The following is a 143,602-nucleotide window of genomic DNA, read 5'->3' as shown; positions in this document are numbered from 1 at the left end:
TTAATTCTTTCCTCCAGCTCAAAAATCTGTCGAATTTCAAAGCCAATCTTCAAGCTACAAAATATAGAGTTGATCAGAGAGCTTATTGGCCAAAAGTGGCAAAACATCCTTATGTAACCTGTAGTTACTCCATCTGCACTGACCTGGTTGATCTCTTCCTGAGTGGTTTTGAGCGACTTGGTGATGCTGTCCAGCTGGACCCGACCGGAGAGCAGGCTCTGCTCGAGCATTGCCTCCTCGTCCTGCAGTCGGCTCAGGTCCGCCTTGGTGCGGCTCAGTTCATCCTCCTGGCTGCGGAGGTCGGTCTCCTGAGAGCGGATCTGGCTCTGCAGGGACGAGATCTGGAGAGGGACGGCACAAAAAAGGGAATCAGTGTTATATTTCTTGCTTCATCAGTTGGATAACATTTAAATAACTGTACATTTAAGTTAGTAATTTACTTCGGACTTCAGTTTCTTATTAGGGCAGATCAAAGAAGCAATATTTTAATAAACTGTTCTCAGAAGGATGCAAGAAAATAATAAGGTTTGCATAACAGTAAGATGGTGGTCCAAATGTAACATTTTTTACTTAACTGGCATCAAAAGAACCAAGAATGTGAAGCTTCACCTCCTAATATAGAAATTATTTCCTAAACAGAGTAGACTAAACACACAGCAGCTAAAGTATTTCAAAAACACTTGATGACTTTGAAACCAACCTTAAAACTGTAACTTAAACTTTTATAAAAAATAAGTTTTTGTCATATTTGATGACACTGTCACTACATCCTTACAGTAATATATGACACAGCCTTGTGAAAAAAATAAGGTGTCTCTGAATTCTCCTAGTGCTCCTAAAAGCATTTGCAAGAGTCCATGTCACCTAAACAAAAACACCCAATCAGCGCACAGGGTTCTCTAATGCAGCTGTCAATCATGTGAAATACGGTCAAACCAGGCAGCGCTGATCGAATCTATATTTTACCTCAAATGTTTTCAGAAACATATTTTAGTGTACTGTTTACTTAAATAAGAAAATTTGTGTTTCCACTGCCATGTTGAAAACAGTCTAGTGACGCACCACCCAGAGCAAACATTTTTATTTTACAGCTAAACAGTACACTAAAGTATGTTTCTGAAAACATATGAGGTGAGAGACAGACAATGTATTGACGGAATCTTGAGTCATATCTGATCAGCACTGCCTAGGTTGACAGATTGACTGCACAACAGAGAGGCAGAAAGATTATTTGTGTCATGTACTACTGTTAGGATGCAGTGTCACTTTTATATTACCTAAACTTGTTTTTCAATGAAAGTTACCAGCTGTAGCTTTAACCTGACCTGACCTCACAGTTTATTTTCACTTTATCGGGCAAAGATTACATCAAAACCACAAGGCAGCTATCTGTGTGATACCATGTCACCAGAAGTGCAGATTAAAATATTAAAGCATCTCTTGTTTTTATATATGCATACAGCTTTAATAAGTCAAGTCTCTAACCATCTGGGTCTCTTCCTGGCACTTCTGCTTGACGTCGTTGAGCATTCCCTCCAGCTTGGAGCGCTGCTGGTCCATTTCCTCCAGACGTTCCTGGGCATCCTGCTTCTGCGACTCCAGGTCCTGCAGGCTGCTGCTCTCCCTGTCTAATCCATTCTGCATTTCCTGAGGGTTCCACCAAACAGTGACAAAAGCACAGGTGTTTGCACGGTGCAGCTATTGAGTCTCATCTTTATCAACTATGAATTAACATTTCAACCATTAATGAATAACTTGAAAATTATTTTGGCTCGGCCTTACCTGAACTTCAGTGTTTTGCTGTCTGATGGCTTCCTCCTTTTCCCTGATTTCTTGCTCCAGAATGAATTTCTCTCTGTAGATGAACAACATGGGAAAGGTGAGAAGGTAAGAAATAAATGGCTTTATTACTGTAACAAAAAGACAGGGTGTCTACGAGTGTCAGACACCGAAATATAATGCTTTTTTTTAGACCCTTTCAAGATAATTTTTAACTAAATTTAAGACTGACAAATCATGGGGCATTGGTGGCTTAGTGGATGGAACAGGCGCCCCATGTCCAAGGCTGTTGCCGCAGCGGCCCAGGTTTGAATCCAGCCTGTGGCCCTTTGCTGCATGTCATCCCCTCTCACTCTCTCCACCCTTTCACACTTGCCCATCCTGACCATTAAAGGCAAAATGCCCAAAAATATCTTTAAAAAAAACAAAACAAAAAGACTGACTTAATCAAGCATTACAGGTGAGTTTAGAGGTAAGTAGTATATATAGTCTCATGCAGAGGAAGGATTTATGTAGTTAATTGCGAGTATAAAGTTAGAAGACAGTATCAGTTTCAGTGGTAGGTTTACAGATCATTTAATGACTTTTAAGGCCTAATATTTATAAATTTGAATTTTTTAAGGACCTGCAGACACTGCAAGATATACTCCCCTTAATGGTCACTAACTATCCTGATGTGGCAAACTTGAGCATTCATGGGCCACAAAAGGTCCATAGCTGCTTGTTGATACTGCGTTTGGCATGATGTGGACACAGAGGGATTTCCAAAGAACAAACATTAAGGAAACAGCAACAGATGGGGTAACTATTGCGTTTTGAACAGCATTTTCTCCATGACCTTTGTGGCAAGACTTGAGGTACTAAAAGATATCAGATTAAGTAGTATGTCCGTGTACTAATGATAATAATTTGAAATAGTGACTCAACATTGTGTTATATTTACTCCAACTTATACTTTTAAAGATTGTAAGATAACCTAGTCTAGGTATTAGCATCACAACTGCAATAATCTGAGCACTGCATCTGGTTCTATCCCAAGAATTTGATACACATGTTACTGAAAGCCCTGACTGTAAAATATGCTTTAACTGGCCTAAAGAAAGGCTCCATGATGACACAGCTTTCTTCACTAAGTCCCCCTTGAAGCAAAAACACTCTAACAGGAGCACCTGGTTAAATAAAGGTTAACACTCTTTAATAAAAAAAATAAATCCAAGAGTTGAAAAGAGCTTTGAACCTGAACATCACTTCACTACAACCTACCCGCCTTTTTCTCAGAGGAAGAGAAACAAAGCTATCCTCCTGCTACTCAGGGGCTCACCTCTGCAGCTGAGCTATTTCCTGGCTGAGGTCATCCAGCTCTTTGATGCCTATCAGCTCAGCCGACCCCGTGGAGCTGGTGCTGTCCTGAGGCGAGAGGCAGAGACGGATGAGTGAGAAAGGGAAGAGGAAAGGAGAGTGGGGTGAGGAAGCACGATGGATGAAGCGGGGGTGACAGAAGGTGAGAACAGAGACGACAAGTGTGACAACATTGGGTCGGATGGGAAAATGGACCCCGAGAAAGAGGGCACAAGAGGTAGAATGTTCAAATGGGGAAAGGGGACAAAAACGAGAGAGAAAGAGAGCGGAGGGGACATGAATGGTGTGCGAAGGGGGGAGAGGAGCCACCCGCTGAGATGTCTAACAAAACAAAAGACACAGGAAGGAAATACAAACACCTTGCACAGTTAGGGAGGGGGCAAGAGTTCCAGACAATACACACAGACAAGAGAATACAAAAGAATTCAATACTACGGCGAAATCTGGTTTAAATATCAGCGTTCAATTTCCCGCCAAGCCTCTACTTTTACAAACACTTTAAGGATGTGTCAGACATATGCTACACTTAAAGTGTTTGCCCCCTTAATGTTGTTTTTTAAAGATTCATGTTCAACCTCAAAATGGGAATTGTGTAATTTTTTGTGGAAGAGGTATTTCTTTTTAACAATAGTACTTGTGTAATTACAAAGAGTATATTTTTGTACTGCATTTCTTCAAATACTAATTATTTTGATCCATATATTCATCAATATGTTTATAATAAATACAAAAGACAACCATTTTTTTATGGGGAAAACTACACTAGAGTTAATAATTTAGTTGATGACTTTGTAGTCAAATTTGAAACGACACACTTTAGGCTGATTATTCAAAAAAAATGTGTTGACTCACCATAACTGTAAAAAATGAAGCTACCTTTTTAATAAATTGTCCTTTTCAGGCCTTATATTTTTATAACAGAATGAAATGCTGCAGCTTGATGTCTGTTTTCATGGTCTAATACATCTAAAAAATTATCTTATGTTTCTTTAAAGATAAAAGGCCTCTTCAATCACTGGTTGGCTAAAGTATAATATCTGTAGACCCTGATATTCTATACTCATCAACAGCTAGTAAAGTAACTGACACTACTTGAATTACTTCCATTATTAAGTTTCTAGTTTACATAGGTTGCTGTGACAGTCCATTGACGATGAATCTGCAGCAGGTGTCAGTGTTTGTTTTTAGCACAGTTGAGGTTAAGAAAAGACACATTTGGGGAAAATCAAACGCATGACAAATATGCTCCAAAGACTGACAATGATCAAATCGAATTCTGTGTTCCCCTTTGTTGGGAACATATTTTGAGGAAACTAATGCATAAAACAAAGAAGATGGTCCTGTTTGCACTTTGTGCTTCAGACTGAGATGGAAGAATAAGACAGAACAAAAGCGCCACCTTGTGACACAAAGCTCAGCTACTCACTCTGCGCATATAAGCTAGTGCAGCAAGATCAGGTCTCACAGCTGACATAAGCCCCGCATAGCTCTGTTAGAAAGGATAGAAAAGAGCTCAAAAAAGCAAAAGCATACAAAACAGTTTTGCAAGGCAAGGCTGAAAAACCAGAGAGCAGAACTGACCATTTAAAATGAATATTGCAGCAAGAAGCATAAGGTACAGTTGCAAGAAAAATGGCTTTGGAAGATTGGAAGAATTTCAATATACAGGGCAATAACAAGAAGAAGCAGTGGCAGCAGTGGGCTAAAGTCAGGACTCACAGGACTCGCCACTGAAGCTGCAGTCCTCTCTGATGGAGGAATCATGTCTGGAGTTAGAGTAGAGGGAGGGTCTATGCCTTTAGTGACCTTCTGCTGGATCAGGTACATGGCAAGAGAAAACTGCTCCCGGTTCAGCTTGCCAGTTTGTTTGGTGTCAGCAAGTCCCCTGTGAGAGGAAGAGAGACCTCACTCAAACATAAGATACTGTATTCTGTCATATGTTGCAACCATCTTCTGGAGAAAACGTTATAATTCAAACTGGCCACCAGATGGAGGTATAGAGTTAAACCTGGTGAGACTATCTATGCATAGATATGGAAGATTTAGTGTGATGTTGTTAAGTGTGGACGTAATGAGGAAAACCTCTGCAAAAATGTCTCACCATATCTGAGCCAGCATCGTCTGGGAGAGAGTGGACTGCATGAAGATCTCTATGACCTCAGTTCCATTAACCAGGCCGTCATTGTCGCTGTCTGTTTTCTTGAAGATCCCATCATATCGCTCTCTGTCAGCCAGCGGTACCACCCAGTTCACCGCTGGCTGGAATAAAGAAAAAGACAACATGTATGTGATTTTAGATGAGGGAGACTAGTTCAGTTTCTTTTTTATTTAACAGGTGGTATTTAGAAATGACCCCAATCAAAAAAAGTTATGATCCTGTATAAAACGTACATATAACAGGATGCAATAATTTGCAAATCCTTTGACCTATATTTACTTCAATACTGTACAAAGACAAGATATTTATTGTTCAACTTAATAAACTTTGTTTTATAAGCCATAACACTGCACCATGCCACACTATATTAACCACTCAGGAATGGCCTGAGGAACATGATCAAGGGCTCAAGGCATGGACCTGACCTCCTGTTTCCCCAGAGCCCACTCTGATCGAACATCCAGGGGATGTGCCGTACTCCACCTCACAACCCACAGGGCTGAAAGGATCTGCTGCCAACGTGCAGGTGGCAGACACAGCAGGACACCCCCGCCCAGAGGTCCTGAGTCCATGCCTTGAAAGCTCAGAGCCAAGTCGATCCAAGGATGTTTTGTATGCAACAGTGTTTAGTTAGATTCCTGATCGGTGTATGCACTCATTCTCAGTTAGATGCCTCAACATTTGAGATAGGGTCATGTTTATTACTGTGTTACTTTAACTTTTCTTTAGCAACAATCAGTTTGGGTTTGTTTGGGAACGGAGGAATTGTTCCAGTTTTGTTGTCTTTTGTTGCCCCTGTCCCAACTTTCTTTAGAGTGTGTTGCAGGCATCAAATTCAAAATGAGTGTATATTACAAAAACAAAGTTTATTAGTTTGAACATGAAATATCTAACTTTGTACTGTATTCAGTTGAATATAGGTTGAAAAAGATTTGCTTATCACAAATTTTCATGTGACAATGCTATTATGTTTTCCTATGTTTGTAATAAGTTACAAGTAAATGTGTAACTCCTCACATATACACTGTTATTTCATTTTTTCTCTTTTTTTGTGATTCAACTGGTCATAGTGTGATTCTGAGACAGTAAAAGAAAAGTAAAGTAAAAGATTCCCTCAGATAGAAAAAAGATGGCTGTCTTGATGATGACTCTTATCAGCCCCTCCAGGATCACTGGCTTGTTTTAGGATTGATACGGCCTACAATGCCTAATTTCACGGCAGCTTTTATTGCAACAATATGATGGGAGCACGTAAAAAAACTGAAAAAACTATTGTAGGTTTTTTTTGTGTGTGTGTAATTCATTAAAAACTGAAGGCAACTTGTCCCAGTGACAATGAAATGACACTGTTCTGAGTGTTCTAAGTAACCACACTACCATATTTAAACAGTTTATTTGAAAATTTCTATTCCCCTAACTATCTATTTTAATATCACGCACGCACACATTTATCAAACAGGCAAGCACCCCTCAATTTGAGATTTATACTACATGAGTTATGAGTTTGTGATTTATACTGTTATTACTAACTATGCATATTAGATCTACCTCTAACTATTTGATCTAACTAGCATTTGCAATAGATATGGATGCAACAGCCCCTGTCACAATGATGTAGCTTGTCCGTTGTCTTCGTGTTTAAGCCATTCTGAGAGTGTTTTGCAGTAGAAAAGTGTTTGTCAATCTATGTCACTCACCACAACACTGCATGCATTGCATAACAGTTTGCCCTCGCTTTTGTGCAGAACATGAGGGAACTGCCTTGCACAGTCATTAGGGGTAATTTTTCCCAAATTTTCACAACCAAAAACAAAAGAGTAAGTTTGGTAACTTGCAGGAAGCTATGATGATTGGTCAAACTTGCAGAAAAATTGGGCAAAATTCACAGAAATTGGTTCAATTTGCATTAACCAATGTGCAACATCCTGGAGGGACTGTCCAGTGAAAACTGACGTGAACCTGGATGTTTGCTTTTGTTTATTAATTTATTTATTGCGTGTGCATTTGTTCTTTGTGTGTTTCTGTGTTTATTTCCCTTTCCTTTAAGCACTTGATTTTGTTGTGATATATAATTGTCAAAACAGGTGTAAAGTTTTTGTTATTGCCTATTGTTAATCCTCTGGCTGAAAATAAAAAGCAAAATTTTCTTAATAAAAAGTGAAAAAAAAAATCATCATATAAAATCTACATTTGAATTGAAACTAATACAATAAATTAGCTAATTCAAGTGACAGTACATGTGTAAGAAAACTGCATTTCTAAGAAATCTGGTATGAACAGTAACTTTTTTTTGCCCTGGGTTGAGTTAAACAGAAAGAAACAGCAACTAAACTGGCAAGGAGAAAAAACAGGAATGAGATGTGGCAGAACAGGAAAAAAAGGACATCATAACATGACAGTCACGTCAGGTGATCGTGGTACAAGTGTGAATACAGTCTTACTTTTCTTCCCTTTCAAGGAAACCTGTTTCTCCAAAAGACATGGAAGAAAAACCCCTGCAGCTAATACAGGGTAGAGAGAAAACACACTGGCCTGTGCACAATGCCCAAAACAATGTGGCAAAACAAGTCTACCCATTAGCAACAGAAAAGGATTGATATATGAAATGCTGGTTTCCAGGCTCTGCCCTTCAGACACTTACTTAGGGAGGAGCATGGAAAACTAATCTTATTGATTTTCCAAGAGGATTTAATGTCTTCTTGTGTTTTTCACTTTATACCACTTGAAAATAACAAGCCACATTCAAAAAGTGAAATCCTGATATAGCCCAAGATTACCTGGGACTATATGAGACTGCAATTAGAGCAACAGATGAAGCATGCAACACATTTAGTGAAGCCAAGTGAAACCACCCAAGCTAGCAGGCATAACATCCTGTGAGTCTTGTTTCCTTCAAGAGGAAGGAAACAAGACTTGTAAAAAACAACTGTTAAAATAAGTGAGAACTTTTTTTACTACACTTATATATTTTAACAGAGAAGCAGGGCTGGGCGCTGATTTTCTAATAACATTTATGAACTTTCAATAGAATTATATGTGAAAATGTGATCATATGAGGTTACAAATTCACAAAATACAGTTGTCTAAATAAACTGTTCTTATGTTCTCTGTTTTACATGACTTATGAGTTGTTTGATGTGGCAAAGAAAAACAGATTATAGTTGCACTGAATATCAGTTTGATTATTTTAGGTGTGATTTCTCATATAGTGTCTATATTGTCATGCATAGCAATATAGGAAACGTGTTTTCAATAACATTGTGATAATAATTTTAACCACACTGCCCAGCCCTTGAAAAGAGCACTTTCACAGACTAATCAGTGCAGTGATGAGATCACTGTGCCTACATCAGAAACACCTCTAAAGAAACACAGGTGAAACAACATACCGGTGAGCTGGATTTAAAGGAGTGTTTTGGGGAGAGGCTGACAGCACTGGTGCTGAGGGGAGCAGCTGGGACCAAAGGAGGAGTGCTTCGCAAGGAGTCTTTGAAAGGAGCCGAGCCTGGCGTAAAACCGGAGAGAGCAGGCAGCACGGCCACAGCACCTGGCAGCCCACCTGCTGACTTTTTCCTTTTAGATGGGGGTATGAGGGAAGTGGGTAAGGTAGTTGGGACAGGCTCCTTCTCCATGGCACGATAAACAAGGTGCATGGCCTATACAAAAGGAAATCAGATCATTATTGATATTCAAAAGAATTTCTCTTAATTTAAAATATAAAGTATTAGCTTCCCAAAAGCTAGAGTGACAGCAACACTTAAAAAAATAAGGGGCAAGCTTACCACTGTGAATTCATCTTTGTCCAAGTGCCCATCTTTGTCCACGTCGCTTAGGTCCCAAATCTACAGATTAATTAAGTAAATGCCAAAATGAACAAGTTTTACCTGTTTTGAATTGTTAACATTGCAAAAGTGTTATCTGTTACATCACTCCAACATGTAATATTACCTTTCCTAACGCATCCAGAGGTAGCTTGGAGTTTATCAAAACTGGCTTGACTTTATCGCCGGAGAGGAGACCATTCACAGGGACCAAACTCTCAAAAATGCCCTCAAACTTCCCTTTTTCATCAGGCTGGGGAAGAAAAGAAACTCAAGTTTAAGGGACAAGTTCATTTCTCTCAGGAATGTTTCTGAAAAAATGATATTAACTCACCCTAATTGCCCACTGTGAGTCAGGTCCTGTCGTTGAAACGCTTAATAAAGGGCTGTTAGTGTCTCTCTGTAAGAAAAAAAGGTGAGAATAAGACACTAACAAGCAGAGCAAGCAAATACAGTTACTGGGGAAAGTACACATAAGGACACAGTTCCCCTTACAGTATCACTTTGTGAGACATTCAGTGTCCATTAATTACTCATATGAGCATCAGAAGTAGTTTGTATGTTCCATACCATATCATTAGATGCTGCAATTGTCAAGAGAGTCACACCATCACTTACAAATTTAGGTGCAGCTAAGTTCTGGTTGAGGTTGCTAAGACTGATATCATTTCCACCCTGTGCTGAGGCTACAAGTCTCAGAGCGATGAAGAAACCCTACGAAAGAGGAAGAGAGCAAGTCAGATCCGGGGTTTTATGTACACATCAGCACCACCAATCACAGCAAATTTACAGGGAAATTCAGTGTTACCCGTTTATCCAAATAGCCTCTTCTTTCTGAATCTGCCAAATCCCAAATCTAACACAAAACACAACAAAACAAAACAAAACAAAACAAAAAGTTAGATGCTACTGATTAAATATATGTGCGTGATTTTGTGTGAACATGTACATGAGTTTAAAGCTCACCTTTCCCAATGTACTATCTGACAGCCCTGATTTCTTGAGGAACTGCGCTGCATCTCCAGCCGATACTTTGCCTGTGCCTAGTGGATCCAGCTACAAATAATCGACAACAAAACACTAGGTGGATACAGCAGACATATCTGTTTTCATCAAGGGATTTTATATGACAGATAACATTCATCTGAATCAACAGGAGAAGAGCACCAGTGTAAATGAGAGCGGTAACCAAACCTTACCTGTCTGTAATAGTTCTCATAGACTGGGTTGCCACTTGATAACTGGAGAAGCAGACAGGAGAGAAATACAACACCAGCTAAGTTACAAATGAGAGTGTCAGCTAGCACGTACATCAAATTAAGTTTCCAGAAAGCTAAATAAAATATCTGTAACGTTAGCAGACTGAAGCTAGCTTGTCCGTAAAGAGCATTAAGTAGATGGGCACAGCTCTGATGGCTAACGTTAGCTAACTAACAAAAGGGTTGTTATGTTCAGTTTTAGCCACTAGTTAGCCATGTTTTTATTTTTATCATTACCACCCTCGCTGCTAACGTAACTGCCTTCCTTGTAATAGCAACATTAGCTTCCCTGTTCCTTTACAGCAACTTTGCTATCCCCACTTATCCTAGCTAACCATGTAAACTTAGTGACAACGAAGGGTTGCTAATGCGGCTACACCGGCTAATATTCACTACAGCTTATACACTAGTAATAAGGTTAGACCGTATAAATACTGTCACTGTCGCTTGATAATGAAGAATATACCAATTTGAGACTTCTCTTGAACTAATAAGAGTTGTTACCTGACTGAGAGTCATGAGCGCCGCCATATTTCCTGGTGTCTCGGGAGTGCGCAAACGCCCCTTAACCGAGCGGGCCCGAGCGGCGACAGATCGGAGGGGCTGTGTTTCCGGTGTGTGTCGTGTCTCGGTCACTACACCAGGGGCACTGGCAGGGCATTGGCCTTACTAAACTCTGACCCACTACTGTCTGAGTGGATTAAGAGCGATTAAGAGGTGGGAAAATATATTTCCCCAGTCATACACTCTGACTGGATAAGCAGTGGTGGAATGTAACTAAGTACATTTACTCAAGTACTGTTTTTAAGTGAAGATTTGAGGTACTTTACTTAAGTATTTTCTTTTCATGCCACCTTATACTTACTACATTTAAGAGGGAAATATTTTCCTTTTACTTCATTACATGTATCTAACATTGTTAGTTACAAGTTACTTTACAAATTAAGTTCGAGTTTATAAATAAGATTTTTTTGTTAGAAATTAAATTACCCAATACTTTATGCAAGTACTGCTAAAACAATTAGTCAGTTAACCAATTAGCTGATTGACAGAATTTTTTGATAGACATTAAAGTAATTTTCTAATTTTTTTAAAAATAATTTTGAGTTTGTTTTGTTTTCTTTAATTTTATTTTTAGTCAATTAATCAATTAGCTGATTGACAGGGCTTTTAATAGACATTTAAGTAATTTTCTAATGTTTTTTAAAATAATGCTGAGTTTTGTTTAGTTTTCCAGATTATTTTCCAGATTATACTTACTTTTACTTAAGTAGTTTCAATGCAGGACTTTTACTGTTACCCAAGTATTTTCACAGTGCGGTAATAGTACTTTAACTGAAGTAAAGGAACTGAATACTTCCTCCACCACTGTGGATATGTCGCAGTCACAGCCCTAATGAAAATGCACTTCATATAACCAGACACAGGCAGTGACCTGTGTAGTAGTGTACACACAGTGCTGTTTATGTGCCCATCCCATAATGCACCGCCTCCCCACTCACTTTTGTGTTCAGAAGTGTAACTGAATGAGTATTTCTGGTTTCTTTTTCTTTTTAGGCTGATATATTGTTGCTCCAAAATGTGCGTTTATTCAGCTGTATTCTATAAATTCCTTAAAAAATAGCAAGATTGCCTGGTTTTGCCTCTACTGGGCAGCAGACAACTGCACAGCGACCCCAAACCCTCCAGGTACCCAAAGGCTCTTTCATTCAGTGTGTGTGGTGTCTGCAGTTAATGCAGTTTTGTGTAGGAATAAACACCCTAATATCTTAATATAAACTGCATTTTTACCAAATGGTGTCATGTCAGAAGTCCATGTGTTATCATCTTTTTTTTTCTTCTGATATTTTTGCTTTTATGGTGCATAATTCAACATATTCAATAGAAGTACCACAAATAAGACTTGTACTAGTCCAGCAGCAGGAGTACTGGTTGTTATCTAAGACTCTGGGTCAAAATATTATGTACATGCCATGTGTGATTTGCTGTGCTTGAACGCAACACGACACAAACTGTTCAAAGCCACTAGGACAAACCTGTGGGTCAATAAGGGCCTCTCTGGAAAATCTCTCCACTTATGTCACCATTATGAAATTTTAGGTCCTAATTATGAAAGTTTATTTATTAGTTTCAACAGTTAGAGGAAATAGGACTTCATTTATAATCCATAATCAAATTTCAACTTTTTTCCTCACCCAGCACAGAGGATGAACTGACACTTTAACCGTTATACATTTTTCCACCCGAGAAAGCAATCTAGATTTAAAATCTGTAATATGGCTGGCTCAAAATTCTGTTTTCAAGTCTGTATAACATACCTTTGAAATGTGTGAATGCAGTACAAAGTATGACCAAGCAATAAGGTTATAATCTTTTAATAAAAACTTTGGTATCAATAACATTCTGTCCAATAAAAATAAGTATGTGACCCTCAGTGATGTCATGAGTCACAGCAGGGGCTCACCATCTGTTTCTCCAGACTTTCAAGAAAAAATGCAGGTCCCATTACATAACCATGACGACATTCAAGTCATTTCAACGTAGAAAACTATTTCATTGTTGCGCTTTGATGAAAATTATTTTATGTCTAAACACTTCATTCAGTTATGCCTTAAAGAGTGTGGGAGGGAAAATAAAAAAGTCAGTGCCACAGACAGTCACAATAAGTTATGATACAATCTTGATTTCTGTCTGTATTTTGTGATTAGCTTTTCGCAGTAAGTCTTATAGTTTATGCATTATATGTTCAGTTATGTGCATTTTTTGTTGCAAGAGATATTTTCTTCCTCCAGGGACAATGAAGTTAAATTCTGAATGGCTAACTCTTATTCTCTGTAAATCTCAATGTGTCATTTTAATCACAGTTTCTGGTTGATTGTGCGACCTGTGCAAGGGAATCTGCATATCAAATAGATGTAGAGATCAAGAAAATCAAGAAAACAGTGGGTGTCAGTGCCTCCTTATTCTCTGTTATTACAAAATGAGGAATGGACTTTGCAGGTGACAAACCTTAGAATCAATCCAGCAGTTCAGGGGCAACAGGGTAATATCATGACCAAAATTAAAGAGAAACTAAGTCCAATAACATCCACTTGCCCACATTCACTACATTTGCCCACCCCACCCAAATTAGGTTGTGTCCGAATCTCAGGGAAAGGATGCACAGCAGCCACAATACCCCTGGGAAATACAGGACAGAGTTTCTAAAGGAGGGACAGACAAAATCTCTGGCCACACCCCCTCAAAGCTCATCTTTAGGCTTTGCTTCTTCATCCATTTCCGAAAGTGCCTCCTCTATGTCGTCCTTTGTATCTTCCTCATCGCCAACGTCGTCATCATCTTCCTCATCCTCGTCTTCATCTCCCTCCTCGTCAGCTTCGGTGTCTTGTTCTTTGGTCTTCTCCTCCTCTTCTTTTCGCTTCAGGTCATCTTGCTCCTGTTTCATTTTTCTCTCTGGTTCCTGTGGGTAAGAAAAGTTTCACAAACCATGTTGCTTAATCTATTCAGTACCTTCCTGCCAGTGGTTTCATGCATTGTATGAATGACAATAAGGGACTTTAAAAGAATGTCAGCACTAGCATACCTTTGTCACACCCCATGTCTCGTTTCCAATGTCTTCTGCTTCCTTCACGTCGTCAGTGATCAGGAAGTTGTCAAAGATGGTACCAGATTTCACCTGAGGAACAAAAGTAACAAATGTTTCACTGAAGTTTGAGCATCACTACAGCAATAACATTTCTATTCAAAGGTCTCTTTCTCTCACCTGCCAAAGGTCAAGACCTAAAACAGCGATATTGTCAAACTTGTAGATGTTTGAATCAGGGCTGTACTCAGGATTGTCAATCTCAGGATGCACCCAGGGTCCTTTGTAGTTGGGGTTGTCGATCTGTTTGGGTTTCCATTCTCCCTGCAATGCAGAAGGTATTTATCAGACTGCAGAATAAATGTTTAACATCTCTCAGGCAGAGTAGATCACACAAAGAATACACTCCGGCCATGACTGCCCAACTTTAGCCTACCTTGTACTCTGGGTTAGGGATCATGGGTGGCTCCCACTCTCCATCCATATCCTCATCCCAGTCGTCAGGCTTTTTGGCATCAGGATCTGGAATGTTTTCAGCTTTGTCCCAGTCCTAAAGAACAACAAAAAAAACAAGATAACAGAATTTTGAATGTAAATTCAACTCTTTGAAGCGCAGGACTGATGTGGAAATCTGGGAGTCATAAATGGATAAACACTCCTCCTCCAGTTGGAATTTCCCGTAGATGTGACAGCACTTTCAGTCAGTGCAAACATACAACAGAACAAAGGTCAAGTTTACCCTACACGAGGTTGACTACCTTTATTACTTAATTATAAGCTTATTCACCTCAGGCTTGGTGTCATCAGCATCGTCAATCTTGGCACGATCATCCCAGTCCTCTGGCTTCTTGGCCTCGGGGTCCTTAATTTTCTTAGGAGGCAGGAAGTCCCAGTCCTCCTCCAGACTGCCAGATTCTACCTTCTCGTTATCAATCTTCACCTCATAAGTCTGATCTGGATTCAGGATCAGTGTGTACAGGTGGGTCAGCTCATCATCCTAGAGGAAACAGAGGTGTTTAAATTAAGCCACAGGTGCAGAGGTGGTGCATGTTTGTATGTTATATGACAAACTTTTTTCTAAATTTAAAATGCAAGAATTACCTTGCACTTGATCTCTTTCTTGATGAGATGATTCTTGCCCTTGTAATTGAAGATGACGTGGACTTTCTTGGTGCTGTAGCCACAGATATCAGGGCCTGGGTGAAATAAATGTAATTAGTAGATGGCACAAACCCTCATTTTAACCACTCAATACTTGTTAATTACCCTGAGCATTATCACTTACCAAACATGATGTAGTATGAGGAGTCGCCATGCATGTCAGTCTGCTCCAAGTCAGCGGGGAATACCTTCACATAGCCACCACCACAGTCGATCTTTTGCTCATGCTTAACTGTAAACTGAACGACCACAGGCTTGCCCTCATTGCTGAAAGGCTCAAAGCGGGCAGAGGTAGCGTAGAAACGAGCATCCTGGCTTGTTTGCAGACCTGAAAGAGAAAGCAAGTTTGTTTTGCATGACAAACAAATTAGTTTCTCTTTCGCTATCACTGAGGGAGCTGTTCTACAAAAACAGACTCCAAGGCAATTAAACATAGACTGGATTAAAGAATTGTTTATATCAGAAGAGCTGCACATGAGCTGTCTGAGACAATGCTGAGGCTGTATTGTTTGTGTTTGCTGATTACCTTAGTGAATATCAAAGCTGTAGAATCAGATTAATTAAGCCCATTCAAACATTAATTCAGCATTTAAATTTTATTTTCAAATATTTTTTATATTCTATTTTTTAATTTATTTTTTATCAGGAACACACTTTTAATGACAGGCACCTTGGTATCGTTTTAGCTATACTGAAAACAGCATGATCAACACTAATGATAAGTTATTTTAAGTCAAAGCACGTGATCCTTGTGGATTAGAATAGTGGTTCACAACATATAACCTTAAATTCCCCTTTTCTGTCACAGAGTAAACTGAAAACCCTGGACTAAGCGCCATATTTTATAACTATTTCATATTATATTCAATGCATAACAATAGCAGTACAGAACAAACCACATAGTGAACGTACTAAATGCAGGAAGTTTGCATAAATAGAGAAATTTGGATGAATTTTGAGCAGATTATTTCCTGTGATTACTGCATCAAAGACACATTTTCCTGATATTTTAGGAACTTTGTATTCAGTCTGTGCGATGAATTTTTAATAGGCCTCTTTTTTTTTTTTTGACAAATTCAGTGTTGTCTTCTGCCTGACTCTTGACCACTGTCCAATGATCTCTTTGGGTGTTTTAACTATGTACTTTTCTAATGTAGAACAAGGCTGTTTAACAGAGAGGGAAGTTTTTATGCTCAGGTCTTGACTGTGTACTTATCCTGTGAATGTTTTTTTCTCTAATAATAATCTAAACCTAAAACTTAATAATTTTATTTCATTTTCTTCATTGAAATAAATCAAATGCTAAAATATATATGCTTTAGAAAGCCTCCTTATACCCATTAAAATTGAGAAGGCCACGAGATTACCTGTGAAAGCATTGGCGACCCTTAGTTTGAAAACCTGTGGATTATAATATAAAACATTACCTTTGTCTTTCTCAGCATCTCCATAAAAGTTGCCAGCCGTCAGCTTCCACTCCCCATAATCAGACTTGTGTTTGGAGTTCACCCAGCGACTTCTCCATTCATCTGTACAGAAAAAGACCAGTCTGTTGTCGAAGTTTTACACAATTGGGACACCTTCAACAACAACAAGCTACTTCCCTAAACTCACATTACCCAACTGTCCATTCAAATTCGTTCAACTAGCCACACATTTACACTGAAATGTAGCCACAGCTAGCAACTTATATATTAGTAGTACTGGTTTAACGTTAGCTAGCTTTGGGGCCTTGCTCGAGTTAGCCAGCTACCAACCCACTAAAGTTATGAAACCGAAAGTGGACGTATTTTACACCGAATGAAGGATTAAACAAACAAAATAATAGAGATAACAGTCTTTCAAGACAAACTCACGATGGTAATAGCGACAAAAATACGGCTAGCAGTCAAGCTAACATGTAATGAATTATTCTGCTGCACAGCTAGTGTTATACATTTCTGTGCCAAACTTACCACCGTCCAGAAACTCCTCCCGAAAGTAAACCTTTGCATGTGCGCAGTAAACTGCTAATATTACCGCAACTACACCCAGGACCTGCATTTTCCCCATTTCGGCTCAACTTTCCACTGCTGACAGCGTCCTTGCTGAGTGCTGAATACCTTGAGGAGAAGGAAGAGATGGGAATATTTTAGAGTCGCTCCAGCGAACAGATGTCTGCTTGTCATTGGTCAACGACACGGTGTGGCTGGACCAATGACAGTAGACCACGAAACATATGTCCGCTCCACAACCTGATCCAGGATCAGTGCTTATTTAGATCAGTCAGACTTGTCATGATATCAACAGTCCTGTAGAGGGTGCCAAAACTCAAATGTAGAAAATAAAATGGCCAGCAGAGGAAGTCACGGAAGTCACCACTGCACTAACGTCAGTCAGCTGATGATAATCAAACAAAGACCAAAATACTTCATGCACACTTTATTTAAGGCCCAAATGAGCATGAATACATTTTTTGTGTTAAATGTGGCCATCATCCAGCTGTGGTTGTCATGGACCTCCACAAAAAGGGTTTTTTCAACATGCCAGGTAAGTGCATTAGTATATGCACTCTTACGTAGTTTTAAGATATAAACCTAAACTTTTGTCATCTAAAAATTCATGATATTTCAAGAACGTCTTGAGGGAATTTCATCAAATTTGGCACAAACCTCCACTTGTACTCAGGATGTACTGATTAGAATTTGGAGGTCAAAGGTCACTGTGACCTCTCAAAACATGTGTTTGGTCATAACTCAGATATTCATACTCTAATTTTGACAACATTTTGCACAAATGTGTAATTTAGACATTTTATTTCCAAAAGGTCAAAGATCAACTTCACTGTGACATCATAATATTAAGCAAAAAAAACCTTTCTGGCTATTATTTAAGGTCATAAATCAGGAACATTTGGTTGGATACTGAATTGGTAAAACTGGTGACACTAATCCTGGGTGCCCATCTTGAAACTGTGATGACTGTATAGAGCTTCTGTGCTGCCAGGGGGAAGATGAGTGTGAAGCATCCATGTTTTGGAATATGTAGCTTTAGAACAGTATCGTCAACTGTCATGGCCACATATGTGAGTGGACTGACATCATGGAGGTAAACTGTAACTGCGACCGTGAGACAATATATATATAGGTATAAGAAATAACCCTTTTGCTGTACAACCTGCATATGAGTTCTGGGCTGTTCTGGATGGACGACGCACCCAGAAATTAGATGTTCTTAAGACTGAGAGACAGTGCATCGTTCCATGGAGCCAGCAGAAATGGCTGATGTGTCAGTCGCAGAAAATAGACCTTCAAATGAGGCCATGCAGCTAAAGGCAAGCTTTGCATGTCATCAGAATACCAAATTTCTCGTAATCTATAAAAGTGAAAACTGTCTTAGATAAAAGTCCTGTATTGTGCATTTCCCTAACCGGTAAGACAGCTTTGCAAGGAGAGGTGATTGGACCATTAAGCTTCAAAAATGGACCTCATTCTCCATCTGAGGATGGAAATATGATTCTTGAGAAAGTCTGGGGAGCTTCAGATATGAGCTTGTTTATTTAATCATACTGCTTGTAGTGTTTTTTTCAAGACACTAAGAAGTTTCTTGTATAAAATGTCTGATTTTGAGAGCAAGGCAAGTTTTTTATGAGTTTCACTTTCAGTTTAACTTTAAATAGAAAGTTTTTTTTAGTTAACATGTATGTATGGGAAGTGCATAGCATACCACTGGTTAAATGAGTTTTGCTGTTATAAAACATGGTTCCCAATCAATCAATAAATCAATATGTTTTACTGCAAGTGTGATATGGAATAGATTTAGAGTATGATCATTATAAATTATAGTCAAGAGCAGAAAACAGGGGCGCCCAGTGGCTCGCTAGTTTTAGTGGGTGTCCTGTGTACAAGGGCATTGTTCTTGCCGCAGCAGCCGTGGGTTTGGCTCTAGCCTGCAGCCCTTTGCTGCATGTCATCCCCTCTGTCTCCCCCTTTCACACTGAAGTCTGTCCTGTCCCCCCCAAAATTGTAAAAGAACAGAAGACAAAAATAATGCCCTATACTGTACTTGCATAACGAAATAATTACAAAAGAGTTTGATGTTGAAACTGCTCAAAATCTCAACCTTTTTGCAGAGCTCTGAAAAACAATAACATGACAGCAATGGGAGGTCTGAACTACAGTCTGCAGTTTATGAAAACCCCTTATTGCAAATATAAGATGGCAACGAAGACAGCACTCAAGCACGGTAATTGCCTGTTAAAACAAATCTGTGTTTTGCCAATCTTTTTTTCCATTTAGTTACATTCAGTGCTCTCTAAAATGGTTTCTAAAGGTCAGTGTTAGGGTTAGTTACTGTAGGCATTTACTGATCAGTTAATAAAAAACTTTGGGTTTTTTTAGCTTGGACCCTATTTTCCTATATTTTGTGTCTAAGTGACTGAGACAACAAGTTTTGAAATTTGTCCAGTATTAAGAGAGCCGCAGCAACGAAAGGCAAGTGTACACTGTTGATTTATGTCCATTAAAACGGCTTGTTTTTGCCACTGACAGGCTCGGATTGTCATCATAAGTGTCTGACAACATTACAGAAAGTACCCCACAGAGAAATTAAATGTTTTTCCTTATCTTTCACTGATCGTTATTGTGACTAAGTCTCACTCAGGAGGAAGTCCCATTCTGAAATGTCGTTAAAGGTGACTTGTTGAAGGAAAGACAACAGTGGGAACATTAGTGAAAGGTGGAGAGAGAAGTGCTGGGAAGAGTTTGTACAGAAAGAATAATTTAGTGCTATCTAAAAGATTCTCAATATCATGGCTGAACGTTTAGCTGATTTCAACTATGTGGAAAGTCAGTAAGATTTCAGAACAAAACTTCTCCTCGGCTGAGACTTGGTTCCACACACTACACTCAATACTGGACCAGTTTAAATAATTGTTTTCTCCATTTAGTCACTTAGACACAAAGATGAGTAACAGGGAGTTTGTTTTGGTCAATGCAATGAATGCAAAACTAACCCATTAACATGTGTGCTGGTGCATGCCATGCTCGTGTGCGTAAAGCGAGGGAGGGAGTGCTTTTTGAGTGACATGTCCTTTTCCCCAAAAGAGAACACTGGGGGCGAAGACGAGCAACTGGCGCCAGCCATCAAAATCCCCCCACTGTCTAAGTGATCCCCAATTAAGTCAACGGGGGAAAATGGTGTCCCTTTGAAAAGTGTTCTTAATCAAACCCAATTAATTCCGCTCCTTTCCCTTATTATTTCCACCGTGGACCACGTCCCGCTAGTCAGCCTGTTAACTAGAGCCTGGGCCCCAGCGAAGGTCACGCTTGGCCAAGCAAAATAACATAATAATGTGCGAAATGAATCACTACTTCTGAGTGTGTCTCTTGCAAATTCTGGGTGTTGCTACATTAAGTCTTTCCGACAAAGGTGTGTTAAGAGGGGGTTATCACTAAATACAGGGTTGTGTAACTCATTTTATCTTCATTTATTCCACTGATTTATTATGCCAAACTGCTGGGGCCTATAATGGTATGAATATTTAGGAATTGCCCTATCAGCAAAACTGAAGCGTGTAAATGAATGGCTGGGCAGTGAGAGAAATAACTTTATGAAGTGCATTATGTCTTATCCTGGGCAATTACTTTCATGATGCAGAGGTGCTACTTTATTTGGCAATCCTTGGTATAATTTTTCATATTGTTTTGTTCTCATAAGTTCTGACAAAATGTCCAAGGCTTAAACAATAGTATTAATTTTACTGGCAACAGTTGATATGTATGGACAGGACGCAAGTTTACCTACGTCCTCTGAACAGTGGCAGTCCATTAAACATGGTAAAAGCCAGGGCAATAATTCTTTGTCATATTTTAAATGGTGCATTCTAAAAGATGACAGGTTTTAACCCAACTTTAAACTGAGCTATCTGCCTCACTAAGACTTAAAAACAGTACTGTCTTCTCAACATTTTCTTTTAATGTCCCACCTCTTGTAGACTATTGTCAGACTATTGTTTTTTTGTAATATACTGATCCTTGAACGCCTCTCATAAAGCCACTGTATCAGCATCTAACAAATTTCTACCACAGCCTCCAAATCTACTTTCCCATGGACCGAAGCTGTGAAGCATCTGACAGAAGTGTCTTGCTGACGTCAACATGTCACAAAAAAAAAGGTGGGTATGGAGTTAAGGTTGTCCGCCTACTAATACATCGCCACAGAGTCCTCAGATGCAAAACAGAGCTCTACACAAACCCCCCATCCAAAAATAAATTGGAGCGGCTAAACCACACAGGCTACTGGAGGGCAATTAGAACTGGAGCCCTTGTGGCCTCTGCAGCCTAGCAGGCGGGGCCTCCTGACACCCCTGGTTGGGCCTGATGGAGTGGAGCTTCATCTGCCTAACGGTCTGGCAAAGCAGCATGGGCCTGGATGAACACAACAGGCCTCCATCAGGCCAGCTCGCTCTGTCACAGTTTACATGGCCTATTGTACACCCGTGCTCATTAACAGCACTAAGTCATGTTGGTGGCTCACTAATGCATGTGCAGAAAGAAAAACAAGATCCACTATCAAAGTGCTGCCACAGTGGTGCTACTGTAACTTTATTTTGTGTTTTGCACATGGAAAATGAAAGTCTAAAAACTTCAAAGGACTAGAAATGAGTTAGAATGAAAAACATAAAAATGATAAACATCCTCACACCTTTATAAATGTGTTTTCTAGTAATAGGAAATGTTCTTTTTTATTTCTTTGGCTTTTTAGTCCACTGTTGTCAACAGGGATTATACAAATATTAACAACAACACCTATAAAACTGACAGTGTGGATGCTGCCATTTCTAAAGGCCATGATAAGATAATGTTTTTATGTGATGTAAATGATAACTCTTCCTTTGACTTTATCATGGTGTCCACAACAGTCTCCCTCAAAGCACTGCCACAGTACTCAGTATCATCTCCAGGTAGGCAATGATAACACTATCTTAATGACACATTATTTTTGCAAGATAGTGGAAAACATGGGTGAAATTAATTGCAAGCTCTTCTTCCCTTGATTCCATTAAATCAGTTTTTTGTTGTCTTTCAAGAGAAAGTAATAGTAGGAAAATGTACTTGGCCAGCCCAGCACCCCTCTGCATAAACACTTAAACACAAGAGAAAACTATCATGACCTTATGTGTCTGACAAACCTCGGCGTACAATAATTTCCTTCTGGTTTTGATCCAACAGTTAAATCAAACTGTGCAAGTTCCATGGGTAAGAGAGGCTGCCAGCACCCATTAACTTTCTCACTCTTAATCCACCTGTCCTTAGTGACTATTTTGTCAACAACGCAATGAGGAGCATCTTTCACCTATAAGATGAAGATTAAGAGGGCATAACAAAAAACAGCGTTGATTACGTTGTGCTGTATCTGTAAATTAGAACCAATATAAATGGTCAAGTTTGAGGGAGGGCCAAAGATAATCAGGTCTTGAAAAGGATTTTTCCGGGGCAACTGAGGGCATTCTGTCTATGGCTGAGAATCCGGGGTTAATCGCTTTAAAAGCAGTAATTAGGTGTTAAGAGGTATGCTTGTCTGTTTAAATTAGCCTCCGAGCTAGATTACGCTCTGTGACTTCCGATAACCTCCCCCATCGGGGCTCAGTGCCCTCCAAAAGGCCAGTTTAATGGTTTAAATAAAACACACACATATCACTTTATAACCTAATCGAGATTTAAGAGGGAAAAGTTGTTTTAAAATAAACATTTGTGCCCACTTACAGAACCTGAAAACAAACCAGAAAATGCTGGACAGCATCTACACTGTTCACATAGAAAATACAAAGAGAAAACCAAACAGACAGACAGTGAGAAAAACCTCTTTGAACAAAGCAAATTTATACTAAAATTGTCTAGTTCTGAGGCTCTATAGCAAAATGTCCAAAGAACAGCACAGTGTTCATTAAACCTCATGAAAATATCATCACTTCAGGGTAGCAGGAACACGTAGACAGAGTTAGGGTCAATATTATTTTTTTATAAAATATATTTCCACAAAAACAGGACACTCCCTCAGATAAGACCGCAAACGTTACTACAAATGACCACAGGCTCTACTTAGCCTCTCATATACTATATTGCATTTGTCAGTACTGTCTGAAATTTCTCAGAAATATACAAAATGAATGTTGACACAAAACATTCACGTTAAGGATTTTCTCCTTTTGAGAAACCTTTTGAGCTAAACCTAATGCCCCCGAGTCCTTGGGACTAAAAACATTTTAAAGTGAATTTAAAAAAAAAAAAATCACAAGAAGTTCATTTACAGAGTTGCTTATTCGTGTCAGTGAAAAAAAGTCTGACTCCTTTGGTGTCACGTGTCCTCGTCATGGGTACATGAAACAAACAGTGGAAAAGCAGTTTGTAAACATTCACAGGAGCAGCTCAGATATCATCCCTCAGTGCCTCATTAGGTCACATGTGCTGCCAAGTTTTATCCATAGACTGAATGTGCTCTTTGGCCTTCATCCTGAGTGCTGCGATGCTGGAACTCCTGTCGTCCTCCATCGGGTATTTGTCGTTGAAGCTGGGTGGGCACTGGTAGGGAGGAGGGCCCATTGGCTGCATACCTTGAACCATGCCAGGTGGGGTGTTGAGGAAGCTGTGGCTTGGGTAGGCGGGCTGCAGGCCCTGCGGTGAACCCATAAACCCTGGGATGGTATGCATGGGCGTGGCACTGGAGATAGGCGAGGTTAGCCAGGGATCTAGGGGCATCGGGTTGGCCACCGGCCCCACGCTAGGAGGCATCGGTGGACGGTTGAAGGATAGCATGGGGGAATCGTGAAGCTTCATGGTGCTGGTGTCCATCTTTTCTTGTCGTCTCCACTTGGCCCTCCGGTTCTGGAACCACACCTGGACAAAGAGAAACGAAATAAGATGAGATGTTTTTCCTTCGCTTGCCCATAGATCAGACGTCTACTTGCCTGAAGTTGTACTTGTCCCTTTACAAGTCGTTTCATTTATTCGTGGTTATCAAAGTCATATTTAATCTTTATTTAAGTAAACTCCTGTTTCCACAATACTTGAAATGCTCACTTGTGCTTCAGCATATAAACTTTTACCAGCTGCCATTTCTCACTAGTGCCCAGTTGGTACTGCACTTGTGCAACTTTCAGCATTGATGAGAAGGAAGCAATATGCCTCACTCATTAGCCTCTTTAATCATGAGCTACGCACTTTTTTCACCACTTGCCAGATCAGGCCCAATCTGGATGCCCAATTAGGCAAGTGAGTTGCTAGATTTACTTGCCCTGGGCAATTTGGCAGTCATTATTGTTGAGCCCTGAGATGGTGCAATGAGGCACTGAGACACAACGACAAAATCATGCATCAGAAAAGTCTACATTTTGCATAGATTGTGCTGTGCACTGCCTGCTACTACCACTAGGTGGTGCAGATGTTGGAAGCTGTTTTTATGAGAAGCGTTCTAGGTTTAACTTTAGTTCTCCCAAAAATAGAGTTATTGTATTGCTGCAGGGTGCAAAATAAAGTATAGGGAAATTTAAATAAATAAAATGAATGAATTTTAGTATATTGATCTATAAATGATTAAGCATTTTAGGCTTAATTAGTGATAAAGTAAAGCTGAATCCCTCTACTCAGTATAGTACAGGTTGTGTACCAACATTGGGATATCACACAGTCCTTACCTGAACTCGAACCTCAGGCAAGTTGACCTTCATTGCCAACTCTTCCCGGCTATAGACGTCTGGGTAGTGGGACTTCTCGAAGGCTCGCTCCAGCTCATGGAGCTGATAGGTGGTGAACGTGGTACGGTTTCTTCTGTGTTTCTTTTTAGTGTGCTCTTCCTCTGTATTGGCCTCTGGAGACCCCTCAGCGACGTCCACTTCCTTCTGCAGGTTGTTCATTTCTTCATCACACTTGTCACTGGAGAAAAGGTCTGATTCTGAAACGTAGGACAGGATACGTATAGTAAGATGTGTAAGGTGCAAGAAAATATATGCATGTATAATTAGAATTAACGCAACATTGTAAACAAACTGGGTGCAACTGGTATTAAGCCAGTAAGTTTGGTAACAGAACATTTTGACCAATCGTATTTGGCTGAGTAAAGCCAAGGACATAAGGACAGGGCAAGGTAGAGGTAAGCAAGCAATTAAAGATCTTGGAGAGGTTGGGCTACTGTACATTCAACACCACAAAAGCAAACCTCTCAGCCAAGGAGTCCATCATTTAATGTCAGTGTATCAGTTTTGTGCACCACCATTCCTATAAATCAAAAGTAATAACATGCCATATCAGTGAATCTTTGAGTTTACATCTTATAAAGCTTCTTTTGGTTTTACAAAGACAGCTTGTTTGGTACTGTATTCATTCATACTAAATAATGCAAAAGTTTTCACGCCTTGACTTTTGTCTAGTTTAAAGGCAAAAATGTGTCACCAGAAGAAAACATCTCTACGTATGTGTAAGTGTTAAAATTAATGTAACATTTAACAGACAGCCTGATCAAAAAGTGAAATCTTCACTCATCTCTGCGTGATAAAACAGCTTAATGACTGATGCCCTTTATACAGTTGAGGGCTTGCAAACACCAGGGGTTTGGCAAGTCCAAATGACATCACGTCTTTCACTGAATTCTTCCCTTGCACTAATCCCATAGTAACAGATGCTACCAGTTAAACCTGCGAGTCCCCGCCTCCTCTAATCTAACAAGGGACTTTAGTTGGCTTCTGCACAAGCCGAGTAAACAGTCACTGTCCAGATTGCGTCTTCCGAGAAATGGATGTAAAGCAAGTGAGCCATGTGTGTGATTCACCAAAGCTTGTTAATCATACCAAATCGTTTAAGGCAATATGGTCAACAGATCATTGGTTGATTGGTTGATGCCAGGCAGCTTTGTCTTCAAGGTAGTTTGTGAAATCTTTCAAACACGATTCCATGAAAGGGTACTTCATGAATAGAGAATGAGTGGGATGATGGCTTTTACTACCTATCAAAAGTTACTGCCATTATGTTTTTTAGCTGAAAAGAAAAAAAGGTTTTTCCACATTACATCCAGACCATTCCATTTAAATTTTGTAACATGGTGAACTCTACATTAAGCCTGAAACCTGTTCATTTTTTAGCACAGTGAAAATTTCAAGGTGATCTGGAACCACTCTTTAGCCAAAGGAGTCACTCTGTGGCTTTGGCATACAGTTGTATTTGACATAAAGCACCCCCACAGAATGTGTAATCTGCTATCTGCCATATCAATGGTGCAAATGATCATTTTAATCATCACAAATGTGGAGGAAATAAATTAGCTTATTATTGAAGTGCAAATCTTGCAGATAGATTTTAAGTTAAATAGTCTTACAGGATCTTGCTTTGGTGTATGAAGCACTTGAACAGTGGCATTATGTCTTCAGTAGGTGTCTCTGTGGAGAATGGAGGCTGTGGTCAGGTGGGGTTGTTTACAATGGAACCCAGTAGTTAAAACCTTTCACGGCAGAAAAGAGTATCAAAATAAGTATCCAAATACACAGAAACACTGTCCATTCGTTTATGCTCCTCCATTGGTCAGACTTGCTTTTGTAGCTCACCCATTGGCTTTTGTGGCTACTGTATTGTTCATGCAGGTTGTAGCTTTGTCAATATACCATTAATATTTTCAGCTGTTAAGCATAAACAGCACCTGCATAGCAAGCTATATTCAGACAGTCGTGCTTTATGGCATCCTCTATAAACTGTACAGAGATTTATTATGCCTATTATTAAAAATCTGTAGTTTTTAATTGTACACAAATCTTTAATGTTGACTATGTAACAGCAGGTCACACTCACACATGGCCACTTAGAAACTATGAGTTGCAATTTCTTATGGATATGCACGTCCATAATTCTATAGCACTCTAACCATTCTGTTTTTTTAGATGCTTGCAAGATGTGTTAAGTTTCTATATGTAACCTGTTACATGTTTTGATTGCTTTATGTAGCCAGTGAATAGATTTAAAAAACATCTTTCTCGGTTGCTTATAATTATTGCTGTGGGGTGTACTGATTTCTATATAAAGGACTTGGGATGGATTTTCCGGGAAAATCCAAAGGATGTGATGTGTTCCCCAGTTCCTGTCCTGTTTTCAGCTCCCCTACAGCACCAACTCTTTGTGCAGCACTAGCTAACGTTAGCTAATAAATGGAGTCTGCTACTGTCAACAAACAACCAGCACCTACCATAACAGAGTCCATTCATGCTGTGGCTGCTTGGAAATGGACCTTCATTTAGTGAGTGTGGCAACTCTAATTCAGCCAGTACAATATCCGGTGCTTGCAGTCTGATCTTGGACTGCCCTGACTCCCTGACCTGCAAACTTTCTGTTGCTGCTGTCACACAGGTTAGTCCCAGCCCACTGTGACCCCTGCTCCGGGATTTGCACTGGACGAATTTAAGTTGCTACAGCCACTAACCAAAGTTAGGCAAAGGTGTAACTAATGATTGCTTTCTACTAGCCAGGAGCAATGCAAGGCAGGGGTGTCTAAGTTAACTAGCAAAGCTAACCTAAGCTCAAGTTAACCAGCTAGCTATAACTTAGCTACACTGCATGGACATGCCATTGGTTGCTCTAGCATCAGCTGATCAAGTGATTTGCAAATGGCCAGCTATCATGGAGCCAATGATCCAAATAAAATTTAAGAACATCACAGACAATAGGGTTATTCTAGATGTGATTGTAGTTTTTCCAGCCTTCTAGCAACACAGTGTGGTCAAGTCATTGTTTTGGCCAGTGCCTAGTTGCTCACTTGAGCCTGCCTGAGTGTGAGCGTGAGTAACAGGATGCTGACCCTACTTTACTGAACGACCATTTCTGCCATTAATAACAAGGATTGCAGCTGAGTACAAGTTACACACAGACCCTTTTAGTAGTGAATATAGCAACATTGCATTAGATAACTTACAACAGGTGAACATATTAATAAAATCTGAAGGGTCATGCCTATTACAGGATTTAACAGTATTTTTAGGATACAAGTGGTTTTAAAACAAAAGTGAACGAAAACTGAATTATGTTCCAAACAACATCCCTTACAGTGGGTTGCAATGGCTGATAACAGGGTAATTTCGCTGGCTTCTCAATCTCTTACATACAACCAAACTCAGTCCATACTTACAAAAACCTGCTGTGTGGACAAGTTTTGCTCTAATCTACAGAACATTATTTCAAATTTGATCAACACATAGCAAGAAGAGCACAGATGGAAGTAATTACTTTCTTGGCTCTCCTCCATTTAGATGTGCTATTAAGCTAGCATGCACAATACCAGAGCCCTGGCACTAAAACACCTGAATGGAATGTAACTGTTATTAGTAGCTGTATGTGTCAAGTCAAAAGAAAAACTGAGCGACCTGCTGCAGGAAAATGTGTGTAAAATGATGCAGAGGGCATTTATTGTACTTATGTTTTACATACAGTAAAGGTGCAGCCATCACAAAATGTTGCATCTTGGTTTTAATTATTTTACTCAGCTAAATATTATATCTATTATTATTACATCTATATTAAGTAAAACTTTAAAACAAACAGAAAGAGTCCATGTGATATTGTAATTTATCTCTAACTTTGAATATGTAAGGCTACATTTAAGTGGAAAATACTGAGCTGGGACACTCATGAGCAAAGACTACATTATCTAGGACACTATGGCCCTTGTATATTTGTCGTTGCACTGCAAATATGACAGTACAGTTGCAGAAATGACTGGTTTTCCATGAATGAAAGACACAAATATAAATGCAGGACTTAAATGTAGTACTGTGCCGCCCTTTTCCACTCACCAGAACTGCTGCCATTGTTGCTCATTTTGCAAAGTGGGGCCTAAAGTACAAGCTATATGTACATAGTTCACATCACCGTCATTTCAGACACCCAAATAACTCATCATGAGAGGGGTTACTTAATGTTGACATGAACGTCTTTATGTAAGGACCCAATATTTTGGGAAAATTGTGTGGACGTATTGCGTTTTAAACTGGACACACAAGCCTCTGACAAACTTAGTACAGCTCTACTTCCGATTGTTGTAGTGTCATTATGATCCTGAAGAAATGTTTTAGAGTTCTTTTTGTCTGAAAAGACTCACCATGGTAGGTAGAATGTTGGGAGTTGTCACCCAGTTCTGGAAGGTGCCCATAGGTGTCTGAGGGGACCTGCTTCTCAGGGTGCGGTTGGTTTTCTCCATTGGCTTTTTGACTGTCATCATCGCCCACCGAATGGAGTAAAGGGTCCTGGTCTTTAGTGAATCCCAGTATGACATCAATACTGTGGACCCTGCCTGCACCGCTTGACCCGGCACCTTTTGCCATGTCATAGTTGTCCAAGCAACTATCGTCCACTATTCCCAGGGTATCCATTGACAAATGCATCCGAGCCTTTTGAGACACTTTCTCTTGTCTTTGTCAGAAGGAAAAAAGCAAAATGCTACAAAGTCAGATGAGGCAGAGCAGTTCTTCAGAGATGTTGTTCTGCTTCACGTGCAATGGAAGAGATTTATGTGAAGCGTGAGGGCTGTATCCTTCAAGGATCACTCCAGTGAGGCTGAACGTATTGTTTACACAAAAGCGGAACAAACTCACATCTTTGTCTGCAAAGGAATGAGAGAAAAGAATTAAGATATGGCAACAACAGTAAAGCTGTGCACTAATAAGTAATTTCATGGATTTTTAATATTCTTTGCAGACTGTTTTACATGTAAGAGTTGCAGTGGAAATTAGACATGCCAGTGTGATATCTGTAGCAACAAGCAGGTTCCCTTGTTTTCATTACATTGAAAAATTACTTTAAATAGTGAGTGTGATTATCTTCCTATTTTGGCCATAAAAAATCAAGTTTGTTTTGTTAGTATGATTTCCATCATGATGGATAATCATGATCGTAAACACGTGTGTTGTTTACGCAGGCTATATTTAAAAAAAAAAAAAAAAAAAAGATATGGAAAGAAAAAAGTAGAATTCAGAAGTGAATCAGCAAAGTTTATAGTGTCTAGAAAAAGTAATCAAATTGTCTCTCAAGTTGGTTCCCATCAGTTTTTAGTTATGCATTTTAAACTGCAGAAGTTTTTACATGTATATGAAGATTATTAGGTTTAAAGTCTACCCAAATACATTTTAAATGTCTTGAGAGGCACCAAAAAGCAAGCTGCACTTGGACCATATCTTTATCTTTTTCTTGAATACAAATGAGCATTATGGAAATTCATGCATCAATAGACAGGACTTACAGAATGCACATTGAGGAAGTACATAAAGTAATCTTACCTTCTGTCAGATTCCTACCACAGGCTACACTACATACATGTTGTCTCTGTAGTCCATAAGTAGACGAATGACACTAACAATATCTACTGTAGGCACTTGTTACTCCTGCTTAAGTCCTTGAAATCCCCTGCACACAAGTGAGCAAAGGACTTACCGCTGGAGTCCTGTGCAACAAGCACATGTAACGTCTTTCTCTCCTGACAAAACTCTCCTTAACCACACAAGACACCAAAGCTTGCAGGGAATGGTAGTAAAACCAAAGGGTTTAAGAGGTTTATTAATTGGAATCCTTCCCCTTTAAGAATGACTGACAGTTGTTTTCTGGTCAAGTAATTGCTCCAAATATGTCCTGCATTCAGACCACAGAGGGAGGCCATTGCTAATGAAGCCTCGACAAAACTTTCTTTCAAAAAATCTATTGTCTGAAAGATAATGGCTCGTACTGAGAGTTTTCGCTAATCCCTTCATTATAGACAATGTAAGGGAGAAAAGACACAGAGATGGACTTTTAACTTGAATGGCTGCACACTGTAAAGACTTGTATTCAAAAAATAGTTTCATTCAAGTGGGCACTTGATACTTAGTGAGCAGTGTTTCATTTGGAGTAGCCGGCTTTAATAATGAACTAATAAAAAGCAATGTTGTAATGGTTTCATATTTTATTGTAGACAAATTTACTATAAGTAGTACACAACTAACTAATAATAATTGTCTGATGTGTGATGCATGAGGACCTACAAGACACCAAAAAAAGTCTGTAGTTTAAAGTATAGATATCCTCTTTTTAACCTAATTAATTCAAGCAATTAGCTGACAAGACTGACTTTGAACCTACCCTTATCACCCCTTTAACATTCCTCAGTTGATCGTGTGACACACAACCATTTTGTTTACATGTGTCAAATAAATAGGATGATTAACATGTTGTGTTTGACAAATAATCTTATTGCTCAGCCTCTGATAGTTAACAGTAGAATTGGGTTGGGGGCATTGGGGGCGTTTTATCCTGTAGCCTGCAAGTTTCTTCTCTGCCAGCTGGCACAACCAAAGCTGTGGCAGCTACAGTAGGTGTTGCAGAGATCAATCCTATCCTTAATGAGCCTAAAGACTTCACTAGAGATTTCCTCTGACCTCACTCTTCCTATCTTAAGATATATTTAGGAGTTCTTTGCAGGCCAGACAAAAAAAAAAAAAAAAAAAAAAAATCCAACATGGAAAAGTGGTGCAGAACATATTCTTTAAGGTGAGAAAACAAATGTTTCAGAAACAAAGCCTCATCAAGAGCATACAGATTTTTTTAATTCTGTTATTATGACTCAAACACCACAAATACCCTTTGACACGTATTAAAGACCCTAGCGGGGAGCTTCCATCCATGGATACACCATCCTCTAGGAGTCAGGGAGACACATAGAAATGTAACACTTTTCTTACGGACTGCCACATACTTAAGCGGCCTGTAGAATTTTAAATGCTAACAAGTTTAAAGCCATCTGGCAACACTTGGCTGCATTGCCAGTGCTTTCTATGAGCAGAATGGCTGTGGGTTAAGTGGCTTTGGCTGAACACCTTTTCTCGGTTGTCATGGTTGTTTTCGAAGAAAGCGGAGACTGCAAAGCCCATTACTTTTGCCTGCGAGCGACAAGCTTTGCCACTAGATGATTGAAATGAAAGATGTCCCTGGGGGTTGGGATTTGCCCTGAAGTAGGTTGTTGTCATGGGGTGAATCTAAATAAAGTCAGGTCTGTGGGGTGTTTTGGAGAGATAGCTTTCTCTAACTTTCAATACATGCACAAAAACAAAAGAGCATGCAAAAGGTGTATTCACTGATTCGATAGTGCTTTCATTTATTTATTTATTTATTTATTTTAATGAGTGGTAATTTTCCGTTGTGTTCTGTGGCATCAGATATTTGGCACCAGGATTTCAAAATATTTTTCTGGCAAGGCAAAACATTGAAAGGAGCATTAATTGCCTTAGTAAGCTGATACCATAAGACAGTCAATGGACTTAGCGGATGATAATTAGTCCCATTAGTTAGTGATGCAAGTGAGAAGATTCATTGTGAGTGATTCAGTATATTCACTTGTTGAGTCGTCAAGAAATATATTATACACTCAATAAATTCTGTTCCCTGTCAGAAAAGTTTGAGCCGTCGCTTTGCCATCATTTTGTAGACCAACACTGACTCTTAACACATGTTCACATGTTTAGAAAACTGTGTGTATTTGCAATCCATTTCACCAAACTAAGTTGATTATCAAGTTGACTTACTAAAATCCCTTGTAATACTGTGTGCCAATCATCTGTGTTACTCTTTAGTCAAGATGGTTCAAAGGATCTTTGAGAGATCAATTTTTAAAGGAAATCCTGCATTACAAAATTGACATGGTCAGTTTGAATGATGTGGGAGTTTAGATGAGGTCATGTGGGGCTTGATAAAAAATTGCATTGTGGCAAATGTAGGATCCAGGGTTTTTGAAACTTATCTCATACAAGGCACCAAAACATTGGATATCAGGGCCTCTGCTGATTCAATTTTTACCGTTCTTTTAAAAAATCTGTCTCTTGTGAGCCCCCCAACTTTATGGAAGTGCAATCATAAAACTGGAGTACCCCTTTAAATTCCAAGGTACATATCTGATTAAAGGTCCAGTGTGTGGGATTTAGTGGCATCTCTCTAGAGCCAGTGTCTGGTTTGTCCATTTTGGGCTACTGTAGAGACAAGATGGCGGACTCTGTGGAGGAGGGCCCTCTCCATTTGTAGATATAAACAGCTCATTCTAAGGTAATGAAAACACAAGGATTCTCATTCTCATGATTATCATGATAATATCTTTATGAATATGATATACTCTGTCTGCCAATAAAGGCCACACACCAGACCTTTAACATTTTATGTAGGATTTCTCATAGCAGGAAAATAGCAGCTGTAATTAATAACATTAACGATGGCTCAGTTCCATTAAGTGTTTTATTGCACCAGCATGTACAATTCATACAGGGGCCTTAAAATCTACATGGAACTCAGCCTGCAGTGAGTTGTTATTAATTACACCAGTTTGACCAATCAATCAATATCTCTGTTCTTACATGTGTATGTGGACATTTATACTTGTTATGACATTGTGGACAAATCAATTAACATGTTCTTAGACCTAATTCAAGTATTTCTGTCCTTTACTGTTTGGCCCGCTCCATTAATGGCTAATAATTGTATGAGACTTGCAAGATTCTCCTAATACCACCCAAGTTGTACACAAGGGAAATTGATAATCATTTTATCACATTAATATATTAAAGCTGTCCCTCTTTGCTTGTTTCCCCATTATCCTAATTGAGTACAAATTGGTTAAGAGGGTGCAGCATAGCTATCAAGCTCCTTAGTTTTATCAGATGACAATTTAAGCCTGTGACATCCTATTAGGAAGAAAGCAGCTAATGTTTAAAGGCGCTGTGTCAGCTTACAGGGGGAAAGGGGGATGGTGAGCAGCAGGGGGATGACAGGGAGATGATGGAAAGGGAGGGTAAAAAGCTGAGAGACTGGTCACGTGATCAGCTTGAGCTGAAATGTGAAGGAAAAGCTGACAGGGTTACATCTTGTACAGTTGTAGACGTGCTGGTTCATGATGTCGCTGTGTGAGCCACTTAGTTACTTTTAAAGGACTTTTAACCTGTATTCACTGCCAGGATTAGTTCATTTTGTTTAGAATTCTAAAAATTCAGCTCAGGATATCTAACATGGCTACACAAGTAAAAAAAAATGTCAATGTTTATTCTTATTAATTAGGACAAATATCTAATGCAACTTTGAAGTAACAGAGGGGACAAGCAGGTATCAGGATAAAAAGTTTAATACTCAATTAAAGAGGTAACGGAAAACTTTTTAACTTTTTTCCCTATCACAGTTACAAGCAGTCGCTGTCGCATAAACAACTGGATCACTATTGATTTTCCTCAGAGCCTAGCAACTACACAGTCTCCACAATGGTGGACACTTCCTTTGTGCAATAAATGGAATCCTTTGCTTTCCCAGGCAGTGGCGGTTCTAGCCTAAATGGCGCCCTGGGCGACACCCCCCCATGGGCCGCATTTACCTGACCGAAAACGACCTGAGTCCAACGCAGTTTGTTACCTGACATAGTTATTGTTATGGACAGTGTGTAACACGCAGCTCACACAGCAGCACAGCACAACAGCACAACACAGCACTGAACACAAAGTCAATTGGAGCGGAGCCTTCTTCACCACGCACAGAAGCGTGGTATGATACACACCAGGCACGTCAGTTGTAAACAACCCAAGTTGTCAAATACTGCCATTTTGTCAGTGGACATTGGCGTCAGAGATGGACGCAGAGAGACACCTTTCATGGCAGTAGGATATGCCCAGGTCGGCAGCAGTTTGCAGCACCCGTGACAGCTACCATAATATAAATAGCAACACAGTAAAGGGATGCAGGAGGGGAGGTGGATGGGTCAAACTCCAGACTTTGGCCCGGGACCCCACTGTTCAGTTTCTCTGTGAATTTTAAGCAAAATCATGATGCTTTTCTCTAAACCTAACCACGTGCTCTTAATGCTTAAACCCAAGGAAATTAACCTAAAAATTAAGTGCATGCAGTGTATATTTTTTTAAATACTGTATGCATGTAACAAGCAGAAACAGTACATTTCCTGTGAAAACGAAAGTATATTTTGAAAGATAAAGCATGTAACAAGAGTTGACAGGCCTTCTGTGAACATCCAAAGCAGACAGAGGATGGTACCTGGCACATCATATTTTGACGTGTATGTCCACTGACAAAGCGACCGTATCTGACGAGTTGGGATGAGAATGTGTTGGAGTTGCATAGTAAAAGCGAGGTTTATAGGAAACCAGTCCAAACACTGATTGTGTCATTTTTCCACAGCCATTAAATTGTGCAATAAACATTAATTTCATCATCATAAATTAAAGCAAAAACCCACTTTAAATAGTATGTCTCATAACATGCTCTGTAGGTACAAGCAACTCAAACTTCAAGCCAGATCAGGATGCACATATCCACATCCAGGGAAATCAGGCTGGACTGTAGTTGAAGTGGGTCCTTGATGGATGTGCAGTAATGTTGAAGATTTGGTTATTTTTAATCCAGTGCTTTAACTGACACAGACAGAGTTGTTAGGCTGGGGTAGAATAAATATTTGGAGGATTCAGGTACTTTTAATCTTTTTCTCTGTCATAACAGGGTTAACCCTTGCTCCACTCATCCAGATTAGAACCTTCTTCGTCCAGGTTAATGCTTCCCTCTGAACATCCCTTTTACCTTTTACACACTGCTGTTGAGTGGATGTCACAAAAAGAATACATTTTTAGTACTTGAAAGACTGAGTACTTTATATTTTGACAGAGTCAAATAAATATTCATACTCTACGTGAAGTAGTTCTAACATAAAGATGGCTAATCCATTTAAGGAAGTAATTTCATATGCATGGCCTGGCAATAATATACAACTAATACCTCCAAAAGAGAAAATATGGATCTTGCTGGATGAAAATCATTAGCTGTACACATTGAATTGAATGGTCTACCATTGCATTTAAAGGGACCAAATTTTTGTTTTTCAGTGTATCCAGATCCATTGTCTCCCCCTCCTCCTCATCATTTTCCGACATTTTTCCAATGTCCTTTGTCAGGTTAGTATCATTTCAGCCATCTGAACTTTTGCAGTGTCTTGAGCACTCACAGAAGATGTAAAATATTATAAAATTGAGATTGATGGTCCGACCGATAAGTTATGTTTATGTGAATTTTGTTGGACATAGAGGCAACACATATGTGTGTGAGACCACAGTGTTTTGTACTTTAATAAATAAATGAAGTAAAAAATATAGTATATAGAAATATAAAAGAAACAGAAGATGAATTGCCCCCTCTGAGCCTTCTTTGTAGCACGGTTTTGGAATGCTAAATCCTATACACACAACAACATATATAAGATTATAAAGCCTGTTTTGCACTGCAGTCGCACAAAAGTATTTGGATAGGAAATAAAGAATAAAGAGGCAACTTATATGTACTGCAAAATACCTTTTACTAGTCAACAGTAATATTTACAATTATCACTACAAGAGAATTTAAATCTGACTCCTCAGCTAAATAGTTATTTTTATCTTTATAGTATAAATATTGTTGCACATTGGACATTGTCCGTGGCAGTATCTCTTTGTCCTCTGTGTCCTGAGTCCAAGACGCTTAAGCCCAAACAATGTGTCCCAGCATAAGGCCGGTGTATTAAAAGGTTAAAGGGTGGACAAAGAAGCAGGTGGCTTTGAGTAAAGCTTTTGGTGTCTTATCATCAGCAGCATTACCACATTACAGTAATGTTGTTAGGAAGGGAAAACAATTCACACCAGGAATGCCTGGTCAGAGTCCATGAGATCATTCTATGAAACATTATCCTATTAACCCAATCAACTACTCACATTGCACTGTTTGGTTTCATTAAAAGAGCTGTCCTCGTCTCCTGCGCTATGACCTCATGTGGACAAACACATGGAAATCCTTGTTTACTGTAAAAGGGTGGAGAGTTGATGCAGGCATGGCTAGACATTGCATTTTTAGAGCTGCTTTTATGACACCCCCATTTTTTAAAAGGTTAACTGGTTCATTTATACTCCATAAAAAAACAGCAATGATATGTTTTGTTGCAACCACAAATTCAAACAGTCATAGCATATCTGTGACTTTGCCTTTCCACCGTTCCATGGTTCATTTTAGATCAGTGTTTCATCTGTTATCTTTTCACACATTCTCTAAAGAAAAAAAATCTGGTGTTCATACACAGCCCTGGCTCTGTAAATAAGAAACAAAAAGTTGGTCATTCTGAGCCTCATGACACTATTTCAGCCAATCAGCAACAGGGTGTTTGTGCTTATGCACAGGACAGGACAAAGGCCATTGATGTTTAAAGAGAAAGGCAGTGGGAGTGAGAGGGATGGTCAACCTGGGACATGATGGGAGGGGTGTATTTGTTTGGGTGTTGATTAGTTCAAATACCAACAATCTTTCTCCTAAACCACTGGCTCCACCTTTATTTGAGACAAATACAATTAACTTGAGTGTTTGAACTAAGCCAGGTACATTACCGGACTTTTGAAATATGATCATTAGAAATTTGGGTTTGCACAGTACTGAACAGTCAGATTTAGCCAACTTAACTAAAGCAGAAAAGACACTGTCACTTATTCACCTCCTCAATCCAGATTTAACTGTCTGGCCTGAAAAAACTGAACTAATACCATTTGTGTTATTAGCCCACTCCTGTAAGTGTACCTGCAGTATTGTCGTCATCAGTACTAAAGGGCAGTCTCCATATTGATACTAGGTTTGAACCACATCTATTTAAGAGTGGTCTGCTCAGGCCCTGACCCTCATGTAATAAGATTAGCTTCACCAAGAGCCACAGCTTGGCACAGATCCACAGTTACTTGATGTCTAGGCCAGGGTTGCACTCTTTCACCTCATTCTCTCACACTGCCGTGTCATCCATACACAAAGATAATCTCATATTTACTGAGATACCTCTTCAAAAACGTGAACCCGTATGAATTCCAGCTCCAGTGGAATCACAAAAGCTGCAGGAAGCAAAGTCACTGAAATGTTTTTGAACATTTCTAGTCAAAGCAATTTCTTAGCTTTCTGGAGAGCATAGATTTACTGAAACTGTGACTCAGTCTTTTACTTAGATAAAACAAAATTAGAATTTGTAGCTTATCCTTCATAACTTATTTTTTTTACTATACACTTCAGCCAGATGTAGAATATAGATTGAATAATCATCAAATAAATGTAAAGATATAGTGGAGTAATGGCTTCCTGAGCTGAGAATGGAATCACGCTACCTCTGCATGTTGTAATCTGAGCTCCTCTGTTCTTTGTTGCAGTACACAGTCTAGTCGCGTGTGCACCTAAGTGCATGTGAGTCCCTGTGTGTGCATTATACTGGCTAGTTAATTGTAGCAGCACTCAAACAGCACCATGTACCATGTACCATCCTGACCCACAGCTGTCAGCACTGCTCAGCCACCTCCATGTTGAGAGCCGTATGCAGACAATCCTGGCTCAGATTCTGAAACATAGATTTGCTCCGTGTTGCATTCAGCTCCTTTAACTTCGTTACGATTTGCCTTTTTACTTAATTAAAGATAACTAACACATCAGCATTCCATTAGATTGTAAGGTGATTAAATAATTATTGTTTTAAAGCACACTGGCTGAGAGACGTGTTTAATGGTGGCTTCTTGAATCCGAGCCCTGACAACTTGTTACACACGGAGCCTAATCTGCTTCTCTGGCTAATTTGAGCCCCGAGGAAATAAACCCCTACCTAAACCTACCTTATAAGCTTTGCTCACATCCGTTGATGTCACATATGCATCACACATAGTCACACAGGAAAACAAGTTCAAATAGCCTAAGTCACGCCCACACACATTATGAAAACCAAAATCAAGTTCAAGGTCTTTATTTATCAAAAGCATATCCTGTACAATTACAGGGAAGCAGTCATTGGCAATGAAAATCTAACTAAATATGTAGAAAAGACAAAAAAGACGATTATGCAAGTCAAAACAAAATGAGAATCTAAACATAACATAGTGCAAGTTAAAAAAAACTACTAACAAAATATAACAAATAAAATATAAGCTAAAATAATAAATATAATATTTAATGTGTAATATAATGTGTATAATAAGTAATATGTAGTGACAATATAAGGCAAAATTTAAACTGGACTTAAAACTGTCGAAGCTGAGGTGGACCAAATAACACTGGGCACAGCAGACACCTCCTTGGGTCCATGAAGTGGTGCAGCAATACTAAGTTTAGCGTAAAGTTATCAGACCAAGCAGTCTACCATTGTTGTGATTTTTTCTGCACCTGCACCATAGGCATTTTAAAAAATCTCTGTTTAAGTAACCTTAAACTCGTGTGGATGAGATGCCAAAACTTAGAGGAAAATATCTGTTTATAAAATATCAGTTTAAGTGTCGACAGGGCTGCACATCCACCTATTTCTTTATGAGTGCCACTAACATGTTCCACATTGCAGTAGCACTCCGTGTCACTGGGAATTCCACATTCAGATGTGGACATTTAAAGAAAATATGGTGTATACTGATACTGTATCATCCCCTTGCTGTTAGCTGAATTTTCCACACTATTCATCAATTTGCAGTGAAACAATCTTACATTAATTATATCCATAAAAATACAGCTCAGTGTTATCTGCTGTGCAATGTGCCTCCACTAACACACAGTAAAACATTTAGGCATTTTAATATGTTATATTAGATTCTTAGCATGTGTACATACTCTACACAAAGCACATTAAAGGTATACCATACAGGAAGTGTTGCTTACAATATGCCAGTGAAAGTGAAAGTCAACCTCTCATTTGCTATGTTTCATAGCATCCTATGGAAAGGATGCTTTTTACAGTCTGGCACCTGTCCAGACCTGACCAGTCCCGACCTCATCTGCATGTTGTGCCCAGAAACATCCTGAACACAGCAGCATAAGAAGAAAATAAGAAAATACAGAGGGCAGAGTCTCTGCAGATAAATGCAATGTATTTTTAGGAAAGCACAGCATAGTATACCTTTATCCATTTTTATGCAGGATATCCCGTTCAGTATACCTGTTGTGCTACACCAGTCAAATGTTTTTGCCCTGCGGTCAGTCTTGCCATGAAGATAAAATATGAGCATCTCTGCTTACTCACTTTTTTATCCACCGGCTGCATCTGGTGCACCTCGAATTCCTCCTTGGATTTGCTTTTGGACATCCCTCCCTTTGGTTTCCTTGTCATCTGCTCCTGTTACTGTCGTCTCTGTCATCCTCTGGTAGACTTTTCAGTTTACAACCCAACATTTGATTCACAAAAAACACCATAGCTCAGTTTAAATAGATGTTATTCGGTCCTATAAGTAAAGGGGAAAGGGAAGTTGAGGACAAGTGGAAGACAGAAGGGCAGCGCAAAAATCTAACCTTATTAAAAACAATAAATTATTAACAAGAGGTGTTGAAACCTTGCCTATTGTGTGTCAAGATGATAAGACTGTATCAATAACTTGTGGCTGGAGTAAAACCGCTAAAGAGCTTAGCTCATAATTGGAAGGCTACAGACACTGGAAAGTCTTTACCTTGTCAACACGATGCAGCGGGATAAATCCTCAGGATGTAGGCCACTGCCGTGTACCTCACTGACCAGTACTAATTACTAAAGTAGACACGGGTTAATGTGGTCATAAATAAAGCCAGTGAATATCCTATAATGCAGTAATAATACACAGTTTAAGGTTTTTGGGAAACAAGAGTTACTTCAGTATTGTTACAAGTTACTAAACTATATTTACAGTCAGCGAAGCTGCAAGGAGATATGAATTTTCAGCAATGTTAAAATAATAAAATACTGTCTCATTGGAGTTTAGTACATTATTTACAATGGTTGTCGTTAGCATGAAGACTACCAATATCACCTGGAAGATGTTAGGACCATCCTATTCCTGCTTCCTTCTTATTGTGCTGCCAGTGACTCAAAACTCTTGGTTATCATATTCCTGCAATCATAGGGCCCAAAGTTGACACCTAGGCATGTCTCAGTCTATTTTTTGGGCCCTGATCCCAACATGAGTCATTTGATACTGGGTATCTGCTGATACCAAGTCTGATACTTATATACACACATATGTAGTGAAATGCTGTCATATAGGAGAGCAGCGCTGCAGCAGTAGTAGGCTGAAGTGGACAAAATACCAATCCATTAGAATAGTCCCTAATCAGCCTGATACCAATCCAATCAGCTGAGAACATCTCGTGTTTCTAACTTTATGTGTCATCTGGAAAATTGAAAAAATAGAAAAACACGCACAACATGAGGAGAGATATTAACCTGCAAATACGATAATTAGTCCACCATTGGTATGCTGTTCATTGAGCAACTTTAAGAAATTTTAATCTTTTGTCATCATTAGGTAATGTGCAAAGTGTAAATTCAGCAGATGCACCATAAACAAATAAATTGTAGTAGTAGTAGTTGTAGTTCTGAATGACCAGCTAAGAAATCATCACATGAACTTTATACAGGAAATAAATTCATAATATTAAACTGTCATATTAAAAGCAGCCCAGGCTACCACCATTATTATACTGAACACTGATTATTACCAATTATTTTTGTTTTTTTGCTATATAATTTTCCAATATGACAGAACTTTTGAAAATTCCTAATAACTTCATAATGAAGAATAATCCCTTACAGTTGTACATGAAGAACAGTTCACACAAGTTAAAAGATAATTTGTGGATTATTGGCACGTCCTCACGAGACCTCTGTTGCTAATGGATTTGTGATTTAACAGGACTCAAGAAGCTCTAAGATACTTAAAATCTCCCTGATCAACTGTACTGTCCACTACTGTTGCCTCCTTCCAAGACTCAGTATTTTAGGGACACTTTGGACTTAACACCTTCATGACCTAAAACTTTGTACCTAACACAGACCTAATAAGGCTCTGGACACCAGGCTTGTAAGACTTAGGATCACCTAATTACAGAAGATCTGTTTAAATTGTTCTCTTGTCGTGTGAAGTGAGGGCAAATTGTCCAACTTAAAGAGGTTATTGTGACCCCCCCCAAAAAACATAGAATTTTACAGCACACAACACTGATGATAGGCTAAGTGTTACCCATGAATCCTTGTGCAGTCATGTTAGCTAGCAAACGCTAAATCACTCTGCAACACCTTATCATAAAGGCGAGGTAGGCGAGGTAGGCAAGGTAGGCGAGTTAGCTAACATTTTATATACTATCAAAACATATTAGCCACTTATTATAAGTGTACAGACATCATTTTGAGCCAGGATGGATTGTTTTGTAACTTTTCAAGCAAGGGACTTTGTTGGAAGCTCCACATCCAGGTCTAAGTGGACTCCTGCTCCCTCTGGCTCTCCAACATGCTCTGCGGCCCCTGGCTCTCCTCTCACGTTCAGCAGGCCCCTCTGACCAAGGCCGTGCCCTGCTCCTCTACCAGAGAACTAGAGGGAGAGCAGGTGGGTGGTGGGGTCTGTGTCCATGGCCTTCCCTCCTTGGGTATAGAGCTGTGGACTTCTGTCTCTTTTTTCAGGGATTTTGTAGGGCAAGACATGGCAAGCAAAGTAGTGGTATCCATAATAATGCTTAAATTCATCAAATTCAGCGCTCCATATTGCTATTTTCTAAGCCACAGTAGTCATATTTCACAGAGACAGCCCATACTGCACCTTGCGGTTCCTCCATCTCACTTCCACATATGAGACTACTAGCTGGGAGGTGAGCGCAGAGCAACTTTGGAGACAAGTCTAAAGTTAGGGACTGTAGCAATTTGAATTCAGCCAGCACAAACTCCTCAACTCCCCACTGGATCTGTATGCTTCTGTTGCTGCCATTACACAGGTTAGAACCAGAGCTGCCACTGGCCAGTCGCTGGGGGTTGCAAAGGGCTCATTGCAACCCCTGGCGACTAGTTAACTAGTTAGCTCTGGCTGAATTTGAGTTGCTTCAGCAAGTCCATCTCCGCCTCTCCAGATGTGCCAGCCTCTCTCCTCACGACAAAAGCAGTCTCATAGGCCAGTAGTGAGGCCAAGAGGAACCATGGGGTAGCAGCTAGCTAACTAGCAGGTAATGCAGTTGGAATTGCTAATGCAGGCAGCACTCAACGTTTGACTCTGCCCATGCTGAGCAATCTGCAGTGAGGGGCTTCTTCTTTTGATATGCAATTCAGTTTTATAGAATATATGTAGTAGGGGGTCCATGCTCTGTCTTTCGTTCAGCTAAGGGGTCCTTGGCCTGAAAAATGTTGAAGACCCCTGCTGTAGATTATCCAAATTTGACATAGTAAGTCTGTCCCTCCTTTGAGAACGAGCTTTTTACCAAGAGTGTGCTGCTCCAAAATGAATGAAATGGATAGACCTGCAAACAACATGATTTTGAGCAGCAAGGATACAAGCAATTCATGATGGTGAGGGGTTCCTTGCTTGAAGCTGATCTTTTCCAGTCCTCTTTTTTGTCAATTGGTGTAACAACTTTGCTTTGGTAATACTATGCTATGGCTTCGCCTCCTAGATGCGTCACGTGTAATGTGAACTAAGCTTAAATTGGTGACTCTAACACACACTGCTGAGGGAGCTGTTCTATAGTAATACATCAACAAAGGAGTCCACCAGGTGGCAAACAACTGGACTGGAAAGTAGTCGTAATAAGTGTGTAAGGGGTTAAAAATGAATCTCAAACTAATGTGTGTTAGCCTGCTGCTCAAAATCATGTTTGTTGCAGGTCTATATCCACTTCATTCCTTTTAGATCAGCACACTGCTGGTGAAGCACTTGTTCTCATAATAAGGAACACACGCGGTCAGACTTGATAGGATCTATGATACTTGCATGGAGCCGCAAATACCACTGTATGGATGTATGGATGTCAATCTGAACTATCAATTTGAATACAACAAAATGACATGTGTAGTCCTACTTGACATTTGTCATTTATTAACTGTAAAATATAGGTCATACTACGACAATGACTTCTTCTACATCATTATGAAGCTAGTATGAGACGCTTTGACGGACATTGGATATTGGCTACCCAACACCACAACTAACACTAATGATTAGCAAATGTTGGGTTTTGGTTAGTTAAGTTCTTACAGCCAACAAAATACTAACAGCTAATAGTGTTGAAATGTCATGGATGTTAATACTGTGATGATGAGTGGTGTATATGGGGTTATACACAGGTATACAGGGTATACCTACCTCTTTTTCTGGCTGTTAATAGTATACCCAACTGTCAGCCAAAATGCTATTGGAATATATAGGAGATTATACCCACTTCCACCCCTGTAACCTGGCCATCTACCTACTGTATTAGTATACCCATCAACCAGCATTACACCCTCAGTTACAATTGTGGGGTTTTCTCATCATACTTAACAACTTTATGCCAGTATACTGTGAAATTGATGTTGGCATGATGGTGTGTTCACACCGAATGCAATGTGGACTCAGTCATTTAGATTGTTTGTGTTATTGTGTGACTTTCAGAACTGAACTAATATGGTGTCCATAGCAGTATGTGGGTTTATATGTATAGCAATGACATTGTGTAGACACTTACATCAAGTCACGTGGGAAAATGGTTTTAGGGCTTTTCATGCTAAAACATTCATACTTAACCCAAAATTTGAATTGAAGATTTGATATTTTATTTTTATTAATCTGATTGAATGATATCATCTTCTAAGTGGCAATCCTGGATCTAATAAGCAACCAAGAGCAAAAGATAAAGAATTATGTCTGCACCTTTCCCTCAAGTCATATGCAAATGGAGGGTGGTAAAATCATTGTGTTGAAGAATCTGTCAGTCTGCCAAGAGGAAAAAAACTAGACTTTCCCACTGCCGTATCAACCATGCTGTCGTTACTGGAGTGACTGGACTTCACGCATTGATACTGTTCAAGGACTAGTATTCTAAAGGTGATCTTTCTTTTCCATCCGTACCAAAAGACTCAGGATAATGTAAGTATTGTTATAATTTACCTCATACCTCATAAGTTTTTTTTTCCACAACATTCACCTGCTTCCATTTTTGTATTTTTTAGCTTTAATGTCTGTCAGCAAACTTTGTCAACTCCATAAAGATTAACATCTTAATGGTGCTTGTTCTGTTAATTCTAGTGAGAGATGTCTTTTTCTGCAGTCTATACTTGTTTGGACTAATCACATAAGAGATGCTGTCAAGCTCCGTTGACTTGTCTGTGTTGGATTCAGTGGAGGTTCGTGAACCCCAGGAAAACCAAACAAACAACAAATGTAGTAGGACCTCAGGTCATGTATCGCTATCTCAGAATGGATCTAATGTTAAGGCTTTCCTCAAAAGAAATGCTTTCGTTGTTCTCACAATGGCGGCTGTTGCATTAGGTAAGTGGTTTTCAAACACTGTACTTTATTCTCCTGTAAAGCCTGAAATGTTTTTATTATACCATTACTCTATCATATACAGTTGTTGTACAAATTGCAACCTGCTGCTTGCATTCTTTGTGTTAGTGTGTTACGTCTCCAGCACTGCTCTGTGTATTGGCTCTTCTGCATTTGATATTTTTAATTCACCCTTTCAATGATACACTGACTTGCTGCCTTGTATTTATGTTTCTCTAAGGGATTGGCCTGGGCTTTGCTCTACGACAAATTAATATGTCAGCCAGGGATGTAAAATATTTAACCTATCCTGGAGAGCTGCTGATCAGAATCCTGCAGATGTTGGTGCTTCCTCTCATTATTTCCAGTGTGATTGCAGGTTAGATCCACACATTCTGGCTTGGTTAAACTTTAACTCAAGCATGATTTTTAATCAGTTGATTATGAAATGGTTTGACCCACATCGTACACATTGTAATAGCACTCTGATAATAATCATCACGGTTGACACAACTAAAAGCCAACATAGTGGCTGTTGCAAGTGTTACTAAGCCTTAAGGTGGAATTCTGTCTGTGTGCAGAACACCTTACTTTTCTTTACTTTAGCTTTTTCTTTTTTACTTTACATTGTAGATTAGGTTTAGTTTGTCTTTAACCTTTCACCTTAATTTTAGTTTGATATTATGACCTTGATCAGTTCACTCTTCAAGCTGAGAATCAATCAAGGTGTTTTCTTTAAATTACTGTGTGTAGGGCCTCAACATTTTTTCTTAAATCTGTGGTAGGCAGAAATCTAGAAAAGGCATAATCTGAAAATACACCCTTCTGGTTCCAAGCACCTCCCACCAGATGACCACAGGCATGCATGTGCTTTAGTAACACAGTGTTTCTCATACATTGATTTATTTAATCTTATGTCTTAGTACAGTTGCACATGGCACATTAGCTCAGCTCCTCCTTGCCCCGCTCTCTCTCTGTCTCCGTTTATCAGACCACAAGTGAGACAAGAACTAGGTAGCTAGCGTTAACCACCCCACCATCCCTTCACTTCGCTCCGTGCCATAGTGAACTGTTTCCCCGAGAGGAGAGCAAGCTGCAGCTTGAGTGATGCACTTCAGTTGGCAGCTGTGGCAGCTCAGATTTGGCCAGCTGCAGCACCTGGTCTTACCTGTGTAACAGCAGCAACAGAAAGTTCACTGAGCTGGTGGGGTGTTGAGACTGTCAGGTCCCTTTGTCTGCATGATTGTCCGCCACTGAGTCAGGACTCCACAAAAGGGACACAAATGTATCTGCATTTGTAGAATAGGAACACCTTCTCTCTGAAATGACCTGTGATTGGCCGAAGTCTCTCGACATTTGCTTAAACCTAAGAAACAGAGCCAAGAGGAAGTGCCGAAGCCTACTGTTCTCTCTGTCCATTTGAATTACGATATGTTCAAAGTTTATTATGCGAATTTGCACATTTATGCCAAATTTAAACTGCCTACCTGAGCTCTAACTGTACATACATCTCAAAGAATTTTTCTAAAATTGCCCCCTTTATCGGTGGTTCTTATTTTGCATGTATATAATTTATTAATATAATAAGTTATCAAACCCAACATATGTATCACTGTATTTGAATTACTACAATTACATGAAAGATGTATATTTAATGTACTATTGTACTGAAGACGTTTTCTTTTATTTCAGTAATGTCATCTGTGGACAGGAAGGCTTTTGGGAAAATTGGGCTAAGGGTCTTTGGCTATTACTTGGTCACCACACTGATTGCTGCTTTCACTGGCATCTCCTTAGCCATTCTTATCCAACCAGGAAAATCATCCACTGCTGACTTAGTGTCCTCTAGTGGTAATACAGAGCCTGTGCAGACGGTGGATTCCTTTCTTGATCTAATCAGGTGTGTGTCAAAATCTTCCAAGGACACTTTTTCAGAGTAAATTACAGGCAACATGTACTGATACAGTTGGTATATAAAACACCTAATGAGTGTTTTTGGTTTATAGAAACATGATTCCCTCAAATCTGGTGGAGGCTTGTTTCAGAAAGGTAAGGCAATGGCTATGATTTGTTTTTATATTTTTACTGTCACAATTTCATACTCAGTAACAGTTAACATTTGCTTATATGTTTTATCTAGTATAAAACAGTTTACTCCAGGAGTGATTCAGCAGTAAAGAGTCTTGGTGTCAATACGACTGAGACCAGTAAAGACAGTGAGTTTCCTGTTTTTATTTTTTGTTCTGTTCCTGTGACTGAAAACCAAATATTTGTCTAACCCAGTGTAGGATTCATTTGGCATCTGTCTGATTGTCATTATTGTTACATTGGCACTACACAACTTGTCTTAACGACATTCCCTTGGATCTCTATAGATGACAGAGTGCCAGTGCCAGGCACCGCAAACGGATTCAATATTTTGGGTCTATTGTGCTTCTCTGTTGCCTTTGGCCTCGTCCTCGGCAGTATGGAGAGTGAGGGAAAACCTGTGAGGGATTTCTTTGACTGCCTGAATAAAGCCATTATGCGTCTGGTCAGCATAGTCCTCTGGTAAGCATAGGAAGCTTTCCTGAAGATGAACTGGCCGTGTGTTGTGTGAATGTGCCATTTAATTCATATTAGCTATCAATATTGACATACTCAGTGACTCCCTCAAGACTGAGTCTCTCCCTTTGCCTGTCCTCTGCCGTGCCTCCCCTCTGTATCACAGGTACTCCCCAGTGGGAATCATCTTCCTACTGGCGGGACAGATTGTGAAGATGACAGACGCAGAAGAGATAGGCAGTGAAGTTGCCATGTATGGTCTCACTGTCTTCATTGGCCTCCTGATCCACAGCCTCATCACCCTTCCTCTCATCTTTTTTATTGTCACATGTAAGAACCCCTTCAGCTTTATGGGTGGTCTACTCCAAGCTCTTACCACTGCCTTTGGCACTTCATCAAGGTGAGTCTAACACCTATATTAATGCCATTAAACCCATAGCAGACACATGACCACTGTGTTAATGGCTTCATCATTTTTTTCCGCAGTTCTGCAACCCTACCTGTTACCCTCCACTGTATGGAGAAAAATCACAACATGGAAAAACAAGTGACACGCCTTATGCTCCCTATCGGGGCCACAATGAACATGGATGGCGCAGCACTCTATGAAGCTGTAGCTGCATTATTTATTGCCCAAGTCAATAATATTGATTTTAACCTGGGTCAAATCATTGCACTCAGGTAAGCTCAAAACACACTGTGCTCAGACTGTTCAAATATATATATGTATTTCAGTCCATGTACCAACTTCTGTGAGTTACTGAGGACGATGAGTAAGTACTGCTCTTATTCTTCTTGATGCTTAAACCAAAATGTTACCTTTCAGTTCATGGCTCCACAAACATGATTGGTAAAGCCTAAGAGCACGGTTATTGGGTTGTGGCTGTTTTCTTATGCACAAACAAGACTAACATTACATAACCATCACTGTTTCTCCTGTTCAGTTTGATTGTCACAGCTGCAAGCACTGGAGCTGCAGGCATCCCACAGGCTGGCATGGTATCCATGGTGATTGTGTTGGAGTCGGCTGGACTGCCCACTGAAGACATTTCACTGCTCATAATGGTTGATTGGATTCTGTAAGTGCACATGCAACTAATAACAGTTTGAGATTTTGAGAGTGAGGAAACATTTGATCATTTGATCTCCACTTCTTCAAAGGTCTGTTTGAGGATTTTGAGTTTGAGGTTAGGGTTAGACATGGAGTTCGAAGTATCCTGTAACTTTACTTTAAACTAAAGCCATAATTTAAAGCCATAAACTTGTGTGTAGCTGTGGTCAAATCACACCGGCAAGCTCCTGCTATAACCTCAGATCTTCTTGTTTGTTGATAGGGATCGTGTGAGGACTACCATCAATGTGCTGGGGGATTGTATCGGTGTGGGTGTAGTGCAACATCTGTCCAAATGTGAGCTGCAGCCCTCCGGCTCTGCAGAAAAAAGACTGATGGATGAAATCTCCCAGGTTTGAGCATCATGAGACTTGACAGGATCTGTGTCCAATGGCTAATATTTATGTCATGTGTTATTACATGATAACATTATTTTTTTATACAGTATACTGTATACAGTAGCAGCCTGTAATCATTTAGTTTGCAATAAGGACAGTTTTCCCAAGGAACATGTTTTAGCGCTTTAGAAAAAAGTTCATGTTCATGTTAGTGGAACAGGATTGTGAATTGGTCTGTCACTTTTTTTTAAATGTCATCATAAAACCTGTGGCTGCCGTTATTCCCCACTGATAAAATTCCAATAAAACATGTTTACTGTCGAGAGAAACAGATCAGTGTACTTTGTGGATTGTGACAAAAGAGATTTGTCTCATTTGTCACAACATATAGGTTGGGTAAGTATATTTTTTGTTGTTTTGTTTGTTTGTTTGTTTGTTTACTAGAGAGAGAAGTTGTCCTATCAGGGGTTCCCATGTGTCCTTGAAATTCTTGAAAGTTTGATTTGACAGGAAATCAAAGCCATAGTTTTTTTAAATAAGACAGGAATAGACGTGGGTCATCGAAAGTACGTAAAAAAAAAAAATTAAAGTTCCTCTAATATTTTTTACTTAACATTAGTAAAAAGGCTATGATCTGCACGAGTGTCTCCAAGTGTCATTGTTTCATGTGCTACCTGCCTGGGGAAAGTGTGACGGTCACATGTATGCAACAGTGATTGTTATTCAGTGCTGTGTTCGAAAAGGCAGGAGACTACGTTGTCTGCCATCAGTGCAACACAGCACAGTTGTTGTCTGTGGGCTTCTGTAAAGCTTGATGGTTGTCATTATAAAATTCCCAGTGTTGTAACAGTAATTAACCTTGATCAGTGTCTCAAACTCTGCCATGTTAGGTCCTTGAATTTGAGGTAATTTAGAAAGTCCTTAATAAGATGGTTAAGCAAGTGTGGGAACTCTATTATGAGAACTATTATTTAATAGTATAGAGCAGTGATTCTCAACTAGTGGGTCGCGGTTTAAAGTGGGTCATGGGTCCATTCTGAATGGACCGCAAATGACTCACAAATGTGTCAAGTTTGTAAAAAAAACACACTTAATCTCTAACTACAGTAAATTTCCAGCACAGAGCTTTTATTTTGAAGTGCTGTTTTCTGCTGTAGAGTGAGTGACAAATGGACAGCTATTTGACAGAGACAGCAAGCTAGCAAGCTCAACAACATGGCCAAATGCAAGTATGACGCTGAATGCATTAAACTGTGGCACTTTGAACTAATGACTAAGGATACATTTGGACCCTGTGTTTTGCTGGACCAGTTGGGAACCACTGGTCTAGGGGACTTTGTGAAAAACAGCCCATAAGTCCGGTTGTGAAATACACAAACCCTGTCAAATATGACACAGGCTTTTTATGAGGTCATCAAGAGGTCAGTCCAACCCATGTATCTTAAACGTGATGAGTAGTACACTGTGTCCTTGCAGTGTTGTAGATATGTCCTTAATAGGGAACACTCTACCACCCTCTGGTGTCAGGACTGTAAACATGCAAGACAAAGGATATCTCAGTGACCCAGTTAGACATTGGCAATGCATATGAACACATACAGGACTGTTTAATATTTTATGGCACTGCACTGTATGACTGTGAACACAATACAGTGTGTGCCTGCAACTGAAACATGATTGTGTTTTGTTTTTCCTTTGCAAAAAGCTACAGGAGTGCACAGTTGTACAGTTACAGGGAAATTAAACACCCCATTAAAAGATAATTTTACATTTTTGACTATTAAAAAAAAGAACTCCAAGATCTTTCGATAGCAATGCACTTCAAACAAGATTAAAGATAGGCAAGATTTTATTTGAAATCAGGCCATGAGAACTTATTAAAACAATGTTGGTAAACACCCAAAGCTATCTGGTCTGTTTTCAACATCTCTCAACAGTACCGGATCTGTGGGAACACAAATGCTTTTAGTCACAAGTCTGGTCATGTTGCAGTATTTCTGTGCTGTGCAAAGTAGCGTTATTAATAGAAAACAGTAAACACACCCGAAATGCATTTTTCTGCCAAGCAGCCAATGGCAGGAGAAGAATAGAAAAACTGAGGCTGCCCCCACTGGGCGATGAGTGTGATGCCAGAGAGAAGCCACTCTGTGTCACTGACATCGCCCAGAGCTGAGTGCAGCTGTGAGGAGAGCAGGAGAGAAAGGGAGGGAGGGGAAGGAGGGGGTGTGAGCATCACAGCTCTGGAGCAGGAGAAAAGGAGGGGAATTCATGTGGAGGAGGGGTTTCATCAAGAGTGAGAGAGCTTAAAAGAGATGGTGAGAAAAAGCAAGAGAGCGAGAGACCGCGTATGTGAGGAAGGAAGATGCTGTTGCCAGGGAACAGCAGTGAAGTAGAAACGTCCATCTTTCGCAGCTCGCAGGAGGACAGACACACGTCAAACCATGGATGCAAAACGGACTGAACGTGAGGAGAAGGAAAACAGCTGATCCAGACTCCCTGTGGCTTCAGAGAATCAAGAGAAGGTAGGCAGGTGTGATTACATAACCACCATAACACATTCTGGTGACATCATCACATCAGGATTAGAGCCCGGGGTGGGGACATTAGTGTTGGTAGAGGGAGGAGGGGTGGCAGCGGGGATTCAGTAGGAGCAGAAGTAAAGATAGAGAGTGATCATCATGAGATGAGCTAAAAGCGCAGGGGGAGGATTATCTTTTGTCCAAAAAGCAACACTGGATCTGACTGGCACAGGCGACTGAAAAGATGAGAGCAGGATGGTGTTTGCTGTTTGGTGACCCTGACTCTCCTGGCGGCTCTCCTCTCTACAGGGGGACACGATTTCTTTCTCAGCCTCTGTTTGACGCTTCAGTGAACAGCAAGAATCCTCCAGCAGCCCACATGCAGATGTAAACAGTGATGATCAACACTCTGCTCAGGCAGATCTAAGGAGGAGGTGGAATAAAATAAAGAGGAGCAACTGAGAGCAAAACAGGGAAGCTTTCAAAACGGCACAGAGGAAGTCTTCCTGATCACAGCAGGTGAGTACCCTGCCTGTACACACTCAATTATTTTTTCTTCAGGGAGGCAGATTCCCAATCAGTGACATGATATTTAAGGCTTTGTTTCATGCTGCTGCTGTTTGTGAATCAAATTACTGAAATGGTGTCTGTTTCCGTTTGTCAGATTTGGGAGGGATGGCAGTCGTGACAGAATAGCTTTTTCCTTTCCTGCACATTTTAAGGCCCTGGCAATGTAACATTTCAATCAGCTTCTTAAGCAACCGTCACAAACACGTTTTCCTGTCAAATTTAGAGCACTTATTGTTATTTTTCAGTAGATATATATGTGTCTGTTTGCTCCTCTTACTGGCTTGAAGTGCACTGGGCTCATTTGGGAAAAGGTGGTCACCTACTTTTGTGTACCCATTATGATTTATTCTAATCAGACCATAGCCATCCAGCCCTGATGAAATGGATTAGCTGAGTTTTCAAGTGTTAAACTGTTATATGATTGTTGCTCATTAAGTAATAAATATGAATGTCATGAGATTTGATGCCAAACATCGGGGGGGTTTCTTGTTAGTTAATTGCAGTCAGACAAATTGAGGATGCCTGTACTTGATCATGATACATTGCCTTGCCTTTTATCAGCAGTTGCTTTAATGATGCTTATCTCCAAGCCGCAAACCACGTAAATGATCTCATAATGCCGAGGAGGAAGGAATCCTGTGATGTTCCATTCAAGTGGAAGCTGCACTGCTTCACTTTTACTTACAGTATGTCACAGAATGAGAAAAAAATATTTAAAGTATAGCTTCTCTATGTTGAGTATTTTCAGTTATTTGCTTTCCACCTCTGTTACAGATTATGAAGTGTTTGGTTTTACAGGCACAACGCAGTGAATAGCTCACAAGATAGTGTTTGGGAAATGAAGGCTGCTCTGCCATCTGGACTCAAATCCCTACCGCACACGTGCTGCTGCAACATTACTTTGTGTCCATCAATCGGCATTTCACTGTACGAGCAGCTGAGCCTTGGCCAGAGACATCTGCACAGACAGCACACCGCACGCACGGATCTGCTGTTTCCGTGTGAATTTTCCACTTAATTCTCAGCGAGTCACTCCCCTCTGTCATTCTTAATTTAGCAGGGAAAATGATCAATGTGTTTCACAAAGCTTTTTTATTTTCTTCAAAAGAAGCGTGCGAACAGGAGGTGGCCACTCAATGAGTGATCTAGCATGTTGGGTTTTTATTAAAGTGTCGTTTAAGGAGTTCCCCATCAAGCTCACATCAAACACTGCAACTTTCTTACGGGATAGCACAGTGTAAACATCATTCTCCCACAGCACTTACAATCCAATCACAACACAGCAGCTCCAGCAGCATTTGGCTTCAGGGCATATGCCTTTTAGACCCCTTTTTTTCCAATATAGGCCCTGATGTGTCTTGCTACAGCACATCAGTGCCATCCCAGTGGACAAATGGACTGTGGTAACGTCTGCTGCAGCATGAACTCTGGCCGGGACAGCGATGTAGGAAGGACACTCCCCCCCCCCATGCGCACATTTCTGACATGAGACCCACACATGATGTTCATTCTGTGCATGACTGATCCTTGTATGATACCCTGCAACAACAGACACAAACACGAGACACAGGAAAGCTTTACGTCACATATAAAGACAAGGACGTGCAGCAGGCTTTGGTCATTTTTGATTTGGTTATGTAAAATATGGAAGTACAGATAACTATCTGCTTTATGGAGGCTCATATGATTTGTTGGTATCACCCTGAGGGGCTGTATGAGCAATGTGGTGTTTTATTTTTGTCTCTTTCTCCGGGGCTGTAGGGACAGCAAACCTACAGGGAGTTATTTGAACTATTTGTGTTTATTATGACAAGTGAAAATGTATTTTACAATAATTACCTATGGCAATGAAGCACCAGTGTTTTAAGGGACTGGCTTTTTTTGTCACTGGATCTCACATTTTCTGTGTGTTATGTTTACTAGTAAAGGATAAAAGTTTAAGATTTTGCAGGATTGTTGGTTGGATTCTTCTCTACACCAATGTTATGTTTTCTCTTTGCTCTCCAAACCACTTGATTACAGCTCACAGAAGCAAGATATTTTGGGTACGTCAGCTTTCACATGGCCTATTTAATGGGTGGTCCTGTAATTTAGTATATTGCTTTCATAAGCTTGTTGGACTCAAGAGACACTTTAAAAAGGAATGGTCAAAATATAAGAAAAGGAGGCTGTAATATCCTAATTTTTCACCCCCAGTTATAGTAATAATTATACTGCTACTGATAATAATAATAATAATGATTTTATTCACATAGCAACTTTACAAAGAGAGTTTACAAAGTGCTTTAACAAGCAAAGCAAGAGCAAAAACGGGATACACAGACAGCCAGTGTTACTAACCAACAGTTCAACTAAGGTAGAGCTAGGATAAAGTTCAAACAAGAGGACAAAAAAAATGCAAGATGCAAAATGTAAATTTGAATAAATGCAAATAAGACTAACAACAATAAAAGCAATAACTTCAATCTCCAAAAGCACTGAATCCTACATTTCCCCTAAAGCCACTGGATAGCATGTTTCATTTAAACCCTCCCTGTTTGGTAAACACCCACGTCTTTCAAACTCCACACCTTCAGTTTGTAACGCCGGCTGGCTGTCGTCAGGTTATCTCACTTCAGTCTCAAAATTCAGATAATCCTGATGAAATCATCAGGGTTGCGTAAAATGTGTAAAATGGGTGGAGTGTGCCTTTAAGCCAGCCACGAGCACTGTATCTTTTAATAATGTTTCGGCACTTGGCTTCCTGCTGAATGACATTGTTTCATTTGTTTGTCAACCACAGTGAGCTGAAGCCCGTCCTCCCTGGCAGAGGATGGGTACAGCAGAAGCTACTTTGCGCATGGACAGCATGGAGGTAAAGGACGAGTGGCAGGATGAAGACTTCCCAAGGTACTCCTGTGTGTGTGTGTGTGTGTGTGTGTGTGTGTGCGCACGTGTGAGCAATTTGTCCGATTTGTGCAAAGGCTTTGACAAACAGGCCCAGCTATGATGGGGAGCTAGTCACGTGTGTTGAATGCTGAAAGGCAGCAGGTGTGTTCTTTCCTTGATGTGTTACGTGATTACGTGTTGTGTATCATGTCAGTGAGCAAAACAGCAGCAAGCACAGAGAATAAAAGAGGACAAGTCAAACGAGTCACAGTGTCCACAATGGAAAAGTAGTTCATAAACCACTGTTTTACTGGCAACAATCATTTGTACAGCAGAGGACATGTGTTATTCAAGGACATCCACTGTATTTACATGTTTATGTACAATTTATTACATAGTGTCATCCATGTTTGATGTCTATCTGCTGCAAGCCACATGATAATATAACAATGGCATCCTGGTGGTTCAGATGGTGAAAGTTAACACAACACAAATGATGAAATTAGATAAGGGGAGAGTAATGGGTAGGTATAACAATGAACACAATAGCAGACATTTCAAACGTGAGAAACTTATAGAGAAACGTTTTGGAATGCTTTTAAATTGTTTTTCTTTCCCCCGCTGTTTAATCTCCTCTTGAATATCTGTTGGTGCCATCTTTAACTCACCTCAACAAAGCTACTGACAACATAATAACAGCAATTATCCCGGCAGCTCCATCAGCTCGCCCATACTTGTGGTGTTTTAGGGTGTGTTTGTCTATGCATGCATGTCTGTGTTAACGTCTGCGTCTGTATACGTGTGTGTGTTTGTACGAGTGCTATCTACTATAATCTAGCCCTCTTGTGTCCCGGCGCTGAGGGTTCAGCTGTCTTATTATAATGTCAGAGGGGAGATGGTAATTACTGGTGTTGCTTTCTCACCCAACACATATTGTTTCCAAGGGCACTCTGTTATTAAATAACAGTAGCACTGCTCCATAAACAAAAGAGTAAGAGCGAAAATGTAAGAAATGAATTAATTTTTCTATCATGGGAATTTAATATTAATGTTAAATATTAACTTACAGTTAGAAAAAAAAACAATTTTATTTTTTTATTTACACTGTTTCAGTGTCATAGTATTAATGTATATATGCTGTATATTCATGTCTTTCTCTTCAGGCCACTACCAGAGGATGGAGACGTTGATTCTTCATGTGGCCTCACTGACATCAGAAACAGTAAGTGGAATAAATGCATAGCTTTAATTATATATTTATATTTCCCCCCACTATCCCTTGAGTTACATATTTCCTGGCCTGCCTGTCCAGATCCGCCAACCACTCTCAATGTGGGCGAGACCATGGCCCAGCGTAAGCGCCGCACTCTGGTGGCCCCCGACATGAGCCTCTCTCTGGATCAGAGCGAGGGGTCCGTGCTCTCTGATGAGTTTCTGGAAACGCCCGATGACCTGGACATCAACGTAGACGACATCGAGACTCCTGATGAGACAGATTCGCTGGAGTTTATCAACAATGGCAACGAGCTGGAGTGGGAAGGTCAGACAGAGGTCAAATGATATTGGAAACTTTAGATGTTGAGGAAGGTACAAATTTTAAAGTCAGGGATGCATGTTGGACTTTATTTGTGAAGCAAGTCATGTTACCTGCAGTGTCCTTGATTTGAGCCCTGCCTCAGGCGTCACACGTCATCTTCCTCTGGCTGTCCAGTCACAAATTGCTGCCAACTGTCAAATACAGCAAAAATGAAAACAAACACTGATTTGCTGTAATCACTGCATGGCTCCAGAGTCAAGGCTGTTCTTAATTGCCCAGTTTCTGTCCAGAGCAGCTGGATGTTTTTCATTTTTCAGGAAATATTTCCATCATTGCCTTGTCCTTTGTGTGTCCATCAGTGGTACAGTACAGCGATACCGCCAATGATATCCTAAAAACTCTCGTAAAGTAAATACTTACATTGTGTTTTAATCTTAAAGCTACAGTTGGTTACTTCTGTAAAAATCACTTTTGTCCTATTTGCTGAAACTGTCACTACATCTTCACAGAAGCACATAAGACAGTCTGTGAAAGAAATCATGTTCCTCCTTCTCCTACTGCTTCTAATGACATTTGCTAGAATCTACCATGACTGTTGGAAAACAACCAATCAGAGCCGAGGAGTCTCTAGCACAGCTGTCAATCATATCAGTCACTGCTCATGAACTGTGGTCAGACTGTCAAATTAGGCAGCGCTTATCAAATATTAATCATGATTTTGTTACTGCACTGTGTATTTTTTGCCTCAAATATTTACAGAAACATATTTTAGTGTACTGTTTAGCTGTGAAATGAGAACATTTTTGACCTGGCTGGAGGGGGTTCTTGGTTTTTGTGCAACTGTTTCCAACATGGTGGCTAGGTCATTAACTTAATCACTTGCAGTAATGCCAATAGAAGCAATACAAGAAGACAGGGACAGGATTTTTGCTGCAATTCAAGTTTTACAGCAAACAGTGACAGCAAGTTCCAGCTCCTTGATCCTTATCTGCCTCATGCTGAATTTATGTGATTTCAGAAATGTTGAGGCAGTTGGGGAAAGGAGATTAAACAACTGAACCATCTTTGTGTCACCTTGTGTCTAGACGACACTCCTGTGGCCACTGCCAAGCGTCTTCCAGGTGAAAGTGAAGAGGAGAGAGACTCATCTGGTCGTCTGTGGCGAACAGTGATCATTGGTGACCAGGAGCAGCGGATTGATATGCAGGTCATCAGACCGTACCTGAGGGTGGTCACACATGGAGGTTAGTAAAAGAATCTGCGAGTCTATATTTTTATTCAAATACCCAAGTGTCTTTGTGTTTGGGCTTGTGTGTGCGTTTCAAAACAGCTTTGCCAAATGTGATTAACTTGGTTGAAAGAAAGACAAATTGCCCTCATCAAAGGATCAAACAAAGAGAGCTGGGGTAGTTTAAGTACAACAAAGAGAGCAGACGTGTGGATAGGACTTGTATAGAGACAGACACTTGGTTGGGGGTTCAATAGACACTTTCAGCAGGAATTTACACAGTCTTACACAACAGTCCTGCAATAAATACTACTGTCACAAAGGTAATATTATGCTTTCTATAAACTGTCTTAGAGAGTTGGTGATTCAACTGTATGGTCATTTTGGAGGCTCCACTTCGTAGTGCTGTTGAATTGTATTGTGCTTTACTGACAAGTATTTCTATTATTTTGTCTACCCTGGGCAAAACAATAGAAATAATACTCTTTTCTTTACTTTGTGCACTTCTGAGATTTAATATTAGGAAGTGGCACTATGAGATTTTCAGTAGCAAACTCTGAAGACTCCTGTCTTTCAAGTGGTTAACAATACAACTGAATTGATTAACTGACTCGTTTCAAAAAAAAAAACAAAAACAAAATCAATCTTGAAGAAGGCCTAAAACTGAAACTTTAATAAATCTGCTTTGTATGATAGCTGTTAAAATAGCAAAAGACCATTTGGTTAGATTTTGGTGTGCAAACTCTTTGTATGTGCTGAAAATCTCAACTTTTGAATAGCTTACCATAGACTGTATAAAATAATGTATGTAGCTACTGTGACATCACTCATTGGTTTGTGGACTCCCGCTTTAAAGCCTCGAGTTCGACTGTTCAGCCATAACAACCTTGTTTTTTTTTTCTGTCTAACTTGGTCCAGAAGTGGATCTGATTCATAGACTGGAGCAACGCCTTGCAGACAGCCTGTCACTCAAAGCAGCAATGCCCTCAATCATGCGCAACTTTAAGCCCTAATAAAATGTAAACGCCTGAGTTATATAAAAACTCACCCCTCCTAAAGTTGTCATGAATGTTGAAATAAGCTATAGAGACCAAAACTGTTTTTGTACCAGGCTGTAAACATGTTTAATTCTGCTGTAAAGTTGAGCATTTTAACATGGCGGTCTAAGGGGAATGACTCGCTCTTGGAGCCAGCCTCAAGTGGCCATTAGAGGAACTGCAGTTTTTAGCACTTCATTTCAGCCTTGGAAGTTGTCGCTTTGTTACTACAAGTTTTCACCCAGACTTTAATAATTTTTCAGGATGGAAAAACCTGGAATCACTTTCAGACCATCAAATGACATTAGAACTTATAATGTTGCAAAAGCCAGTGTCACACCAGTGCCAGTGCAGCAGCCATCATACTGAATGCATGTCTCTCTCCTCGCCCAGGTTATTATGGAGAGGGTCTGAATGCCATCATAGTGTTTGCAGCCTGCTATCTGCCTGACAGCGGCTGTGAGGACTACACATACATCATGGAGAATCTCTTCCTGTAAGGTCTTTTCTGGTCTCATGAAGTTATATTGGGTAAAATGTGAACAATTGATCAAACTGTCACTATATCCAGACAGAAGTACATTAGACAGATAACCTGTGAAAAACAGTTATGTTCCTCTGGCTCCTCCTGGTGCTCCTAATGGCATTTGCAAGAATCCACAAACACAGGCGAACATGCAGAGTGCAAGAGCAGTGATTAACACTATGTTAAAGATTCCTCGGCTGTCATTGGTTATTTTCATTCAGACGCCGTGGATTCTTGGAGGCAGAGGAACCTACTGTAGCTTTAAGGGACTCTTTTGCAGTAGCATGCTGTATTATGAGCCTTGTCATACTGTAACATTATTCTTCTGCTTTATTCTTTTATCACTGTGTAATTGATCAAGACACATGACTGGAAAAAATGTTTGTATGGATTATGCATGTCAAGTCTTGTTTGAAATGATTATGCACACTAAATGCTAGAAATGAAAGATGAATATACTTTTCAAGGGAGAAGAAAGGACTGGAGAACATCGATCAATTTACAGCCGTTTCAGCACCACTGTGTCTTGATCAAAGTGAAGTTTCTGACTTGACGAAGAGACAGTGGTGTTGAAACATCTGCTTGATGAATGTGCTCCAGTCTTTTTTTCTCCCTTGGAAAGTCCCTTTCCTTGAGCTGAGAGGCACCTGACTTGGTTATATAATTCCCAAGGAACCCTGTTTAAACACTTGTTTTGGCTTCATTATTTTGTGCAGTACAGATCTTGATCAGATCCACTTAATGTGAACAAGAATTCTTTTAAGTGAAGTGTTTTCATCTTATGTGTTCCTGCACAGTCTGAGTCAGATCTGAGCTTGTTGGCTTCGTCCTCAGGTACGTTGTGAGCAGCCTGGAGCTGCTGGTGGCAGAAGATTACATGATTATTTACCTGAACGGAGCAACTCCTCGCAGGAAGATGCCCGGCATCAGCTGGCTGAAGAAGTGCTATCAGATGATTGACAGGAAGTAAGACAGACATAAAATCAGAACAGTTTGGGCAAATGTTATGGAAATGAGAATATACTCAAGAATGTTAAACTAATGTTGATGCCACTGATGATACAATGACATTATGAGGAACATCACAAATACTTGATGTCATGTCTGATGCAGACTGAGAAAGAATCTAAAGTGTCTCATCATCGCTCACCCAACGTGGTTCATCCGGACCGTCTTGGCCATCTCAAGACCTTTCATCAGGTGAGGATTCATGGCTTACAGTCCATTAGTCTATCCCTTGAGTTAAAGACTTGCAGAGGACTTCTTCTCTAAACAAATCTAAAAAACATAAAAAAGACAAGTTAAGGAGCTGTGTCATAATAATCCAGTTGCATATAGACTATCACAGAACATTAAGAGTTGTGCGACCAGGCCTGGCCTTAACACTGACGTATAAGTGTTCAGACTGGATAATTTGACATTAACTGCATGTTGTTGATGCTCCCTGCAGTGTGAAGTTCATGGATAAGATCCGTTACGTTCACACCTTGGAGGAACTCAGCCAGATCATCCCCATGGAGCATGTGCAGATCCCAGAGTGTGTGTTGCAGTAAGTAGTGTGAGCCACCAAGGGTCACCATTGAGACACTAAACATGTATCATGTTATGTTATGTATTGGATGCTTACTGTAATAATTCCTTGAGAGACTGCTCATAGCACAATGGTCGAACTAAACCTGAAGTTTGTGTAATTGTTAGAATTTATTCAAATGTATAGTTGTCACAGTTTCTTTTAATGAATAAGTTATTGGATAACTAAAACAGCAGAGGACCAAGACAGTGCAAGAGTGTGGGTTTTGTTTTGACATTGGGGGGACACAAATAAAACCAGGGGTTTTTAGTTTTGGGGTCTATCATCTGAATATTTTCAGCATCAATCACTTAATTTCCTGTATTCTGGTGAATTTTATGCACCAATTTGTGCATCAGTTTATGGTGGAATTGTTTTTATTTTTGTCAAAATAAAAGTCCTCTGCTACTACGTTTTTATTGGGGTGGGGGACAAATGCCCCTGTGTCCCTGCCAACACAAACATGCCTATGAGATAGCGTGCAACCTGTCAAATACCGCCGCTTTCTCAGTGGATGTTGGCGTCAGACACCAACGCACCGAAACGCTCTTCATGGCAGTATGGTGAGCACCAGGTGGCGGCTAATTTTGACACCACTAGCAACTACATGTAAGACCAAGACAGAAGCCTGCTGTTTGTTTCCCATGTGAAACCAAAAGTTAATGGAGTTATTTTTATAACGTCGTAGTGTAAGAGTGCAGCATGCTACACTAGTGACAGATGTCACATGACAATACGTCACGTGATGAGACATACTTTAGTAGGAACAGTACTCATTTTAAGCCAAACCATGATGCTTTTTTCCAAACCTAACTACATACATACAAAATGTGGTGTTTTACCTATGTTGTAGGTTTATTTTGAAAAAGAGTGTATGCATGTGATGAGCGGAAACTGTACCTTTCCTGTGAAAACGGAAATGTATTTTGAAAAGACACAATGCATGTGACAAGCATTAATTGAGATGCCATCCGTAAATGTCCAAAACTGACGCAGGAGGCTACCTCGCACTTTACATTTTGATGTTTAGGTCCACTGGCAGATTGAGCATTCACTCTCTAGACTTTCTGTCTTTTGTGGCCAACACCTGAGCACCAATACTAAAAGGAACCATGACAGCCACGAGCTTACAGAAAACAGGGATTTTCGAAAAAGTAAAAACTCATATTTGTATTCATACTGGTTTTTAATCAAACTGTAGGCCCCTGTTGGAATTCAATAGTTTCAGCTTGGTGAGTTAACCTGAGGCTTTGGGAAGCTCTGCAGTGAATACTTAAACACAGTAAACCTATGATCTGCAGTAGCATACTGCAATAGCCTTGTAGCTTCTTCATATTGCTGGTGAGAAGTATGTTGATGTAATGGCACATCAGTCTCACATTTGGTCTCTTTTTTTAAAGATATGATGAGGAGAAGATAAGAACACAAAGAGAAAGGTGAGCAGTAGATTTTATTTTTAAATTCTATGTTTAAAAAAAAGTTGTATTGCCCACTCTTTTCCCTGCATGTATACCATTGGTATTATTAATATTTGCCTGTCTTACTTACAGACTTGAGCAAGAGCAGCAGCAGACAAACTCAACACTGCCTAAAGAAAGGTGACCCCATTTTACAGTACATACAGTCCAGTGCCAATTTTAGGTGGATAATTTTCTTTTCTACTTTGGCACTACAACATGGGAAATGTGAAGCTATTTTATTCTTTTATTTAATACTGATGGCTGCTAAAAGTCTGGAAACATTTCTCTCTCACTTGCACACAGTAAACTTTTTTTATTAGTCAGTTAGAGACTGAATTAAGAAAACTTCTCCATTTGTATCAAGAAAATGTGATTTACAGTGAAAGGCTGGACAGAAAATCAGCCTGGGCATTTCATCTCTTCAAATTAAGTTTGAGCAACTTCTTAAGCCAAATGGATATATTCTGGCAACAGAAAGCACAGCCTAATATGGGCCAGATAACCAAGATAAATATTTATATTTTCTTAAGGCTTAATGTTAATCTGTCATTTCCAGGCCAAAATCAATGGTAGCAGATGTTGGTCGTGACATCTGACATTAAGGTAAGGGCTCTCACTGACATAACTGCCTTTCCAACAAACTTCACTCAGACTGGTTTGTAATGTCAGCCCACTGTAACTAATCTCTGACACACAGGGCGATGTTCTCTTCTGCACACACACACACATACACACACACTCATGCTTATGTGTGCAAAAGAGACACGATACAGTATATCCACGAAATGCTGGAAGACTGCCTTTCTGGAGTTTTGGGTCACTGACCAAAGGTCCAAAGGGTCAGTTGTCAGTTCAGGGGCACCGAGATCCAATTTACAGCATTGCACCGAGTCATGTTAGGCCACAAGCAGAAAGAATGGGAATACTCAAATCTCAGTTAATTAAAGCTTCTTTTAAAAAGCAACTCATTTTAAGTCACAAATAGACCTTTGATTATTAGTTGATCAAAAGTAAATGTATCTGCAACTATTCTGATTATTGATTAATCGCTCTTTCTTCACTTTGATGAAGATGCAAATTGCCCAAAAAAATGTGAGCCTTTCATTTCAAACATAAAGTAAAAAAGGTAAAGAAATGTGTTTCCTTCCTCCTTCATTGGAACAAATGCTGAAGCACAAGATATAGTGCTGTATGATTACTGTCAGTCATCAAGTCCAGCTCATTTTCCTTTTTGCCAAGTCATGTTTCAGTTCTTTAAATTCAGACTGCGTGTCAGTCCAAGAAATGTTATCTGATCCTCAAACATCATATTCCCTCCGTACCCATGTTACATAAAGCACAGCTGCTAATCTCTTTAAGCCTGCCTGCACACAACCGATCAATGCTATTTTTAATGGGTCATACAACCGAGGCAGATTGATCTACACACGCAGCCTGTCCTGAAATTGGGGGAAATACCCACCGCAGCAGGTCGGAGTGGGTTAGGCTCTGAGGGTGGGTTATTTTAGAAGCTTCCCCCCCTTCTGTGCCGTCCTGCTGACCGTTCCTATCAGTCTCCATATATCAAAGGAGCTATCAGCCATAGGACTGGCTGACATCCCAGGAATGAACAGGGGCACCGTCTCTTAACCAAATGCCAAGGGAGGAAGCAGGGGGAAAATAAATGGGCTCGTGTCAAGTGATATTTAGTTTATATTAAGTGCATGCTCACTGACACACTACCACATTTAAGGGTTTTACAGGAACTGTGTTTGAGGAGATGCACAAATGACATGTTTTAGACTGTGCGTTTAAAGGTAACAGAGAAATAAAATTAATTAAACTGTCTGTATTTTCTTTACAGAGCTTTAAACTGAAGAACCAATGGGGGACATTCATTCATTAAAATGGGAGCCAGCCTAAGCCGCCATCACATGCTTGTTGCACAGGGTTACATCTCCTGACTGGATCCATTAGCTGCAAGACAATCATTTCTCAAAAACATTATTTTCATTGATATACTTGCTTCTACAAGTTAATTAACACCAAAGCATTATAAGATTTAAGTAAATCACAAAGTATCTGCTCCCTGCATGTCAACTTGAGCTTTATCTACAGCATGACTTCAACTATATAAATGAAAAATTAAGGACTTGGATTAACATTCAAGCATCTTCTGACAAAGCCGGGGAATATTGTCTGTTTCAAAATGTACATACTTGTATAGATATTTTTGAGGAAAGTTGTTTGCACAGATGTTTGGTTTTTGATATGAGTGGCATGGGTATTGTTCGGTTTAATGGCCATTTACTGAAAAATAATGTGCAATGATATTGTTCTTCTTAGACCTACAGTAGATGTTACTGATGCAAACGTGCGTTACAGTTTTTAAGTTTTCCAGAGTTTGATATGCAGGTGGCATGCTTGTTTAAATCCTTCTGTCTCATTTGTTTTTGTCAGTTTTTAGGTCATTCGCCATCATATTTTAAAAGGTACTTTTGCAAGATGGGAAACATAGATTGTTACATATGAAATTACATATATTTAAAGAGAGAGTCAAATTAATTGCTAAAAATGTTATTTATGAAGATGTGCCATTTACTGTTTGTAAAAAAAAGAAATGAATAAACAAATGAACTAAAACAAGCTTTTGTCATGCTGTAATTAATCACCTCTTACGTCCAACCTTGACTTCTGATGCAGAACAGATTAACAGTACAGTTTCCAGTTTGGTCCATAACGTTTTGAAGTTATTAATGATTTATGAGTGTGTGAGTGTTCTTTGTGTCACCTGACAGTCTTGTGTTGCTCTCCATAGGGATCATTAGGACATAACTCTGCTGAGGTGACCTTTCTTTATTTTTATATGCAATGTTACTGTGATCACAAGGTTGTAGCTCAATACATGAACTCATGATAAACTGTTCCTTGACGTTTTTACTTGTAATATTTATAGTCTATTGAGCAAATTCATATGAATATATATACATGAACAAATTATGAAATGAATATTTCAGCATGCAAATTAAAATGGAAAAGGGGTCAATTATAATAGATTAAAACAAGAAGTATTATTGCAATGTTAACTTTAAAGGAGTAGTTCGACCTTCTGGAAAATAGGCATATTTGCTTCCTTGTTGAGTTACAATAGACAATTCATCCCACTGTCATGTCTTTGCATTAAGTGCAGGATGCTATTAGCTTAGTTTAGCAAAAAAACTTTAAGCAGTAAGAATTAGGCTGTCACCAGTAAGGGGCACTGTGGTGCACTGCAACCCATACCAGTATCTCTAAAGCTGACTGATTAGTACATATGCAAACAAATGAGTACACATTTTTGTTAATGGAATAGTTTCTCAACGAACACAGCTGGAAGCAGTGACTTCCTAGTGTCGCCAGTAGAATATGTTCACATTATACAATACCGCAAACCAAGAATACTGTATGTTACTTTTCCATGTTTCATACGTATCATACCAGTGTTTCTAAGGTGACATTATATAGCCGATTTTTGTCATCTAGAGATTTAGGGGATAGTGGATGGCTAGCGAGACCTAGCGAGATGCCTGCCAAGCTGCAGACAGCTGTTTGAAACCAACAACACCGGTGTTTTTTTGGTGACCAATAGGTGTTTTAGTGCCACTGCATTTCCAAACGGCATTTGAGCCACAGAATCTGGGTGTTATTCACTGACAAATCGCAGCATTAACCAGTGGTGTTTGAACAACTGTGTTTCTTTGCCAAAACATTGCAGGGTTTTTCAGCAGCTTTTGTGTGATCAAACATGGGTGTCTTAAGCCAAAACCTGATATTTTCCAAAAATAGCCAAGTTATTTTTGTGTCTGAGCCCAAGCACACTTTTACCACAGTGTTGTTGAGAAACATTCAGTTTATGTATGTCCCAAAATGTCAAGCTATTCCTTTAAACCTTGAAATGTAGGTGTTTTGACATTATCCCTGTGGATTATCCCCTGGGCACAATCTTAGAAAGTTTTATGTATTAATAATAAATATTAAATTGTAACAGTGGCCGAAAAGCAATACAGTTATTCACCAAAAATGCAGGTCAAGTAAAGGTTAGTCTGTCCACCGAGGCTTAGAAGGAAAAAATATGTGCACCACATGCTTCACATGGTGTTGACCACATGGGTTAGGACCCTACAGAGTGACTGAGCCTATATAGGACAGTTTTGTAATCCCAAATTCTTAACCACAAGCAGCATTTTTCAATCGCTAATATCTGATTGCAACAACACATTGGAGCCATCAATCACTTTGATGTAAGAGGCAAAATAAATATTTTCATCACATGGTGTCAGCAGGCATCTCTTCACCGTTAGGACTATCATAGCAGTAAAACATGAAACCCTGAACATGAAACCATGTGCTCTGATAGCAGGGGCTCAATGTTCACCTCCTTTACACTTACAGAGATAAGAACAATGTATTTGCTCAAATACAAACACAATAAACACAAGGTTAGATTGCATACATCCACGGGTGTGCAACAAATTAGGCTGATAAGCTCAAAAACATACATTGTGTCTGCATTATCAAACCTATAGCCATGACTTTCGAGACACTGCGATCACATGGCTGGCAGCCATGTACTCCAGCTAGTTGCATCAGAAATATGCATGACGCAGTAGGCAGACACACAGCAGCCGACTAAATATAGTGCGCCTGGTTTTCACCCATCTGGAGCTGTCTAAGCATGGAAACTTTTCTTCTAAAAAACCCAAATAATGAGTTTTTCCTTTAGCTGTGATACAGATGTCTCAGTAAGAGGATGTGACTTTTATACTCTGATGTGTATTGCAATAAATTTTAGTGATTGTCCGACTTGAAGCCTTTGCCTCCTCTCCATACAGTGCCTTTCCGATGCCACCAAACGCCCCTTTGATAAATAGCATCTGCACTTAAATGACATCTTACTTATTCAGTCTAAACAATTTAAGATTTGTATAATTTCTAAGGAGATTTAAAATCAACTTTATCTCAAAGTAAGGATAAAGATTTTACAAGCTCTAAACTATCAGCATCACCAGTTGACAGTAGCTTTCTGTCCGCACATGTGACTGAGACTCTTTCCAAAGAGAGAATTAATTTTGTGTTTCACAGCTTTGCCCCATCATTATTTCTTTATCATCTTTCTATCTGTTGGGCGTGGGATTTGTCATGCATGTGGTTGGCCAGTGTCCACTGACCCCTGATAGCAGGTGGAATATTTGGTATCTACTTTCATGCAACTGTGGGGCTCCTTCTCCTTCCATTGGTGCTACGTGGCTGTAAAGCAGCACCTCATTGGCTGTAGGAAGAAGAGGCCTGGTTTGAGAGGCTGTGACACTGCAGTGAAATCCTTTATATGCCCGGCAGAGAGATTGTCTATCAATGAAGTAGTAAAAGGGGGGAACATCTGTGGCAGAAGAGAGGGAGAGGGTTTTTAGAAGGAGTTTTTCATAGACTGTTTGCTTTGGTTGGGTTCCCTTCTTTTATTTACTGAATTCCAGAGGTGACCAATACAAAAACAAATTGAAAATGAAGTTCATAATCGGCATTGGAGGGTAAGTCTCATTTACTGTATTTCTCAGCTTCTACTTGTATTTTGAAAAAGCGATGAATGTAACTCACATCTGTGTGGAATTCATCTTTATTACAGCGTGACCAACGGTGGGAAGACCACTTTGACAAATAGGCTACTAAAGACATTACCCAACTGTTGCGTGGTGCATCAGGATGACTTTTTCAAGGTAAGATGATTTAAAGACATCATTATTTGGAACTTTAAGTGAGTATATGTTCAGTTAAAGCTACAGTAACTATTTTAATTTTTACTAATTGTAAGTATTATTTTTGATATATTTCATTTGCTATGTGAAATTTACCCTTAAGGACATTTTGTGCTGAGAAATAAACCCCTAGTCTGACCTGCAGATGTCCTGTCTTCGCAGTAGCCTAGTAATACATCTGGCTGATTGTCTCCTGGACAGCCATTGAAAGGGCTGAGCGTCCCCACTTAAAGTCAGACTTTACCCATTCATGCTGTAAATTCTACAAACAACTTTTTGCATGATTATTAAGCTAATTTGGCTCAAAAGAAGCCAAATTAGAAGCCAGCTCTATCATCTGTTTTCTTACTGCATTCAGGATCAGCGAAGGTCAGTTGACCACCAATCACCAATTGTTTTTAAAACCAGAGCGACTTGATTTCATTTTTTCTCTTATATCGCTTGTTATACTGCTTTTGCAATATACCAAGGGCGTCGTTGACGGCCGCGCAATTGCAAAAAATCTAAATTGCAAGAGCCTGCAGATTTATTTGTTAAAGAAAAGGAATATCAGACAAGCTAGCCTCCATCTTTACAAACACTTTCATCAAACTGAGGCAACACCCAACGTTACAACTCCTTCTGTATAGCTTTAATGTATTTGTGAAAAAAAATATTTAGAGAAAGCTGTGTCCTAAGGTGTCGCAACCGATATTTCGCAAAAGCAACTTCGATAAAAACATTTGAACCGTACCCAAAAATGTCAGCGTGCGCCACTTTGGGTGGAGACGAGTCCTTGTACTGTCCTGTCCAGGTGTGATCAGCTCCGACTGGTTACTAGGTTGCAGCAATGTTTTATTGGTGACTGTTATTTCAGAAACCCGATCAAATAGAAGTCGGGGAGGACGGCTTTAGACAGTGGGATGGTAAGAATGGATTTTGCGTAGGAAAACCATGCAGTAATGCACTTCTTCTTTCCTGCACATTTCTATTGTTTGGTAACCAATCTATCCTGAACTTTGTGATATTCAAACATGTATTCTGTGAATGCTACAAACATTCACTAACTTTAACTGATGTGTGTTAAAACACATTGGTGAGAAGCGTTGCTTTCATGTGTGGTGAAACCTGCTCTTTTCTCTCCTCTCCTTGTTCTGTATCAGTGATCACCGCTCTGGACATGGAGGCTATGGTCAGCACTGTGAAAGGCTGGCAAGAGAACCCGGTCAAGTTTGCACGCTCACACGGCGTGAGCCTGTCACCTGAAGCTGAGGAATTCAACTCAGAAGAGGGGATACATATTCTCATCGTGGAGGGCTTCCTCATCTACAACTACAAGTGAGTCACCTGCCACGTTACTCGTTTTCCTACACAAGTTCTCAAATTTAACCCACAGGCCTGACCTCCTTGACCTCCAAAGCTTTTTACTAATCTGAGCCCTGGTTCCCCTCCGCAGGCCTCTAATTGACATCTACAACAAATGTTTCTACATTTCCATTCCTTATGAGGAGTGCAAAAGGAGGAGAAGGTAACAAGCTCTCACAATGACTTTGACAGATTCCGGTGAAGTGCTGGACCAATTTCAGGCTATAAAATGACTTGATTTGTTATATTTCTGCAGTACAAGGACATACACACTCCCTGACCCCTCTGGCCTGTTCGACGGCCACGTCTGGCCCATGTATTTGAAACACAGGAAAGAGATGGAGAACAACTGTGACAGAATAGGTATGTAAAACCAATTCCTCTTATCTAAAACAAAATATCAACAACCCTTCATGTGCCAGATTTGCTGTCTCCCTATCCACTTCTCTAACATCAAATCTCTCCTGCATAATTAAGACTTGAACTGCAAACTGCTGACATAAAGAGCTCTCATTCACTTTTGATTTGTCTTGTTCTGGACAGAGTACCTTGATGGGATGACATCAAAGGAAGATATCTACAATGAAGCATATGAAAGTATTCAAAACTACCTGCTTAATAACATATAGGTAATTATTATTATTATTACTTAAACATGTTATCCCCTACAATTTCTGTGTCAGTGTGAGTGACTTGTCTTTATTCTCTCTTTCTCCACAGCAAGACGGGAATAACAGTGGATTTGTGTATAGACTTGTAAATATCATTTTGAGTGAATGTTTAACACCAGTTCTGTACTTCTAGGCTGATTTGTAAATACTTAATCCTTAATAACTTATTAAGAACTAATGGCAGAAACATTGTATTTTGTATCGTCCTTTGTAACTTTTTCTAAAAGATAAGACACCTCTGGACTGCCCAGTGTTTAACATCAGGGAGAGGATCAACTCAACTCCGATCTTGTTAAATGTAAACATATGAAATGCCCACTGGGAAGAAGGATTTGTGTATCACAACTAAATGAAGTGACTGAATCCAATTTGTGTTTCCTGTTTTTCATTTCAAATGCACACACTCATTTTCCTCCCTTGAGGGGACCATGCATTTTTTGCCTAATTGTGGGGTCCGCACAAACACACACACTTACACAGACACACATTTGTGGCTCCCATAAAGGTCCTGATCAGAATCACAAACCTCATACTTTACAACACAAATATAAATGTACGTTGAGGATGACTGCTAAAATCCAGCAGCCCTTGACTGAGACTTCTTATCACCCAGATTAGCTTGAGAGCCTCAATAAAAGTGGCCTGCAAACTGAGTCACAGCCAGTGTTCTCCTCTAAAAGACAATAGATGAGCTAATGCAGTTTACAGGAAGGAAAAAGAAAGGACAAATAAAGGTGGTCGGATTTAATCACCACCTAACTGTCATTTTAAATGTTAGGATACATAAATGTGAAATTAACATCTATAAAGTTTAAGAGATGCAAAAAAAACAGGAGCTTTTATGTTAGACGATAGATGTGCCAATATGAACTGGATTTGAAATGGATTTTAAAAAATGGATTTGAAATGCCTCACCCTATGGCAATGATGGGATGATGGGATATATTTTTCCCTTTAATAATATATAAAAACTCTCTAGAGAACCACAACGTCCACAGTTTGATTACAGCCGCGGGTCCTTTGTTAGTATGTCATCTTCAATATTACCTTTCCACATCAGTATGATTCAAAATATTACTTTTCTATCATATTTCATTTTCTTTTACTTACTTTACTAAATGTATCTTAATTGTATTGTTATTCTAGTAGGCACTTGTGTTAGCTTTACTTTTAATAAACATTTATTACCCTAATGTTTTTATTATTATGTTGTTTATGAGCAACCTCCAACACAAGAATGCTCATTGGGATTGATAGGGTTTTATCTTATCTTTGTTGGATGTCACACCTCTTCCTTTCCCCCCATTTCCAGTCTGTCGCTACACAGTCAACTGTCTAATAAAGCTTTGGGTGTAAAACAAATAAAAGAAAAGGGTCATTGTCATCTGCTGATCAACACTTATCAGGACACAACGTCTACCTCCAAAGCAATGCATGAAAGAATCTGCATACTTCTGTAAACCTTGTTGGGGAAATTTTCTTGTCAGTCATATCCACACATGAAGGTTAATGTCAGCCACTGAGTGGAATAATGCCTCCCCACTGTGCTAACAACACATCCAGTACCATGAAATAACCTTTCTATGTAGCTTTCCACAATAAAGGAGCAAATCTCTGTCTTGACAACCACTCTGTACACTTTAGCGCATTTGCCCTTTTCACTGATAGGCTACCACATCTCTAAAAGATCAAACGTCCTTTCACAAGTCACCCACATCATCACTCTACCCTCAGCCAGCGCTGTCTGCACAGAAATGAGGGGAAACATAAAGCAATTTAATTTCACTTTTTATTGATATTTCAATATTAAAAACCCAGCGAGTTATATGGTCACCTTGAGGGTTGTCTGTCCTCTCTCCAGCTAACTATACACCATGAATTATGAAACAAATGACTCATGTCTGACTGGCGGTGATGATGATTTATAGTGTGAGCATATATTAAATCTTTAGTGTCATATAAACTTTTCCTGAATCTCTTGTCCTTCTTCATATCATGCACACTGCACATTGCTCTGGCAGAGCCACAGAGGGTGTGCTGGGGGGGTGTTCAGGGTCTTGTGATACGTTTCTAGGAGTCTTTACATGCCAACAGTTGGCCTGGAGCAGAGGGTAGCTGGTCTGTCAGTTTATATTTAGGCTAAGTGTCTGGGGTGTCAGGGGAATATGTTTGACGAGTGTACAGCCAATTGCTGATTGCCACACACTACGCTCCACCACCTGGTCTGACTCAGGGGCCGGTCCCCACACGCCACAACTAGGCGGGTAAGGCGAGAACCTGATGCTCTCACGTCAACCGCCGCCATGGCAACCCCCAAAGTACAGACAGGGCATCCATATTTAGGTGGAGAGGCAGGGACAGGAGATGAGTGGCTGTCACATGCTGTACAGACCCCCTTTGTGAGTAAGTGAGGACCCCTGAGGCATGTGAACAGTTGTGATAATGCCACTGAAGGAGTGACAGGAATATTTATGACTGCCTCGCTGTGACTAAACTTATGTGAACAACTGAATTAATTAATAAGTCCCCCTTTATAGCATTTATAAGCTGTATACGAGCATTTAATAAATGTTTTATAACCCACTACAGGCTGATATAAGGACATGTTAACTGCATTTAAAAGCGATAGTTCAGATTTTTTTTAAGTTTAGTTGTGTGAGGAACTTAACCATAGTCAATGTATAACCTACAGTAGATGGTGGTTGATATGCCCCAGTCCACCTTAAGTGGATGCTACATTGAGAGTACTTTACCTTTCTGCCAGACAGCAATTTATGATGGGGGACAGAAGCTTTACATCGCTCTCTTCAAAAAGAAAAGCAATGATTTGACATCCCTGAACAAAGCAGTTGCTGGTTTGGTTTTTAAAGAGATTAGTTTGATTTTTACCAAAGTCACACGATAACACAAATTAACTAAGTAATTTAAGGAAGTGGAAGACTAAGAGCTCTTATTGTTTTGTCAATAGAGTCCAGTGGCTTTGAAGAGAGCAGAGATGTGAAACTGAAGCCAGTAATGACTTACCCGTTACCCAAAAAAGGCAGTGGTTAAAATGCTGTCAGTATAGCATACACTAAAACTGTCGTCTTGTTTAAGGCAGGACTTTTTTGGGGGGGATGGCTGAAATACCCTTTATTGCTGACCCTCATCCACAGCAGTACATTGCCAAGCTTCTGTGTCAGACTCCAGCCTGCTTCTCCAAGCTGGGGGCGTGTCAACCGTCATCTACTGTATGTAATGTACTGTCTTTGGATACGTACCTCATACAACCCCACTTCAAAAAAATCTGAACTATCCCTTTAATGTGCAGTATTTATCAAACATATTTTGTCATTATAAGACATTAATACAAATATGTTTTATTGTAATGTGTTACCTGTTTATACAGCAGCCTCCACTTATGGGTGCCCATAAGAGGAGTTATTCTTGTCAACAGATACATTAATAAACACTTGCATGTGCTTTCAACCACATTTTAATGTGTAATAAACCACATATTAAAGTTGCAGTATGCAATTCTGGAGAATCTTTCTCCAGAATTGTTGTACCTTTAAATGTTATATATAGCTTGTAAATGCTACAGAGAGCGACAGGAGCAGGTTTGCTGTGAATTTATTATCGATTTAGTGGGTCACAAAGTGGACGGTTAGGTAACTGGCACTCGATCCTGATCAGTTTGCAGTGACGTAAAAATCCATAAGAGAGCAATAAAGGTCATGTGGAGCTAATTCACCCTGTCAGTAGAGGTTCATACAACCAACAAAGAAGCAAACACCCAACAACACCTTCTCTCCTGTCCTTAAAAAACCCACAAAAAACATGTTCCTATTCACTGGAAGAAAAAGGAGGAGAACAGTGACAGTAAGTTTTGGCTTAGAAAATAAAATTTAACCTTGAAAAAGGACATTTTGGCACAAATGATTTAATATTATTATTATTATTATTATTATGTACAATCTTGTTTTTTCAGCTTCAATTTTCTGTCACTGTTTTATATACAATTTGTAATGTGCAGTACAGTAAGTATAGAAAAATTCATTCATTAAAAAATTTAATTAAAATAAATAGATATATTACTTCATATTTACATTGGGCCAGGAAATACACACAACCAGTGCCCACATATAAGTGTATTCCACCAGTTTAAAAGGAAAAAAAATACAGAAAATTACTCTTGTTACCCTGATACTTTATATTTCTGTGTCTTCCTTTTTTGTGACTGTGTAGATCTGTGACCCAAAAAAAACTTACATCCAAAGTCTTAAAGCAGAAGCAGCGGGCAGTCACACACAGTAAAGCTTCAAGGACAAGATAACCCCTTAACATCAGAAGGCAAAAACATTTGGGTTAAAGGGCCACAGGTTAGGCAGTTTTTTGATAGCTCACATATTAGGTGCACTCAACATTAATTTGTCACGTGTAGATAAACGAAAACGTGACGATAGATTCAGCAGCAGCATGATGCTCCAAGATGAAACGTGAGGAGAGCTGATTTCGGCAAAGGTTAATTAACGATAAGCAACACATGTATCACAAGAGACCTCGTGATCTGCAGTCATCAAAGAATGTATCATTCATAATTTATTAGGCATTTCTATTTTAACGCAGGTTAGACTGTACAATCAGCTCAGTTTTATTTACAAACCCACAGCTGTTGCTTTCAGGAAGAACTAAATGTCCACATAGTGGGATGACAGAGTTTAATCATTTTCATTTTTTCACACGTTTTCAGCATCTCACCTGTATTGTCTCCCCATGATCTGTGGTAAACCATCTGGATCTATCATTTAGTTGTAAACTCCTCAGAGTGGCAGTGTGAGGCCTCAGGGGAAGACAACAGGTGTATTCCTTGTGGGGAAGTTTTCTTGTGGTAAAACCATTTTAAGACCATCTTCGTTTAATCTCACAAGAAGCAAAGCTGTGAGAAGCCCTGGACACCTAGATTCGTGGGATAAGATATATTCAAAGCGTAAAAGAATTAGTCTTTCACTCGGGGAAAGATCTGCTGCTCCTGCTGCTGTAGGTGTACCATGAAAACAACCAGCAACTTTATTTTATTTACAAGCACTCGTAGTTTACAGTCAAGATAAGTTTTTGTGGCAACATTTGTTGTGATTTGTTTACTTTCAGGTCAGACACACAAGACAGACTCAATTCAATGTTAATACTTACTGGCTAAATTTTGTGGGTTACATGTCCTGCTCGGGAAGTCTTGTGCCAAACCAGTGCCGAGGATCTGTGGCTCTTATAAATCTGGACCGCAGCAGGGAGCGGGGTGGGGCTGGACTTTGGACCAGTGTACGGTTTCTCTGACTAAGAATAGAAAAGCATGCAGGCTCACCATCCCGATGCCCTATTTGGCTGAGGAAACACGCACCATGGCACTTCATGTGACAGGTGATATATACTGAGCTCCGCCTGAGGCAGTGTATGTATTCTGTCCTATCTATGACCCATATCAAGCAACTTGAGTACCTTACCTGAAGACAAGATCATAGTGGCATTAATAATAGTCTTTAGTTTTATGGAAAAGCCACAGTGCCTCCAGATGAACGAAGAATCCAAAAACAGAAAATACTTTTGATGAATTGAAAGCAAAAGGGAGCACATTTACCAACAGCAAAACTATTTCATTTTAATACATTAATTTATAAACTCTGACACAACTTGTGTAGTATAATCCAAGTCTCACTTATCCAGTCATATGTTCAGTACTTGCCAAACAGACAGCCCTTTCCAACAGGAGACTGCACTAAAAGAGAAACTTACATGCTCTCTACAAAGCCAAACTCCATTGACAAAAAAGGCATTTTACTTCACTGAACACAGGAACTGCTGGTCTACCTCGAATGGCACTTTGTTTGTGTTATTGTGTGACTTTGCTAAATCTGAACTAACCCTTTTAATCACCATAAAAAACAAACAAACTGATCGAGGCAGTGGTAGACCAGCAGCTCCCATGTCAGTGAGGTAAAATTATTGTTTTTGTCAATAAAGCCTGGCTATGAAGAGAGCATTGATACGTCTCACTATGAAAGAGATGGCCTAAAGTAAATGGCACCATTTTTATTGACCATCAATGACTTCAAATCATTAAGAATTTCATCAGTTTTGGAATCCTTCATTCACTGTGGAGATGCCAGAAAAACAAAGTTTTCCTCACAAATTTGCAGCAGTTTATATACAAATGGTCATTTTGGGGGTGAAGTATTCCTTCAAGCAAGAGAGTTAAACGGGGGAATCAACACATAGTAAACACATAAAAAAACTATGTAACTACGTAGATTTACAAGTACTGGACTTATGTGCAATTGGTACTTGTACTCCTTTTTTTTAACTAATCTTCTCAGCAACATCTTGGAAGCAAATATTGTACTTTCTGCTGCACTCTGTCTACTTCACAGCTTAAGTAGTTACTTTACAGATTCTAATTATCACTAAAAAATCCAAATCAACACATACTTTCAACTTTGTTATAGATTTACATAAATAATGCTTACACATCACTATATTCCAATAATATCATTTTTTTCTACTATGAGACATGTTGCATAATGAAGACATTCATTTTTGGTAGTTAAAGTATATTTTGATGTAAATACTTTTGCACTTTTGCTAAATGCAGAACTTTAACTTTTACACTGTGGTGTGAAACTTCTCCCTCCAACCTGTTCGAGGAAATCATTGTTTGTAGCCTATATATTGTTGAGTTAAAAAAAAAAAAAACAGGGGCTTAACTTAATTTGCTCCTATGAACATGACATTTAGCCAAAATAATATTTATAATATGTTTGAACTGTTTGAACACCAAACAGCACATGTTCAAAACACAATATAAATTCACAAACCATAATCAACAATTAAAACATGTCACCAGACTTTCAGATTCTCTCAGGGTGATAACAGGCTCCTGGAGAGCACCGGTGTCTGCGGGATGGTGACGCACAGATGCATCCTGCCGCCGTGTGGTGGAGGTTCCTTCCTGCACGAGGCCATGAAGCCATGTAGTGCAGCATCTCCAAAGTTGTTAGATGTGGTTTTAGAAACACTACCGTTTGATATCTGTTTATTAATTTTGATAAACTCATTGCGCGTGGCAAAATTCCAAAAATATTTTAGATTACTTGTTTTCTATCGGCTTTTTAATGCAACAATTCTCACTGAAGAACATAATTTTCTTCAAAGTTTATGTTTCCAGCAGAAGAATTCATGTGTAAATGATATCATAAACACATAACCTTTGTTTCTAACTCTACTTGGCTGACTGGATCTTGACAATACCAGACTGAACGGTAACATGTAGATGACTTCAGTTAACACCCGTGCGTAAAGTTTACCAAGCAAACGTCCTTGTATCTACTTGTGTAACAGAGCTTAACCATGGCAAGGCATGGGTTAAATCCTCTCGCCAGAAAGTTTGACTTTGCGTAAGAAACTGGGCTGAATTCGATAAATGAGCCGGAGAAAAAGACTGCAGCCCTCCTCTCCTCTCCACTTGTCAGTCCTCCCGAGAACTGATATGTTGTTCTGTGTAAGAGCTGGAATTGAGAGCGCACCCCTGCTTTTGATCCACTTTCCACAAAGCAACATCTGTACGCGCAATTCATGTCAAAGTCTGATTTACTATTGATTTACAGGAGAGATTTATTTTTTTCTAGTTTTATTGCCATGGCAAAATGGTCACTCTTATTTCTATACTTTCTCTATGGACAACTTCCCCTCATCTTTGGGCAACAGCAGCGCACAGCTGGCGCCTGGCGGCACCGGATTCAGTGGGAGAACAACGGGCAGGTTTATAGTTTAATGAGCACTGGATCAGAGTATCAGCCCCCGGTTCGCTCCAGAGGCCAGCAGAGGGTTTATGTTAGCGGCAGGAGGGATGGCACCAGGAGCCAGATGCCGGGAGCGCACAGAGGAGCGACGCTAGTAAGACCTGGATATGCTGAGTCCAGACAGGTCAGGACTGATCAAGGTGTCGGACAAGGATCTATTGCACCAGAACGCGATGTTAGACAGTATACGTCTTTTAATAGTCGTGCTTCAGGGGCCAGACAACAGTCCGAGCGCCCTCACGGAACGGGAGCTGTAGGTTATCAAGGCGCACGACGCGTTAACCCTGAATACACCAACACAAACAACGCCTCTGCACCGGGGAGATTTACAGATTTCCCAGGTAGGAGAGGAGGTGTCGGTGTGGATGCTACTGCACTGCACACCAGAGGAAGAGAACCAGGGCCTGGTGCGCAATACCAACAGTTACGCACGGTGCCAGAGGCGATGTCTGTCTCCAGGCAACCCGCCCAGACGGATCACTCCATCTCAGCGTATCCTGTAACAGTGGAAAGGGAATCTGAGGCTGCTGCCACATCCACTGCAGGTAACGAGGATGGTTCAAACGAGGCAAACAGTCATGGAGAGGACATGGTTAACGATGACCCTCGAAACCCGTTAAAAAACCACAGGAATTCTGTTTTCTACAACCCCTATCCTACAAGAGGGAGGCCAGTGGCACGCACGCGCCGTCCGCCTGGCACAGGATACGGAACAAGATATTTCCAAAATGGTAAGTTAAGTGTCCTAATTACACGCCATGAGCTTTTACTACTTAAATTGATTGGATTTAAATCATCTTAAACCAAACATTACGTTTTTAATCAGCTGGTTTTAGGGTTATTTCAATGTCCGTTTGCAGAGCCTCATGTCTCACTCACTGAGAGGGAAAAAAACTGAATGACAAGAACGAAAAAAATCTTACTTGGGCTCTGGATCCCAGACTGACAGCTCAGGAATGTAAAACACTTTGAATTATGCCAACGAATACAAACAGCTGCTCTAATTTTCAGCCTTGAAAACGTCTGTTTCTGTGAATTGTTCTCAGTACAAAGAAACTGGCAACATTAAAATCTCAGAATTATATTAAAAAAATGAAAAACTTGGATTGTCCCTTTAATCTCCTCTCCCAGGACTGCCAGACCTGGTGCCAGACCCATATGCCATCCAAGCAGGTGCTTATATCCACCGCATGCAGATGTTTGCGCTCCGCTGTGCAGCCGAGGAGAACTGTCTGGCCAGGTAATCTGTTGTGCCAAAAGTGATTCACTTCCTAGACACTGAAGCAGACACGCAGACACACACACTCAACACACAGGTATTTCCTTTGTTTTAACTGCTTGTTGAAGGTTCATGTGACTTGATAAAGCACAACTTTTGGTTGTTTAAGGTCAACTTTTAATTACATCGGTATGTGGCATGACAACTGTTCTGTTGATAGAGTTACAAAAACTGTTTGATGTTATTATGGAGCAGTGATCCTCCAACATGATGTTCTGCCAAGACATAAATGTTCTGGGTTGGTTTTCCCAAAAGCATTAAGCACAATGGAACAAACCATTTGCACTCTGAAAGCAAGCCCCCGGGAGCTCAGCCAGTAGCACTTTCCAACACACGTTTCCCCTGTGATCCATTCAAGGTCGGCATATGGACCCGCCGTGAGAGACATCGACTTCAGGGTCCTCCTGCGGTTCCCCCAGAAAGTGAAGAACCAAGGGACCACTGACTTCCTTCCTGTCAAGCCGAGATATCAGTGGGACTGGCACAGCTGTCACCAGTGAGTTCACTCAGAATGAAAGTGAAATGACCTTTCATCACTTAAATGTTATGAATAGCACAGCTCCTTTAAGCTCTGATAAAAACACCACACCCTTGAAATTCACTCAAGAAGATATAAATGTGGCCTCATTCCTGAACCTTGTTGGCACCACATCTCATAATTTCTAATATATTCTGCCGCTCCCCCAGACACTATCACAGCATGGACGCCTTCAGTAACTACGACCTGCTGGATGTCGTCACTGGACGTAAAGTGGCCGAGGGACACAAGGCCAGTTTTTGCCTTGAGGACACTGGCTGTGATCCTGGATTCAGGCGACGCTACGCCTGTACGTCTCATACACAGGTAAAACACACTTATACAGTATGTTGTATGACATTTTAAGCTCTCATCCTTCTGACTTGGGTACCCAGACCCCAGAGGTATATTTTTTGTCATCTCTCACAGGTGATTGATTCTACCAATCCAACTTTTCATGCTTTGGTCATTCAGTTTGTTCCCAATGACTTCATGTCATTGTTTTCTGTTTCTGTTTAACTCGTACCTTTAGAAAGTACCAATGTATTGGGATCAAAAGCACCCAATTCTGCCTATGCAGTTTTAATAGATGGAACAATTTATTGAGTTCATGTTTGTCATGTGTCCTCGTATGCTTTGTTGAGAACCCTAAATAATGCTCTTCCTGAGGTAAGATGTTGTTCAAAGTCAACTAACTTAACTCCAGATGACATTAATCACAAAACTAACAGTGTTTTGAGAAGAAATAAGTTAACATTTTGCTGTGATGGGGGTTTCTTACAGTCTTTTTTTTCTTGTCGGTAGTCCTTGTATGTTAAATATGTTGGTAGGATGAAGGTTAAGTATTCAGGTAATCTCACTGAGCTCAAGACCTGAGGGAATGAGGAATCCAAAACAATCACATAGTCACAGACATCTCTAAGTATGATTTAGTTAGAAGTTTAAAATATCCCACTGGAATGAGACATTCGTGTTATATGATTATATGGTACTAAGGCCCGGAAGTTGGTCAGTCCTCCAAAGTTTAGTATTTGCCTGTAAGGTATCTAGCCTTGATCCAGAATCAGTTCTGATCTCATGAAAATTGGACATTTCAGTCACTAAGCAGCTCATAAAATGCATTACAGGAAGAATGTTGAAAATACAAGTTCACCAGACAGAGGGCAATCTTTTCAACAATGTATGGGGTGAGAAAGAAACACGATTCACTGCAATGATTTGAATTGGTTTAAGATTAACTGAATGGTATAGTTATATCTGTTCTTGGTCTTGGTTGTGTGCTCGCACCTTATGAGTCAACTTACATGGAAATATCCAGGAGCAGTGGTGCTACCAAGAGGTGGCCAGGGGTGGCTTTTAGTTTTGGTGTGTTACCCCAAGATTAGTCTCTATATACAGACTCTCATTCAGTGAATGTAGAGTCTGTAGGCAAACCCCAGAGATCTTGCCTCCGGAAGAAAAGCGGAAGAGCCCCGGTTTCCGGTGGTAGGCTGTTTGTAGTCCGCGTGATGTTGACCAATCACGTTTGAGCCGGCTGCAGTTGTTGCCAGGTTAAATGGTCCGTGCGGTGAACTAATGAGGCAGAACATAATTGGAGTCACTGCAAACTCTGAATCCATCACAGTGGTTCAGCATATTTACTTATATATAAATGGAAGTCGGAAACGGAAATTCGTCTCCTCCGCCCAAATCAAACCGGAATGCCAAAAAATCGGGGGTCTGCCCCCAGAGGCTGTATCACCGTCTGCCGGAAGTCAGACACCGAATGCAGCCGATGGGTTCCGAGAATGCCCCAAGATTTTCAGAGAAATGCATGGGGTCTGAACTGCCGTAGGAAATGACCATCCAGAACTGTGACAGAAGTATGATGGTATGATGGTCCCAAATCAGGGCTGGAGTTAGTCAGTCTTGAGGTTTGGTCTGGTGAACAGAAGTTGTAAATTTGAGAAGGGACATATACAGTAAGAGACCTTTATTATGTAGCGTGGGTTAAGGTTAAACTGTTAAGGTGTCAACAAGTTCTCAACAAAGATCAGAGATTTTTTTAATTAAAATGTCAAAGTCATTATCGGCAAAAGAGGCCTTAGAGATCCTTATTTGTGGTCTTTTGTATGGGTGAAGATCCAAAACCCTGCATACGACACTTTCTGTAATACAACTAAAATGTCTTTCATTAGACCTTTCCACGCTTAGTTAACGCCCACATCTTACATATTAAACACAGAGTCATATTTTTAAGACTCGTCCAACCTCCTCCTGAGCCACAGAAGACATTATACAACGGTTTGTAGTGTCACACTCCCTGTGACTAATAAATTGACCTTAACATGTAAGATTGGCGGAGTGCCCCTTTAAATGACAAATTAGGAAATCTGGTGAAACTCTTCACTGGAAAAATATTACTGGGAAGAACGGAACTTCCAATTACATTACCGGGATTTAGTGCTTAACCCTTCTGGGGCACTTTGCATGCCAGTAGATACGGTAGATTAGCATCATATTTGGTGTGTATTTTTTTCTATTTCATTTTCTTTAATCAAACAGAACAGTGTGTAGGTAGGAAGGATCTGAGCTGCACAGTTACTTTTGTTTTGGAGGGTTATTTTGCAAATCTTCCAAATCCACTTCTGAGAAATGTTTATCTAAGTAAAACTCCATTGTACGCCAATAAAAGAAAACATCCTGAGGACTTGGGAATATTTATTATATCTGTTGTCTGGGCCCTGTGATTCTGGCTTTGCAGCGCTTAGCACTGGTTTCTTGTAACAGCTTTGCTTCCAATGAACTGTTTGTATAAGTAAAACTCAAATCTGTTTCATTTGCAGCACTTTTAGGAAAAAAGTAGTCAAAGTAATTTGAAGAGTCTGAGAAAAAGCTTTAAACCGCACTGGGGGAATGTTTGGGGGTTGTGTTCTCAGGGTTTAAGTCCAGGATGTCATGACACGTACGCTGCCAACATCGACTGTCAGTGGATCGACATCACTGACGTACCTCCAGGAAACTATATCTTGAAGGTAAAACCTGTCACATTAGTTTTATATCAGCTGTTTTATTTTTCATAATGGAGATTTATTTAAATAAATAACCTTTTATTTTTGTCTTTTTACCCAGGTTACTGTAAACCCTAATTTCCATGTCCTGGAGTCAGACTTCACCAACAACATAGTGAGATGTGATATCACATACACAGGAATTTATGTTCAGACACGCAACTGTCGAGTATCAAGGTACTGAACGAATGTTTCTGTTAAACATGAATGCTCCATAAACTTAGAATTGTTATACGATTCAAAATACATTAGAAAAAAGGCCAAAATGGTCAGATGACAAATGAGCTACACTGTATCAACTCTTGTGTGTTTACAGTTTTGATGCCTTTATCTAAATATCTTATTTTCTTCCCTTTTCCAGGAGTTGAAATCTCCCTTTTCCAGTACTATCTGTAGGAGTTTTGCAGCAAACATCTCTCCCTGTACTGTACAGCTACATCGACTCTATGACTACCAACAAGTGCAATTATTTAGTTGTAAGTGCTACAGTCTTGTGTTGCATTTACTGGAAATAAATGCAAACGTTTACACGTACTTTATACTTTAAACTAGTGAGATCCTCAGATTTACTTGATTGTTGAATTTTTACAAATGTGCCTTAATTCATAACAAAGAGATTTCTTTTTTTTTTGCCTTTACAAATATAAGTACTGTGTTCATTTATTTCTTGAATGCTGGTTTATTGCTTGAAATGTGTGTTTTGTTGCCACGTGTCGTCTTGTTCTACTGCTTTGTGTTACTGTTATGTGCACATGATTCGTTTTTACAGTTTGATTTAAAAGATAACATCTTATGTGTTTTTGTTATTGTCAACAAATCTTATACAAGACCAGAACCAACAACATGTTGGTCAATCTCATAATACTTTTGACTTCTGTACCCAATTTTGGGCTCTTAGTCCCTACTGAAGACACAGATCTTTCACAATAGATCATAAATATATAGTTTCCGGTATCTGGTTTTGATCTTTTCATAGGATCTGTTGAGTTATAAGAAAAATACAGGAAGTCATCTGCTCTGTAACCACTTAGTGGACACATAAGCAAGTTGCCAATATCTCATTTTCATTACATAGTATGTCAAAGTATGTTTTCTGAACGTGTGCATGTGTATAACTGAATGAATGAAAAATTTGGAAAACTGTAAAGTAAAAGTGTTAATATTGCTAAAATATTGTTGAAAACCTCATATTCTGTTGGCATGTTGAAGTTAATGCAATAAAGATGGCGAGGAGAGAGGAGTTTATGATTACAACAGTTCTTAATTTTATTTTCACCAAAGGTTCCAGTTTATCTTTTGATCTCTAAAGATTTTCTCTGGATGGTAGCTTCAAGACCACGTTTTATCATGAAAATACCAAGGACCATTAAAAGTAGATTCTTTTATCAGTTTTAAATACAGAATCGTAGGTGCACAAAAGCGGCTTGTTCAGAGAAAGTAATCACAGCGTGGTGCAGGACTGAATCAGTATTTCATCCTCATTCTGTTGAATGGAGGAGCTTTACTTTGAGTGATGCGTGCAGATCGTGGCCTCAGAGACAAACAGGCCCGCAGGCAGACGCTGGCAGCATGTTTGCTGACAGGCCTCTGTGAAGACACAAGCTGCAGGATCTTATACAGCCATGCCATATCTACTACAACACAGCCAGAGCAGCATGAATGAGAGCCTTTTCTCACTCTCCTCCTTTGTGCATGTAAAAAAGAGTGTCTCTCCCAGCTGCTGGAAAGACTCCTTCCTGGCCCAGAATTCATCGCATCATGGCTCCGTTCATGTCCGCGGGGATTGTCTAAGACGACAGCCGTTTTAATTGCACTGGGATATTTTGTCTGAGTGGGAGGATTGAGGCAACCCGCCGGAGAATATCTCCAGCAAGTCATCCAAAGATGTTTTTAACAAGGACGAATGTGTTTTTGCAGGAGGCACTAGACTGTTTCAAACAGAAAAAAAATTGACAGGGTTAACACTAAACTGTAGATTGCATTCTCTCTGCAGTGGGCAGTGCTTCACCTGATTCAAAGATGTTTTTACCTCCAGCAAATCACTCCCTCAAACAAGCTTTATATATCATGAAACGGTTTTGAATGATGTGCTGGAAAACATGCAGGTTCCAGACAATGTATGCACTGTTAAATGTACAGATGTTGGGTATTTACAACAATACAGAGCTCAGACTCAGCTTAAGAAACCAGTGAACCGGGGAGATTAAGCGCAATTGAAATGGTTTACGTTGGAAGTCACCAAGGTGCGCCCCTGCCAGAGTAGATTGTCTATGTTATTGAAAGTGTCTGGAAAATCCCCGTGACTCCCATTGAGTCGACTCCATTCTTGTCTGTCTGTGAATTTTCAGGACAATATTTACAGGGTGGCTATTTCAGCAAAGGGTCGTTGTAGCGGAGGGCTGAAGTCTAAAACTGAGCAGAAGTAAACATTTAAGAGTCTGCCGCCGTGCAAGAGGCAATGTGAGGTCGTACTCAAGGTGCATCCCATTTGAGCTGCAAAGCAGGAATTTCTAAGCTGCAAATTTCAACTGGAACGTCTGCCGAAGTCGGATTTCCAAAGGTTGGAAGAATCTCACCAGCCCTGACCTTAAAATCCAAGATGGCTGCTATGCTCATCAACAGTAGTAGAGCTGGTATTGTCTTAGTTTTCCGACTTGCACTGGAACACGGTACATTTGGGTGTAATGTCTTTCCCAGCTCTGACTTCCAAGGTAAATATACCACAACAAGGCCTCTAGGCGGTGTGCAGGGCTTTGAAGCTAATTTTCGTGGTGGCCAACAGAGTAATTACCTCCATTATATGATGCTATGTGACCCAAAATGACTTTCTGAATTGATTTACATTGGGAAAGAGACATTTGTGAAACAGCAGATATATTTAAAAAAAAAAAAAAAAAAAGCCGCAAAATTTAGTCACATAATTCCCATTCAAGTTAGCAGAGAGCTAGACTGGAAGTACCCGGCTGAAGCCTCTAGTGTGTCTGCTTTATGGTCCTCAACATGCAAAATCAACGCCAATCATCTGGGCAACAGTTGAACTTTTTTGCCTTTACGAGCAACTTCATCGGAATAAACATGTCCTGTATCCAGGTCTCTTTATACATCCATGAGCACAGCATTAGACGCAGCAGTGCTTTGAGCTAAATGCTAAAAATAGCAACTTAGCTAACACACTCACAGTGTTACGCTGATGCTGAGCATATACACTTTTTTACCATGTTCACATCTTAATTTAGCATGTTGAAGTACAGCTCAGGCCAATGAGAATGATATTAGTTTTGCAGGTATTTGGTCATAAATCAAAATATTGGACATGTTAAAATTTTGTTCTGATGATGGTGCCAGATGGATCACCAGTAATCACCATTAGTATGTGTGCCAGATTGCTTGGTCATCCGTCTAGTATGTGTCAAGACATCTAACTAAAAAACAAAGGCTTCATCCTCTGGGGAGTGTGAATGTTTGTAGAAAACTTCATGAAAATAGCGGTTGAGATATTTGAGTCTGGACCAAAGTGGTGTATTGAATTACAGACAGACATTACCATTACCAAAAAATATCTCTTTCATTAAAGTCAGTACCAGCTGTATGAAATCAACAGTTCTGTAGAATTTCTGTTTGTTCCGCTGTTTGGCATTAAGCTACCATTTTTTACAGACTTTTCACCCTTTTGATGATTTTTTTTTTTTTTTTTTTACTCACTTAAAATTCAGACCAGCACTACCATCCCCAGAGCCAATAAAAATTCAAGGGACGTTGAACTTTAAGCTGTTCTAACAAGCCGATCAGGTGATGAGTGTTTGGCTGACTGCGCTCCTCAGAACTCAGCTGGTCTCCGACTTTTTGGACCAGCATGTCATTTTAAACATGTCATGCTGTAGAGAAGACACCGACTGTTTGCTCAGCTGTGGAGCTTCACACCAACATCTGGATGGAGTCTCTTGTTGACCTTACCCAAGCACAGCATGGTCCTGGCAAAGGCCAAAAAAATAAGGCAGGCTGGCACCTCTCCTTTGGCTTCAACAAACACAATCCAGCGTACAGGTAGGTGAGGTGAGGAGGGAATGGGTTTTGCCATCTGCCCTTAGCCTACACTGAACAAACTGTGGCAAGGAGAGACATTTTCCGGATGCATCTGCACGTAGGTGGGCAGTGTTTGGAGAGGTTACTAAGGCCAGGGTTTGGTATTTGCAGGTCATATTTCAACAAAGGCCACGTGAGAGCCGGTGGGGACGTAACAGAGGAACGTGCTCAGCCTAAAAAAGAGCATCTTGACAGGTTGGTTTAGGCACGGAGCAGAGAAATTCCTCAGCAATTCTGTCATCCCGTTGAGATTAAGAACAGCGCTGAGGTCAGCCGTAGACCAGAGAGGGTGTGTAGCGCAGACATACTGGGCTACTTCCTCACCCAGGGGTCACTTACACAACGTGCAGACACAGTGCGTAAATTTAGAGTGAAAACTACATTGCACGCTGAAACAAAACACAGAGGAGTCATCTACGAGTGGGACTGATGATGAATTGTGTTTCTCTTTCAAGCTGGGTGGTATTGTGACTTGGGTGGTATTTGGAGGGATGGCTCAAAGGATTTGCTATTCTTTGATTGTTGATCCACTGTACAGTCTGTCTGTAAGCTCTTCATCTCTTACTTCAAACACTTGTGTAAATTTTTCTGTGAAGCAATCTGTTTTGTTCGCTTTAAAATGCCAGACGGAAGCCTCCGGATGTAATGGAGATGGCAAAATTGTTTTGATTGTGAGCTTCTCATTTTCTGGCATCAAACACTGTGAGAAAAGGATTTTTCAAAAAATGAATTCCTTGTTTAACTGTCTTTAAAAAACTGGGGTTTTGTTGACTGCAGAAACAAAATCCCTAATTGATAATAAACAGTGTTCTGTTTAAAGGGAAAACACTCGGATGACTTACTGTTAAAACTAAAACAGATAGTCAGATAGATCATCATCTAATAATATATAGTTTTGAAACAGTTTATCAAAGTTTATAAACAGTCACATATAAATTATTGTCATCATACACAGCACTGACTATTATTTAAGGTAATTACATTCAAACACATCCTGTGGAGTATGCAAAAAAAGTACTTTTATTTTCAGGGGACCTAATTTTATCTTTTATCCCTGGGTCTACGTCTTAATTTTCACTTGCTATGGTATTTATCTTGATACTGTCACTTTTTATTGTCATTAAATTACTTTTGTCAAACACTTTGTAATTATGAAATCAAAGATAATCTATCATAGGACTAATGCTGTGTTCCAGAAAACTGAAATTTCTGACCCCCTACTACAAAAAGTGCAATGAAATGCCAGTAAAAGTCAGTTCTTTCTCGTAAACTTTGGGTAAATCCATCTACCCTGAATCTATGAAGAAGAAGTTGTCTGACGTCAATCTACAATGTCATCACCCGTGGTAAATGGTAAACCATCGACTAAAAAGCAACGTATTTGCCTGTATTTAATTAAATTGATAAAAACTGTATGTAAATTGATGCCTAAATATGTTGCCAATCACATCAGGTAGCTGGGTACAGTTTGACAAGGTTTGGTTTATATATGCCAGGAGGCTGCACTGCTAAAAGTTTAATTGTGTCTAGCTACACTCGCCAAAGAAACATTGGTTTGTCACAGTCAGCCATTTGGGGTTGTGCACCTTGAATGCTTGGAGGTCAGAAGTTGGAAATTCCAGTCTCTGACTCTGACTGTTACGCAGCATTAAGCAATGTATATAAATATCACAACTCTAGCCACTTTCTTGTATTTATCCTGCTGTCTGCTCTGATGTCCCTGCCCCCTCCTGCCCTGCAACATCCCCTTTCCCACCTTTTCAATCACCTGACCTTCCCCACCCACCTCACCTGCTCCCCATTTCCTCTCATCAGCCTTGCAGTACACCGGCCCATCTCCACTTGCTCCCTGCCAGATCACCAGTGTAGCTCATGCCTTTGCTTTCCAGCCACCTGAACCTGTCCCTGAATCGGTTCTTTGTCACCTGTTCCTGGATTATGACCTGTTGCTTGCTCCTGACCTGGGGTCTCATTTATAAAACAATGCATAGGATCCATACTAAAAATGTACATGTTGACAAAAGCAAAAAATGCCCAAAAAAATTTGACAATGTCTACAACCAGGCCTCCACCTCATCATCTGCATCACCAATTTCCCATCACCAAAATGTTCATAAGCAAGGGTCAAAGTTTCTCCCATCAAGTCTGTTGTTATAGATCACAACTTTTGCGTGGGAAGTGGCGTATGCCTCTTTTGGGCCTTGTTTTGTGTGTACGCAATGTTTATAAATGAGACCCCTGCTCACCAGCTGTGCCCTCTTGGATCTGTTTGACTGATTGGACTGCCTTCCTGTTGCCAACCTGTTAACTCGTCCCTGACCTTTAAATTTACCTTCATCCTGACTGTGACACAAAAGTATTACAAATCAAAACATAAAGTTGATAAGTAAGTATAAACACATATAGACACATTTTTGAAAAGTCGACAGACACATTTTTGAAAAGTAGACTATCCCTTCAGTTTTTTGTTTGTTTGTTGTTTTTTAGGGGGACTTCTGTACCCCTTGACATCACTGTTGGGTGTGGTTGTGGGTACAACAGATCACCCTTTTGACTGAAACAATGCTTGAATCTTTATACCAAAGAGGGCCAAGCAAAGTGAAACATTGTTTTTCAGGCTGGTGATAAGTTGCTCTCTAACAATGGAATTAGTGTATGCTTATTGGTGGACAAATGAGATAGTTTAGACACTGTTTCTAAACAAGCTTAAACTTGAGGTTGGCATGTACACATGGGTGGATTATAAAACAATGGGACCCTTGCCTCTTTTTGTAATTATTTTGTGTCTCTTTGCAGTTCCTTGGCATCTCTTTGTGGTCTTTTTATGTCTCTTTGTCATAATTTTGAATCTCTTCCTTGGTTGATAGTTTGAGTGACAGTTCAGATGAAGGCTAGGGGGCCCCCTGACACTTTGGGGCCCTGGGCTTGTGCCTGGTTGGCCCATTTGGTAATCTATCCATGCATATACACATGTACATCAATATATACACCAACATGTTGATATTGATATATCTACAATAATTATCAGCCGATTTACTGGCTTGGACAATTTATCAGTATGTAGGGTACCTATTAAAACTTAATCTGTAATCACAATTTGATTTCTGTGTTTTTCCAGTCACTAAAATACACCAAATTTCTATTTTTATGTAATCAATTAGAACTGCATGTCACCACTATAGACTGTATAAAAATAACGGGAATGGCTACCCAACATGTTCTCATCCCAAGTCATCACATATCACTGCTTTGTTAGTGGCCTTTCACATCTACATATTATGCATTAGGTATCCTCCTTCGGGGCACCGCTTCCTATGCTGGGACGTCAACAAAAGCTCATGGTTAGGTTTAGAAAAAATAATCTAGGTTTGATTCAACATTCATATTGGAAGCAAACATCGTGTTCCTAAGTGTAAGTCTGATGTTTGCTGGACCCATTCACCACCTCTCTCATCTGCCTTGTTGGGACTTTTCTACTCATTATTATTATATTAAGTCATTAACATCAGCGTTTTGACTTGAAGCCATCTAGAGGCGTATCATACCACCACCACCGGTGCCATCCGGCCAAAGTATGAACTGACATTGCCTGTCTGCATATCATACTGCCACAATAGGTGTCATCTGGCCAACCAGCGTTGTATCCTAAAACCATGAAAGGTAACATCTAGCCGCATTACAAACTGACACCACCCAGCGGTGTATCATACTGCTGCAAAAGGCGGCTTCTGGTGTCAGGTGTTTGTGAACTGTTGTTTTTGAAGCCTCCAGTTTGGCAATTTGTCTGTCACAATCTTGGAATTTTGGAGCTAGAGGTGACCATATTTGGACGAAAGGGTGGATCCCAAGGACACTATTGACAGGTTGCTGTGAAAATCTCTCAGCTGCGCCCCAAAGCATACCCTGCCTTACGGTCTGAATTGGACAATAATTTACTAAATGAAAAACTGACTTGAAAGTAGTAATTGAGCCCTTAAATTATTAAGAAAATGTTTACTTAAGTAATAAATCAAATGAGAAGTAGTGTCATATTTGCATAGAATTCTATACAATCAGTATGTTTTTGCAACCAGTGGAGTCGCCCCCTGCTGGCCATTACAAAGAATGCAGGTTAAAGACAGGTCTGCATTGGCATCACTTTTCAGACCCGGATATAACCCCTTGGTTTATAACCTTAAGGCCTCGTCTGTGGCTTGCTGAGTTTTTTTGTAGGCTGGGTGGACCTGTTAGCACCTAGTTGCTGTTCAGGATTAGGCTGCAGCCTCTCAGACTGCAGTTGTTCAGCATGCTGTGGTTTTCCCTCCAGAGTAGAAACAGACAGACAGGAAACAATACTCTTCTGGACAAGCATTGAACACTTGTGGTATTAACAGCATCCTACTCTTGTATTATGTTTGGGTGGATGAGAGGATCAGGAGGTGGTAGTTCTAAAAGTCCTTGTTGTTCTTGGTCTAAATATCTGTCTGAAATTCCAGAGGCACTCCAGTATTTACAAAGCCAGCATGGCCGACAGCTCAGCCAGTGTGTCTTCTGTCTGACAAGATTCATAGACAGGGTATGCTGAAAGGCTCAGACTTGGACAGCAGGCCAAAACATGGCCTTTCTCAAAGTCTATTAGGCTTTAGGTGCAGCAGACATTATCTGAGATCCAGGACTGCAGACCTTAAAGTGATCGCTCTGAGGATTGATGGTTGTTTTGTGATTTTAACTTCAACTTTAACGTACAGCGTTCTGAACAAGATATTTGTTTTAAAAGTTAGATTGTGGTCAAATAGAGTTGAAAGAAAGGCCTTTTAAAGACCAAACTTTTATCTCACTGCCAAAACAGACCTCTCCAATGAATAGCAAGCAGTGATGTTGTATCTGGAATACGGAAAATATTCTGATGCAGTTCATGACTAAACTCTTAAAATATGCAGTCTTTGCTCCAGCAAGAAAACACAGAATTCAGGAGATTCAATGCTGCACTCTTAAGAACAATCACTAATGGCATTTATTTAGCAAAAATAGCAAACATTCTGTGATTCCAGCTTCTCAAATGTGACGACATGCTACTTTTCTGTGTTTAAAAGTACTTGAAGTGAATAGTTTTGGGCAGCTCTGCAGCTATGTTTCAGAAATGTCGAGATCAAGAGTTCAAATCGTCCACCAGTGCATCAACCTCCAAAAATGTTTGACTAGTAACCAAAAGAAAAAACTATAAAATTCTCTCTTTGAACATTTTCAACATTAATTTAACTGTTAATAAATTAATGTAAGCAGATGGAGAGACATTAGGTAGCGAGGAGATCATCTGCACATTGGAAAGAATGTTGGATGTTGGTGGAAGCATTGCATAACTAAGAAACTTTTTTGAAAAATGATTTTATGAAGTAAAGTAAAATGTATATATATCCCAACTTATTTTATATGTCCTGAAGTTCCAACACAGCGCAAAACAGCTGTGCATTTAGATACCATAAATAAAATGCCAGGGGTCAGCATGCCTAGTAGGTTCCCACCCTCTTCAGCTGCCCAGCTGAAATTGCACCAAACCCTGAGGCCCACCAATACATATTGTGGTCTCACAGGGCACCAGCTCCATGTTCATCTTTTTTGCCTTCTGGGCACCTCCTATTAAACGTTTTCTGGGCACATCCAATTGGTGAAAGACCCCAGGGTAGAACCAGAACACGCTGGAGGGATTATATATCTCATCTGGCCTGAGAATGCCTCAAGAGGAGCTGGAAAATTTTCCCAGGGAGAGGAACGTCTAGAGTACCTTGCTCAGCCTGCTGCCCCCGCAACCCAGCCCCGGATAAGTGGATAAAAACGGATGATGGATGAATGGAAATTAAATGTGATATTATGCCTTCCATATTCATGTTTAAAAATGACTTCAATATTACTGGTTCAGGTCATTCTTGAACATTTCAATAGGCTATAACTTTAATTTCAGTTTTACCAGAATATATTAGTATTTCTATTTTAAAACAACCACATTTACACTGAAACAGAAAAGCTTTTATAATTTAGGACCCTTACAAGAAACCTCTCCTACCAGCCTCCATTTTTAAAAAATTAATGGACAGATAAATCGATAATTAAACTAATCCTCGCAGCCCTAGTCAATACTGTCATCTAATCATTATACAATAGGATCCAGATGGTGCCAAGAACAAAACATTATTTATTTTGAATGTTGCTCTTGACAAGTAATAATGGCATCTGGCGTGATCTTGCCCCTCTGTCTAACCTTAAGCGGATTATCAACTCTTCACAACCTCACCTCTCTCTCGCCATTATAACACAACTACTCTATAACTGCTATAGGCTGCAGACGGCGAATGACAAAGTGGCCAGGACGGTTAACAGTTTGCATGTGTCATCCTCCATCTGTCACCATCTGCCTCTATCACAGAAAAAGAGACAGAAAGTGAGGGATGTTTTGTCGTGTGTATAGATTATACTAGCTGTCCAGAGGGGAAGTGGTGCGGTGTGATAGCAGCAGGAGCTTGTGAGAGCAGAGTGGTGAAAGTCTCAGACAAGATTTAAACAAACAGAGACACAGACGTTGGCCTGGCTGGCCTGGGAAACCCTGACAGAATAAGGCCAAGAAAAATCTCACACTGCCATCTCCAGATCAGGCCGAGAAGGATTTCCACAACTTCCACAACCTTTTGGGATACTTCGATCAGAATCAGTGAATTCATAAATAATTTCCAGGAGTCAGTGGCAATGAAATACTGGCACCATTTCTTTTATTTCATATTGAAATGTGGGACATTCAGCGATGCATTCAATGCAGTGTCTCTTAGAGTTAGATAATTGAGACGTCAGATTGATTTGTGTGAAAAAGGGGAGAGGAATCTCTGTTAATCTCTGCTCTGCCTCCCCAACTTGCCTCTCTCCTTAGTGATTATTCTTCTTACATACTGTAGCATATCTGTCACAGTGAGACTACAGTCTAATCACTTGCATTGTAAAATATCTGTATAATAGTTTAGATGATATAAATTTTGATATAGCATACATTAGGTTAGGTAGTATGCAGACTGGTGTAAGCTGCCTGAAAATAGAATTCTTTGCAATAAAAAAATAGTATCAAATAAATTAACACTGACATGAAAACATACCTTTAGCTTTCTATTGGTGGTTGTTGAGTAGGAGTTCATAGTTTATCCTTCTTAATATTTGCCACTACCTCACCCGAAACAGCAAAAGCATAAATTCTCAGAGGTTTGACTGCCACTCCTCCATGCTTCTGTGATTGTGTGAGTCACAGGTCGACTCTTGGGGTAGTTTTCCCTTTGGAAATATCCCCACCTTCAGGCCGTGCTCTGTCTCCGCTGGCCGACAGCTTGTCTCAGTGGCATCAGCTCCTGCTGAAAACATCATAACAAAAAAAAGAGAGAGAGAGAGAGAGAAAAATATAATTTAAATTCTGAACCCAGTACCCCAGTGAGCTCAGACCCAAACACTGTACGAACAAACTTTGCTTCTTCTCAAGGCTTTTTCTTGGAACATCATTCATTGATGGAGCCATAGAAATGCAGTGGTAATCTCTGCTGTAATGCAAATGAAGCAGTGTGTGTCTGTGTGTGCGTGTGTGTACTTATACATGCTGCATGGTGAGGACCAAAAAACGTATTTTAGCTACAGAGCGAGGACATTTTTGGAACATGAGTACATTTTGGCCGGTCCTCACTTTTTCAAAGGCCTGTTTGAGGGTTAACACTTGGTCTAGGGTTCAGGTCAGAAGTAGGGTTTAGGTAAGGGTTAGGTTAGGATAAAAACGCAGGGTTAGGTTTTTAGTTGTGATCGTTAAGGTTAGGGTAAGGGGCTAGGGATTGCATTATGTCAGTGAAGGTCCTCACAAAGATAGAAGGACAAGAATGTGTGTGTGAGTGCGTGCGTGTGTGCGTGTGTGTGTGTGTGTGTGTCCTTGTGAGTCATGTTGCCTCGCTTCTGAGGGAGCACTGTAAACCAGATTTTATCCAAGTTTTGCTGTGACAAGCTGTGTGTGTGTGTGTGTGTGTGTGTGTGCCCATGTACAGTCTTTGAAAGGTCCTGTCTAGGTTTCAAACCTTGATGGTCGGTACATTATCAAAAAATAAGGTTTTGGCCAGTCCCTGTGTTAGTCCAAAAGACGGCCCTGGGGCAAAAATGAGCCCTGACCCCTAGGACTGCCCCATTCTGCAATTAAAAGGCAATAGATTGTGCAGCAGCAAAAAAGACCTGTTATTATTTCAAATGACCACACACACCTGTGGGGCTTTTGGGGCCCCAAAGGATCTGAGGCAGGTGGACAAGGCAGGGGCATTTTGGCTTGAATTTTGGGGGGCAGTCATGTTATCCAGTCTATAGTTCCAAACCAGTGAGGTAGCTGCCATTAGCAAGTTATCGAGCTAAGCTACTAGCAAAAAGGCAGCAAGAAAGCTTACGGGTATTTAAGACACTCATGGATGCGGTAAACAAGATGAGACCAAGTGTGTGCTTACAGTTTGGTCCAACGAAAGTATATAAATCAAACTTGGCAATCTGTATCACACCAAGGTATTCATAAACCACTAAGCAAAATATTAGGGAATAGCTACAATTGGTTGTTTAAACTGAACAGAGTGCTTGGATCTCAGTGTGCACACTGGAGAAATTAATTCCAAGGGTAAATGCAATCAGAATGAATTATATCTAGATACAATTTGGATACGAGACTCATCTTCATACAAGTTATAAAGGGGGTCTACGGTAATAGGGAATGTATTATATCCTATAAAGTGTGTGTTTGTGATGAGATGAGATGAGATGTGAATTTTAGATGTTGACATTAAAGACGTTTTTCGGTAAAAACTTTTGCAAGTGAAATACACTTTTTTAAATATCAAAGAAACAATCCTTTGGGGCCTGACTTTTTTTTTTATTTCTCTCTGGGTTATGTAGGAATACAGTCTGGATGCATTTCATATTCCCTCTGTAAATTTGTTTTTTGGTCTTTTACTTGCATGATGTAATTATTAATGTTGATGCTAAGCTAATGGGAATCCTTTGATATATATATAAAAAAAAAGAATAAATGTGTGTATATGTGTGTGAGAGCTGCTTGGTTGTAAGGCACAAAATCTGTTGTGCTAGCCATTTTAACACTGAACCTGCTCTGGGTGACTAATTCAGAAGATTCAGGCCTTTTCAAATGTCACCTGCATCGGTGCTTTGAAAGACTTTGAAAGTGAAAATAAAGGGCAGTGTTGAACAGAAAAGCTACATTACACTTACAACTAATTAAACTCTTGTCTAACTATATAAATGAAAGCTCAGGCGCAGGCACTTTTTTTGACCCATGTCTCTGGCTGCCAGCCTCAACCTGGAGCTTGGAGCGAGTCTCTCCCTGCAGTATAATGTGCAGAGCTGCTTTACTGTGCAGCGGTGCTCATGTTTATATGGACGTCACAAATATACCAAGAGTTTGCCTCACTCTGTTCTGGCACATGGCCAGGGGGGTTTATGATTAAAACCAGATTGTGCTTGCCCAACTCAGAGAGGCAAGAAAAATAGATTGCAGTTACGCATACTCTGCACAAGAGGGAAGTACAGAAACATGCACGTCAGTCTGCAGCATCTGTAAAGGTGGACTTTTTGAAGGAACTGTATGTATCTGCAGTCTAATTCTCCCCATCTGCTGAAGGGACTTTTTACAGATGTCATCTTGTTATTAAGTCTGCTTCTCGTTCACAGCCAGTAATGATACATCTGATGGTGGCAGAGAAGAAAGCTTCAGTTCCTCCTCATCAACCTCTAACAGTAAATGAAGCGAATTCTGAGTCAGAGCTATGATCATCCAGTAAATATAATGACGCCTCTCTTGTGTCACATGATTGGAGTCAAGTGGCTGTGGGGTCTTCCTTCGCCAGAAAAGACTGAGCTCCTGCCAACTCTCAGTTCCCTCGAAGTGATGACTAAGTTACACTGCAAAAAAAGAGTCTTAAGATTTTATCCTCCTTTTTGCCTTCAGATTCAGTGGTTAATGAGGGAAAAATGGTCAAAGTCAAAATCAGTACTAAGCTGCTTAGGTAAAGCTCACCTTGTTTCGAGACTTATGTTTTAAAATATGTACCAACCAATGGCTAATCTCATTTTGCAAGATCAGATATTCCTCAAATCTACTCAATAAAGTTAAGCTTTACTTCAGTGAGTGAAGTTTTCTCACCCTGCTGGCTCATTTTGTACACACATGTCACCAAACTCAAGAATAAACACCCATTTCTCATTTCAGCTGCCAAGACAGACACATTTTGCAGTGTAGTGGAGACTGGGAAATCATGTGACATCAACAAAAGCAGACGCATTACGCCCCCTCCGCCTCCGCCCACACACAGACACACAGACATCAAACACACACATAAACCCTTTTTTGTAACAGGGAGGAACGCTGCAATTCATTTACTGACTTTGAAAACCACGCTGCCAGTAAACACGGCAAACGTCATCAGCTGAGAGTGCTGATGGAAACATCAACACTGTAAAGGAAGAGAGACAGAGAGGTGAAAAAAGTCCTCTTGTATCTAAACTTACCATGAGTTGTTTCCCTGCCTGGTCCCACTCTGACCTCCACTCGCTGCAGCAGGGTCTCATGTTTCAGGCCCCCATGGCATTGGGGCAGACCACCCCCCTCCTTCACACCATGCTGGTGCTCTGGCAGCCTCTCCCAGGGTACGCAGGGGTCCTTACAGGCTTGGGAGGCGGGTAAGGGCCCTTCCCACAGCGCCCGTTTTGAGGGTACAGAGGAGGCTTCTGAGTTCTTGAATTGGACGTGCTGTTACCAATAATGACCTTGGGGTCTAGGCTCTGTGGGTGGGGCTCAGGATGAGTTTGGCTGATGTGGTTGGACTCTCTGGAGGGATACAGGTGAGGCGGGTGGCCGTTTACACCCGGCCTTTCGTGGTTCATGTCCTTACTGTGGTTGGTTGGGGTAAAACGGCTCGTTTTGACGACTGATGCCATGTGAACAGGGGAGGGAGAGTTAGTTCTTAAAATGATGCGGTCTTCGTCGATGTGTTGCAACACCTGGACTGGGGCAGGCTTGTGAGCTGGCAGCGGGGCCACTATGAGGTCTCCTGGATGAGATGAGCCATGAAAGTTGCTGTACGACCCCTGAGTGATGCAGGGTGCCTCCTCACTGATGTCGATTCTGGCTGTGAGACGATCAATCTGCTGAACCACCTGAATGACAATGAGAGAGTTGGTGCTTGTCCAAAATGCAGTGGTGGAAAAAAAGTACATTTACATTAAGTACAGTACTTGTACTTTATTAGAGTATTTCTGTTTAATTGCACTTTATACTTCCTCTCCACTGTAATTCAGAGGGAAATATTGTACTTCTACTGCATTTAATGTCAGTTACAGTCAAATTAAGGGCCCTGACACATTATGCTGACATTTGGCTGTCGGTCAATGTTGGACCATCTGTGAGTGTCTGTCCTCTTACTTTTTGCAGTGCGTCTCACACTGCTGGCACTAGTCGGCCCTTATCAGCCTTTTGTCAGCCAATTCAGTTTGTTGAATCAACATCAGAGACAGCGGACCTGTCAGTGAGTGAAATCACTCTGATTGGCAGTTCAGCTCAGTGCATGGGAACGGAAACAAGTGAGGAAAGCAAACAAATGGCTAAAGTCAAGAGGGCTTGACATCAAAACAAACTTGTTATATCAGATAAAATTAGATTTCTTTTAGCGTTTGAGCTGACCACACAAAATTGGTAAATATGGTAAATATAATTTGTTTTTTCAACATCCGGTGGTGTTGTACCAAGCAGCAACCTCCAGGGCTGAATAATGAAGTTAACACTAAAGTGACAAAAAACTGCAGTTCTTTGAATGGCCACTTGAGGCTGGCTCCAGAGCAGGTCAATCCCCATAGGGGCCCATGTTAAAATGTCCAACTTTAAAGCAGCCTGTTATAAAAAACTGTTTTGGTCCCCTACAATCTCCATGGCTAATTGCCACTTCATGGCAACTGGGGGTGAATACTCTCCTATTTATATTCTATTAAGGCTTAAAGGTACGCATAATTAAGGACGGGCTGCTCTGAGTGACAGGCTGTCTGCCAATAGTGTTTTTCTCAGTCAGATCCACCCCTCGCTCTTCTACCGCTCCAGCCTCTCGCCCAAATATGGTCACTTCTGGCTCCAAAAACCAAGATGGCCACAGCTGAAATGCCGAGCTCAAGGAGTTCACAAACCAATGGATGATGCCATGGTAGCTACGTCCATTATTTTTTCAGTCTATGGTGCTTACTGCCTAACTAGTATCTTGATTCCGTCCTGTCAGTCTTTTAGTTTCCCTTTTTTGAATCACAAATGCAAACTACCGCCACCTGCTAGTATGGAGCGTTATTCCCTCTCGCACAGGCACAAAGCGTACATGGTAGTTGGCTGTTGGCTGTAGTCTTTGCAGTGCATTCAAGTGCAACTTTGTGGCTGAGACACACTCAGTGTGAGATGACGCAACAGTCGACCTTTATCACCACTAGTTCTTTCATGACAGTTTGTTGTGCGTGAGCCTTAAAGTTTCACACAAAAACATTTGACATATTTATAAAAAATGGTGCTTTCTTAAAATTTAAGCAGGTGTTTCCGCTTGTGACCCTTCAAAAGTATCTATTTGTGGTCCCTTGAGTTGTTTGCAGTCCCATCAAAGAGTCGTTTCCCATCTGGACTTCTCAGATGGTATAATTTATGTAAAAGAAGAGGTCAAACTTTCCAATATTTCACAAACTAAAGGATATTTTTAAGATGTGAATATGAATATCTGTGTAGGAGAATTCTTTTTTTCTTCCCTTTCCTTTCCTGTCCTGTTCATTATCTCACAACCCCTCAGATTCATTGTGTGATCATTTGGAATGGCCCTGGCCATGAACCCCTAGACAAAACTATCAAAACCAAAAAATTCTGCTCATGCATTGGTGCATTAGTATTAACAATGGAATATTGTCGCAAATGATTTTATATCAGTAACAGAGTCCATTTCCATGGATGAGTACTTTCATTTTTGACAATTTTAGTACATTTAGCTGATAATACTTCTGTAGTAATTTAAAATACAGGACTTTTATTTGTAATGGAGTATTTTTACATTGTGGTATTAGTACAGTATTTAAGGATCCGAGTACTTCTTCCACCACTGCCAAAGAGTATTTATAAACACAAGTTTGTCTTTGACTATGCTAAAACTGAAACAATGACAATTCAGCCTGTCATTCAAATCAAAGCTGGTTTATTTTGACGTTATTTTGTTTCCAGCCATCTCAGTTTACAATCCCAGAGGTTTTTCTATTTGTAATGTTGCTTCAGGACAATGTCAGGCCTTGCACGGATGCATTCAGCTGTGAATCAATGCTATTTTACAGCTGCATGCAAAATGGATACTGTAAGAGCAAGGCATAATTTAGTAACAGTCTCAAGCCAGGCTTTTTAATGTGCTACCCGGAACACTGCCAATTTCTGCAGCGTTCTGCAAAAGGTCAGTGCAAATCGTTCTCAATCACCGCTTCGGTAAGAGATGATGAGTGAGTCACAAACAATGCAGTCAGCATGCACAAACACACACACACACACACACACACAGATATGCTGTCATGAACACAGACACACAGACACACAGACACACAGATACACGACGTGTGTCAAACTCATCCCCACTTATGTCTGCATCTGAGCTTTGTGTTTAATGTCACAACATCCAGGGGAGCATCGACAAAAGGCTGGAACATCTGCACCTCACCCAGACGCTTGATGTAAAGAATAAACATCTATAATAACAGACCCCCCTACCTCTTTCATCTCCACGTGAACTTGCTTCAAACCCCCCAACACATCCTCCAGATCTGTCACCACTTGTCTGATCTGATCCCTCACCGAACCCTGCCTCCTCTTCTGCTTCACCACCTCCGAACCCTGGCGCTGGTGGTCGCTGTTGGTTGTTGGTTTTGAGGGCTCCGGACTGGTGATGCCGGAGGGTGGGACGCACGGCCCCTTCTGTCTGCTTTGGTTGAAGTGTTTTTGTGGGACTTCAGTGGGGAAGAAGCCTTTGTGAGAACCTACGCGTCCGTTACAGCCCTCCTCTGATCCACCCTTTGGTCTTCCCCGGTCCTGATGGCTATCTCTATCCTCCCCTCCCTCAAAGAACACAAGCCTTGGTCCACAATGGCCATTTGGCATGTGTAAATGACCCAGATGGGGGTCGTGTGGCTCCGAATGATAGTTCTCAGGGGTGCATCCATAACTTTCCTCCTCCTCATCCACAGAGACATACCTGATAGTCCTCCTGTGCCTGTACCCTTGACCTTTGACCTGAAGATGGGGGAGAGGATGTGGTATCCCAGTGTTAAAGGGGGGTGCCCTGGTGTCGCTGCGCACCACACAGCCACACTGTTCTCTGACAGACGGGTAGTGTCTCACCCCAGGCTCCGGCGGGTAGGTCCACTGGGCAGGGTTCAACTCCCAGGGGCAAACTTGGCTCAAGTCGTCTGACTGACTGTAAGGGCCTGGCCCTGCGAACACAGGCCTCCTCTGTGGGCTGCGATGACCGCTTCTCTCAGCTCTGTTCACTGCGAAAGCTCTCCCTCCTACGTCTTTAACCCGAGGAGCCTGGATGTCTCTCCTACAGTCCAGAGATGGGTGGTCTGTCTGTCTGGCTGATGCTGATTGGTATCCCAGCCCACCGCGGTGGCCGGACGCCTCATAGTGGACGCAGTGCTGGCAGGAGCAGGGGGCGTTGGTGTTGATGTGCTGAAGAAATCGGTGGTGTCCCGTTGTTTGTGCTCCGTCTGTGTACATGTCCAAAGAAGTCCAGAGGCTTGTGTGGAAAACGCCTTAGAAAACAATCGGTTTCCTCCCCTCTCTGCTCTCTCTAGCCCAGTCATTCACTCGCTCTGTTTTCCTCATCTGCGTCTTCCCAGAAGAAAACTTTTCTTCAGCTCTTTTTTTTCCTGCTCTCTACCCAAGACTTCTCCCTCCCCTTCCTTCCTGTCTGTTGTTTCCCTTCTTCTTCTCTCCTGTACTGGAGTTGTTAATCTCTGCACCCGTTCTTTTCTTTCCCCGGACCCTCTGTCTCCTACTTCTCCCAACTTTTTCTCCACTCCTTCTTCCTCACCCTGTAGCCCTCTCTCCTAGACGGGGCCCCTCTCCACCTCCCTCCCTCTCAGTCTCTCTTTCTACCTCTCCCGCCTCGTTGTTCTGTCTCATTTGCTGCTGCAGGCTTCCAGTCTCTCTCTCTCTCTCTCTCTCTCTCTCTCTCTCTCTCTCTCTGTGACTGTGTATTTCCCGTTTCCTCCCCTCCCCTCTCCCGCTCTCCTCTCTTTCTCCACCTCTTACTCCGTCTCCTGCCTCTGGTATATTCTCTCACATACTCGGCTGTACCTGAATTTATGAATTTCTTCTCTCCTCTCTACCTAAAATCCAGCCGCCTTGTGAGGCTCCTCCGGAAAAGGACTCCATATGGGTTTCTGTCTCTCAGAGAGTGCGTGAAAGAGTCCCAGCTCCTGCACTGAGCTCATTAGCCCAAACTAAAGCTTTTGCACTCTGCAATTAAACGCTGCCTGGGATTCCTCGGCCGGAGACTGAAGGAGGAGGTGAGGGAGGGGAGGGGATGGGAAGGGGAGGGGAAGGGAAGGGAGGAGAGAAGCACTGGGGGAGGTGGGGTTTCTAACATACACAGACGACGGAGTAGACAGCATTCTGAGTCAAGGAGACAGAGCCACTGCCTTTGTACAAGGGAACATTTTTTTCACTATGCTGTATCTCCTTTTTTCTCCCCCACCAATTCCTTCCTCTCTTTGTCCTTTGCCACTCCTGTCATTCCCACTCTATCATTGTCTCACTTAAAGTGGTTTCACCTCAACAGTTGAGCAAAACTTCACTCTGCTGAGGCAAGCACAGGCATTATAGTTGCACTGCATAGAAAAGTACACACGCTTCCTCCTCTCAAGTCTATACAATGGTGTCTGCATGCGACGTAAACAGCACACTGTCAGAGAAGTCAAACACATGTTCACGACATGTTAAATTCATCATCCTTTTCATTATAAATCAATCACTGCTCACTACAGACAACCATAATCTCAGGATAAATGGAACAAAAAAGTCATTCAAACAAAATTTGAAAAGCAGGATGAGCAATCAAGATCTCTTTCTCCCTCAAAAATAGCATAACGTGCCTGTGTTGTGGCTCTTAATCCACAGCTGAGGACAGCTAGGCGTTTATTTTCAAAGAAAATAACTAGAGCTTTGAAACAATGGGTTGTAAAAAAAAAAAAAAAAGAAAAGAAAAAAACCACTGAGAATAACAGCAGAGGAGGATGAAGGGGATTCATCTGTCCCAGCAAGAGGATGAGCACTCCGGTCCCAGCTGCTGGGAAAGATTGTTATTGTAGATGTAACACAGCTGGAGTGACTTTACCTAGACACACACACACACACACACACACACATATATATATATATACAGTACAGGCCAAAAGTTTGGACACACCTTCTCATTCAATGCGTTTTCTTTATTTTCATGACTATTTACATTGTAGATTCTCACTGAAGGCATCAAAACTATGAATGAACACATGTGGAGTTATGTACTTAACAAAAAAAGGTGAAATAACTGAAAACATGTTTTATATTCTAGTTTCTTCAAAATAGCCACCCTTTGCTCTGATTACTGCTTTGCACACTCTTGGCATTCTCTCCATGAGCTTCAAGAGGTAGTCACCTGAAATGGTTTTCCAACAGTCTTGAAGGAGTTCCCAGAGGTGTTTAGCACTTGTTGGCCCCTTTGCCTTCACTCTGCGGTCCAGCTCACCCCAAACCATCTCGATTGGGTTCAGGTCCGGTGACTGTGGAGGCCAGGTCATCTGCCGCAGCACTCCATCACTCTTCTTCTTGGTCAAATAGCCCTTACACAGCCTGGAGGTGTGTTTGGGGTCATTGTCCTGTTGAAAAATAAATGATCGTCCAACTAAACGCAAACCGGATGGGATGGCATGTCGCTGCAGGATGCTGTGGTAGCCATGCTGGTTCAGTGTGCCTTCAATTTTGAATAAATCCCCAACAGTGTCACCAGCAAAACACCCCCAAACCATCACACCTCCTCCTCCATGCTTCACAGTGGGAACCAGGCATGTGGAATCCATCCGTTCACCTTTTCTGCGTCTCACAAAGACACGGCAGTTGGAACCAAAGATCTCAAATTTGGACTCATCAGACCAAAGCACAGATTTCCACTGGTCTAATGTCCATTCCTTGTGTTTCTTGGCCCAAACAAATCTCTTCTGCTTGTTGCCTCTCCTTAGCAGTGGTTTCCTAGCAGCTATTTGACCATGAAGGCCTGATTGGCGCAGTCTCCTCTTAACAGTTGTTCTAGAGATGGGTCTGCTGCTAGAACTCTGTGTGGCATTCATCTGGTCTCTGATCTGAGCTGCTGTTAACTTGCGATTTCTGAGGCTGGTGACTCGGATGAACTTATCCTCAGAAGCAGAGGTGACTCTTGGTCTTCCTTTCCTGGGTCGGTCCTCATGTGTGCCAGTTTCGTTGTAGCGCTTGATGGTTTTTGCGACTCCACTTGGGGACACATTTAAAGTTTTTGCAATTTTCCGGACTGACTGACCTTCATTTCTTAAAGTAATGATGGCCACTCGTTTTTCTTTAGTTAGCTGATTGGTTCTTGCCATAATATGAATTTTAACAGTTGTCCAATAGGGTTGTCGGCTGTGTATTAACCTGACTTCTGCACAACACAACTGATGGTCCCAACCCCATTGATAAAGCAAGAAATTCCACTAATTAACCCTGATAAGGCACACCTGTGAAGTGGAAACCATTTCAGGTGACTACCTCTTGAAGCTCATTGAGAGAATGCCAAGAGTGTGCAAAGCAGTAATCAGAGCAAAGGGTGGCTATTTTGAAGAAACTAGAATATAAAACATGTTTTCAGTTATTTCACCTTTTTTTGTTAAGTACATAACTCCACATGTGTTCATTCATAGTTTTGATGCCTTCAGTGAGAATCTACAATGTAAATAGTCATGAAAATAAAGAAAACGCATTGAATGAGAAGGTGTGTCCAAACTTTTGGCCTGTACTGTATATATATATATATACATACTGTATGTAGTCTCAAAGGGGATATGCACATCTGTATACAATTCACATTTACAGTGAATATAAGCAAGTTTGAAGAGTTAGAATTGACCCTTCACTGAATCCCTCCACTCAAATGCAGACTGGCCAATCGTAGCTTAGATTTGGCCAGCTCCATTAATGGTCTGACAGTTTTACAGCTGTATAGACTCTACTACAATTGTGTAAGATTTTTTACATTTTCAGGCTGGTTTTGTGGATTTTAAGCTAAATGTTGTGCCTGTGGTATGTGTGCAGAGATTGGGTGGATATGTATGTTTCTTCCCTGTTCCAAAACCAAAAACAAACTCTGAAAAGTGTAGGGTTAGCCAGCTCCCTAGTTAGCTAGCTGAAGGTATAGTCCTCTAATCTTGAATCTTGAATCTTAAATGTATACACATACGCTGTTTGCTTTTTAATGATTATAACACTGAATAAAGACCTACCCTGCTTTACAGACACCAGTGAAGGGACCCAGGGAAACTTTGGCAATATTCAACCAGCTATGTGTCATCGCAGTGTGTGCAGATGAACAGTGTTTGGGTCCCCTGGAGCTCCCTGTCCATCCACTGGCGGAGGTCCAGGCAGTGGCAGCGAGGGGTAAACTAAACACTATTCGTCTGCACACACTGCGATAACACACAGCTGGTCAAATATCAGTGAAGGTTATTTTAATTTCATAGTCTTCTGTCTCAATCATCAGGTGGTGTCGTGCTTCACTTTTACACTGTCATCTGTACGTTAGGTTCTAGATTCTAACAGTCTTTATCTTTTCAACCTGTTTTTGCTGCTGAGTGAGTTTGGCATGCTGGATATATCCTTCAAACACGTATTTTAGACCCTTTTGTCTTCCTCTCTATTACATCGCTTTTTCGTTTCTCCAAAAATCTGATGACGTTTCTTCAGGGAGTGCAGCTAGTGACAGTGTGGGCTCCGTGGTAGCTCCGACAGCTTGACATACCATCACAAATGAGCAGAGCTTAGCCAAGGTTCAGTTGCTCTTGTTACTGTGATTGAGTAGCTGTTTAATGAACACTAGCAGTGGGCAGTATGGATAAAATCCTCTGTAGTGACACTGATATTGTATTAACAGTATCTTTTAATGGAAAATCTTATAGGAAAATGTTGATGGGTGAAAGCTGCAATAACTGTAAAGGGCTGGCTTTTTTTGGCCACTTGAGGGCAGCAGAAACAAACTGTGAATACAAAACTGACATAAACTTTTAAAGCCAATAGGGCTAACTTGTTAGCATACAGTTGTCATTTACACATCTAGCACACACAGTGCAACATATAATTTATTTTAGTGTTTCTGTCCAGTATTCACTTTAAGCTCGGTCTCACTCCCAGGTTGTCTAATACTGATGCTTTGTCATGCCCCTCAACGTCTGATACTGATGCACATGGCCCCCTTTAATGGCTGTATAAGATGCACCAGGCCTTCAACCCATCCACAGCAATATAAGACACTCAGAGCAACTGATATAAAGACCAAAAAAATCTGTATTCGTAAGTGGTTGGGGCATATGGGTGAGTCAAACAAACACAGGACTTTCACCCAGGAGACCACTGTTTGGGTCCCCTTTGAATCCAAAAATCAACATTGACTTAATTAAACATAATGTTGCAGAGGTTACATACATGTGTCACATACTGACATCACATCACATATTTACATCTAACCATAACAACCAAAATACATGGGACACAGTCGCAGCATGACACGTCTACTGCAGCACGCCTACAGCAGAGCGCCTCCATTCTAATCAAACAAAGCTGCGACACTGCTTACCCACACTGCTCAAGGTTTACTTTATGCAGTTGGTCTAATTATTTTTCTCTTCACGCAGATCCACGGCCCTCCAACAGGAAAAAAAACTACAGAACTGTGAACAAAATGATACAATCTGTTTAAAAATAAAAAATGAACACTTCATTGTAACAGAGGCAATGCCAAGTTTTAGAGCAACCTTGTGTGTGTTTTTGCATTTCATATTAAAATCAATCAATCAAATAGAAGCATCCTGTTGTGATCCAGTTGATTAATTAAGTACCAGTTAATATGCGTACGGTTCCAAACCCTGCATTAACCCAGCATTGCACCGCCTACATGACATGTCGTGTCACTGCCCCATGTAAATAGATGGTAAAAGGACCTGCACTTGTATAGCACCTCTCAAGTCCTCCAACCACTCAAATTGCTTTTTACACTATGAGTCACATTCACCCATTCACACACACACTCATACACTTGTGGCCAAGGCTACCATACAAGGTGCCACCTGCTACTCAGTTTTAAGTACACTCACACTGATAGAACAGCCATCGGTACAATTTGGGATTCAGTATCTTGCTCAAGGATACTTCAACATGAAAGGGATCGAACAGCTGATCTTTGGTTCAGTCGTTACCTTAATTAACCTGCTCTACCTTCTGAACCACAGCCGGCGCTTATTTTGGCCATAACCCTCTAAGAAACATACTTATTTCAAATCAAACCACAATCTCGTTTTTAAATGTAATCATGACCATTTCACGTTAACCAAGTATTAAAACATGTTTCACCTAGGAGACCGCCGTGTGTCTCATACAGATGCCTTGTGTGTTAATATCAGATGCTGGGGGGGTACATCAAAGCGTCCATATTTAACAACCTAGAAATAAGAACAGGTTGTCACTCTGTTAGCTCAGTTTTTGTCTCCACCAGCTCCTGAGGGAAATATTCTCCAGCAGCTAACTGTCTCACTGTGTTCACCAGCTGTGTCTGGTAGTGAACAATTTTTAGAGTTTGACGCTACGAGAGTGATTAGGGTGAACCAAAATAGCTGAAAGAACTGCAGATTCAAAAAACAAAAAATAAACAGATAAATAAATAAATAAATAAAGGGACAGATGGACACTGCAGATATAAACAGTATGACAAAATCTCTTCTGGTTGACAAATTGTCATCTCAGTATCAGAATCAAATATACAGTGTTGATATATTGGCCACCTCTACTTTACAATGATCTTATGTTATAGGCTGAGTACAGTGTCAGTCCATGTTGTAGCATCTGAAACTGGCCCATTGTAAAACGACCAGAAGTTGAGACATCCGCAGTGAACAGTCAGTCAGCTGAGAAAGAAGAGCAATCTGGCTCTACTTTATTTATTTATTTAGTTGTTTATTTATTTTTAGTCAAATGTGTCCTTCCGACCGTTTTGGAGTTGCATCATCATTCACTTTTGAAAACCAACTCTTTCCTGCTATTTTTTTCACTTTCCTTGGCTTCAGCAAAGTAGAGTAGCAAAGTCTTAGTATTTCCATCTGAGTGGGACACTTTTTCTGAATATAAGCACTTCACTGTGCCTCTATCTATCTCATACATATGAATATATACAATCAGGAAAGAAAAGAAGACAAAAAGACAAGAAAGTCGATAAGAGCAGACAAAGCAACACCTCAACCTGTCATCTTAATCTCAAGATTTCTCAGTAGGGGTTCCGCATGCAGATCCCTGTCTACGAGCTACAAAAGGAATTTCAAAAGTTGTAGTTGTCATGGCTGTCTGCACCCTTATCTATAGGTGGGTGTAGTATGTGTGCATGTGTGCTGCCTCAGAAACTAAGTTCCCAGCTTGTGCAGCTCTTACATCACCTCTTTTGTGTTGGCCTACCCACCTCCCGCTCGGCTGCACGACTGGAGGGCAACCACGGAGAGGAGAATGGGAGCCACACTTCACCGCTCTGCCACTGTGCCTTCTCCTGTCCTCACCAGGGTCAAGATGACCTAATTAGCACATATGGATACCTCAGAACGAGTCTATAACAAGAGCTCAGTATGGTGTCAGACATGTGTCAGATGGCGTGTGTGGCCTATTTACCCTCCTGCAGATGCATGGAGCCCAGATATTTACTGATGCAGACTCAAGTGTCCCACATCACACACTATGCAAGTTGTTTGCATTAGAGACTGTATGTGATATGATTAATGTCTTGCCTGTGATATCTCCACACTGTAGGCTGGTTTTAGCCTAATTAAACTGACTCCCAGTGTGTTATATTGATTTTAAAAACATTTTAATTGCCTGAGAGGCACAACATGAAAAAGCCCCAGAGTGCATTGCTGAACATTTAAAGCCATACTGTCCCACAGTCTGTCTGCAGTCATGAGATATGGATCTCTGGTTATAGCCAAGATTTTTATGCCCAAGGTTACGCATATTTAAGGGTGTGCTTGAGTGACAGGCTGTCTGGGAGGTGTCACCACTGTCTGTGAGTAGGATCCACTCCTCGCTCCTAAACAGCTCCAGCCTCTTGTCCAAATACGGTCACTTCTGGCCCCAGAAAAACAAGATAGCGATGGCTGAAATGCCAAACTCGAGGCTTCAAAGCAGCAGTCCACAAACCATTGGGTTATGTCATGGAAGCTACACCCATAATTTATGTAGTCTATGCCTATGTTTTATATTTTTCATGCCATTTTCTAAAGATTTTTGCAAACTAAAAACACCAAGCTAACTAAAAATAATGTGTATAATAGTGTATATAATAATGTTTTTAATATACAATGGCAACATCCCTCCAGGTTCAATTCCAGCTGAGGACCTTGGTTGCAAGTCAGCCTCCTCATTTTCTCACCTTATTTCCTGTCTGTTTCTACTGTGAACTGTCAAATAAAGGCAAAAATAAATGCAGCATATTATTATTTACAGTATTTTTACCTCCTGGGGTAAAGGCATGGAAAATGTTATCAGACCAGATTGTGTTTTTATCAGACTCAGTGAGTGAGTTCCCTCAGCCATGCTTAACATGTATAGAGAGGGGAAGTCCCTCTCCTATCAGTGGACCACAATAGGATCTTATTTTGGGAAAAACACGCATGGTAGTTAAAGGTGAGAAATGAATTATGCCATGGATTATATATATGATGTTCATCAGTTTAAAAGATAATTTTGCAGATAATTCAAAGCATTTAGATTCAAGACCTGAACCTAAATATTACTATTCAATAAAAAAGTAGTGCAGTACCTCGAAAATGTGATCAGTTTTTTAGATATAACACTGCCAACTTTGCTCAGATTACTAAAGCTGGAGTTACAAATTGGAGTTGAGAGGTTCTGACAGTGATGTATGTGTCATTTTCTGATATGGAAATGTGACTCCCATATCAGACTGTTCCTCTTGCCAACACATAGACAGTGTTTAATAAGTTCTCTGCTATATGAATATCAGGGTGTGTTACTGTGAACACTGTTCACTAACTTTAGACTCAACACCAGTATTATAATAATGCACTGATCACATGCAACATGATGTCCTCATGAGTATTTTAAACTCCCCATCACACATACTGTAATTATAACACTGCATAACGAAGCTAAAAAGAGCAGCAGACAACAGGGACTTCCTCCCTTCCCCCCCCCAAAAAAACAAAAGACAGCATTGAGTTCTAAGGAGACCCTTCAGTCATGCAGCTGCTCGATCACTGCTTTAATGTAGACTGAATATGATGGGCATCTTTGTGACACTCTTAATATCTTCTCCTTAAAAATTGCGGGGGGAAATAAGATCAATCAATGGCAGAAAATGGCTTTTACCTGTTATTTGCCAAGTATCGAAAAAGAGTAAGTCGCCCTGATATTTTGCACACTCAGTGCCCACTGGGTGCTGCTTTAATGAGGATGAACTGTTCCTGCATCTGTGGATGAGATCAATTTATTTTCATTCCTAAGCAATCTCCTATTGTGGATAAATTATTGCATTTCCATTTGCAAGTAAAATTGCCATTAAGCCTTGAAATTAGATTATGTAATTCTTTTTATGGCGAGAAAAGCCCAATGGCGTAGTTTAAGAATCAGAAACAGGCAAAGATCACATAATTAAGTCAATTTGCCTTTGAGGCAAGACTGCGCTCACTGAGACAAGAGAAAGTGGCCAGGAAATCTGCAGTCACAAGTGATTTCTCCATCCTGAGATAGCGACTAGTGACGGTGTCGAGCCTATTTTACAGAAGGCCACGTTAGATCTATCACCCAGTGAGGTCATATCTTATATCAGCGCTCGGTGTGTCGGTTCACATCCTGCTTTTAGGGAACACAATGGTTACGTTGTTCCAAAGAGGATTATAAAACAATTCCCCTTTCCAAGCCAGGAAACCCAATTGCATCATGGTACCACAAAAACGCTGTGTCATGCAACTCATAAGATAAGTTACTGTGTGAGTTTTTGTCGGGGAACAAAATGGTTACACGGTGACGTTGGTAGCTGAGGGACACAGTGTGCTCTTGCTTTAAAGGGCACTAAAGTAGACTATCAAGCAAATGACTGCTTTTATTCTTTCAGTTTTTGGGCAAGGTTGGAAATTTACTGTCATAAGAAAAAAAAAACTTTAACTTTCATTATTAGAATTAGAATTAAATCTATAGCATTTTGTCCTTGAGACTCTTTGACATGGTCAGTCGCAGTCTGCATGCGAAGTGTTAATGACCTGCGGGAGCTGCAGATAATTTGTCTTTATAGGGGGAGCACCAAGGACACCACAAGGGAATCAGCTGTTTAAAAAGGCCTGAAATCTAAATGACAATAGCAAAAAGCACTAATGGACAGCATAACGACAAGGGCAGAATGAGTGTTGCCTTGAGATGCACAGCTGAGATGGCTCACAGAAAGCTGTTGCCATGGCTGACAGTAAGAAAATGGGAACGAAATGATTCATTTTGCCCTGCTGGCGGGAGATTGCGCTTGCCATGGGGACAAGAAAAGAAGTGCTCGTGTCCACCTGGTTTGGCTCTTGAGTGGTAACAAAGGTTGGGGGGAGGAGAGACAGAGAGAGAGCGATGTGGGGGCACAGGAGAGGAGTTTTATCAGCTCTGTGGTGACAACACATCAGGACACATTCCAGTGGATGCAAGGGCATGTTTGTAGTTAAGATGAATAAACGGTAACTGGGAGACCAGATTCATGTCAGCTTAAGAGAAGACCACGTTGAGACCAAAAGCAGTGCAAGTCTTGCTGTCCAGGGCAAAATCAAGTTATTGATGGTGTCTTTCCAAGTTAAAAATCAATATTTGTAGGTCTGAGGACCAGATGTAAAAACTAAAAATGCATGCAGGGAGAGCATTAAAGTCCAGGTAAAGCAAATAAATACTGTATGTGTTGTGAGTTAATCAAACACAACAAAAAAATTGCCATTATTTAAAATTTGATTTCAAAATTGTGAAAAAAATAAGCTGTCACGAGGAGATTGCTCTTTCCAGGCCAGTGCTCCACGCCTTTGGAATACATTACCCCTGACTCTGCATAGCATAAAGTCCACTGAAGGTTTTAAGAGAGAACTTAAAACTTATCTTTTTAGACAGACTTTTTACTGATGTTGATGTTTTGGGGCCTCTGTGACTTTATCTGTTTTCTGTGCCGTTGTGTGTTTTCTGTGTTGTCTCTGTCTGTATTTTATTGCTTTTTATTCTTGCTGCAAAGCACTTTGTGATTTTATCTGTGAAAAGTGCTATAGAAATAAAATTTACTTTTACTTTTACTTATTGTATTCTCTGTTCTGAAATGCTGGGAGTGTGTCCCGTGAAGGAGGTGAAACAAAGAACAAGTGAGCCGCTGCACAGTGACAGATTCATGTTAGCAGCTAACCAAGTGGCACAACACACACACAAACACACCCCCACAGCAGTAAGCAGCAACTGCTGGCTGGCTGGGTAGCAAATTTGGGCTGAGAGACTGAAAGGTATGTTAGTGACAGCTATTTTGCTGTGTTTAAGCTATATAATTGTGGCATTTAACAGCGTTATTTATTCATGTAATTATTAGACTGAAAGAGAGTTTGTTTAACTTGGCAAACTTCTCGCATACAGGGTATTAACGAGGCAACACTGATGTAATATGTTCTAATGTTAATTGTTAGATACAGTAGGGGAGGGGTTATGATAATGATGGCTCCATGATTTCAGGCCCACCCAAAATATGTAAGTCACAAAAATGGTGGAAAAGAAAAAATAAAACAGTTAAACGGTCTAACTCCACAATACAACACTGTACAGTTCACAGTCTTGTCACATGTTTTCAACAAGTATTTTCTAACATGTTTAATGTGTCAAGAAAGAGATCTTTGATTTTACTTTACCTAGACTTTTAACAAGATGGGCCAAGTGAAAATAAGGACAACTGTGAACAAGACTTTAAGTCTACAGCTGCATTTAGAGCCACTGCTGGCCATGTGGGTGCCCTAAGCATAATTTCTGTGTTGGTTTGCTCACACATGACAGAAAAAAAGTCACAAAACTTTAAAAACTCTGCATATACGTTCCACTACTGAAGAACTATAGGCATTAGTCAGCAGCTGCTGGAGGCTCTACAAAAGCACACATGTCTGCATTAAATGGCTGCAAGGTCGTTGATGAGGTCATTGAAAAACTTCGCTCAGCAGAGGCAACTGACTGTATTAATAACTGTTGGTCTAATAACAAACTAAAAGCAAGCTTGCACTGGGCTGTGTTCACTGGACCAGCAGCAGCGTGGCTCAAAGTGTGTTGTGTCTGACAGGGCCTTAACTGAGAGAGTTAATGATTGATGATGATCATACTGGGCTGTTTTGGTGCCCTACACACAGCATGTGATGCACATGCTCGTATCGCTCTAAGAGGCTTTATCTAAATGCTAACACCAACATGATAACATCCTCACACTGGCTATGTTTTCATGCACACTAATATTCCACTATTAAGCCTTTTTCCAAATTCAGCATTTTCTGATTAAGACATGTGGGACATGCCAGTATTATTCAGGTTATAATAGCATTATGTAAACATGTATACAGCCCATTTGGAATATGTGTCTCAGCTGGGTTTTTTACTGCAGTTTGCAACACTTGTCATCTTGTCTCTTTACCGTCAGCTCTGTGCGTTGTCACCGATACGTTGCACATAAACCAACTTGCCAACAGTTTGCAAGGCTGAGGTAGAATTGCATAAGGAAAAGCACACATTTGTGGTCAGAAAAAGAAGAACATCTGCTTTTAAACATTATGAAAGACTTGGATATCAACATGCTTTTGATATGCACAAATTTCGCAACATCAACCTTGTCAAGCAGGTGAAGGAAGGAAAGAGGAAGGCTGAGTTCATATGGTCCAACAAGCCACCACTGGTAGAAAACTGTGAAAAGAATTTTGGTGCAAAGAAGCACCTCCAGTTGTTCTACTTTTCCATATTTTGATGTAATAAACAACATGATTTTATAGGAGTGTGCACAGCTGCATGTAAATGGGAATATTAGTGGAATATTTATTTTCATTGGCTATGTTTACAGCTTAGTGGAAATATTGTTTTGTTTTTTTTAAAGGGCAAAAACTGAATGATTTTGTCCATTTAAATGTACTCTATGACAATGTTAACATGTCTCTGATTAAGTGTAATGTTTGCCATGTTCACCAGCTTAGTTTAGTGTACAGCTGAGGTTGATCAATAGAGTGTGATCAGTTCTACAACATAAACCAAAGTATTGGACACATTTCAATTTTGAACTGAAGATGGCATTAGTTTTAAAGTTAACGGATCACCAAAGTTATTACGGTTCATCATAAAGGGGGACATAAACCTCTGTAATTTTATGCCAGTCCATCCAATAGTTGCTGAGTTATTTCGGTCAAAGTGGTGAAACATGAGATCAACATTGTCGTCCACAGAGCCATGCTGTCTGCAGGTTGAGATACTGTCTGACAGATACAAATCCAAGAAAATGTTCAAGTACAGACTCAAACACCACAACCCTGTCACAGGCTACAAAATGACATTTAAAAAAACATCCTTTTAAAATGTCTGGCTCTTACATTTTGTTTTATCTGGGAACTAAACAGTTTTGCGCAATGAACACATGAAAGCCCGGCCTGGCGTCGACTCACAGCCTGGGACTCTGATTCTAAAACAGGAACAGACAGTCAAGCTTCTTTTCACTCAGATCTAACCAGCAGCGGTAACATGCTCTGACCCAGATAAGCCTCACATCACATTGTTCATTGCACGGCTCAAAGCCAAGGCCTTTGGTCATTAGTCCAGTGCAAAAGATTTTAAAACCAATGCCAAACTCCTTTCCTTGTATGACATTGTTGCAATGGGAAAGTATTAGGATCCTTAAGGTCCCTGTGACTGTTATATTATTTATTGTTACTGTTTCAATAATGTTTAAGTGACATTTTACTGTTGAGGCTTGTAGTTTTCTTTTGGTTTTGGTATTTGAATGTATAACAGTGCATCGTATTTTAAAAGTTGATTATGTTTTACATAGGAACCTTCTTTATCAGCAGAATTAATGTAGTGAAGTAAAAAGTACATGTCACCTCTGACAGTGACCTCTGAAATGTAGTGAAGAAGAAGTAGTAGCTCAGGCTTAAGTACAATACTTGAGTAATTTTACTTAGTAACATTTCAAAACTGCATTTTTTGACAATATATCATCAAAAAATTAAATAAAGTGGCATTCCTTCTACTTTTAGATGGCGTACAAAGGTCTAATTACAATGTTTAATATCAAGATGATATCACAGAAGTGTTAATATGTGGATGGTTCTTGAATACAGTTTCTCTTGTTCATGAATGACTATTATTGGCTACTTCTGAATGTAGAAAAACAACATTTCTAAAGACTTTGTGATGACTGTCCTGAGCAGATTTCCCCATTTTGATAATTTTGAGAAAAATATATATTTTAAGGCAGCTGCCTGAAGGTCAGCGTCTTACAGAGAAGCTTTCAAGGATCCAACATTTGTACAAAAACGGCATGAACAAAACAACCTTTGAAAATGTTATAGCAAATGGTGCATGTTGTCGACATTTACAGTAAGAGTTCACTCTTTCCCTTGAGTGGCTCCAGGCACAGTGAACAAAGGGAATAATACAGCAATAATAGTTATAGTTTTTTCTCAATTGCTAAGACATGCTTAATGGAAACAGGGATCCATTTGATCTTCCTCATCACCTTTTTTGCACAGCAGAAGTCTTCTCTCGCAAATGTCTCAACACTTTTTCACTGGTTTCACACATTTTTCACACCCTGTTTCAAACCAACACAGATCTCACAGGAGGTACCGAAACTCGATTACATTAAGTGTGTTAAATAAAATGAAAACATTTGTTCACAGCTGACAGAAATGACTTGCATAAATATGAATCACTGATGCACCTGTGTGAAAGTCCGTTGCACAACTCTTCAATCAGCAATCAGATTTTATCAATCTATAAAACATGCTTCCTCTGTGCTGCTGTTTGCAAGCATGGATCAAAGAGGCCCGAGGCAAGTATACTGAATAATGAATGTAATAAAGTGATTGAGGAAATGTTGTTAGAAAATGTCTCTTTTTTTACAGTAGTTAAACATGACGTCTCAGAAATTAAAGAGGAGCAGAGTGCACCAGGGTTTGTTATCTCTGGTAAAATCATCTTTGAAGAAAACAGTACAGTTCCTGATGTGATATGTTTGCTCGCCTTTTTGACACATACTATGTGTCAGCAGTGTCAACAGATGGCACAGGCATATAGCATAAGTAAAGGTTGAACCGGTTCATACTGATAGTTGTATTTTGTATTCTGCTGTCCACTGTGTGATGATTGATTAATGAATATATAAATTTGATCACAAGCTGTATTGACTGATGGAAATATTTGCTTTTGTTAGGTGTTATTAATGTTAATGTGTCATTTTGGCCAGCGACTTTTCAGTTTAGGCCTGTGTGTACTGTTTGAAAACTTCTAAATGGACAAATGTGTTCAAGCAAATGAGAAAAACTGTAATATGTGTGCAACCTGTGTATGACAGTATGAAACATTCACAATATCAGTATCTGTATCAGCTAAAATTACCATTGATAATCTTGCCACAATATATTTGGGGATAAAAGGAAAATTAATAAATCAGTATCTCTAGTTGTCTAGTTTACTATGAAGTAAAAATGGTAAATGGACGGCTCCTCTGTCTTCGATGCAGGACAGAGAGATACAGAAGATCCTATATACCAACAGCCATCAGGCTTTATAATTCTTTGACATATAATAGATGAGCTGACAGATAATTGAATTTCCCCTTGGGGATGAATAAAGTTATTCTTATTCTTGTATAGCACTATATTCTAGTCTTCCAACCACTCAAAGTGCTTTTACACTCCATGTCACATTCACCCATTCAAACACACACACACACACACTCACACACCGATGGAACACCCATCCGGAGCAATTTGGGGTTCAGTATCTTTTCAAAGGATGCTCCGACATGTGGACTAGAGGAGCCAGGGATCGAACCAATCTTCCCATTAGTGGACGACCCACTCTACCTCTGAGCCACAGCTGCCAGACACCAATTTGGGGATTGTCTCATATCTCAAATGTCAGGTGATCACCAGACATTAGGGCCCTAACACACTAAGCCGACAGTCGTCTGTCAATGTTGGGCCACAGGTGTCACCCTAGTTTTTGTGGCACTGGTTGTTTTGTTTTTTTGTCAGCCAATTCAGCACGTTGAATCAATGTAAGAGACGGCGGAGTCTGTTAGTGAATGAAATCACTCTGATTGACAGTTCAGGTCAGCGCACAAGAAAAGAAACAGAAGTGAGGAAAGTAAACAAACGGCTAAAGGGCTTGTTCACTACAACTTTACAGTGAGTTCAAGTGCAACTTTTTGGCTGAGCCACAGACAACATGAGGTGGCGCAACCGTTGGTCTTCGTCGCCAAAAGTTCTTTGATGTCAGTTTAGTGTGTCTGGAAACCATAAATGTTTGTGCAAAGTTTTTAGACATTCTATTCAATAGTTATTGAGATATTTCACTCTGGACTGAAAACATTTATGCTACACAAAACTATCTTTATTGTTTCTGACATTCTCAAATCTCTGACTGAATTGTTTTACTTCTAAGCTTTTAAACCCCTGACGTTCACAGACATTTGTTTTATTATTTCAGTGGATCACAGGCCAGAAGGTTTGGAAACCACTGGTTAAAGGCATCCACATATTTACATGATAAGCCGTCCAGATTCTTCACACTGATCACGTAGCATTTGGGGAATTAGAGTCTCCGTTCATTAAACTCAGAACCCACTTATTCAGATTTGATTAACTCATTTTCAGATGCCGGCGAGATATAATTGCTGCAAACATGCCTGCTGTAATACAAATTAAGCAGAAAACATTTGTCCAGCTCATGTATTTTATTTTATTTTAAGTCTAGTGCTGCTTTAACATTTGGACAGAGCGAGTGATGTGTCCAAGCCCTCCATTTTTGCCATTCCTCTGACCTTCAAGTTCATGGCTGTCCATTTGTTCAAAGTAATCTCTCATGTTGTCCCACAAACAGCATCTGAATCATTCATTCTCCGCCACTGCCTTTTAATACAAACAGTGAAGCCTGCAGCCTTCATATTTTTGCATTTGAGATGAATAGCAGTGCACTTAAATCGGTGCACTGAGGGAGAAATCAAAGCTGTACCCGACCTGACAGCCACTCGCTATCTACAATATTGTCTTTAATACGGCATCCATTATGATAATGTCCAAATCCTCCAAGGTAACCAATTAACGTCAAAATCATCATTTGCTTCTCACTGCTTCACATCTGCTTCAAACAATGACTTCAAATCAGCCTCACACAAAAACCTACTCTGAAAAAATATGAGTGCTGCTCTTTTGTGGTTGTTTTAAGTCACTCTTGATGTCTTTTATTGTGTAGATATGGAAATAATCAGCAGATGACAAAGAGAAATCATTCTCTGATGTACTGCGGATATTCTTGGGTACAATAGTCTCTTGCTGGTGAGGCCATTAACTTGGTTCACATCTAATCTGAGGAGAAACATGCCGACATAAATTAAGCGTCATTAAAAGGGCCTTGTGACCTCACTTAAAAAAAGTTTGCAAAGATTGCCTCATGAAGCTTAATGTTAGAAGAGCTACTGATGGTCAGTGGAGGTGTTTTTATGCATTGGAAACAGCCATTAAAGAAAGATGGGCAGTCCTGTAAGACCTTGGTTGAACCAACTCTTGAAACAGCCAAGTCCGGGAGTGTGGTTAACACACTGTGCTGACACAACGTTCAATCTTGGCTCCAGCTAAGCGACCTCTCTTATTTTCCTAAGTGGCAGTATCTTATTTAGTGCCGCAGCTCTCATATAGCATTGTCTGCGAGAGCTGAGTCTTTTTCTGTCCTCTAAATCATTCAGTCGAGGCTGTAGTGAAGACCATCTGAGGCAACTTTCAAGCTCCAGTGCAAGTCCCGACTGGAGCCCTTATTCATCAAACATGCTAAAGAGACAGCTTATGAGTCAAACGGTTCTTCATTTAAAGTAAGGTGATTTATCATGTAAATATGGACGTGCATCATGGGCCCACTACAGCACTTAAACAAATAGCACTACACCCCTGAATGGGAGGCTAATTTTGCTCACTAACTTCGGGGCTAAACCTCTTTACTTTAATCAGCAGTTTGCAAGCAAGACATGGAAACTTGGCTTGGGTCTTGAGGGGTTGTAGCATTTTTTCAATGACAAATAGCCTAAACTGTGCACACACTACACTGTTACATTTAACCTCATACTCTCTGCTCCATTAACCGCAGCCTTACTGTCAAGTGTCACTGTCACACACGCTGTCTCACACGCTCTGACAAAAAAAATCTGATAAATGAAGCATTGAAATCTGTGTTGTAACTCAGTCTGGTAGCTACCGATTGTATAGTCATATTAGGTTTAGGTATCCAACCGTGCTCATCAGCTGGGAGCCCATTAACTCAAGGATCATTACACCAAACTTCCATTCCACACCCAAGGAAATAAACCTTCAAATACAATGCTATGCTCCCAACAACAGTACAGATGATGAAACCAGTGACCACTTTTATAAGCAAATACATCACATGCTCAACATGTAGAAACGAACGGACATCATGATTTTAATGGGCGAGAAGATAGGTGAAAACATCAGTGGTTAGGAAGGCTGGGTACTGTGAATTAAAATGGAGAAACATTTGCAACAGTCCATACAGACATCTTGGTTACTGGAGGCTCAGTTTTCCCACATAGTGACATCCATAAAGCAACATGGGCTTCCACCAATGGAAAATGATATCAACCACATCTGCGTCAACCAAAAGTTTAGGCATTCACTGCTGGATGTCAGCGTGAAAACAAGAGCTGCGTCCAAAAACCACCTAGTCCTAGCAGGGACGCAGCTGAAACTGTAATGCAAGTATCCCAAAGAGGGAAGATCCCAAGTCAACGTATTCAACAATTTCAAGATATAGACACATTGAAACTATACCGGCTCACATTACACAACCGGTTTCAAGTGCTACAAAAACAAGAAACAGACCCAAGTTTACTGGAGGAGAGATGGAGAGATCCAAATACCATATGCAAGAAGACGTGAAGAAATGGTTGTGAGAAAAAAGACTAAAAGCAAACCCTAATTATCCACAGACACATACGAGAAAGTGAGGAGGGGATGGGGGAGAAAGGAGGCACTAAACAGAAGTAAAACTAGAACAAAAAAGGCAACAGCACAGAAAGAATACGAGGCAGCAAACAAACAGGAAACGTGTCAGGAGGGACAAAAAGAAGTACACTGAGAATTTAACACAGCAGGCAGAGGATGCAGCAGGTAAAAAACAATCCGAAGGAAACACCATGCTTCACCATCTCACACAGGCTATCTCAGAGGAAAATGAAGTCCTGTCGGATTGGAGAGATGGCATCACTGTAAAGATTCCCCAAGAAAAGAGACCTCAGGGAGTGCAAAAACTACAGACATATAATGCTGCCAACAACAATAGGGGTAATGTTCAACTGCATTCTGCTGGAGAGGCTTCAGAAAGTGGTGTATGAAAGACGGAGGGAAAAATAGGCTGGCTTTAGGAATGGTAGATCTTGTGGAGACCAAATTGCCACCCTCAGGATTATCATCGATTAATCCATACAATAGACTATGTCAGTTTTATTGACTTTGAAAAGGCATTTGACAGTGTTGACCGTGAGACATTTCGGCGCACTATAACATCCCACCAAAGTTCATTAGCATCATCAAGAGCACCTACCAAGGGATGCAATGTCGAGTCCTTCTTGAAGGATGCCAATCAGAGGCTTTCGAGGTCCTAACTGTCATGTTTGCTCTGGATCATGAACCAAGTAACTAACAACAGTAGAACAGGCATCCAGTGGAGCCGGACGAACAGCAAGAGGATCAACATTTTGGGATGATATACTTGCACACGCCTGCCAACAGATGCAGGACAAATCACACAAACTAGAAAGAACAGCTGCTACATCTAGACACAAGACCAACACAGCAAAAAGTCATGAGAATCAATAACAAGAAAAAATGCACCAATAGTCATAGATCGTAACAAACAAGAGGAGGTAGACAGCTTTGGAATCATAATTACGGTGGACAGAGGAATGGAGCAAGCCAGAATTGTAAAGGCAAGAACGGCATTCAACATCCTAAATAACATCTGGAAAAGAAAAGCTCCACTGTAGCACTTAAAACCAAGCTGGAGTTTTTCTTATACTGATCCAAAATATGGAAAGTTATCACCAACATACTCAACAAACTACAGACATTCATCAATTGCTGTCCTCCTGTGAATCTACTGGCCAGACGCTTACACCAAACCAATCTATGGGACCACACCAAGCAAGAACCGTTAGAACTTCAAATTAGGAGAAGGAATTTAAGCTGGATAGGCCACACACTGAGAAAACAAAATAAATCAATCACAAAGCCGGCACCATAGACTGTAAAAAATAATGAACATAGCCACCCATGAGCATAACCCATTGGTGTGTGGACTCCCATTTAGAAGCCTCAAGTTTGGCATGTTAGCCATCGCCGTCTTGGTTTTGGAGCCAAAAGTGAACATATTTGGATGAGAGGGTGGAGCTGACTCATAGGCTATGGCGACACCTTGCAGACAGCCTCTCACTCAAGTGGCCACTACCTTAAATATGTGTAAGTCAAAGCCTTAATAACATTTACACAGGTGAGTTATAAAAAATCAGTACAATTGCCATCAAAAAATAGCTATAGAGACCAAAACTGTTTTTTGTACCAGGCTGTAAACGTGACATTTCTGAAAGTCAGACATTTTAACATGGGGGTCTTTGGGGATTGAATGGCTTGTCGAGCCAGCCTCAAGTGGCCATTCGAAGAACTGCAAATCCTGGCACTTGCGCATTGGCTCCCTTTTTCAGACCCAGAGGTTGTTGCTTGGCAGACACAGACCCAGAACCACCCAGAGAAGAAGCATGGGACAAGAATTTAAGACTGAGGGGCTGTCATGGCAGCAAGTGATTGAAAGTCACAAGACAGGTGAGGACAGATGGTTTTCGTCAATGTTCCTCTGGGAATACAAATGCTCAGGTACGTAAGTAAACCCCATTATTCATTCCTTGTTTATTCAATGCTAAATGTTTCAGTGATGCTGTATGTTATTCTGCAAATGCCTACATGATTCGATTTTTTAGTACATTTTATTTATGGAAAATGTCTAATATTTCTAGCAGCAAATGACGTGAAAGTAACAACACAATTATCTAGTATCATACTACACAAAGTTCCACTAACAACCCAGATAATATGCCTTGTTATAGAGACATGTTCAAAAGTACGTGCACACAGAAGAGAGCATGGAAACAGGGAAATATACAAAAAAAGCTTGACAGTGTGTTTATGTGCCATCTGAGTGCATCACTTCACTGCCATCAACACCAAAGCAACAATGAATCCTCTTTTCTCCTGCCATCATCCACCAGCAGCTGGCCTCAGACACAACAATCATTTCCCTAAAACAGCTTTTGGATGATGAACATCAGAACACTTTGTAGGAAAATGCAGCTTGTAGCTGTAGAAGCTGTTTTGGTGAGCATCAACACTGTTTTTAGGACTGTGATCCTCTGTGGCACGTTTCTTTGAAAATGGAACACTGGGTTTTAAATTATAATTAAACAATGTCATTATGTTTGGGAGAATCTATGTGTTCACACTAGTAAAAGTGACACAATTAAGTATACTTAAAAAAAAGTCAGTCTGCATACTAAAACCATTGTGCACTTTTTTAGCTAATGCATTAAGGAAATGAGGGTCTGGTGTGGTTTCTACAGCTGCAAAACGTTAAAATAAATTGCAAATTGTGATGAGAACAGCATGAGAGAGATTTCAGAAAACAAAAAATAACATATTAGATACTTAGAAAACCATTTGCTTTTATTTAAAAGTTAAATTAGCAGAAGAATTGGTGGTAGATGGTGCATGTTAGTATGAAACGATTAAGTTTTAATGTCTTGTATGCTCCAAGTTTAGTATATAACATATACGGGACCAGAACCAGCCCACCAAAGGGTCTAATCCAGCCCACTGGATGACCTTGCGCACCTTATATTGATGCAGTTGTGAAGGCTAAGAGGTGCCAGGTTTCAGGAGCAAGTTAAACTGTGAGTAGTCTACTGCATGTAAAATGTAGCTTCACCCTGACCAGAATGTAGTTCTCTAGTGTTCCCCGAAAAAAAAAGAGTACTTACTTTGGTCTTTTATAAAGATGGTGAACATTGTGTTAAATGTCAGCAGCTTCAATCCAGAAGAATCTGTATCAGACTTCTTTATTAAAACAACATTGGTGGAAACCTATTTCTAAGGTACTGCCAAAACTTTATATGTGTAAATGGTTTGTAAAGCAGGGGATATTGTAACCTGCTTCCTCAATAGCTTTCACTTTAATTTGGTGTGGTGATGCTAGCATTACTACACAGGTGTGGAAATGTATGGGAAAGGCATATGTAATGACAGTGAGCAGTAGACTAAGTGAATGTGGAAAAACTGAGACATGTTGTTTTGCAGTAAAAGAAGTGGAACCACATGATTCCCGAGCGCAGCACCGCTGCTGCTCACCGATCCCTCAGGGGATGGGTCAAATGTGGAGAACAAATTTCACACACTCAGGAGTGTGACAATCAGTGGGACTTTAATATTTAATCTTTAATTGGACGTGTTCTTATTTAGTTATTATACAATGATTTGGGTCCAGCTCACTTTAGATCAAATGGAGCTGTATGCGGCCCACAAACTAACATGAGTTTGACACCCCTGGTGTAAACAATTAGTATTTAATTTAGAGCCACAACAGTCAACAGAAAATTAATCATAACTATCCTGATAATCAGTTAATTATATTTGAATAATCATTTCAAGCAGAAGAAGTCCCAGTTTCTCAATTATCAAGATTTGCTGCCTTTTCATGTCTTAACATTATAGTAAACTGCATATCTTTGTATTTTGGATGACTTTCACTCAAGGAAACTGTACTTTTTTCAGCTATATTATATTAACCAAACTATTTATCCATTAATAGAGAAATAAATACAAAAACGTCTTTGGTATCTTTGATATTTTGTGACAATGATCACTGGTTGCAGCACTAATGGAATAGAGTGCTGCAGGGATGACATTCTTTTTGTAGGCCAACACAAAAGTAAATATCACCCTGGTTCCCTTGACAGAAAACTAATGGGATTTTCCCACTGGATTTTGGATTGTTGCAGAAAATAAACTCTGTGGCAAACAAAAGTTTATGTGCTTACATGTTGTTCAGCAAGATAATCTTACAAATCAACATCACCTTTATGATTTTGGAAGCCTAAATGCCATCGCCAGAAGTAAAAAGATAACGTTAGGCTATAAATGAACTACACAACGGTCACATGACGTCAATGTCACCCCCACAACAAAGCTGTACAGCCGTGTTTGGTGTGGTGACATTCTGTAGTCTCATTTAGCTTTTGTTAACAACCATTTTTTAAGACATATAAAGGCTTTAAAATTTACAAGTGGTGTATTTACTGAAGTATTTTATGTCGCAGAACAAAACTTGTCTTAAAAGTGTCTCACCCTCAGACCTTTTTTCAGGCACCTTACAAAAAACCTGTTCAAAAAATCTGATTGACATTGAAACGAGGGAACTTAAAATGCCAGCTCATTTCCGGGTTTTAAGATCCATTCCTGATGCACTCTATAGAGACACAGCTATGAAACATGTATGAGGATGTTTTTGTTCCTCACAGATGTCAGCTAAACTCAGGAAACTAAGTATTAGTTTAACATGAACTTTCATTCAGAAGTGAGAGAAAAACAATATAGTGTGACCTCCTCTGAGCGGATCATCTCTGGATGATTATTTATACGCTTTCAAACTGAAGCACTCCAAACTTACTCAGTATAATTAGCTCTTTGCATTTCCTGTGTGATACCACTTGTACCACAGAAGCGCAGGGAGTCTGCGACTGCAGCTGACCTGACAGCTTGGTATGCACCAGTGTCACTGACTCCCACTAACCACTGGGAGGGTTAAAGGTCGCCCAGCCTTGTGCACAGATGCTGTTTTTCTTTTTCTGTATGCAACTAGATAGCTACTAACCCCGCTGAGAGTCCAGGGTGTCTGGGTGAACATGTTCTGCACACATTCTGCAGCTGCTCGTAAACTAAACGATCTTACATGAAGAGCACTGTTCACTTCTCCTCCCTCATTTTTAAACCAAGCAGGCATGAAATTGATTGAAGTGATCTCTTGCACCTCGAATAGATTAAAATTCTCATCATGATCAATAGGTGGCACTCATGATCCTTGACAGTTTTGCAAGGTCATCTGTTCACAGCAATGTCTGTGAACAGCCAGTCAGTTACAAATGCTTGTTTAAAGGTTTTACCTTTTGTTTCCCTGTTTTACTTAAAAATATGTTTTTAGAATGTTGCAATGATATCTGTTGTATTCTTAATATTTAAACATAACTTTAATCAAACAGATAATGATGTGACTCAGCTTTCTCATGGATGTTTTTCTGAATAATCCAGCCGAGTGAAACAACCTTTTCTGCCACAAAAACACTGCCCATCTCCGTCCTTCATTCTCATGCTTGGCTGCTGAAACTCTTATTCAGGCATTTATCACCTCCAGATTTGATTAATGCAACAGCTCCCTCTATGGCACATCCTCCAAAGTCCTGCAGTACATCCAAAAAAAACTGCTGCCTGAGTGCTCTGTCTCTCTATCTCTCTTCCTCTCTCCCTCTCCATTACCCTCTCCCTCCAAAAATGTCTGTTGGCTTTGCATGCAGCAGAGGATGCAAATCAATCCACTTCTCTCTACATAAAGAGCTGTTCCTCACGTGGCTCCTTCCCTTCTCTTTGACCTTTTTAACAATCTTACACCAAACTCTGGAGCTGATGCCAAGTGACCTGAACCCCACTGCAAGGACAGAAAAACATTATCCACCTTCAGTCAAACTATTAGCAGTCACTTTTTAGTGTTAAGTGAAGCAGGGATCATTTTGCCTCTCACAGGCCATGTCTGATCTGTCTAGCCATTTTTGTGAATGTCAAACTGGCCCTCATAAAAATGACTAAGTGGATTAGATTGATTTATAGATCTTTTCTGGTTCTTTTACTCTTAAATGTTATTGCTCAGATTTCCCACGGTCATAAAGTTCCTGGAAAAGTTAAGAAATTAGAAAAACTGTTCTCCAGGCCTGGAAATGGTTTGGAATTAAAAGGATGTTTTGAAAAAGTTTTGAATATACTTTGTTTCGGCTATTGTTTAAAATATGTTCATGAAAATCCCAAAACACATCTTACGTCTTACAATGATGTATGCAGTTAGTTGGTGGCAGGATGACCTAATGAATGCATAACGTTAGCAAGTGCTAGCAGTTTGCTTATCTGCAAATGTCTGGGAAGTGTGTGTTCATAATGTATGGCTGCTATCATGCTATTTACCACATATAGGCCTAATCTTTACCATTTTCACTATCTTAGTTTAAGAATGTAAGTATGCTAACATTTGCTCATTAGCACTAAAGGAAAAGTTCAGCTGAGGGAATAACTGTTTAATACAATTTACAGGTGTACAGATTAACAGATGATATGTGATGATTAAGGTCTCACAGAAAGTCTTTGACTCTACAAGGAGATTTTGTAATCGAGGGGCAGCTGCCCTGAGCAGCAGCAAGATAAATCCTCCCATTAAGTCCAGACATTTGTGGTGGCTGGTACTAAGACCGCTGGGCTGATGAAGGTCAAGAAATTATTAAGCTGATGAATCTGCAAAGACCAGGCAGTGATGGGGAGGTGGAAGGTGTGCACTCAGAGGTAGAGCGGGTCGTCCACCAATTGAAAGATCAACGGTTCGATCCTCCAGTCTGCATGTCGAAGTATCCTTGAGCAAGATACTAAACCCCAAATTTCTCCTGATGGCTGTTCCATCGGTGTGTGAGTGTGTTAAAACTGAGTAGCAGGTGGCACCTTGTATGGTAGCCTTGGCCACCAGTGTATGAATGTGTGTGTGAATGGGTGAATGTGACTCGTAGTGTAAAAAGTGCTTGTCGAGTGGTCGGATGACTAGAAAGGCGCTATATAAATGCAGGTCCATTTAACATTTACCATTACAACTGTAGCATGAATTAACCAAAGGCAAACAGAGAACCATTTATAAAGACAACAGCAAGATGGAAGGCTAACGATGAAGGTGTGTCGCTGTGCTGTTGGTTGAATGTAATCAGCTGATAGAGTGAGAGCAAGGATTGTGAGTGAGCATGCGTGCGAGGAGTGAATGCCATCATATGAGAAATAAATTGCAGTATAGTCTTTCCGACTGAACTTTTCCCGGAGCTGCATTAGCTATCAGTTTTGCAGGTATCTGGTCATAAACCAGAGTTTTGGAGAAATTAATGATGGCACTAGTTGCAGTAAGGGATCAACAATCAAGTTATCATAACTCATCCTGAGGAGAGTTTGTGTAGCAAGTTTCGTGGCATTCCATCCAATAGCTGTCAACACATTCCAGTCAAAACCACAAATATGAACCTTGTGTCACTAGAGGAAAAGTCAGGGGATCACCAAAGTCAGTAGGATTCAATTTAATGGAAATTTATCCAATAGTTGTTGAGATATTTTAGTCTGGACCAAAGTGGCGGACCGACTTATAGACCAGCATTGGCATTTCACCTGCAAGCAGGGCTTAAAAGCCCAACAGCCTGACAGAAATTAAAGGAAAAACATACAATAATTGCCTTGCACAGAATGACAATAAACATCCTGTTTATGTCCAGCAGCAATCATATGATGTTTTATAAAATCAAATATCAGACATCAGTACCACATAATAATAATATGAGATTTAAGGGGCTTGTTGGACATCAGAGCAGTCAAAAGCCGTTTACTTTTAAACTCTTCCAGCCGTAGCCGCACATAATGGACAGTCAGGCCTCTCGGAGCCAGCTAGCCCATTAGCCTGAGCTAATGCATCCAGGACTCCCCGCCATGCACTGCCCATCACTTCAGACTGGATCTGGTTTCACACAGAAGCCGCCTCATCTCTTTGTGCTCGGGGCAACTCTCGCTCCAAAACAACGACCCTTGAGAAACAGTTGCTGAGAAAATGTGCTTTCTCTCTCTCATACCAGTACGTTTTTGTATTTAGTAGCTAAGGTTACAAGGTCAAATAAAGGTCTTGGGAGTATAATAGGTATCTGGCAAAATAATAACAATTTTGGAGGTTTCACAGACTGATACAGTAGATCAGGGCTGGTTACAAGTGTAGGGAATACTGCTGAATTGAACAGACAAAATGAGCAGAACCTGTAGCTATATTGTACAGGTGCAGCAACACATATCAGATTCCTGTTTCTTCTCAAAATGTAAAGTGGATATTGGCTCAATCAGAGGGTGAAATTGTTTTTGACCATGCCTGTGATCTTGGGTTTCACAGCTCTGCCTTGCTAAATGGACCGGGTGCATTAGGGGCCAGAGGAGCACGCTGCTGAGTGCTCTTAAAAGGCAAGGGGAGAAAAACAACTCGAGACAGCCTCCCTGTGTTTTTCAGCCCTGTTGCCCTGCTGGAGGGGGACAGTGACATGTACCAACCATGTATGGAAGCACTGCGTATCAGGTTGCAGTCATCAAATCAAAACAATCATCCTGATGGAGAGAGGGCAGAATGTACATGGAGGGTATGGTGACTGACATGAGGGCCCTCGTGTGATGGAGGGTGAGAGTTTTCCATTTCTTCTGCTTTGTTACAACTGGGCAGTTTTCCAAAACAAAGAAACACAGGGAGCAAAAAGTGAGTTTAGGAGTCAGTTTTTGGGATTGTAACTAACTTTGTATTTTCTGAATTAGTGTCATTAGGCAAACATCCCTCAACTGAACAAACTATAGAAAAGAAAAAAGGAATTATATACTTTGGACATTGTTCTGCATTTTTAAAGTTACAAAAATCTGACTGGATATATTTTCAGAAATATGTAGGAGTCCTAATTTATGGAGCTCTTGTTCTCATTTGGGTAAAACTGCACTTTTCTTAAAGGCTAAAACAGGTTATTCTAGACTTGTTTTTTTGCAAACAAACCTCAAAAGACCAAACAAAAGCCCAAAACCAACTATATGTTAGTCTGTCTCTCAGTACTTCACTATCCTGTCTGTTGTACTCATCCTGAAGTCTATTGGTTCCATGAACATAAATTTTGGGTCTCAAATATACCTAACTTGTGTCCCAAAACAGACTTGCACAGTCGATCTTTAGTCATTTCTTCTCTTAAAGGTAAACTTTGTAAGATTGTTGGTTACGGTATGAATACATGCTCACCAGTCAAAGTTAAAGCGAAAGCCAATGCCAGATTTCTTATCATGTGGCATTCCTTCTCGTTATATTTAAGTTTTTTTGATGCTGTGTCTCTTGGATGTCTGCTGCTTATAGACTGGCACCTTGGGTCTCATTTCCAAACATTGCATACCCACAAAACGAGGCCTGAAAGAGACGTAGAGTACGCCACTTCCCACGCAAAAGCTGTGATCTATAAAAACAGACTCGATGGAAGAAACTTTGACCCATGCTTATGAACATTTTGGAGATGAGAGATTAGCAATGCAGATTGTGAGGTTCAAACCTAATTGTAAAAATGCTGAATATTTTTTGGCACACGCCATTTTTTGCTTTTGTCCATTGGTACATTTTTAGCATGAATCCCACGCAGTGTTTTTTAAATGAGATCCCTGGTATCTACCTTTGTATGAATCCCTGGCCTCACCTGAGTGCTGTGGGGGTACATGCCCATAAAAGTCAGAAAATAAGAAAATACAGGCAAAGGGCAGAGTCGTTGCAGAAAAATACACCGCCGCACACTTGTAGTTGGTCATAAGTGATGATGGAGAAGGATTACTTCTGTATGAGTGTAACTGGTGGACTCTTCGATTTCTGTTTATTCCTTAAAACTCTGATAGCAAGAGGTAAAAACTAAATCCTCATTCAATTTCGCCCATATAAACCTGAGCCCGTACACACACAGGAATATGTTAGCATTTTATACAATAACTTTACAACACATGATGTATATATTTTTTATGCCTACACTTTTATTATCTATCTATCTATCTATCTATCTACAAGAGCAATGTCACTTACCTCTCCCATGTAGCACAACAGCAAAAGGGAGAAGGTAAGGCGGGAGACACCCCTTTATAGGTGGGGTACCCCCAAAGGTGAACATAGAAGTAGAGAAACTGAGTATCAAATGTTCCACATATTGAATATAGAGACCTAAGCCTGCCATGTAATGAGGACTGACACAAATTTTGTGTAATTATAATACTTAATTTTACAAATGTACATTTAACATTGTTACACATATTACTGCTGTACAATTGACCCCGTTACATGAGTCTATACTTTTTTCTTTTTCTTTTTTAGGAAAATCCTTTTTTAAGCAAAAGAAAAAGGTGCATTTACTTATGTGGTCTATTTTCTGCTGTGGAATAATACACATTTGCTTTCTTGTGAGTATTTCTGGCTGGATCGACTCAATAAATTACAGTGCTCATTTTAATGACAGAAAATGTCGCCTAGTGTAACAGTGTAGTTAATGTATGTGTTTTTTAATGGCGTTTGAACGGTATTGGAGCTTTGGTTATTGGTTCGATTAATTTATTATTGTTATGACACAAAATTTACTAATAGTCAAATAAAACATGATAAAGATACTTTTTAATTTTGTATTATTATTATTATTATTATCATTATTATTACTATACAGCCTATCTTTGACATTAAATAGGGTTCCCAAGGTCGAGAATGAATGTCCATGTTTTTCAGATTGTTTGATGTGTGTGTACAGTAAACGTCATGAATTAGGATTTTTGACTTTGTCTTCCTCTTCTTGCACATCGCTGTCTATAGTAGTTTTATCTTATGTGTTTGATCTAACTTCATAGTTAAGTGTGTAAATCTGTGCTTCATTACCTACTTTGTGATATATTGTATTGTTTAAGTAATTTACTATGTAACTCTAGCTTTCAGTTTGAGATGTAAGCGATAATGTACAGCAAGTGGGTTGCTATTGTGAAATAAACCCCAACGGGGTGATGCAGGACCCTGACACAAAACAAAGGGGCCTTGAAGGGGTTGATTTCACTTGTTGTACATTATCTTGATTAATACATGGCTACTTATAAAATAAATCGATAATTTGATGCAAAATATTTCTTTAAAAATGATTTTATTGATTTAAAAATGGCTGTACGTGGTCCTCTAGAGTCTATGATCCGACCTGTGTCAATTATCAACAGCCTGTTATAGCAGCAGTCTGATATTTAGAAATAACAGACCATAAAATGTTATAATTGACCAATCACAATCAAGGATTTTATCAAAGCAGTGTAATAAAAACATGAAAAGCTACCAGAAATCAGAAATTTTTTTATTGTTTTATATGTTTAACATAAATATTTTGAATATGTAATGAAGTTGTCATCATGTTTGCTCAAACTCATGGTGTCATTAGAACATGTATGTCTCCGACAGGATTGGGGGGGAATTAGTTAGGAGTGCATATTTAGGTTGCTTCTTTTTGAATTCTTTTGTTGTTGTGTTTTTATCCTCGGATGACAGTGCATGTAAATTCCCCAGAGTTGTATCACTGAGCAATAAGTAACTCCAAACTAAAATCCTGGGCCTGACTGAAACAATCAAACATCCTGCAGACAATTTGTTCCTCTGTGTTTCAATTTGTGTCTCCCTCTCATTCAGAAACCCACATTTCCTCTCACTTCCAGCGTGAGAGGGGTGACTCATCACACTGAAGCAAATATGCCAATAGTGTGCGTTACCAGCAGGGTGTGTAAATTCCACACCTGTCCCATCATCCTTTCTCCCTCCCTCCCTCCCTCCCTGCATTTCCCCTCCCCTCCCCTTTTTTTTTTGCCTTCTCTCTTTTCACACATGCTCCCCCCCTTCGCTCACCCACACCTCACACTGAGCAGCTTGAGGAGCAGAAAGCAGCGCTGTCTTGTTAAGAACATGCAACAGAAAACAGAGGAACCAGCGGAGAGTGATCAGGTTTGACAACACTCAGGGCCTCTCTCTTGTTTCTTGTCATTCCACTTTCCTCTTCACAAACAGGTAAGTTAAGATTCACAACCTCTACAGGCACTTTTTATGAATAGATGCATGAAGGCTGGTGTCTAAGCTCCTCAGTCAACAGAAGAGGAATGAAGATTAAATCAGCAGCATGTGCTGGAATTGTACTGTGATGCATTTTTTCTTATATGGGAATATTTTTGCTGAATGTGGCGCTGCCGAATTGCTTGTTGAAACTGATTTAGACTGTGTCGCTCTTTCCTTCTGTTCCCCTGTTTTCTGTCTTTCTCTTTCCTCCTCCCACCCACTTTTTCCTCATTATAACTTCATCTCTGGAATGTTTCGCTGGGTTCTCCCTTCCAGAGGAGACTGTGAACCTGAGCAGAACAAGCCTTGAGAAGTTGAATAAAGTCATGTATGGAGGCGATGCTTTGTTTATCCTGCCTTTTGAATCCCTAAGATGGATCATCACACATCTTCTTCTCCACAGGAAAGAAGGAGGCGGCGGGATGACAAAGGCTGCAGCTGCCTTTTCTTCTCCTGAAGCAGGGTGAAAAATGACATAATGGCAGTTGAGCTCAGGTAACTTCACTTGGACACTGATACCCTTGAAACTAATCCAACTCTTGGGTTGTGTTTACAAGATTTGTGCCGCTGCAAGAGTGTGAAATCCAAGTCATTTTGAGGACAGAGTCTATGATGATGATGACTGATTTGGGTAACAAGGATAAAGAAGTGATGAAGGAATTAGACAATACTCTCATTAACACTTTGTGTAAGTGTTATTATCTTCACATGAACTCCTATTCTTGTTAATTAGGATTTAACTGGTGTAACTTGAAAGAAAGAAGAAATATGCAGTCAAATTTTGCCATTTGATTGACCAAAAGGGAGTAACTGGTTAAATATTCAGATACAATTGATACCTGTGCTTGCAGCAAGTTTACTCACGAGGCTCCAGATGAAGGCAGCATGAACGTGAGAGAGAGTTGTTTTCCACCGAGCGGTGATGTCATGACACCACTGTTTGGGTGGACTAACAGTTTATTCTGAAAACTGAGCCTGTGTCCTGAGGCTCAGACAAACTATCTGAGTACAAACGATGACGGTAGAGACTCTTTCCAGCCGAGGAGCGAAGGAATATACCCACTGTGTGAAAAGAGAAAGCAGATACCTGCATTTAAGGTTCATAAAAAAACTAGTAGTCTTGTAATTTACATACAGTAAACCTTTAAGCAATGGCCTGCAGACAGCTGGGGCCTGCATCTGGGCCTGGTTTGACCCACCACTGGTTTTGTTTTCTTCTTTAGTAATTTCGTTTGAGCAGTGGTGGGAAGTTACTAAATACAAATAGCCAAGTGTTTTGCTTAAAGGGACAGTTAAACCCAATATTAAAAATACATGTTTCCCCTCTTGGTGCTATTCATCAATCTAGACAGTTTTGGTGTGAGTTGCTGAGTGTTGGAGGTATCAGTTGTAGAGATGTCTGCCTTCTCTGCAATATAATGGAACTAGATGGCACTCAGCTTGTGGTGCTCAAAGCACCAAAAAATACATCTGAAAAACCCAACAGCAATGTCTCTTTCCAGAAATCATGATGCAGTTAGTCAAGATAATCCACAGACCTTGTTGTGAGCAGTTTCATGTAGGAACTATTTCTTTCTACTAAACTAAACCTGTCAACCGCATCAGCAGGCAAAAGGAAGTGTGCATCTACTCATGGACGAGAGGCTAAGCTATAACGTAAGCTAGCTCAGTTGTGTAAGTGAGTCAGCAGTAGATGCACACTTCCTTCTGTGCAGGTGTAGCACAGGTCATGATTTCAGAGACATTGGTGTTGAGTTTTTCAAATATATTTTTTGACACTTTGAGCACCACAAGCCGAGTGCCATCTAGCTCCATTAAAATAGAGAGAAGGCAGACATCTCTACAGCCGATATCTCCAACACTCAGCAAGTCCCACCAAAACAGTCTAGACTGATACATGGCACTACACTATATAGTCGTCAAAATCTGGCACTTGGGCGGTGACTTGCGGCGTCAGAGACTGACGAAAAAAGCCACCCTTTAATGTTGGCATGATACACGGCCAGTTGCCATTACAGTTTAATGGCGCTCAGCGGCATCAGGGGGAAATGTGGCAAGACAATAACGAAAGTTAATGTGGCAAAAGTCAAAGAAGAGCGGGCGGAGGGATGTTGGACGGGTCCCACAAACACCAACTTTCACCCAGGAGAACGGTGTTTGGATTATAAAGCCAAACCCTGTTTTTTTTTTCCCTAAACTTGACCATAATTTTTTGTTGCCTAAACCCAGCCACGTGTGTTTGTTGATAGAGGAAAACAAACATCAATTTGCATTGTTGTATTGATGTACTGCATTTACTTTGAAAGAGACTGTATGTAAACTGTAAATTTCCTGTGAAATGGAAGTGTACTTTGAAAGAAGACAATGTATGTAACAGGCAGAACTTGACACAGCGTCCCAGAACATCACCAACCAACGCACCCAGGGTACCTTGCACGTCGTATGTGGTCATGGAAAGTCCATGACCAAACGTCGATATGTGACAAGGTCAGAGTGAGAATGTGTTGACAGGTAAGAGGAAAAATAAGTATTTTTGATATGAGATTGAACTGTCCCTTTAACTACAATATAGAGGTACTTTACTTTAGTATTTTCATTTTCTGCTACTCTACTTCTACTCCACTACATTTCAGAGGGAAAAAATTACATTTATATGAAAGCTATAGAAACTTATTACAAAGGAATCTCTTAATAAGACTTATGTGTTTTAATTCAGTATTTTCAGAGTATTTTTACTTTTACTTAAGTAAATAATCTAAATTTGTTTTCCACAACTGGATGTGAGAAGTGACGTGAGGCACTTACTCTATATGAGGCTTATTAACATGCATGTTAAGAAAGGAACTATTCATAATGCATTTGAAAATAATAAACTGGGATCTAATTCTTTGGCTAACTTTCAGCTAATGTCTCCACACATTCTACCTTTATACTATATTTGCCAGTGTAATATATTAGACTAATGCAGTTTGTTTTTATGGGCAGCTTAACTCAGTTTTTTCTGTGTTTAATGACGTCTTTGCCTGCAGTGGACCTGGATTTCTCATTTGGATAAATCACAGCATGGAAGCAGCCTTTTGGAACACGCAGCAGACATTATTACTTTTACAGGTTTGAGCACGAATGCAACATCAATTAAATCTATGATCTCCATTAAGAGGCTGTATAATTTCACAATTTGCCTTCAGTGTTATTTTTTTCTTGCAGAATGAGAAACACAAAGCTCAGATGTCCTGCTTGCGAATGTCACTCCGGGATGACTTTTCTGAAGATGCAGAACTTAGCTCATTAGTGAGCATTGAACCAAACAGGAATTGTTCACAGTGGCTAAGTTCAGTGTCTGACATGAAAGAATGAGCGCCTGCATGTCTGAGAGACGCACGCAGAGGTGAGGTAAGAGGGATGCATGTGATGAAAAAGCTGGGCCACCTGTACTGTAAAAGAGGAATGCTTTAAAAGTCTTTGCATGCCCAGACACACTGTACAGTAGTCAAGCTTCTCCTGATATATGGGGGTTTTATGAAGAAGAAGAAGAAGAAGACAGCAAAGGTTAAAGATGGATGACAGAGAGCCTAGTCAGTGTGATTTATAAAGCAAAGCACTCATTGTCAGTTTTCCTGTTCTGAGTTAATTTTCAACACTCTATATGTCTGTTTTTGGAAAGATTATTTAATAAAGCTGCACATTTTCCAAGAAAAAAATTATTTCTGTCAATAAAAGCATCATCAATGTGTCACTTGCTTTGCCTCACAGAGTTTAAAATAGAACCACAGCTTGTTAAATGTTGTGCTTACGATAATTTTGGGGTTGCGATCATGTGAACTTTCTCCGAGTTGTGCACTCCTGTGCCTACTGAACTGGATTCAGTGTGTCTTTGCAGAACTGGCTCAGTCCAGCAGGAACAAGAGTGACACCTAATGTGACACCATCGGTGCCAAGAAGGCTGTTATCACTATCCCTATTAAAATAATCAGAAGGACCACATCGCATGTGACCACAAACATGTTTATCACAGCACTCAGCAGCAGGTATTTTGTCAGGAGTGATGAATTTGCATTTCTGACGCAAATAGGATGTGTGTGTGTGTGTGTGTGTGTGTCCTAATTTGTCTTCCTGCGTGGGTGGATCTGGCTGCCTCTGCAGGTAGTCGTTATCAACAGCAGCTGATTTGTGCTGAGTAACACTTCACGTTGCCTCTCCTCATTCCTCACACTATAATAAGCTGTCAGTGTGTCTGCGAGCTTTTTCACTAAATTGGGATACACCGGCTCAACACCTCTGCAGTCATTATATACCTGACCGGACAGGCGCTGCATTAGCATAAGCAAAACTATATCATCATAAGACGTTTTATTGATTTTGGATGTACTCGGTGGTCGAGGTGCCTTGTGAACAATTACTTTTCACCCTGGAACATCGTCCTGCCAACTCATTTAATAAAAAATCTGCACATGTGCAAAAATTAATATCCCATGCTTGAAAAGGAGAAAGCCTTGTGGAACTGATATAAAATATCATATAGATTTTTTTCTGACACAGCTGCAATTACATATCTGTGGCACCTAAAATGTTGAGGAAGCCTAAAATACAGACTGGACTTTTTGTTTAATCATTGTGTGTGCTGATTATTCCTGTTTCAGACACATCTTGTCTCACCTGTAGGTGTAATGTGTGTCTAAAAAGTGAACAGATTCTAAGGATTGAAACACAGCAGCCATTCCTCCATATCAGTTTTGTGTTATTTACTTTAGCTGTCTGAGTTTTGGTTTAAGGTAGCAAAAATTAACTGATAACTAGCACAGAATGCTGCAGCTTATTTTTTAACTGGGACAAATCATAGGTCACACATCACCCCAATTCTCGCCACCCTCCACTGTTTGCCTGTTAACCTCAGAATTGATTTTACAATTATTTTAATAACAGCTCAACATGGTTTAGCCCTCAGTTATACAGCCGAGCTTCTGGCTACCTATGCTCCAAGTCGTGACCTGAGATCCTAAAGCCTACCCTCGCTAGTCGTCCCTGGATCGAGGTTGGTAACTAAAGGTGACCAAGTTCTTGCCATCAAGGCCTCAAGGCTCTGGAATTCTCTGCCTGAGGAGATTAGGCTAGCCAGCACATTAGTTGCATAAATCATTGCTTGAAACATTTTTATAGGAAAGATTTCACTTTTAATGCCTGATTTGTACTTTTTGATTTGTAACTTTTATGTTTTAGTTCCTTTTGTTCTATTTTTTGAAAAAAAAAAAAATTAAATATTGTGCTGTTATTGTTTATAATAGTCTTATTTTCATGCACTGTGTGAAGCACTATGTAACCTTGTTCAGATAAGCGCTATACAAATAAAATTATTATTATGATTATTATTATTATAAAATTTAGGTGATGAAAATGCACGTGAATTGAAAAATAGTCGATAGAGTGGTAAAAGATTACCCTGACTGAAGGATGGAAGGATGTAAAATGCTTGTTAAATGCTCTGGTTTTTAAATTCACATACATTTGGTCACTTCTTTTATTGATTTGTAGCATTTTCATCACTCAAATTATTTCTTTTTTCAATTATTTTTGTAACCTCCACCCTTGAGGCCACTTTCCTTTAATGATAAATGGCAATTTTGTGTCGTGAATAATGAGTGATGAATGTACGATGAGTAAAATGGTGAAACGTGGCTGTTTTCATTGTATCACCACCATTTTAATTAAATGCTTTAAATTACTCAAATCATTTTCATTTCACATCCATGTTTTCCGCTCTGTTTTTCAATTCACATGCTTTATATCACCTCCATTTTACAAATTAATTTTTGTTGCTTCCACCCCTCATGACCTTTGCTCTTTTCTATTTTATCTTTTTAATATATTTCAGAATTGTTTCTTCCCCTTTAATCTGTGTTTAAATGTTATACACTGTATTTCCTTGTTAATGTTTATGTAAAGTGCTTTAAACTATGTTTGTGTACACCTTTGAAATGTGATATAGAAAAGACTTGCCTTTAATTATCTGGGAGTGTTTTTAATGGCAGAAGTTAGTTCATGGTTACGTGCAATAAGAGGGGAAAAAAAGGTGTAATCCTCCACTGGTTCAAAATTAACTTGTTTTTTTGGCTTAGAAATTAAATAATAATAAACGTATGCCTGTTTGATCTTTGTAAAGGTGTTCACTTGCAGAATGCTGCCACTGCTGCACATCACAGCAGATTCCAGCCTGGTGTAAACATGTCTCTGACATTGTCTCTGCGGGTTTGCATTGGTTTGCGTCATTCTGCACAGGTGTTGCTTGTTTCCTGTATAAACTAAATGTAATATCCTGTGAATGAGAGTAGTAAGGCCAAGTTACAGTGAAAGCACACAGCCCAGAAAGGTCAGTACAGGTTCACTACTCACTGTCACAAGCACAGTTTGTGTTCCTGTTGAGCATCATTTTGCCAGCAGGTTTATTGAGATAATTTGCTGTCACCAGGAGCAGCTCTTAGCCACATATTGTTCAACATAACCTTAAAATAACCTCCCATAACCTCCCATCTCCCTCATAAATAAATAAATGTTACGCTATTTTTCAAGACAGCTAATTAATTTTCAGCTTTCACAAGACGGTTTGAGGCCAAAATGTTAATTAAAATTGTCAGAAGGATTTGGAGCCTCTGGAGCAGTTTTAGGAGTGCAGACCAGGACACAGGAACATGCCATTAAAACCTGGCATTAAACTTTAATCACAAAAGGCTCTGTCTGTTGTTAATGACGCTGTCCGTCTTCTCCGCTGTGAAACACCTGAGGTAAACAAAAAGGAGAAATAAGGGGTCCTTTGCACCATATCCAAGAAAAACAATGACCCAACAGCACTGGCATATTCTCACATCAGGACATTTCAGTGCATTGCGTCAGTGGTGTAATGGTGGCTGGTGAGGTGGTTACTGAGGAGGAAGTGGGTATTCTCTTTTATATATTCCAGTGGCTTTTTGGCTGATAGGTGGGTATTTAATCAGCAAGAACTAACCCATATACCTGCACATTCCACTACACCACTGAATAACATCAACTTTTACACACACATTTTCACAAAGCTGTTTTAATTATTGTAATCATGTAATGTTGATTGTTTTGACTGTATTTATTGCATTATTTCCAGAAAAGAAATTTACTGGTAAGATAAAACTTTATTTTATTTTGTCCCGTTCTTTTTGTTTAGTTGTTTGGTTGTTTCTAATATTCTTTTCTGTTTTGTGCTGCTAAAAAAGTAATTATTTCATATTTTCAGAGTTAATTTATGACATTATTAGATTATTAATAATAATGCAGCAGTGTACAAGCAGCATGTCACTGTTGCAGCTGATCGAGGTGGAGCTGGTTTTACAGTAACTTTTTTATATACTTAGGTTTTCAGTCGGTGGTTCCCAGCATAATGGTTGGGCCCCTCAAAGGAGTCACAAGATAACTCTGAGATGTTGTGAAATGATAAACAGGAGAGGGAAAAAACTGTAGCCACTGCTTGTGCTGTGCTGTATTTGTAAATTGTCTATTGTTTTTAGATAATTTAACTTCTTTGGGCCACACAGAATTATTTAAATAACATCCTCTGAGAAATTTAGAGGGAAAATGTCTCTTTGACTAACTCATGGACATGTAAAATGTGGCAGGGGCCCCAACTAAACACAAGCCAAAGAGGTTTAAAACCACTGGAGTAATCTTTACCAGCACACCACGTTTATAAGCTTATTGAATGTGTTTTTTATTCTCATGCTTAATCTGAAAAGTAACTACTTACTACAGCTGTCAAATGAATAAAGTGGAATAAAAAGTGCAATATTTATTTTTATTGATCGCCAAGACCTGTGAACTGGAAGGATACGAAACCACCATCCAGTTTTGATTCAATAGACTTTACTGGCATGATATTTGAGATGTGTTGATTGTTGAACAATTACCATTAAAGGACAGTGAATTAAATCAACAACTGATCACTTGAAAAACAGTATTAGTCAGTACAGTAAAATAGTCACTTAAACAAAATAGAAAATATATATACAGTACATATATAGATATACATACAGTACAGGCCAAAAGTTTGGACACACCTTCTCATTCAATGCATTTTCTTTATTTTCATGACTATTTACATTGTAGATTCTCACTGAAGGCATCAAAACTATGAATGAACACATGTGGAGTTACGTACTTAACAAAAAAAGGTGAAATAACTGAAAACATGTTTTATATTCTAGTTTCTTCAAAATAGCCACCCTTTGCTCTGATTACTGCTTTGCACACTCTTGGCATTCTCTCCATGAGCTTCAAGAGGTAGTCACCTGAAATGGTTTCCACTTCACAGGTGTGCCTTATCAGGGTTAATTAGTGGAATTTCTTGCTTTATCAATGGGGTTGGGACCATCAGTTGTGTTGTGCAGAAGTCAGGTTAATACACAGCCGACAGCCCTATTGGACAACTGTTAAAATTCATATTATGGCAAGAACCAATCAGCTAACTAAAGAAAAACGAGTGGCCATCATTACTTTAAGAAATGAAGGTCAGTCAGTCCGGAAAATTGCAAAAACTTTAAATGTGTCCCCAAGTGGAGTCGCAAAAACCATCAAGCGCTACAACGAAACTGGCACACATGAGGACCGACCCAGGAAAGGAAGACCAAGAGTCACCTCTGCTTCTGAGGACAAGTTCATCCGAGTCACCAGCCTCAGAAATCGCAAGTTAACAGCAGCTCAGATAAGAGACCAGATGAATGCCACACAGAGTTCTAGCAGCAGACCCATCTCTAGAACAACTGTTAAGAGGAGACTGCGCGAATCAGGCCTTCATGGTCAAATAGCTGCTAGGAAACCACTGCTAAGGAGAGGCAACAAGCAGAAGAGATTTGTTTGGGCCAAGAAACACAAGGAATGGACATTAGACCAGTGGAAATCTGTGCTTTGGTCTGATGAGTCCAAATTTGAGATCTTTGGTTCCAACCGCCGTGTCTTTGTGAGACGCAGAAAAGGTGAACGGATGGATTCCACATGCCTGGTTCCCACTGTGAAGCATGGAGGAGGAGGTGTGATGGTGTGGGGGTGTTTTGCTGGTGACACTGTTGGGGATTTATTCAAAATTGAAGGCACACTGAACCAGCATGGCTACCACAGCATCCTGCAGCGACATGCCATCCCATCCGGTTTGCGTTTAGTTGGACGATCATTTATTTTTCAACAGGACAATGACCCCAAACACACCTCCAGGCTGTGTAAGGGCTATTTGACCAAGAAGGAGAGTGATGGAGTGCTGCGGCAGATGACCTGGCCTCCACAGTCACCGGACCTGAACCCAATCGAGATGGTTTGGGGTGAGCTGGACCGCAGAGTGAAGGCAAAGGGGCCAACAAGTGCTAAACACCTCTGGGAACTCCTTCAAGACTGTTGGAAAACCATTTCAGGTGACTACCTCTTGAAGCTCATGGAGAGAATGCCAAGAGTGTGCAAAGCAGTAATCAGAGCAAAGGGTGGCTATTTTGAAGAAACTAGAATATAAAACATGTTTTCAGTTATTTCACCTTTTTTTGTTAAGTACATAACTCCACATGTGTTCATGCATAGTTTTGATGCCTTCAGTGAGAATCTACAATGTAAATAGTCATGAAAATAAAGAAAACGCATTGAATGAGAAGGTGTGTCCAAACTTTTGGCCTGTACTGTACGTATCTCATTTTATTTTATTTTATTTTATTTCATTTCATTTAACCTTTATTTAACCAGAAAGGGTCCCACTGAGTTACAGTAACTCTTCTTCCAGGGAGTCCTGGCCAAGACTGGTGGCAAAAGTTTTAAGTACACAAAAGACAAGACAATGGACACATACTAAAACCACGAGAACACAAGTCTCACATACTAAACATACTAGAACACAAAGTAAACGAGAACACATTACACTCAGTAAGACACATAATAAGGTAAAACAGACATACGTCTGAAAGGCACCAAGTTAGAAGCAGTGACACGGTTCAGTAACATACATCTCATATATGTTGTCAACATGTTTTGTGTGTTTATGTGAAAAATAAAAATAAAAAACATAAAGAGGCAGACTGTTTGTGTTATTATCTTATTTTTATTTATTAGGAAATGTTCTCTTTTGTTAATAACGGGAATTTAATTAATAAGGGGTTTTTGTTGTTGTTGTTTGTTCCTTTTGTTTGTTTGTTTGTTTGTTTGTTTGTTTCCAAAGTACAATAGTGGATACTTTTACTGATTGCCAAGAAAATGATAACTGTGAACTGGGATCACAATCATAACTTAGTGACTGCAGAGACTTAAACGGGTTTACACAATGGAACAAATGACTGCAAGTCCTACCTAGGTCTTGAAGGAGATAGGTTGCTGTAACAGAACCATGATATTATAATGGAGTACCACCCAAAATGTCAGTGTTATGGTCATCTTTAACTAACCCTGCTCTGCTGTAAATATTACCATCTGTAAATGCCTGTTTCTTCCTCTGTTTGTTATTAATATTATTAATGTATGTCTTTATTGGTTTTTGGAGCTTTACTATGCAGCTTTAGCTACACAGCCGTTGCTTGTTAGTTTGATCGATTCATTGTTGGTTTGACTCTGCACATGATATTTACTGATAGTAAGAAAAAAATCATGATGTCTTCTTTCATATTTGTTGTATTCTTTCATAATTGTTTTGGTCTTTTGTCTTGGTCACACTTTGTA

At 40.1% G+C, this 143,602-nt stretch overlaps 7 protein-coding genes, 1 long non-coding RNA gene and 1 pseudogene across 16 annotated transcripts in view; 4 read left to right on the top strand and 5 right to left on the bottom strand.

Moving 5' to 3' along the window:
- Window positions 1-10,986, bottom strand: part of LOC117271790 (epidermal growth factor receptor substrate 15-like 1) — a 19,047-nt gene extending 8,061 nt beyond the window's left edge. For 3 of the 5 annotated variants that reach the window (XM_033650181.2, XM_033650178.2, XM_033650180.2), the window contains exons 1-16: window positions 10,881-10,986; window positions 10,317-10,358; window positions 10,084-10,173; window positions 9,926-9,973; window positions 9,736-9,831; window positions 9,452-9,517; window positions 9,245-9,370; window positions 9,079-9,138; window positions 8,686-8,952; window positions 5,240-5,397; window positions 4,858-5,023; window positions 4,565-4,627; window positions 3,101-3,186; window positions 1,783-1,855; window positions 1,486-1,647; window positions 144-341 (exon numbers count right to left, since the gene is read on the bottom strand). In XM_033650181.2, the coding sequence (XP_033506072.2) occupies window positions 144-341; window positions 1,486-1,647; window positions 1,783-1,855; window positions 3,101-3,186; window positions 4,565-4,627; window positions 4,858-5,023; window positions 5,240-5,397; window positions 8,686-8,952; window positions 9,079-9,138; window positions 9,245-9,370; window positions 9,452-9,517; window positions 9,736-9,831; window positions 9,926-9,973; window positions 10,084-10,173; window positions 10,317-10,358; window positions 10,881-10,907 (1,728 nt within the window). In that variant the 5' untranslated portion in view covers window positions 10,908-10,986. The remainder of the gene's footprint in view (window positions 1-143; window positions 342-1,485; window positions 1,648-1,782; window positions 1,856-3,100; window positions 3,187-4,564; window positions 4,628-4,857; window positions 5,024-5,239; window positions 5,398-8,685; window positions 8,953-9,078; window positions 9,139-9,244; window positions 9,371-9,451; window positions 9,518-9,735; window positions 9,832-9,925; window positions 9,974-10,083; window positions 10,174-10,316; window positions 10,359-10,880) is intronic. The other 2 variants (XM_078173075.1, XM_033650179.2) reach the window with 1 other exon arrangement.
- Window positions 10,987-12,735: 1,749 nt separating this feature from the next.
- Window positions 12,736-17,244, bottom strand: calr3b (calreticulin 3b). The gene is made up of 9 exons (XM_033651406.2): window positions 17,076-17,244; window positions 16,548-16,649; window positions 15,245-15,448; window positions 15,061-15,155; window positions 14,747-14,956; window positions 14,396-14,509; window positions 14,140-14,283; window positions 13,960-14,052; window positions 12,736-13,836 (listed from the first exon to the last, which is right to left on the bottom strand). Exons 1-9 carry the CDS (start codon window positions 17,170-17,172, stop codon window positions 13,618-13,620), a joined length of 1,278 nt encoding a protein of 425 aa, XP_033507297.1. The 5' UTR covers window positions 17,173-17,244; the 3' UTR covers window positions 12,736-13,617.
- Window positions 17,245-21,676: 4,432 nt separating this feature from the next.
- Window positions 21,677-30,617, bottom strand: LOC117271710 (retinal homeobox protein Rx2-like). Its single transcript, XM_033650055.2, has 4 exons — window positions 30,404-30,617; window positions 29,230-29,730; window positions 24,794-25,050; window positions 21,677-23,996 (listed from the first exon to the last, which is right to left on the bottom strand). Exons 2-4 carry the CDS (start codon window positions 29,510-29,512, stop codon window positions 23,559-23,561), a joined length of 978 nt encoding a protein of 325 aa, XP_033505946.2. The 5' UTR covers window positions 29,513-29,730; window positions 30,404-30,617; the 3' UTR covers window positions 21,677-23,558.
- A 14,274-nt stretch (window positions 30,618-44,891) lies between these two features.
- LOC117272159 (excitatory amino acid transporter 1-like) lies at window positions 44,892-49,515 on the top strand (annotated as a pseudogene). The gene is made up of 10 exons (XR_013492397.1): window positions 44,892-45,004; window positions 45,164-45,406; window positions 45,645-45,782; window positions 47,096-47,303; window positions 47,410-47,452; window positions 47,544-47,619; window positions 47,779-47,953; window positions 48,114-48,628; window positions 48,892-49,026; window positions 49,282-49,515. The product of XR_013492397.1 is annotated as an excitatory amino acid transporter 1-like (transcript).
- Window positions 49,516-51,597: 2,082 nt separating this feature from the next.
- LOC117271608 (caytaxin) lies at window positions 51,598-65,333 on the top strand. 2 transcript variants are annotated; one of them, XM_033649895.2, is made up of 15 exons: window positions 51,616-51,918; window positions 52,225-52,434; window positions 54,508-54,530; window positions 55,268-55,374; window positions 56,517-56,575; window positions 56,666-56,893; window positions 57,976-58,134; window positions 59,549-59,651; window positions 60,516-60,647; window positions 60,795-60,881; window positions 61,132-61,230; window positions 62,652-62,687; window positions 62,802-62,849; window positions 63,268-63,314; window positions 64,555-65,333. In XM_033649895.2, the coding sequence occupies exons 4-14, from the start codon at window positions 55,298-55,300 to the stop codon at window positions 63,305-63,307; spliced, it is 1,068 nt and encodes a 355-aa protein (XP_033505786.2). In that variant the 5' UTR covers window positions 51,616-51,918; window positions 52,225-52,434; window positions 54,508-54,530; window positions 55,268-55,297; the 3' UTR covers window positions 63,308-63,314; window positions 64,555-65,333. The 2 variants fall into 2 exon arrangements, with proteins under 2 accessions (XP_033505785.2, XP_033505786.2); XM_033649894.2 differs by lacking the exon at window positions 54,508-54,530 and having other exon boundaries at window positions 51,598-51,918.
- LOC117271611 (uncharacterized) lies at window positions 57,977-75,374 on the bottom strand. The gene is made up of 4 exons (XR_004502896.2): window positions 75,235-75,374; window positions 60,832-60,959; window positions 60,571-60,626; window positions 57,977-58,112 (listed from the first exon to the last, which is right to left on the bottom strand). It is a non-coding gene; the product is annotated as an uncharacterized LOC117271611 (long non-coding RNA).
- Window positions 68,082-70,862, top strand: LOC117271609 (nicotinamide riboside kinase 2-like). Of its 2 annotated transcripts, XM_033649897.2 has the most exons (8): window positions 68,082-68,254; window positions 68,350-68,440; window positions 69,336-69,384; window positions 69,622-69,796; window positions 69,915-69,986; window positions 70,080-70,186; window positions 70,367-70,452; window positions 70,544-70,862. In XM_033649897.2, the coding sequence occupies exons 1-7, from the start codon at window positions 68,229-68,231 to the stop codon at window positions 70,450-70,452; spliced, it is 606 nt and encodes a 201-aa protein (XP_033505788.1). In that variant the 5' UTR covers window positions 68,082-68,228; the 3' UTR covers window positions 70,544-70,862. The 2 variants fall into 2 exon arrangements, with proteins under 2 accessions (XP_033505788.1, XP_033505790.1); XM_033649899.2 differs by lacking the exon at window positions 69,336-69,384 and having other exon boundaries at window positions 68,096-68,254.
- A 2,608-nt stretch (window positions 75,375-77,982) lies between the features above and the next one.
- Window positions 77,983-84,426, top strand: LOC117271610 (protein-lysine 6-oxidase-like). Its single transcript, XM_078173071.1, has 7 exons — window positions 77,983-79,057; window positions 79,458-79,566; window positions 79,964-80,101; window positions 80,293-80,449; window positions 83,041-83,136; window positions 83,234-83,349; window positions 83,534-84,426. Exons 1-7 carry the CDS (start codon window positions 78,100-78,102, stop codon window positions 83,538-83,540), a joined length of 1,581 nt encoding a protein of 526 aa, XP_078029197.1. The 5' UTR covers window positions 77,983-78,099; the 3' UTR covers window positions 83,541-84,426.
- Window positions 84,427-93,978: 9,552 nt separating this feature from the next.
- On the bottom strand, window positions 93,979-102,843 carry LOC117271516 (uncharacterized). 2 transcript variants are annotated; one of them, XM_033649697.2, is made up of 3 exons: window positions 101,060-102,843; window positions 97,804-98,451; window positions 93,979-94,619 (listed from the first exon to the last, which is right to left on the bottom strand). In XM_033649697.2, the coding sequence occupies exons 1-2, from the start codon at window positions 102,062-102,064 to the stop codon at window positions 97,906-97,908; spliced, it is 1,551 nt and encodes a 516-aa protein (XP_033505588.2). In that variant the 5' UTR covers window positions 102,065-102,843; the 3' UTR covers window positions 93,979-94,619; window positions 97,804-97,905. The 2 variants fall into 2 exon arrangements, with proteins under 2 accessions (XP_033505588.2, XP_033505589.2); XM_033649698.2 differs by having other exon boundaries at window positions 93,979-94,616.
- Between the last annotated feature and the right edge of the window lie 40,759 nt (window positions 102,844-143,602).

This window comes from Epinephelus lanceolatus, chromosome 12 (assembly GCF_041903045.1).
Source record: "Epinephelus lanceolatus isolate andai-2023 chromosome 12, ASM4190304v1, whole genome shotgun sequence".
Taxonomy (NCBI): domain Eukaryota; kingdom Metazoa; phylum Chordata; class Actinopteri; order Perciformes; family Serranidae; genus Epinephelus; species Epinephelus lanceolatus.
This window is presented reverse-complemented; position numbering and strand designations above follow the sequence as displayed.

Excerpts from the sequence above, each read along its gene's own strand:
- calr3b (XM_033651406.2), bottom strand. The coding sequence starts at position 17,172 with ATGGGGAAAATGCAGGTCCTGGGTGTAGTTGCGGTAATATTAGCAGTT. Across the intron at positions 16,650-17,075 it reads GGAGGAGTTTCTGGACGGTG|ATGAATGGAGAAGTCGCTGG; the intron begins GTAAGTTTGGCA and ends TTTTCTGTACAG. Across the intron at positions 14,510-14,746 it reads CTGATGACACCAAGCCTGAG|GACTGGGACAAAGCTGAAAA; the intron begins GTGAATAAGCTT and ends GTTGTTCTTTAG.
- LOC117271710 (XM_033650055.2), bottom strand. The coding sequence starts at position 29,512 with ATGCATTTGTCAATGGATACCCTGGGAATAGTGGACGATAGTTGCTTG. Across the intron at positions 25,051-29,229 it reads CCAACATTCTACCTACCATG|AATCAGACCTTTTCTCCAGT; the intron begins GTGAGTCTTTTC and ends CCTACGTTTCAG. Across the intron at positions 23,997-24,793 it reads TGCCTGAGGTTCGAGTTCAG|GTGTGGTTCCAGAACCGGAG; the intron begins GTAAGGACTGTG and ends CTCTTTGTCCAG.
- LOC117271608 (XM_033649894.2), top strand. The coding sequence starts at position 55,298 with ATGGGTACAGCAGAAGCTACTTTGCGCATGGACAGCATGGAGGTAAAG. Across the intron at positions 58,135-59,548 it reads GAGGGTGGTCACACATGGAG|GTTATTATGGAGAGGGTCTG; the intron begins GTTAGTAAAAGA and ends CTCCTCGCCCAG. Across the intron at positions 62,688-62,801 it reads ATAAGAACACAAAGAGAAAG|ACTTGAGCAAGAGCAGCAGC; the intron begins GTGAGCAGTAGA and ends TCTTACTTACAG.
- LOC117271609 (XM_033649897.2), top strand. The coding sequence starts at position 68,229 with ATGAAGTTCATAATCGGCATTGGAGG. Across the intron at positions 69,385-69,621 it reads CGGCTTTAGACAGTGGGATG|TGATCACCGCTCTGGACATG; the intron begins GTAAGAATGGAT and ends GTTCTGTATCAG. Across the intron at positions 70,187-70,366 it reads GAACAACTGTGACAGAATAG|AGTACCTTGATGGGATGACA; the intron begins GTATGTAAAACC and ends TGTTCTGGACAG.
- LOC117271610 (XM_078173071.1), top strand. The coding sequence starts at position 78,100 with ATGTCAAAGTCTGATTTACTATTGATTTACAGGAGAGATTTATTTTTT. Across the intron at positions 80,102-80,292 it reads GACTGGCACAGCTGTCACCA|ACACTATCACAGCATGGACG; the intron begins GTGAGTTCACTC and ends CCGCTCCCCCAG. Across the intron at positions 83,137-83,233 it reads CAGGAAACTATATCTTGAAG|GTTACTGTAAACCCTAATTT; the intron begins GTAAAACCTGTC and ends CTTTTTACCCAG.
- LOC117271516 (XM_033649697.2), bottom strand. The coding sequence starts at position 102,064 with ATGTACACAGACGGAGCACAAACAACGGGACACCACCGATTTCTTCAG. Across the intron at positions 98,452-101,059 it reads TTCACGTGGAGATGAAAGAG|GTGGTTCAGCAGATTGATCG; the intron begins GTAGGGGGGTCT and ends ATTGTCATTCAG.